Raw genomic sequence first — 121896 nt, forward strand, 5'->3', positions numbered from 1 at the left:
CCCAAAAAACCCAAGCAAGGGTGATATCATACAGATGCTGCACCTCTAAAGCTCCCTGACAGAGTTGCTCAATATAGAGTATCTCCCCCATTCCCAGCAGCCATTGCTGCTCATATGACCATGAGGAGGAAGGGGCCTAGGGAGCCTTGTAAAGCTTGTAAATTTCAGTGACTTCTGAGACTTATGAGATGTTTACTTCCTGGATTCATGTAGCCTACCCACAATGTAATGTGTCATTTGGACAGCATTACACACTGCATCTTCTGGCTCATCTGTGTATTAAGTACAAGAAATGTTCCCCCATAGCTCACTTGTTAAACAATGGTCACCAGCAAGTGGCACTGTTTGGGAAGGTTCTGGAACCTGTAGGAGGAAGTGCTCTGCTGGGAAAAAATATGTCACTAGTGGACCTTGAAGCTTTAAAGCCCAGCCTAACTTCCTCTCCTCTACTTCCTAGGGATGTCATGTGACCAGTCCTTCCTGTTCTTACCATGTGCCTTCCCTTCCTGAGGCCACTATTGCTCACTGTGGTGGTTTGAGTGACACTGGCTCTCCCGTAGGCTTATGCAATCAAATTATGTTCAGCCCCCAGTTAGTAGGATGTTCAGTGTCTTAATCAGGGTTTCTATTCCTGCACAAACATCACGACCAAGAAGCAAGTTTGGGAAGGAAAGGGTTTATTCAGCTTACACTTCCACATTGCTGTTCATCACCACAGGAAGTCAGGTCTGGAACTCAAGCAGGTCAGGAAGCAGGAGCTGATGCAGAGGCCGTGGAGGGATGTCACTTACTGGCTTGCTTCCCCTGGCTTGCTCGGCTTGCTCTCTTATAGAACCCCAGACCGCCAGCCAAGGGATGGTACCATCCACAATGGGCTGGGTCCTCCCCGCCTTGATCACTAAATGAGAAATGCCTTACATCTGGGTCTCATGGAGGCATTTCCTCAGGGGAGGCTCCTTTCTCTGTCTCAGTCAGCCTCTCTCTCTCTCTCTCTCTCTCTCTCTCTCTCTCTCTCTCTCTCCCCCCCTCCTTCCCCTGTCCCCCTCCCCCTCTCCAGACTGCAGATTGGCGTCTCCCTCACAGGCCGTTAGTATAGTTCGTAAGGAGCACAGGTCAGTTCTCACTTGAGACAGTGGCTATGAAAACAAGCCTCTGGCCTCAAGTCTTCTTCAGTGATGCTCCAGCTATTGTGATGTCATCTTCCGTTAGCCAAATGAACCATTTTTCTTAACAGCTTCAGGCATTTTGTTATAGCAATGAAAAATGGTGTCTTAGTTAGGGTTTTGCTGCTGTGAACAGACACCATGACCAAGGCAACTCTTATCAGGTCAACATGCGGCTGGCTTACAGGTTCAGAGGGTCAGTCCATTATCATCAAGGTGGGAGCATGGCAGCATCCAGGGAGACATGGGGCAGGCAGATCTGAGAGTTCTACATCTTCATCTGAAGGCTGCTAGTGGAAGACTGGCTTCCAGGCAGCCAGGATGAGGGTCTTACGCCCATAGCCACAGTGACACACCCACTCCAACAGGGCATATGTACACCAACAGGGCCACACCTTCTAATACTGCCACTCCTTGGGCAGAGTATATACAAACCATCACAATGGACAAACCTACAAAGCCCGCCAAGCCTAATAACCTTTTGTTACTCTGGGAGTAGCCCCCTGATCAACCGGTAAGAGAACCTCAAAACACTCAAACCGCCATTCTAGTTTGGGCAACCTTGGCCCTGTACAGAACTCTTCAGCTATGCTTTTTTTGCCGGGCTGTGAGTTTCTACAAGACTGGAATGGGGTTGTTCTGGACACTGTAAGGTACCACACACATAAGACTCAGTAACATTTGTCAAGAAAGGTAAGAAGAATGGGGTCTCCCTGTGCCACTGAGTACATGGCAAAGAATGACACTTTCATGATCTCTTTCCCTTCAAACATGTCTGAACCCCTGTGGGTAACACCTTCTCCTGGACCGCACAGCTCACCCCTGAGACTAGCCCCGGGATGATGAAGCCGTCATTCCATGCCCCTCTGTAATGCCTAATGCTCGTCATCAACCGGACAGGGGATGAATCACAGTGCTTGTCTGTGATTGGGTTAACTCAAGTGGGAAGGCTCAGCCAAATGTGGGCGGCACCATTCCGTGGGCGGGGTTAGAGTATGAACAGCCCAGAAAGCAGGAATGCAAAAGGAGATGGTCGGCCGGTAGGAGAGCGCACAGTCAACCCTAACAACTGAGTTTGAGCTCCCAGACTCAGAAATTAGAAGGAAGTGAAAGAACCAACTCTCTGCAAGCTGTCTTCTGTACATACTCCTGTACATTCTCCTGTGCACACGCACACACTTAAACACAGACACACTCACACACTCTCAAGCACAGACACACAGACATACACACACTCAAACAGACTCTCTCACTCTCTCTCTCTCACACACACACACACACAAACTCTGAAGCACACAGCCATACACACACACACACAGATACACTCACACAGAGACACACTCACATGACTCACACACACACACACTCAAACAGACACACATTCAAACAGAGGCACACTCACACATACACAAACACACGCATTCAACCACAGTCATGCATTCTCATACACACACATACACTCACACAGAAACACACACACACTCACACACATACATACACAAACACACGCATTCAACCACAGTCATGCATTCTCAGACACACACATACACTCACACAGAAACACACACACACTCACACATACACAAACATACACATTCAACCACAGACATTCTCATACACACACACTCACACACACACATTCAACCACAGACACACATTCTCACACACACACTGAAAGAAAGTTAATGGCCTATAGTAGGATCAGAAGCCTAACTGTTAGAAAAATTGCTGTCATTCCTGATGAGCACTGCGCATGTGCTACCTCCGCTGTACTCCCCCTCCCCTACTCATTTCTTGTAACTCGCCTTAAACTAGGGAAACGAAACTTACTTGATTGGTTTACTAAAGACATGTGATCTGGAAAGTTCAAGTTTTCCATAAACTTGTACCCTCCCCTGCTTGTGTTAGCCTATAAAATGAGAGATCTTCTTATGGTCTGGGTCGACACCTCTGTCTCCTGCGTGGGATATGTGTCGGCCCGGCGATCTCCATAATAGATCTCTGTAATAAACCTCGCCTTTGCATATTACATCCAAAATGGTCTCTCTATGTCTGGGGTCCACGATTTCCCGAGACTTGAGTAAGGGTCTCCCTTCGGGGATCTTTCATTTGGGGGCTCGTCCGGGATCTTCGCACCCACCCCAGACCCCGAAGACCCCTTGGAAGTGAGTTGGATGTTTCTGTGTGAGCGGCGCCGCATTTGTCAGTCTGTGTCTGCTTGTCCACTGTCCATCTGTTTCCAGTCGTTTCCAGATAGGAACGACTTGGGTCAGTTTGTTTCCAGTCATCTCCAGGTAGGAACGACTTGGGCAGCTGCGGCCCAAGGACACCGGGGCTGCAGGGGACAGACGTGTCCGGCACTGCAGGCTGCAACCCTGGGGGACGCCTCGAGGGTGAAGGGGGCTCAGGAGGAACTGAGCATTTTCTTTCAGGTTCATGGAGAGGAAGTTAGACTTCTAAGACTAGAATCTAAGAGGACCCTGCCGAGCAAACTGGCTTTTGGTCTCTTGTGGAGTAGTCGCAGAGGGCAACTAGTGCTAGGTATTCTTGTTTCTCTTGTTGTTTTGCTTGTCTTTTGTGTTGGGTGTTTGTTGTACTTTGTGGACAAAATGGGACAGACTGTGACAACCCCCCTTTCACTGACTCTTGACCATTGGACTGAAGTTAAGACTAGGGCCTGTAATCATTCTGTTGAAGTGAAGAGAGGGAAGTGGCAGACTTACTGTTCTTCTGAGTGGCCAACATTCGGGGCAAGATGGCCCCTGATAGGGACTTTCAGCTTAGACATCATCTATGCTGTTAAGAACATCATTGTCCAGAAGGAGCCAGGTTCCCATCCGAACCAGCAGCCATACATTGTTGTGTGACAAGATGTAGCTCAGGACCCTCCTTCTTGGGTCCAACCCTGGATCCCGCCTAAGTCAGGCTTCCGAGCCCTGACTCTGAGGAAATCTGAACCAGAATTAGAACCAGAGAAGGCATGGCCTGAGGTGCCTCCTCCGAAGTCCCCTCCGCACCTCAGATCTATCCCGAGATTGAGGAGCCTCGGAAGTGGCAAACTCCCCTCCCCCTGCCTTATCCTCCCCCCTATCTCACAAAGGCCGTTTGTTTTTGTTTTTGTCTTTTTTGTTTTTGTGCGCACTTCTGTTTTTTTGTCTGTTAATCTTTTTATTGTCTTTCGGTGTGACTAAATGCTTTTGTCCTTTTCGGTGAACCTCTATCTTCTGGACTCTCTTCTTGTTTTCTCGCCATCCCACTTGAGATACTTGTTAGTAGCTGTTACGGGAAATACAGAATCCTACTAGAGGCCAGAAAAAGTGTTGCAGACATGGATGGAAAGCCCTCACTTCTGCCTGTTGACTTCAATATGCCTGAAGGTAGGGAGCGCCAGGTCTACCGCCAGACTCCATTGGTGGGTCTCCGAGGGGCTGGAAAACACCCCACCAATTTGGCTAAGGTAAGGAAAAGATATGAAGAAACTTGAGGGGTTAAACTAAGTTGCTGAGAGTTAGTGTAAGTTGCAGAGAAAGTAAAGTTGAAGTGTGCACATAAGTGGACAGCATCTAGTAGCTGTAGAGGAAGATGCAGAAGATATAACAGAGAGACTGAGAAAGAGAAAGAGAAAAGAAGGTAAAAAGAGCAGGAAGCTAGGGAAGAAAAGAGACAAAAAGAAGAAGAAGCTAGAGAGCTAAAGAGAGATAAAAGACAAGAGAGGAACATATACTGGCCACAGTAGTTAGGGAACCTAGGAAGACAGTACCTGGCAACAGAAGAGAATTCCTGACTAAAGATCGGTGTGCCTAATGCAAAGAAAAAGGACAGTGGGTCAGGGACTGCCCCAGGAAGAACAAGAGGGGCCTCTCCAGTGGCCCCAAAGGCAAGCCTCTTGGTCCTAGAGTGCTGGCTATGTGCAAAGATAGAAGGGAAGCCTGCCCAGTTGTTTTGTGAATACGGGGGGCCTAACTCTCTGTGCTCCTATGCCCAAATGAACTAGTGTCCAACAAAAGACCTTGAGTACAGGAGGCTACTGGCAACAAACAATACTTATGGACTACCCGAAGAACAGTGAACCTTGGCGTGGGCCGGGTAACCCACTAGTTCATGGTCATCCCTGACTGTCCCATCCCTTGCTCATGAGAAATTTGCTCTCCAAAATGGCTTGTGTGGGCTGAAATGGTGGGTGAGGCCATGTGTATGCATATCTGCAGACTGTGTATGTAAAGCTTAAAACTTGTCTCAGCGCACCAGTACCTGATGCTGAAAGATGTGTGGCTTAGTGCCGTTCTGCCTGGAACATACCATTCCTGCCAGCTGGGCACTAACAATTATCACTCAATCCAGGACTTAAAACTGTGGTAGAATGGCTGATGTTTTGCCTTTGAATAAAATGTCCCAGAGGATGGGACCACTGGTCAGCTGCCATGGACTAGATTCTTCACTGGTTGGGGGCAATCTGGTCACCTTGCTGCCCAATCCTGGCCTGGAGCCACCACAGCACAAGTGTCAAGCACTGGCAGAAGCCCATGGGTGGAGGAAAGACCTCTGTGACTGACTGATCAACCCCTGCTGAAAGCCGAGGCTACCTTGTCCACAGACGGGAACAGTTCTCTTCAAGAAGGTCAGAGATAAGTGGGTGCTGCCGTGATGGACAACACAATGTCATCTGGGATGGCTGAACCTCAACCCCCCAGCACATCAGCGCCACAGATGTCTTTGCCATCTCTTGGATGCCATGATGAAGCCAACAACTGTGAGTATTCATTGCCTAGGACATCAGGAAGGAAGAGATTCAGTGGCATGGGGCAGTAACAAAGCAGATCAAGTGGCTCGAGAAATGCTATGCAGGAGCCTATCCTGGTTACAGGCCTGCAAGAGACAGCCACTGGGAACTGGGATCGGACTAAGGAATGGCCTCACTTAGAATATACAACAGAAGAAAAGGCCCAAATTGCTTTAAAAAAAAAGACAATTGCACATTTGAGGGAAAACTATATTTCCCAGAGAACAAACAGAAGATTCACTTTGCCAAATACAGAAATGGACTCATTTAGGAGATAAGAAGTTTGTCCAAGTACTTAAGGTATATGTAATAGACTTTTTAGCCAGAGAGGCAGTTAAAAAAAAGTATAAGGTATGTCTGTAAGTGAATGCTTAGCAAGCAAACAGGGCAAAGAGACCTAGAGAGTTTAGCGAGAAGTCAAAGTGAACTTCACTGAGAAAATATGGTCACAAGTATCTCCTAATCCTTGTAGATACCTTTCCAGGAATAGATAGAAACTTTCCTCACCGAGCAAGAGACGGCCTCAGTAGTCATCCAGAAGATACTGGAAGATATCTTCCCCTGATTTGGATTGCCCAAGGTAATCTGGTCAGACAACGGCCCTACTTTCATTGCCAAGGTAAGCCAGGGTGTGGCCAAGTATTTAGAGGTCGATTAGAAATTACATTGTATTTACAGACCTCAAAGTTCAGGACAGGTAGAGTAAATAAATAAAACTCTAAAAGAGACCCTGACCAAATTGACCATGGAGACTGGCGCAGACTGGGTGGCACTCCTTCCCTCTTGCTCTCTTCAGAGCAAGAAATATCCCTTCCAGATTCAGCCTTACCCACTTTGAGATCTTATAGGGGTCCTCAGCTCCTCTGACTGTATTAGATGTTACTGAACCAACATGTCATAGTAATAATGATTTGTATGCCAGGCTAAAAGACCTACAGGTGATACAGAAAGAAGTCTGGTCACAGCTGACAATAGCCTATGCCCCGGGGACCCCCGAGACATCTCACCAGTTCCAGGTCGGAGACTCCAGCTACATACAACGACACAGAGCCCAGACACTCGAGCCTCACTGGAAAGGACCATACCTGGTGCTGCTGACCACCCTGACAGCCATCAAGTCTCAGCCCTCACCAGCCCCGTACTAGAAGTTGGAGCTGAGAGCTGGGACCTAGAGGGACACTCAGATCTTGCAAAAGCTCCCTAGACTTGCACATAAGATAAGTGGATACATCAGAGACATGACTGGGAGTTTGTTATAATGCTCACTTGAGGAGTGTGCTTTAGAAACAAGAATTTCATGTTTGCCCTGGGTTCCATCGAGATAGGTGTGGGGATAGGCTTGATTTTTATTGCAAATGATGTAACATTGCATATGTTAGTACTCCTAACACTTCTTGGGACTGTACCTCAGGGATCACAACCTGTATAAGTTTAGAAGTTCTAAAAGACAGTCATGACCCTTGTGTGTAGGTTCTGATAGTTTCCAGATTGGAATCCTGATACTAAAGAGTTTAGGTACTGCAAGGTCAGCTACAAGGACATCTGTTGCCCTGCAACACAAGGCTTATGGTGAATTCAGAACTGCCATTGACTTAGATATAAAAAGAATTAAAAAGACTTTTTAGCTGACCTCCAAGAATCCCTAACCCCCCTCTCAGAGATAGTCCTTCAGAATAAAAGAAGATTAATTAGACCTGATATTCCTTAAAAGGAGGTCTGTGTGCTACTAAAGAAAAGAATGTTGCTTCTATGTAGACCATTCAGGAGTAATGAATGAGTAAACTTAGAAAAAGGTTAAACAAAAAACAGAGACAGAGAAGCGCATCAGGGATGGTTCAAGAGCTGGTTTAGTAGATCTCCTCGGATGACTACTCTGATATCTTCCCTTATGGGACCCTTCTTAGTTTTGCTTCTGCTTCTGATTATAGGTCCATGTGTGTTAACTAGTTACCTTCATTAGAGAAAGAGTGGGTACTGTTTAGATTTTGATGTTACGCCAACAGTGTCATGCTTTAGGAGGGCAAGAAAACCAATATTATAAAGGTACTAAAATTTAGTTCTATGATTAGAACTAGCCAGTAGAAGAAGTGGGGAATGAAAGAAAGTTAATGGCCTATAGTAGGATCAGAAGCCTAACTGTTAGAAAAATTGCTGTCATTCCTGATGAGCGCTGTGCATGTGCTTCCTCCGCTGTACTCCCCCTCCCCTACTCATTTCTTGTAACTCGACTTAAACTAGGAAAACGAAACTTACTTGATTGGTTTACTAAAGTCATGTGATCTGGAAAGTCCCATAAACTTGTACCCTCCCCTGCTTGTGTTAGCCTATAAAATGAGAGATCTTCTTACGGTCTGGGTCGACACCTCTGTCTTCTGCTTGGGATATGTGTCGGCCCGGAGATCTCTGTAACAGATCTCTGTAATAAACCTCGCCTTTGCATATTACATCCAAAATGGTCTCTCTGTGTCTGGGGTCCGTGATTTCCCGAGACTTGAGTAAGGGTCTCCCTTCGGGGATCTTTCAACACACCCTCACACAGAGACACGTTCACACAACTCTCACTCATCACAAATCAATGAATGTGTACAAAGAGAAGAAGGAGACAAGACATGGAGCTGAGCACAAGCTCCCCCCACCCCAACCCCATGCCTCTGCTTTCTGACCGGACACAAGGCCATCAGCTGCCTCCCGTTGCTGCCGCCAGCACCTCTCCACCATGGCACTCTGTACCATCACTGAGCCAAATCACGCCCTGTCATCCCTAAGTCGCCTTTGCTAGGTGCTTTATGAAAGCGGTGAGCAAGCAAAGAATGTGCACCCGAGATCAGTGCTGGGCACTGGCCTTCAGAGTGTGGGTGTTTCCATCAGAGACTCCTCCCGGATACGTGGCTGGTGGAATGGCTGTCTGTCAGGAAGCTGGGGCCGGCAGCGTCTATCACCTTAGATGGCCAAGGCTGGGCCCTTCACAGTTGAGTCCAAGCCTCTTCCTGACTCAGCTCACTACTCCTGCAGGGACTCAGGCTTTTCCCCATCTGAGGGGCTGAATGAAGCAGGTGGGAGGGAAGCTCCGAAGAGAGGAGGAAACAGTTACTTGCCCTGAGCCTGCCTGAGGCAAGGCGGAAGCATGGGTGGGAGGGCGGGTCGTGGGGGCTAATGGATGCAGAGAGGGGTAATAAGGCCATTTGGGAAGAACCTGTGAGGGAGTTTCTAGGGACCCATGGGGTCAAGCAGTCATTCCTTCCTCCATAAGGCCCTAGAACCATGTTAACTGTTGCTGTGGGTATGAGGAGCAGAAGTCTGAATGCAGCCAAGACAAGGTCTCTGCTCCTTTAGCACTCAAGCCCTTAGATGTACAAAGCAAACCGTGTTTTCAACCCAAGCCCACAGGCCTTTGTTGTACAGGTAATAATCACCCACGTTGTGGGAAAAGTCATGCCGGCAACCAGGGCGCTCTGTGAGCAGAGCCCGCTCCTCCACAAAGTACCCTTTGGTTAAAGAAATAAAGGGGGGAAAACCCTCATCCAATAAAAAAGAAAAGCGTTTAAGCTTAAAAACTGAAAAAAGAAGCAGTTGGCTCCTGTCGTCAGAATGTTTTTATGAAGCAACAGAAAAAAATGAAAAAAAAGTGAAAATTAAAAAAGAACTGTCCCAGAGAACTGAAAAAAGGCCAAAAAATATTAATACACGGAACATGGTGAACCTACAAGCTGTAAATATTTTCTCAGTTTCCCATGTGTGGCCAGAAAGCGTAGCAATCCTGTCTTCTCTCTCTCTCTCTCTCTCTCTCTCTCTCTCTCTCTCTCTCTCTCTCTCTCTCTCTCTCCATGTTTGGAATTTACTCAGAAGAACGTTTGCCAAGAAAAACAAAACAAAACAATGAACAACCAGAAAAACTTTGTTAGATAAGAAAACTGTCTGTCAGAGGCCGGGAAAATTTTTGTTTCAAATAACAGAGGGAAAGGGATTCAAACTTGGAGCCGGGGTTGGGTGAAGGAGGGGATAGGAAACAGAAAGGACACCTCAGCTCACAAGGACAGTGGGACTTGGTATGTGGGGGTTCACATCCACCCACCATGCATGCCCCCAAAACAGTCATTTCTGACATTCCTGGGTAGACAGGATAGGAGGTAACGGTGTGTGTGAAATGGGATTTGCAGGGAAACAGGTTTCTTCGGAGCAATAATTCACAGGTGATGGGTGCTGGGGACAGCATGGGCTCGTGTGCACCCCGGGTCCCATGTTTTGATGGCATTCAGTCTGACCATTTTGCTGGTGAGAGGGTGTTGTAGGCCCCTAGGTTCCTTTCTGTTGCTGTGACAGAGATGGTGACCGAAAGCTACATAGGAGTGGGGGAAGCGTTTACTTCCGCTCACATTTCAGATCACAGTCTGTTACCCAAGGAGTCAGAGCAGGGACTCGGGGACTCAGCATTGGCGCCCTGCGCCTGGCAAGGAGCACCCTTCACAGTCAGAGAAATGCAGTGGGCACACTAGCTGGCTCAAGTTTAGCTTGCTCACTATAGCCCGGGATTTGTGGGCTGGGCTTCTACATTGTTAGCAATCAAGACAACTGTACTGGCTGGTTTTGTGTCAACTTGACACAAGCTGGAGTTATCACAGAGACAGGAACTTCTGTTGAGGAAATGCCTCCATGAGACTCAGCTGTAAGGCATTTTCTCAAATAGTGACCAAGGTGGGAGGACCCCCAGCCCATTGTGGGTGGTGCCATCCCTGGGCTGGTGGTCCTGAATTCTATAAGAGAGCAAGCTGAGCAAGCCAGGGGAAGCAAGCCAGTAAGCAGCATCCCTCCATGGCCTCTGCATCAGCTCCTGCTTCCTGCCCTGTGTGAGTTCCAGTCCTGACTTCCTTTGGTGATGAACAGCAATGTGGAAGTGTAAGCTGAATAAACCCTTTCCTCCCCAACTTGTTTCTTGGCCATCATGTTTGTGCAGGAATAGGAACCCTGACTAAGACAACAGTCCCCCTTAGCCATGGCCATAGCACAATTTGATCTAGGCAATTCCTCCTTGGGGCTCCTAACACTAAACCTAGCCAAGATAGAGTGACTGGTGTCCAAGGAAGGGTAGTTCCCTAGTGGGGGCCTTGGGTGTACACAACCCTACAGAAAGTCCCCAAGGTGATCCTATCCAGGGCAATCCACGCACTGTTTGGTGGTTGAATTCCTTCCCCAGTCAGCATTGAAGGGCACCTAGTTTTGTAGGTTCAGCTGCCTGGCGTAGCCTGAGAGGAGAAGATTTAGCCTAACTCTAGGAGGCGTTACCCCACAGCTCAAAGTCTGGACTGAACAGATGGAGACAGCAAGCTGGGTACCAGCATTCATCTCCCCGGCTTCCTGACTACAGCTGTGTGAGCAGCCGTCTCACGTGTCTGCCGCCATAACTTCGCTGCTGTGATGGACTGTAAAGTCAAGCCCCCCTTCAGAGAGGGTATTTGTCACAGAGGCGAGGAAACAGTTAACCTGCCTTCTCCCTTTCAGAGATGTGGGTCTCAGTGATGAAAAGTGGGGCCGTGAGCTGAGCCCATGTAAGATGCCCCAAGCCTGTCCACGTGACCACGGTGCTCTGAAGTTCTGGACGCTCCGCAGGGCGCCCTGCACGCAAGGCCTTTGCACCCACCGTTCCTTGCCCTGCACAGAAAATGCTTTGATCCAAAGGTCCTCTCCTCAGAGAGATCTGCCCAGAGCACCCTCCTGTAGGAGAGGGGGGTAGGTGTAGGCAGGGATGGGGGTGCAGTTTATGTGTGTGCAGAGGTCAGAGGTCAACCTCAGAAGTCATTCATCAGGCACCGCCCACCTTGTGTTATGAGGCAAAGTCTCTGAAGTGACCTGGAACTTTCGAATGTAGCTATCTGGGGAAATCTAGAATATCTCCTGTCTCCATCTTCCCAACACTGGGACTGAAGGAGTGTGCCACCATGCTCTCTCTCCCCCCTCTCCATTTTTATTGAATATTTTTATTTACATTTCAAATGCTATCCCCTTTCCTGGTTTCCCCTCCAGAAACCTGCTATCTCCCCCTGCTTCTATGAGGGTGCTTCCCCCCCACTGTCTTCTACCTCTCCGCCCTGATGTTCCCCTACACTGGGGCATCGAGTCTTCTCAGGACCAAGAGCCTCTCCTCCCGTTGATGCCTGACAAGGTCCAGCCTCTGCTACATATGCGACTGGAGCAATGGGTCCTTCCATGTGTACTCTTCGGATGGTGGTTTAGTCCCTGGGAGCTCTGGGGTGTCTGGATGGTTGTTATTGTTGTTCTTCCTATGGGGTTGACCGCCCCTCAACTACCTCAGACCTTTCTCTAACTCCTCCATTGGGGACTCCAAATCAGAACGACAAAGAGATTATTAGCATGGCCCCGGCGCAAGGATGACATAAAAATTCGTGCACAGCATTTTATATGGCTCTGGGAATTGAACTCAGGTCCTCATGGTTGTGTGAAATCTCCCTGCCCCGTGGCCACCCTTCTAGAAGATCCCCACCCACCTGAGGACCTACCCACCCAGGGCAAGAACACCTGATGGTGGCCCGTTCTCAGCTTATTGTGCAGTCCAGGTCATTAACAGACCAACTCTGTCCTCAAGCAGGCATGGAATACTATGCAGCAGTGGAAAAGCACAGGAGAAAACTCTAAGCAACATGAGTGGACCTCCCACAGGCTTCAGCAGGCAAGAGAAGCCTGCTAAATGGGTCAGCCTCTCTATAAGATCTGACCCAGGCCTAGCCAAGCTCTGCCAGGAAGTGGGGGCGGGGCAGAGGGCAGCGTTTTCTGTAACCACTGGAGGGGGCTGACCTGCTGCTTGGTGATGTCCAGGGTCTAGACAGGAGGGTGTCTCTCTAATAGATATCACCAAGCTCTGTGCTCTTGAGGTTCTGCACCTGGCAGATGAGTACTCTAACCTCCGTGTTTATGTTTAAGTTTTGAAAAGGAACAAGCCAACCTACGACTCAGGGCGCTGAGAGAGGAGCGACTCGAAGCATAGGTCTGCCTGGGTTACAGAGTGAGTTCAAAGCCAGACTGAGCAACTTCGGGGGTTCCTGTGTCAAATTTTTAAATAATTAAAAAAGAAAGGAAGGAAGGAAGAAGGAAGGAAGGAAGGAAGGAAGGAAGGAAGGAAGGAAGGAAGGAAGGAAGGACTGAGGGCTGGGGATGTAGGTCAGAGGTGGAGCCTGCGAGCAATTCCCATTATGGAGAGAGGAGTGGGGATCTTGGTGCTAAGCCTTGAGGTCTCTCAATGGAACACGTGACAGGATGACCACTGGGCGCTCAGAGGGCAAAGGCCAGGGCCAAGCTCCAGGGACCCTCTTTCCTTGTAGGTGGGCAGTGCTTCCGCTTCCGTGACATGTGTTACCTGGCAACCAGTCTCCCAGCAACGGGACTACACTTGAGGACGCAGAGTCGAGGGTAGGAGCACACGGGTTTGGGTTTGCGGAGACTCCGGGATCCATGGCGCAGAAACCGCTCAGTACCACCGCCGCAGAGCGCATGAACCTTGTGGCCCAGGACGAGATCTGGTAAGGCCCGCTGGGCTGGGCCCTTCTCACCTGCCAGGTACACATCATGGTGGCCTCAGTTTCCCCACCAAGACCAGAAGACAGTCCACCGCTGGGAGTAACAGGAAGGCTCTAAGGATAATCGGGGTCAACGTTAGGGACACAGGGGTACCTCAATCTTACCACCCTTCCCTTCTAATAGGGAATTTAAAAGAAGAAAAAAATTTAAAACACTAATTTTTGACAACCTCAAAGGAGAGACGGTTTGCTCTTTCTTGGTTTTCCCTGATTCTTTTAACCGAGAAGAAAATTTAATTTGAAAAGATCCAGGGCTGCATGTGGTGCCGCAAGCCTAGGGCAGTCTAGGGCAGTCTAGAGCAGTAGCACACAGGTTTGGGTTTGCAGAATCCCAGTAAGCCATGGCACAAAAACTACGCAGCACCACGGCAGTGTGGAGCTGCAGAAGCAGGTGGATCTCTGAGTTCAAGGCCAGAGTAGCGTACACAGTGAGACCTGTCTCAAACAACAGCAACAACAAAAAAATCCGTTCCTTGAAAAACGTATCTCCATCAGGCATAATGGATATTTTTGAGTGCTAAATAGCATTCCATTGTTTGGCATTTTAACCACTATAGGAAGTCGAATTTAAACCTTAGATGCAAGAAACATTTGTCCCTCCCTCCCCTCCCTCCTTCCTCCTCTCCCTCCCTCCCCTCCCTCCTTCCTCCTCTCCCTCCCTCCCTCCCCTCCCTCCTTCCTCCTCTCCCTCCCTCCCTCCCCTCCCTCCTTCCTCCTCTCCGTCCCTCCCTCCCCTCCCTCCGTCCTCTCCCTCCTTCCTCCTCTCCATCCTCCTCTCCCTCCTTCCTCCTCTCTCTCCCTCCCCTCCTTCCCTCCTCCTCTCCATCCTCCTCTCCCTCCTTCCTCCTCTCTCTCCCTCCTCTCCTTCTCTTCTCTCCCTCCTCCTCTCCCTCCCTCCTTCTCTCCCTCCCTCCCTCCTCTCCCTCCCTCCTCTCCCTCCCTCCCCCCCTCTCCCTCCTTCTCTCCCTCCATCCTCCTCTGCCTCCCTCCTTCTCTCCCTTCCCTCCTTCTCTCCCTCCCTCCTCCTCTCCCTCCCTCCTCCTCTCCCTCCTCCTCTCCCTCCCTCCTCCTCTCCCTACCTCCCTCCTCTCCCTCCCTCCCTCCTCTCCCTCCCTCCTCCTCTGCCTCCTTCCTTCTCTCCCTCCCTCCCTGCTCCTCTCCCTCCCTGCTCCTCTCCCTCCCTGCTCCTCTCCCTCCCTGCTCCTCTCCCTCCCTCGGTCAGCACTGGACATGAATCTGGAGCCTCAAGAATGCAGGGAAGGTTCTCTGACTCTGAACTTCACCCCAGCTTTCTTTATCTTGCTTTTAATCTTGAGACACCCAGGCTGGCCTAAACACACTCCCCAACAGCTCATGCGGGCCTTGAACTCACCACCCTCCTGCTGCAGCCAACTGATATGTGGGATGACAGGCTCCTGGCTTACCTTGTCACTTGAGCTCCCTAGTAACCATCTCTGTGACTTTAGTCATCTTTTTTAACACCTCTGTGGGTGGCTGAGGGTGGAGACAGATAGATGAGGAGTTAGCTGGCTTTATATTGGGATTGCCACATTAGGTCTGCTTTATGGGAAAGTGTGTATGATCCTCATAAGTGGAAAAGTGTTATTTCCCACAGACTTCACAATCTCAATGTTTTAAGTGTTTGTTACCACCCATGAACCCCACCAAGAGGAAACAGTATCCTTTCTTCCCCACTACACCAGACAAACTCCTACGTATCCTTCAAGACCCAAATCAAAAGGCCCCTCCTCCTCTATCAGCTGGCTCTCTTGAGTCTCCAGACTCTGATTTCCAGGACCCAACATGGTTCCTGAACACTGGGAGTGAGCGTGGTCAAACCTTGGGTTAGCTGGACATGAAAAACTGACAAACTTCAAAGATTCACACCAAAAAGGGCATCGTGAAAATTGATGTCATCTGGCTATTTTTACTTCCTTTTTGATATGGCCATGGGGAATTTCACGGCCCCTCTTGTGCCTCCTGTTTGAGCTCATGTTGGCTTCATCTCTATGAGAATTAGACCCTGGGACCGGATCAAACTGGCATTTGTTCACAGCGAGAGCTGATGGCCGAGTTTAAACCGGGAAAGTTGAGCTGTCTAGTCTTCCGGCTTGCACACACGTGCACACACTCAGACACAGAGCATGCACGGGCATACATAGAAACAGACTCTAGGGCTGGGAGAGGACTCAGCCTGGAAAGCGTTCGCACACAAGGAGGAAGACCCGAGTTTGACTCTAGAGCCCGTGTAGAAAGCCTGGTGTGTGTGAGCACTTACAATCCCGGGGCTTGGGAGGAAACAGAGAAGTCCCTGGAACTTTCTGGTCAGCCACTGTAGTCTGACCAGTGAGCCCAGGTCCTCCCGAGAGATCCTATCTCCAAGACAAGGTGCCTTCTGAAGAATGACAGATGTGCTGGCTAGTTTTATGTCAACCTGACACACGTTTGTGTCTCTGGAAAGGAGGGAGCCTCAACTGAGAAAAGGCCTGAGTAAGATCCGGCTGCGGACAAACCTACAATTCTTAATTCGTGATTGACAGTGAAGGCCCAGCCCATTATGGGTGGTGCCCTGGTGTGGTGGTCCTGGGTTCTATAAGAAAGGAGGCTGGGCAAGCCAGTAAACAATGCCTCTCAAGGCCTCTGCATCAGCTCCTGCCTCCAGGTTCCTGCCCTGTTTGATTCCTGTCCTGACTTCCTTCCACAGTGAACAGTGATGTGGAAGTGTACACCAAATAAACCCTCTTCTCCCCAACTTGATTTTTGGTTATGGTGTTCCAACACAGAAATAGAAACCGTAACTAAGGCAACACCTAAGGTTGACCTCTGACCTTCACACAGAGCGGCACATGGGAAAACACACACGTAGCGCGCGCGCTCACACACACACACACACACGCACAGAGAGAGACAGACAGACAGACAGACAGACAGACAGACTATTTGACTATTTTCTAAGCTCGGAGACCAGCTCTGCAGAGGTGGGGGAGGGGCGCAGATTCTGATTCCCAAATAGGCGGTCGAGGGATCAAGCTGAACTTCAGTTTACAGAACCCCACCCATCACCTTACAGCTGCCCCTCAGCTCTGCTCCCCAGTGGAATTGGTGGGTAGAGCATCCAGGGACCCCTAAAGAAGTTCACACTTGTGAGTTTACACTTGCAGGACTCCAGGGCCGAGTGTCTTTTTAAATTCCTGGCCCCATCCCATGAGTACTCCTCTGCCTCATGGTACCCTTCCTCTCCCAGATGCAGAACAAGAGAGCTCACGTTCAGACGTCCCTCTAGAGCCAACCCCAGTCCCACCTGATCCCCCACACCACCACCCTCTGTACCGTCTCTTCCCACTACTGCCCTCCTCTCTCGCTTTGGCCAGGGCCTCCTCGTATGTTAAGAGAGGCTCGGTCAAGGGCGTTAAACTCTTTTGCTCCAGCCCCATCCACACCCCCTGCAGACCCGATAGCCAGTCAGTGTGCAGGACATACAGGCAAGCGGTTCTCTGTGCTCCCGGGAGTTTACACGGGGCCTTTCTGAGGGCACCGCCTCCCACTAACTGTTTCTCTGTCTCAGGAAATACCGTCTGAAGGCCGAAAGTGAAGCCCGGCAAAACTGGCCGTCGAAGTGGGGATATTTAACAACCTCCATGAAAGAGGTAATTGAGAAGTTCATCAGGAGCCACCTCCCCTCCCATGTCCAGGTTGTAACCTAGTCATGTCAGGAAATAAATGACCCACATCAGACAATCGGCAAGCATGAACTGAGAGAAGCTGAGGAGATGACTTTGTGGGTGAGAGCCATGCAACAGAACACAGATGTCCTCTTCTGGCATCTGCAAGTGCAGTCGCATGCGCACACACACACACACGCACACACACACACACACACAGAGGCACGAGCACACATGGACACACATACACACAGTGCACACAATGACCACATGCACACCCACATGCACACAAGCACACTTGCACACACACACACACAGAGGCATGTGCACACATGGCCACACATACACACAGTGCACACATGACCACATGCACACAAGCACACTTGCACACACACACATACACAAGCACGTGCACACATGGACACACATACACACAGTGCACACATGACCACATGCACACCCACATGCACACAAGCACACTTGCACACACACACACACATAGGCACGTGCACACATGGACACACACAGTGCACACATGAGCACATGCACACCCACATGCACACAAGCATATTCGCACACATGGATGCACATGTGAATACACACACAGTGATCATTCACGTGGGGGCACACACACACACATGCTCACACTGATTAAGTAGCTTTGTTTCTGCTCCCCTAAATCCAGAGGTCCCGTCCTCTGAGAAGTGGCAGAGCACTCTTGAGGTGTGAAGTGTGTGTCAGGCACATCCTCCGAACCAGCCCAGGGCCTTGCACAATAGGCAGATGCACAGCCATCTTTAATAAAAAAGCCACTGAGTACAAAGAACAATGACTGGCCACAAGGCTAGCAAAGGGGACACCAATGTGAGGTGCCAGCTGACTGAGGGCGGAGGTGGAACCAAGGTATGGTGGACCTCTCTGCAGGCCTAGAGGTATCGGGACCTGGAAGGAGTAACTGAGACAGTGTCTTCCCTCCCAGGTGTTCCCTGAAGGTTGGCTCACACGTCCAGGTGTCTACAAGGGGCTGGACAGATGACAAAATCAGAAGGGGCAAGTGTCACAACTAGGGGATGGTAGGAACCTGGGCAAAGAGACAACTCAGGGGTAACACTTTCCAGTTGTCCCAGTGTTCCCACCAAGCCCACTTCTAGAATGAGCAAGTCCTATTTATAAAGAACACTAATGGAGACAGAATAGCTACAGGGCTTCCAGGGGTTGCCTGTTTGTGACATAACTAACTACCTCTAGCCAGACACCAGATGGAGAGAAACTGTGACCAGAACCACATAGCTCAAAGCACTGAACTTCACAGCAGTGGGAGCCCCGCCCGCAGCTCACCCAAGGCACGGCTTTGAAATTATGCCATTCGTAATGAGGTTTTTAAAATTCTTAGACAGTTATACGGTTTGAAATCCGATGCATAAAGTAAGGGCCTTAATAATGTACTGTTCGCAAGTGATCTGATATTAATATTCCTCGCGTGTAATTAAATTTGGTTTCCAGGGAGTTTTAAATGGCTTTAAATTATCCCAGAGCGTGGGGCGTTCCTCTCTGGTTAGAAAGCCTGGGCTTGGGACTGTCATGGACATGTTTTAGCTTGAATTTTTGACCAGGGAAGTCTTCTCCGGCCCTATGGTGGGAATATTGATTCCTGGGCTGCAAGTCTAGTAAGAGGACCTCCCCGAGGGCTACTCGGGACCAACTCAGAAGCTCAGCTCCCACTTCCAGCACCCTCTGCTTGTGCTAGGACCAGCAGCACCTATGCTTAAAGCCACACTGGTACAGTCTGTCACACGTGGCCTTCTGGGGTGAACGGACAGCCTATGACCTAGCCTTGCCCTGACGCTCTGGTCTCTGGGGTTCTGTTTCAGCTGCTCGAGGGTGACGAGGAACCACATACCCCAAAGCCCAAGGTCGAGCTGCCCAGCCACTTCCGTGTCCATCCAGTGAGCCCCTTGGATAAATACATCAAGGTTCGAAAAAAACTTTTGTTTGCACCATTTTCTAAGAGAAAAGTAAGTCCCACTGCGAACTGTGGTCAGTCCGGCAGCCAGAGGTGAGGACATGGGTATGCCGGGAAGACCAGGAGACCAACAAGCAGTCTGCGAGCCTCACTGGTACGGCACCTGTAACCACATGTGGCCATGCACATGCACACAGACACACACACACACACACACACACATGAACATATAAACACAAACATGCATGCAAACACATGCATGTATAAACATGCACATACAACTATGCATGTGCACATATAAACACAGAGGCACACCCATCTCCATACAAATATGCGCACACACGCACACACACACACGAACATATAAACACAAACATGCACGAAAACACATGCATGTATAAACATGCACATACAACTATGCATGTGCACATATAAACACAGAGAGGCACACCAATCTCCATACAAATATGCACACACACGCGCACACACATATACATACATGCATGGACCTCAAACTGGCTGGTGGGAGAGTGGTTATTTTCATCATAACTGCTTGATACTGGCTTGTTTTACTTCTCCATGCTAGGCCTCACTGGCACCGTAGGCACTCCTGTGGCATGTGTGGGCATTTGTCCTACAATGAGATTCTTGTATGAGATCCTCCTTTTGGCACACAGGCAGGAAGGAGCCTTCCCTCTGACTAACTCGTTGCATTTCTTGTTCAGATTCTCCCATCGCCTCCAGTCCCAAAGACCACCCAGGGCTTCATCGGGTGGCGATCTGGTCTGCCCCTGTACTGCTTGGAGAAGTACACAGAGATTCGCAGCTGCAAAGGGGCTTACGCCCGAGACCTGCGCTGGCCTAAGCAAGGCGTGCACTGAGCACCACCAGCGTCTGCCTGGGGCAGGCTGTGTGCTGTGCCTGGGTGAGCATCCCTGATGTTTTGAAGAACAACAGGTTGCCTTGGCATTGTCATTTGTTGGCACTTCTGGCATTGCCAGCTAACGTAAAGTAAAACAGATACCCTGGTTTATTTGCTTGTTTGTACGTGTGTTGCTTCTGCGGGAATTCCTAGCCGTGGCTTCGAGAAGCAACGGCGACTTAACTCCAGGCACACTTGCCTGTGGCTGGGGCTTGCACAACAGGCGCAAAGCTCACCTCAGAAGCTGGGATTATTAGACATCTGTAGTCACGGCACACGGAGCATGGAGGGAGACGAAAGGCATTTGAGGGTACCCTTGGCACATCGAGTTTGAAGCTAGCCTGAGCGGTGTGGCATGTTGTCTCAAAAACGGAAGTACTTGGGCTTGGGGATTTAGCTCAGTGGTAGAGCGCTTGCCTAGCAAGCGCAAGGCCCTGGGTTCGGTCCCCAGCTCTGGAAAAAAAAAAAAGAAAAGAAAAAAAAAAAGGAAGGAAGTACTTGAAAGCACCCGTCCCGCATCAGCCACAGTGGTAAAGGCCTGTCATCACAGACACTCGCTCAAGAGCCCTGAGGTGACAGGATCACAGATTTAAAGATGACCTGGGGTGCGGAGTGAGCTGAGAAGCCTGGGAAACCCAGTATGACTGACCGGCTCTCAAAAAGTTAAAACAAACAAACAACTCTCAACCCTATGCTCAGTGCCCAGGAAACTCCTGTGAAAACCTCTCCCACCCCACTCTTGACAGAAAGATTGCTGTGTCCAGACACCTGGCTGCTCTTCAGGAGGAACGAGATAGCTTGAGGCTCCTAGTTGAGACGTTTCAAGGGCTCCAAGTCCACAGCTTCCAGGGCAGAAACCAGGTCAGGGCCACCAAGTGGATTTCCCAAAGTCCCTCCCTGAGTTTCCTGAGCACACCTCCCTCGTCCAACGTCCTGGCCGTTCACACCCTGTGGACCCCTGTCCCTCAGCTGGCAACTTCTTCTTTCTCCCTCCCCCTGCCCAATTCTGCATCTTTGCACCTGGTCCTCCAGGCAGGAGAGGGGTCCCCTGGTGAGCAAAGAGGAAAAATATCAGGTGACAGTATGTCGTAAACTGTGCCCTCAAAACCATACCAGGCAGAGCTTAGGGGCACTGTGGGAGCTGCTTCTGGTCTCCCCAAATCGGGTTTTGTGGAGTTTAGTTAGCATACAACCTATAGATAGCTGAGGATGACATTGAATTTCTGATCCTCCTGCCTCTGCCTCCCTAGTGCTAGGATTACAGACATGAAATACCAAACCAGGTTTGTGCAGTGCTGAGGACAAAGCCCGGAACCTCCTGCAGGCTGGGTGAGTACTCTGCCCCAGCCCCAGACCTGCAGTTCTGTTCTGATGGCCCATCCGTGTTCCACAGTGAGATGCCTGTCCGTGTTCCACAGTGAGATGCGTGTCCATCTGTGTTCCACAGTGAGATGCCCGTCCATCCATGTTCCACAGTGAGATGCGTGTCCATCCGTGTTCCATAGTGAGATGCCTGTCTTCCTCCTATCTGCACTGTGGGCAGGAAGGACTCTTCCCTGACTGGCTGAAGGGCTGGGAGAACTTTCATCTGGTGGAGCCATTGCTGAAGTCCTTCATAGGGAGATTCAAGGACCTCTCCCAGTCCTCAGCATGGGCCCCCCACCCCTCCATGATTCTCCAAAACCGATTTCATGGCTGCTGGGCACCAAACACTAAGGGACAGAATTCTCTCAGTGTCCGGAGCATCTTCGTATGCTCATGGCTGGTAGCCTCCCAGCCCCAGGAGCCCAGCAGACATGCTTCTGTTGTGTAGGGACTCTCTTCTCTCTGAGAGCCCCCAGACAGAGATTTGAGCTAGCAGCTCCTGACCTGCAAGGTGCTGACCCTCTGGAGCCAGCCTCTTGGCCAGGGCCAGGCCTCTGACAGAAGCCACATTGGGTATTGCTGTCTTCCCACATACGTCCTCCAATGTATGGAGATTCCTGAGCTTCCCAGCCCGGAGGAGAGGCTTCCCTAGAGCACAGCCCTTTGGGGCGGCGAATCCACCTCTGAATATAGCAGCCACAGTCACCATTCGCCATGTGTGCCAGAGCTGCAGCCATGGTCTCTTAGGCCTGAGGAAACTAAGGGTCCAACTAGGAGGCTGAACTATGCCCCACTCTCAAAAAGATTTGTCAAGGTCTTCAGTTCCTTCGAACATGCACTAACTGAAATACGGTCATAGCAAATGTGGTCAGCTAAACTAAGATGAGCTCATCCTGGGCTTTTGAGCCTCCTGAAGAGAAGAGAGAACACACACACACACACACACACACACACACACAGACATCACACACAAAGATATACACATACACTTGCACACAAACACATACACACACAGATGAACACACACAGAGACACACTCAGGCACAAACACACATACACACAAACACACAGACACACTCAGACACACACAAAGATACACACAAACACACACATACACTCAGACACACACATACACACACACACACACACACACACACACACACACACACTGCATTACAGCCAGGTGACCTCAGAAATTGGAGGAGAACATCTCTAAGCCAAGGATGGCTAGAACCCACCAGCAACTCACCATAGGAAGCTGCCACCCCCTCCAGCTTTAAAGGGGATGTGCTATGTCAGCCCTCACTCCAGATCCTCACCCTCCTCAGTGATACAACTTTAAATTCAGGCTCCCATCTTGTGCCTCTATGGTGTAGCCACCTGGGACAGGAGGGCATCTGGCACACCGTTTCCCTCATCTCTCCTCCCAGTCCACAGTCTTCTGTTTCCTGACCCAGCTATCTCTGGGAGATGCGGTCATGTTGTCCACTTGGCTCTGGAGATGTCCCCAGCCGCCACTCAGCCTAATGTAGACTGAACAATCAAATGTTTGACCAAGACTGCCCCTGATCCATCCACTGTTTTGGCACCCCAGTCAGTTCTGCAGACAAGGCATCTGCCTGTGAAGAAGCACATGTCCCCTCCTGTGATCAGACGTCCCCACAGTGAAGGCGAGAGGCCAGACCAGCACCAGTGTGTCCCCGCCTCCCCTTCAGCAGATGGAGGATCAGGTTTCCATGGATTTCCATAGATAAGGCAGTACACACCTCAGTGGATGTGGCCTTCCCAGGACAGTCGGTGTTTGTTCTAACTCTTAATCAAAAGATGCATCTGGGAGTGGCCTCCGTGATGTCCGTGTGTCACACAGCCATTGAGCAGCCAAAACAACCCACAAAGCTAAATGGGATTGGGAATCGCCGCTGGTCCCAGAGCCCCATTGGCAGAGCACTGTGCCAGCAAGCACAAGGCCCCACAGCTGTCTCTCTAGACCAGGTGCGGGGTTGCACACCTGCGACACCAGCACTTGGGTGGCAGGAGAAATGTGTCTATAAGGTCATCCTTGGCTACATAGCAAGTTTGAGGTCAGCCTGAGCTACACGGAACCCCAACTTAAAAGGGGAAGGCTGTTGGATCTGTCTAAACTCCCAGCTAACGGGAGACCAGAGTATCCATTTCTGGTTCTTGAAGATAGCATCTTCTAGACTAATAGCCTGGTCGCTAGGTGGTGGTGGTAGAGATAAATGGACCACAGCATGGTGAGACCTTCAGACAAACTCAGGGGCTCCGTGTTGACCATCACTGGGCTCACCCAATGCTTGCATCCAGTGATGCTTGCACCCATGAGGAGGAAGATAGGTGTGGTGCTCTCCTCACCCACCCAGAGTCCTTGTGGAGACAAAGTTTCAAGAGACTCAGACCACAGCCAAGCCTTATGGTCAGGCTCACGTCAATATCTAGATGTGCTTGCACTGTGTAGAGTATGTATGTTGTATGTGTATGTGATTGCATGTGTGCACATGTGTGTGCACATGCGTGAGTGCACGTGGAGGCCAGAGCTGGATGTCAGGTTTCTTCTTCAGTTGCTATTCATTTTACTTTCTGAGACAGGGTGTCTCGCTGAATGGAGGGCTCACAAATTTGGCTAATTGTGGTGTCTGGAAAGTTGCAGGAATCCTCCTGTTTGTGTTGATGCCCTCTCTCTCTATCTCTCTCCAGTTCTGGGATGATAGATGTGCACCACAGTGCCCAGAATTCACACGGTGCTAGATCTGAACTCAGATTTGCATGTTTGCTCAGGGTCTTCCCAGCCCCTGCTTAGGTGTCTTTAATCTGGGAAAGCCTTGCAATTGCAGAAGCTGTCCCCCTGAGTGTTTCTCCTGATGAGATGAAACTATGAGCAAAAGCAGCTTGGGGAGGGGGGAGGATATGGCTCACATATCCTGGGTCACAGTCCACTGAGGAGAGCCAAGGAAGGGAATCAAAAGCAGGACAGGAACCCGAGGCATACGCTGGTGCAGAGGCCGTGGGGGAGTGCTGCTTACTGGCTTGCCCAGCCTCTCTCTCTCTCCATATAGCTCTCAGGACCACCAACCCATGGGCGGCACCCACAAAGGGCTAGGCCCTCCCACATCAGTCACTAAGAAAATATCCTGCAGTCTTTCCTGCAGCTGAACTTTATGGAGGCATTTCCTCGATTGTGGTTTTCTTTTCTCAGATGACTGTAGCTTATGTCACGATGACGTGAAACTAGCCAGCATACTGTCTGTCTGTAATACCTCATCCATCACTAGCCACATAAGTGCCTTGATTTAAAGAAACGAACATGACCCATCCCCTCTGGGTGTCTTCTTTCATTACCCCACGCTCCCACCCCTCCTCTCCCACCCCTCCTCTCCCTCCCCCCACCAATCCCCGATTCTCCTGGGCTCCAGACTGACCTCTGGCACAAGACAAACTGCCCTGTGCTCACCAGCACCTAACGAGACCCAGGCCCCCAGTCAGTGGCCCAACAGCAACTGAAGTGGACAGAGCTCCAGGATTCAATTACCTTGGACCATTGCAAACTTGACATTTAATCTATGGAAATCCACCTCGTTGTGGGTGTCCAAGCAGGCCTATAAATGTCACCACACCCTGTAAAATACCACAGCATTTCCAAGGTCGAGACGAGGCTAGTGAACTCATGTCCGTGACGTTGACATCATTTCAATAATGAACCTCCAACTGAAGTCAGTCCAGTGAACAGGCCCGGAAATGCTGCCAAACAGAACTGGATCAGGGACTCAGAACAGCCCAGTGCGAGCGTGTTTCTGCCTAACACCAATTAGAAGTACCTGTGTTTGAGTTAAGAAAGTACAAGTGAACCCAAGCTGAAAGCCAGGGGGACCAGCTCGTAAGTCCTGTAACAAGGACAGCCATCCCCAGGGACGCAGCACCTCAGGCACCCAAAGCCCCAGAATGGATTGCTTGAGAGACGGAGGTGATCCTATTTCAGACATTACACACGCACACTGTGCAATGGCAGGGTCTGCACGGGCCCACAAAACTCAGCTCATTCATATTTTAAAGCTCTTTAAGGTATTGTGAGTGTGTGCGTACGTCTGTGTGAAACATACACACAGTGCCCTCAGAGGCCGAGAAACTGAGAATCGGATCCCCTCGGCCTGGAGTTTCGCGTGGTTGCAAGATGCCACGGTGCTGCTGGAATTGAACTCAAGTCCCCTGGATGAGCTGAAGTGTTCTTAGCTGATGAGCCATCTCTCTGACCCCTGTCATTCTTACTGAAACTACTAAAGAACACTAAACACTAAAACAATGGCTCTGAGGAGCCAAATGTCAGTTCGGTGGAATTTTGTCCCCAAATGGTCATTTGTGTCAAACCAAACGGGCACTCCTGGGCTTTGGTGAGGTTTAGAGTTTGGAAATGTTGAAAAGTTTTAGAAATTAAAACGTTGCTGTCACCGAGGACTCTGTGGGAGTGAGACCTTCATCCCTGCCTGCCTTTGTGAAATTATTCTGGGTTTCTGTTGGCTGTAAATAGAAGGAACCCACCCCAAGCCAGCCAAGCTACGGAGGAGTGTATTATCACCTAACTGGGAAGCCCGAGGGGACGTCAGACTTCAAGCTTTCAAAGGCTGGCTGACTCTAGGAGACAGGCTCTTTCTGCCCAACTTACTTCAGCTTGATCTGACTCTTTCTAGCTACAGGTGACACATCTCTACACTGTAAAACTGTAAAGATTCCTTAGATTCCGAAGAAGGCCAGGGGTAATCAGAGTGTCAAGTTAGTAGAAGAGAAAGTTGCTTTCTACTCATCTCAAAGGTAGGGAGTGGTTCTCACCTCTGTTGTGGATTCAACCACTGCATTAGCACCTTTGGGCCAATAATCCTCTCCCATGATGCACTGTAACTAGTAGGAGAGCAGGAGGAAAACAATAGGAGTCAAGTAATATTCACCGTGGTGTCATCCTCAGACAAGCTCACTGCCTCATGGTCACAAGAGGGCTGCAACTGCTCCTGTCTTTCCTTATACTCAGACTACTCCCCGGGATTCCCAACCACTGTCTCACTGTGTCCCATCAACTCTGATTTGATAGCATGTCTATTCCTGAGTCAGTCAGAGTGGCCCCCAAAATGTTCACCAATGGGCTTAGGTGTCACCTGGCTCTCCCTTAACACAGGATGGGACTGGAGGCCAAAGGAAGATGCTTTCCCTGACGGAATCTGGATCTGTTCCCCAAACTAGGGAAGACTCACGATCAAGCAACTAACAAAGTCCTCCTTAAAGCCCGGACTGAAGTGACTGCTCCATCCAGGACCACCCTGTGGCAGGCCGTCTCCAAACGCTCCAGTGATCTCCCCTCTGTGGTCAAAGCTCTACCTTGGAGTGCGGTGGGAAGCTGTGTCCCCGTTTTAGAGGCTAAGCACGGCCCGGGGGACTGGATGTCTGTCGTTTCCTAGGTTAGCTCACCAAAGCCTGACTTCTGTCTCCCCGTTTCCTCCTTTCCCTTTCTGGCGCACTCGGTCTCACTCTCATCCTCTCAGTGAAACCATTTGCCACCATGTGCACATGCTCAAGGGCGTCTCCACGTGGCGGAACTGTGGCGTTGGTCTGGCTGCCTACTGGGAAGCAGGTGCTGCCAGCAGCCCGGTGAACGGGCCTCTCGCTGGACCGGTGCACAGCCACACCTCCACGAGGAAAGCAAGCATGCTTTCGTGTCCTTCTGGGGACACATAGACAAATGGCGTAATTGAGCCCCAAACCCTCTGGAGTCCCCCTCACTGCCCCCTTCTGCATTCTGGGGAGACCGTATGAGGGGATATTGGTACCAAAGCAGCTCGTGTGACCAGACAGTGCTACTGCGTGAGATGTGTGGGATGCGTGAGATGCGTGGTGCATCAAGGTTCCCAGCAGGTGGACTTCTGACCCCACACCCAGAAGCCAGATCCTGGCAAGCCTACCTTCTGTCCCTGGTGACAGCAACCTCCTGTGTCTGTGTCTTAGTCCCCTCTCGATTCATTTGAGGAGGGAACTGTTTGCCTTGAATTTCCACATCCTAGTCCATCACAGAGGGAACCCAGGGTGAAAACTCAAAGCAAAGGCGGGAACTACCTGCCGGGCTGATCTCAGTTACAGCCCAGGGTCACCTGAATGGGCAGTGGGGGAGAGGTGAGCCTTCCCCCACCGATCATTAACCAAGAACCTAGCCCGTGGACACGCCCAAGGGCCAGTCTCATGGTGGCAGTTTCTCAGTCGAGTTGTCCTCTTCAGAGATGGCCCAAGTTTGTGTCAAGTTGACAAAAAAGCTAACCAACCTAGGGTTTGGCTCATACCTGTGGCTCTTAGGCCGTCACTGAGGGAACTTAGCACAGAAACTCCAGGCAGGAACTCGAATCAGAAACTGTGGAGAAATGCTTTGGCTGGCTTCCTCCCCAGCTAGCTCACAGGCTCACACCTAGCTCACAGGCTCACACCTAGCTCACAGGCTCACACCTAGCTCACAGGCTCACACCTAGCTCACAGGCTCACACCTAGCTCACAGGCTCACACCTAGCTCACAGGCTCACACCTAGCTCACAGGCTCACGACTAGCTCACAGGCTCACACCTAGCTCACAGGCTCACGACTAGCTCACAGGCTCACACCTAGCTCACAGGCTCACACCTACCTCACAGGCTCACACCTAGCTCACAGGCTCACATCTAGTTCACAGGCTCACGACTAGCTCACAGGCTCACGACTAGCTCACAGGCTCACACCTAGCTCACAGGCTCACACCTAGCTCACAGGCTCACACCTAGCTCACAGGCTCACACCTAGCTCACAGGCTCACACCTAGCTCACAGGCTCACAACTGGCTCACAGGCTCTCATCTAGCTCACAGGCTCACACCTAGCTCACAGGCTCACCACTAGATTACAGGCTCACGACTAGCTCACAGGCTCACACCTAGCTCACAGGCTCACACCTAGCTCACAGGCTCACACCTAGCTCACAGGCTCACACCTAGCTCACAGGCTCACACCTAGCTCACAGGCTCACATCTAGCTCACAGGCTCACATCTAGCTCACAGGCTCACACCTAGCTCACAGGCTCACCCCTAGCTCACAGGCTCACAACTAGCTCACAGGCTCACAACTAGCTCACAGGCTCACAACTAGCTCACAGGCTCACACCTAGCTCACAGGCTCACCGCTAGATTACAGGCTCACGACTAGCTCACAGGCTCACACCTAGCTCACAGGCTCACACCTAGCTCACAGGCTCACGACTAGCTCACAGGCTCACACCTAGCTCACAGGCTCACACCTAGCTCACAGGCTCACACCTAGCTCACAGGCTCACATCTAGCTCACAGGCTCACATCTAGCTCACAGGCTCACACCTAGCTCACAGGCTCACACCTAGCTCACAGGCTCACGACTAAATTACAGGCTCACACCTAGCTTACAGGCTCACACCTAGCTCACAGGCTCACACCTAGCTCACAGGCTCACACCTAGCTCACAGGCTCACACCTAGCTCACAGGCTCACGGCTAGCTCACAGGCTCACACCTAGCTCACAGGCTCACAACTAGCTCACAGGCTCACACCTAGCTCACAGGCTCACCACTAGATTACAGGCTCACACCTAGCTCACAGGCTCACACCTAGCTCACAGGCTCACACCTAGCTCACAGGCTCACACCTAGCTCACAGGCTCACACCTAGCTCACAGGCTCACACCTAGCTCACAGGCTCACATCTAGCTCACAGGCTCACACCTAGCTCACAGGCTCACACCTAGCTCACAGGCTCACACCTAGCTCACAGGCTCACAACTAGCTCACAGGCTCACAACTAGCTCACAGGCTCACACCTAGCTCACAGGCTCACCGCTAGATTACAGGCTCACGACTAGCTCACAGGCTCACACCTAGCTCACAGGCTCACACCTAGCTCACAGGTTCACGACTAGCTCACAGGCTCACACCTAGCTCACAGGCTCAAACCTAGCTCACAGGCTCACACCTAGCTCACAGGCTCACATCTAGCTCACAGGCTCACATCTAGCTCACAGGCTCACACCTAGCTCACAGGCTCACACCTAGCTCACAGGCTCACGACTAGATTACAGGCTCACACCTAGCTCACAGGCTCACACCTAGCTCACAGGCTCACACCTAGCTCACAGGCTCACACCTAGCTCACAGGCTCACACCTAGCTCACAGGCTCACGGCTAGCTCACAGGCTCACACCTAGCTCACAGGCTCACAACTAGCTCACAGGCTCACACCTAGCTCACAGGCTCACACCTAGCTCACAGGCTCACACCTAGCTAGCTTTCTTATCCAGCTGGAGACCACTGCCGTAGAAGGATGCTGTACACAGTGGGCGGAGCTCTCCTGCACCGACTAATAACACAGTCCCCTAGGTACATGTCCATAGGCCAAGCTGACCTGGTCGATCCCTCAGTTGACACTTACCCTCTCATAGGACTAGGCGCCATCAGGTTGACAAGGCCAACCAGAGCACGGCACCCATTGTCAACCCGACACACAAACACCTATTAAACCAGACCCGTGTCTTGTTTGTCGCCAAGATCTCATGGGGACACCACACCATAAAAGAGTACAACTTTAAAAGTCCCGAGGTATTTTAAAAATTCCCAAACTTTAAAAGTTCAGTGTCTCTTCATAAGCCAAACACTCCGTTGTGTATTCCTATAAAATGGAGTGCAAGCTAACAAACTTTCTTATTCCAAAAGGGAAGAACTGGGGCACAGGAACAACCAAAATGCCAGCGGCATAAATCCAGGTCCTGCCACTGAGTATGTGGCATCGTGGGCTCATTTAGGGTCTGTCACCAAGAGCCTCTCTAGTACTATCAACAACATCTCACCGGCTCATTCTGCCTCTTCCTCCCCACCTCATACTTGCTTGTGGTCCCTGGACCACCGATGACCCCAAAGAGATAATCCCCAGAAGAATTCGCCTGGTGGTGCTGGTCTCTTGCTAATCACAGCTGACTTCTCCAGCCCTGGCAGAGCCAGCATCCACAGATTAGTCGCCAAACTGTCACAGAAATAGCCTGGTCCCAAATCTTAATAAGTCCTTGTGTAACCTCACACGTCTCTCACCAGCGCTGTCTTCCAAGCTTCTGCAGCAATGGCCCATTACTCTGAACGCTCTGAACGCCAGATCCTGTTCCCGTCCCGCAGCTCCCTAATCCTTGGATAAAATGCTCTGAAGGCATGGAAAGCTGTGTGCGCCACTCCATCCCGGCAACACACTGCTCCCTGGTACCAACGTCCATCTCCTGGTTGCTTGTCTGTGGCCATGATGAAGCATCCTGACCAAAGCCACTCAGGGCACAAAGAGGCTAATTCAATGTGCACTTCCAGGTCGCGCTCCACCACTGTGCAAGCCAGGGCAGGAACACAGGACCCGAGGCAGAGGCCATGGGGAAACGCAGCTTGCTGGCTTGCTCTGAATTTGTTCAGCTCAGGTCCACCTGCCCAGAGAAAGATGCCACACACTGGGCTGGGTCCTCCTGCACCAACTAATAACGGCGGTCTCCACAAACAGGTCAGTCTGACTTGGGCAGTCCCTCGCCGCCGTTTATCCTGTCAGATGACTGACAGCAGGCTGTGTCAAGTCGGAGGTGAAGGCTAATGAGAGCACTGTCTCCCCGGCTCTATAAGGTAATTAGTATATAATGGACAGCATTCGGCTGGCTCGGCAAGTAAAGGTGGGGCCACCGAGCCTGACACTGAGCCAGCACACTGGACGCATATGAAAGAAGAGAACCAACACCCCCAAGTTGCTCTCTGCATGCCTGCTGTGGGACTCGACTCGTGTGTCATAAACACACACACACACACACACACACACACACACACACACACAGAGAGACATACACACATGCACACATACGCACACATACACACATATGCACATGCACACGTGCACACATACACACACGCACACATGCACACATACACACACATACACATACACGGGCATGCATACACGCACATACGTGCACACGCACACACATACATGTACACATACACATGCATACACACACACTAAATCATATGAGCAGATTCAGCAGATTCAAAACTTAAACCAACGAATCCGGCAAGACATCCAGGCGGTGCTGAGGCCTAACACACCTCTGGCTGATACAGCAGGAATCGCCCCACGATGACAGGACACACACAGCCCTGGCACACTAGTGCTGGAACTTAGTCCTCACTGTGAGGTATTCAGAGAGCAAACATAATCCCACCGTAGCATCTGGACGTGGTGAGAATCAGGCAAAGTCGTCAGGTCCCATGATTGACTTTGGGGCTTTGTGGGGGGAGACAGAAAGACTAGATAGACACCACTGTGCATGCTGTCCCCCATGTGGTGGCCTGACATATCCTAGGACACTGTCATCAAGAAGGTTGTCACAAGAAACACTCCTTCCACCTTATGCCCCCAGAACAGTGAACTCAACCTTTTTTATCTATAACACACCCTACTTGGGTTACTGTGTCTCGGCAACAGAAAATGAACTAAGAGATCTCAAACAAAGAGACAACAAGACAGGGCAGGCCTGGTGGTGTACGCTTAAAATCCTAAGTCCTTGGGAAGCTGAGGGAGGAAGGCTGCAAGGTCAATGCATGCCAAGGTTCCAGAGTGAATTTGAGGCCAGATGCTCCCTTTTTCCCAAAGGAAGCTGAACAACTTGGTTTGTAAAAATAGAAAACCTCCCCATTGTTAAATGTTTCAATTATTAAGTGGGGTGCAAATTAAATATGCCAGAAACAACAGCTCATACCTTCTCAAGTAAATATTTTTCCAAGTGCTTTTCTGATGTCTCCTCTTGAGGCATCTCAAACTGAGCACATCAAAAATTTACTTTATTCCAGCAGCCATCGCTCCTCCCACACCATATCCCTTTGTCCCTACCCAGTGTTCCCACAGGCAAGACAGGAGTCTTGCCTCCCCTCCCTCACCCCAACAGTCCTCCAATGAAGCTGTCCCCCCAGGCCACCATGTCACCCTCTGCCATGACACCCCTATCTCCAGATGTCATGGACTGGAAATGGAGTCAACACACCTCCAAGAGTTCTTGTGTTGGCAGCTTCGTCTCCAGGGCAGTGATGTTATAAGGTGGTAGGGCTGTGGGAGGCGGGACCTAGGAGAGGGGAGAGGGATGTTGGAGGCACAATCCTGGGAAGCAGTTCATATAGTTTTCGAGGAACCCTGATAGTGCCTTCAAGACAGCTTGTGGTAGGAGGAGTGAGCCTGACCACTGGACACCGCCAACCTGGATCTTGTCTCCTATATCCTTCCTCTCAGTGTTCTGGTACCATTGGCCACTGCCATGTTGACACCAACAAGGGTCCCTTCCCCAAAGGCTGCACAGACAGGGCCATCAACCTTGGACTTCCCTTTCAGAGTAAGTTAAATTGTTTTGTGAAGAAGAACCCATCCTGCTGTAATAACAGCAAGGACGATGACACCATGAAATGCCAGGCATCTAAGCCCACAGGTTCCTCAGACTGCAGAGGTGACAGACCACGACCTGCATTGGGTGTCGTTGCCGTAGCAATGCAGACTTGCCTGAAGATGATTTACCCTGACACATGTCACTCTGCCCTCCCCTCAAACCACAGAGTGAGTCACCTGAACTGCAGATTCTCCTGCCGTCAAACAATTCTCAACTCAAAAGCAAAACACCAGGGCCAGACTAATTCTGATTGTTTCTCCTTAGGAGGAGGGGGGTTGGGATGAGGACAGGGGTGGAGAGGAGAGTTCCTCATCTCCATCAGCAATGCTCACTTCTTAAAAAAAAAGTGACTTGAAGTGACAGAAGCAAGAAGAAAAAATGACACGCGTGTCCAGGTGAGCACCTGAGACAAGATGCCAGAAAACACAATGGCCTCCTACCCTAAGGCCTCGGTGGTAAGAAATACCCAGTGTAAGTGAATCCACAGAGACAGAAACAACCGGGGTGGGGGAAGGCTGCCAAGGCACGGGGACTTCAGAGTGACAAACCGCTTTGAAAGGAGGCTGCGATGGTGTTGAGAACGCGTGATGTGAATGCTGCAGTGCTGCGAACACGTAATGCCAAGTCCCCACTCCAGTCAAGCGGCTGCCCCGCACAGGGTGAACTTCTGCTAAAACAGCTGGAGTTTGTAAATAGTCCGCGTTATAGGCAAGCAAGTCTCCCCTCGGACAGCCTCCAAGTTCCGAGACATCTGTCACATCGTGTGTCAGTTATGTGTGGTGGAGGCTATGGTAGGCCCAAGAACTCCTGATAAGTCCTGTAGGATGTGTGTGCGTGTCTGTGCATGTATGTTCACGTGGGTACACTTGTTCTTGCATGTGCTTATTCTCATGTGTGCTTAGTACCTGTGTGCATCTGTGTTTGTAAGTATGGAGACCGGGGACCAGTCTCAGGAGTTCCTCTGGTGCCACTCATCTGAGTTTTTGACAGGTCTACAAATGACTTAGGACTTACCAACTACGTTACCCAGTCAGCTTCAGAGAAACCCTTGTCTCCTGCACAGGACTGGGATCAGAAGCATCAGACTCTGCTTCTCCCATGGGTGCTGGGCCCCAAACTCAGGCCCTCCTGTGTGCATGGCTAACGTTTTCCTGTCTCAGCTGCCTCCCCAGCACCTCTACCCTGGTCGTCCCCTGAAGCCATTTGGTCATCTGGTCTTTCCCTCTGCCAGCCAGCCATCAGCACCCAAAGGATCTGTCTGTCTGTGGGAACCTCCCCTGCCTTAGGAAACCTGCTCATGGTGGGACCGAAGATAAAAATAAATCCACAGAACGCGGGGCCAAAGACGCCAGACATGGAAAAGAACGAACTGTCTGCTTCCGTTTATATAAAATGCAGAGACAGCATCGACCTGCCGGGAGTCAGGCTGGGGTCTCCGCGGGGTGGCAGCCGGGAGGGGTTCAGAGAGAGGGCGTCTCAGGTCACATTCTATTCTTAATCAAGACCCTGGGGACCCAGCTGTGTACCGCTTGTAAAAATTCGCCAGACTGCACATTTGGGACAGCGAGGGCCGTGCCGTTCTCTCGGGTTCGGGGGTTTTCAGAGAAAATATCAAATGCGTGCGTCCGCTGGTTTCCTGCCAGACTCTTGAACTGGGAGCTCAGGCCCAGCCTCGGGTTGTAAGATGTCCACAGGGTGAGCCTGTTGTCCAAACCTCCACTCCACAGTGTTTCTCTACACTAAAGTGAACCTTGCGAGGGTCCACACAAGCACCTCCCCTTCCTGGGAGTGACAGTTTGATTTCCATTGCTGTGATAAAACACTATGACCAACTTGAGAGGGAAGGGGTTTCGGGTTACAGTCCACCAGGGAAAGCAAGGGAGGATCTGGGGCAGGGACCTGGGGCAGACACTTGAAGTGGAGGCCATGGAGGGATGCTTATTCCCCAGGCCTTCCTCTGCCTGCTTTCTTATACAACCTAGGACCACCTACCCAGGGAAGACACCTCCCACAGGGAACTGGTCCCTTCCACATCAGTCATTGACTAATTAATCAATCAATGGAGAAAATGCCCCAGGCTTGCCTCCAGGCAAGTCTTATCAAGGTGTTCTCGCTGTGGAGGTTCCTTCACCTCAGACGACCCTAGCTAGTATCTCATGGACAAAGATAACCAGTACTGAGAGATCTTCATTCATAGGGATATAGGTGCAGCCAGACCAGGGGAAGATTGTTCAGCCCCTTAAATACAACATACTTGAAAAGAGCTGACCTTTCAGTGTTCTTAAAAGAATTCCCAGTCACCCCCCCACATACTCCTAGGGTGTTCTGGAGTCTTTGAAGAAGCCACTGTTCCCACTGCCCACCATACTCCTTTCTGCTGCAGCTCTTCTGGGGACTTGGGGACTTGGGGACCTGCTCTGACCTGAGGGCAACCAGTCCCACATGCCCACCCTTCCGGCACAGCCTACAACACCAGCTCTGGGTTGGGGGGTGTTGGATGCAAGCAGCATAATCCTACCTCCCCTCCCCTAGGGTAGGGGGGTAAGATGGGGGATGAGGAGAGAGAGAAGCAGGGAGATGAAGAGGAGAAAGAGTGGACAGGGGTGGAGATGCTCAAAAAGCCCCAAGTGCTGGACATAGGCAAGGGGGAAGAGGAGGGAAGGGTCCAAGGGGAATGGGGAGACAAAGCGGGCAGGGATACAAGGACCTTTGGGTATGAGGAGAGAAGAGGGAAGGACCCTGTTGCTATCCTGTCTGGGCCTCCAGCCCAGAGACTGAGGAAGACTGAGCATGTGCAGGGAAATGGGCCAGCAAGCCAGACTCTGGGTTAGCTGCCACGGTGGGCATACCCAGCAGAGACAACGGCACCAAGACCCTGTTCCTTCCATCAACAGCATCTGCCAGAGGGATCCCAGCCCCTCTGCCCATTGGCCTCTCTGTTGTATTTAGCACCCATCCAAAACGGCCCCAGTGGGTGACTGGTTCCACCCCTGGACAACGGATATATGAGCACGCTGATGGCACCAGCCAGGGGCTGGCCTGGGTTCGTGTATCCCCTCCACTCACTCAGATGAGGCTGGGTACGAGGGGGCCAGGTGGGCTGGGGCACTGGGACCAGGCACTAGGATCTCATAGATTTACTTCTGTCACCAGAAACCTCAGGCCAGTGCTCCTGGAGACTCAGTTTCCCTGAGAGACACATGCGGGTCCCTGCCCCGTTCTTGACCAACAGCCCCAAAGGTTGCAGCCCCTGCTGGTGGCTCCAGGTTTCAGGTTCCTTAAAGATGAGGTTCTATGACTCACTGCAGAAGGCACTAGGAATAACTGCTGAGATGGCGGGCAGGGTGGGCTCTCATCAGGTGACAAGCCTCCCCAGGTCACCTTTGGAGCTTCCTGCAAGATGGCACACAGCCTGGTCTCACCACGAGCCTCCGATGTCCCACCACCACCGCCCTCTGCACACTCCCCCAGGGGTCCAGAGGTCTGTGTCCTCGCCACGGCTGGGGAGACCGGACTTGTAACTGCCTCCTCCCCAGAGTCTCAGGATCTCCACAAGGCCAAGCTTCCAGAAATCTGGAAGTGCATCCTGGTCAGTCACTTCTGAATGCAGACAGCAAGGGCCAGCGTTGCCTGCACCCTGGTTGTGTACCATGTGCACTTGCTGTGTACCATGCGCACTTGCTGTATACCATGCACACATGCTGTGTACCATGTGCACTTGCTGAATACCATGTGCACTTGTTGTATACCATGTGCACTTGCTGTGTACCATGTGCACTTGCTGTATACATGTGCATTTGCTGTATACCATGTGCACTTGCTGTATACCATGTGCACTTGCTGTGTACCATGAGCACTTGCTGTATACATATGCATTTGCTGTATACCATGCACACATGCTGTGTACCATGAGCACTTGCTGTATACCATGTCCACTTGCTGTATACCATGTGCACTTTCTGTGTACCATGCACACTTGCTGTGTACCATGTGCACTTGCTGTATACATGTGCATTTGCTGTATACCATGAGTACTTGCTGTATACATGTGCATTTGCTGTATACCATGCACACATGCTGTGTACCATGAGCACTTGCTATATACCATGTGCACTTGCTGTGAACCATGCACACTTGCTGTATACCATGTGCACTTTCTGTGTACCATGCACACTTGCTGTGTACCATGTGCACTTGCTGTATACATGTGCATTTGCTGTATACCATGAGTACTTGCTGTATACATGTGCATTTGCTGTATACCATGCACACATGCTGTGTACCATGAGCACTTGCTATATACCATGTGCACTTGCTGTGAACCATGCACACTTGCTGTATACCATGTGCACTTTCTGTGTACCATGCACACTTGCTGTGTACCATGAGCACTTGCTGTATACATGTGCATTTGCTGTGAACCATGCACACTTGCTGTATACCATGAGCACTTGCTGTATACATGTGCATTTGCTGTGTACCATAAGCACTTGCTGTGTACCATGAGCACTTGTGTACCATGTACACTAGCTATATCCCATGCTGTCTTGTATACATGATCTTGTATCCTATGCCACTTGCTGCATACCATGCACACTTGCTGTATACATGTGCACTTGCTGTATACCAGCTATCACTCAAGAAACTGAGTTTGTTCCACACTGAGGGACTCTGGAGTCTGAGCTTAAGCAGAACCCATCAAGGCACAAGAGACCACACTGAAGCTTCAGCAGCTGAGCCTGTGACAAATCCTCGTGTGATAAAATTCTGGCCCCCGGAACTTGGTCAGCACAGATTCAAAGGGCCATGGGGGCAGAAGCCAGAGGTTGCCCTTGGAGCAGCAGGGCCTTGGCACCCAAGGGCCAGCACCTCAGGTGATGCTGCCACTGAGCAAAAGGTTATGCTGCTCTGAAGAGTCACCAAATCCCGGGGACCCTACCTCGACCTGGTGTCCCTTTCTCTTACTGTCTCAGTCATAGTTTCCCCAAAATTATTTCTTGGAAGAAAATAGTTGAAACCTTGTTTTCTACTCTGTCCATTCTATAAAACCCTGATGAAGGAGTCCAGGGAGGGAGAAAGGCAGTGTGCACACACAGGCCCACATGTGCACACGCACAGGCATGCACAGGTACACACATATGTACACATTCACACATGCATATGCACAGGAACAGTGGTATACACACACACATGCAGGCAAACTTGCACATATTCATACACTAATAGGTTACCACAGGCACACATGCACACACACACACACTAATAGGTCACTGGTTACCACAGACACACACACACACACACACACACACACACACACTAATAGGTCACTGGTTACCACAGGCACACATGCACACACACACACACACACACACACACACACTAATAGGTCACTGGTTACCACAGACACACACGCACACACACAGGCACACACACACACACACACACACACACATACACACACACTAATAGGTCACTGGTTACCACAGGCACACATGCACACACGCACACACACACACACACACACACACTAATAGGTCACTGGTTACCACAGACACACACACACACACACAGGCACACATGCACACACACACACAGGCACACACACAGGCACATCTACACACACACACACACACACACACACACACACACACACACACACACTAATAGGTCACCGGTTACCATCTCAACAAATAGGTACATGCAAGCCTTTTCTGAGGACACACTTCCTCAGAAGCCTGTCAGATCTCAGCTTGGATCCTGCTGCATCCACTTTCCACAGCCAGGGACAGCAGGGGCCTGACATTTTTCACAGAGGTAGCGACTCCATCTGATGTCTCTGAACTGCACCTCGACAAGCAGCAGTCACTTCTGAATCCACTCCTCCAAAAGGTCACCAGCCAGACACCCACAGAAAAGCCAGCCATCACTGTCACCTTCCCCACCCCACCCCACCCCACCCCCCAAGTCCTCCACATTGTCTCCTTCCTCACTATGTCTGCCTTGTAGAACTGCACAAAGGGAGAGGGGGACCAGAAAGGAAGCCCACCTGCCAGGGCTGGTTACCTGCCTGATTCCCAGCATCCTCTCTTCTGTTCACCAAAGAGGCAGTCCCATCACACATGCAGGGCCTGGCTCACATATACAGGTTTGCCTCAAAACTGGGAGGATCAGGTCTGCCCTAAACCAGCAGCCAAAGCCTGGCAACCACATGCTGTCTCCATGTCCTGCAGAGAGAGGCTCTTGAAGAAGGCACAGCAAGTCCAGTCTCTCCCAGGTTTCATTCTAATGTCCCTCACCCACCCTTGGCCTGCAAGGGAGATCTTAGAACCATGCTCACACGCTCAACCCTTTGACCTGGACAATGTGCCAACCCCTGGCCTCTGCTGTGATGGGACCTGGGGCCTGAGCCTAGGCAGGGTCATTTCCAACTGGGTAGGAAGGAGGAGGACTAGATCTTCAATCTGCCAGGAAAGGAAAGGTCCCAGGCACAGCTCAAAGACCCCCAACGTGTCTCCCTTCGCTATGAGAGACAAGGCCCTATCCTTGAGTTCAAGCATCGTCCTTCAGCCGATTGAAGGATCCTCAGTCCACAGCTGAGAACCCAGGCCATCCCAGACCCATGAGGGACACCTGTGTAAGTGAGGCTGGAGGCCAGGCCTGTGTCCACTCATCCAATCATCCCTCAAGTTACTCCCCCCCCCCCCATGAAGACAATACTCCAGCAGTCATGGACCCCAAGAGGGAGGGCCTCAAGCTGCACCACTCCCTAAGGCAGAAGCTGCAAGAGGAGCCCCTCAGGACCCCTGCTGAGGTCACTGTAGAGCTGAGAGTGTATCAGGGGATGGAGGCCATCATGAGCAGAGGGAACTGGGCAGATTGGAGGGTAGAGGATCCCTCAGGAACAGAAGAGCTAGAGTAGTGTGGTCACCAAGGTGCTCACGGTTTCCCATGGGTCTCCACAGCAGGCCAGCACTTCAAGGACTGGGTCAGACACACCTACCCATGTGGAACAGGGCCAGGAGCCAACCACACTAACTATAGGAAGAGGTGGTGGCTTGGCTCCTTGCGCTTCAGTTTCCCCATCAGAGATGGCAGAGAAAGGAGACACAAATCTAGGAGCTGGGTCTCATCTCATCCCTCGAAGGTCACTGTGCCCTCTAACCTCGAAGGTCCTGGCTTGTCAGTAGTGACTGTCCCCAGAGAGAAGCTGGTGAGGGTAACAAGGAACCCTAAGGGACATCATCCCAAAGGGTGTCAAGAGTTGGCTCTGGACAAATTCTGAGTCTTTTGTGCTCTTGACCTTGGACTGTTTATCTCTGGGTCTCGATTTTCCTATCTGAGGAAATGCAAAAGCAGTAAGGCTTCCCTTTAGGAAGGTCAGCAGGACTCCTATCTTGTGGTCGGTCACTGCAACAGAAGCTTTGGGGCCGCTATGTCGCTTCTGTGGGGACAGGGGCAGATCCCAGATGCCAAGCTCAGTCAACCACAGGTCGTCCCAGAACCTTCCTGCAGCCTCCTGCTAAGAACTCATCGATTATGTCTAAATGGGTCCCCCCTCCCGAATATCTTACCTTTTCATGATTTTCCCTTCAAACTCTCAAAGGATGTGCTCTCTTGCCTTCTGCAGAAAATGAGAAAAATGTGAACGGCACAAAACGAAGAATAAAAACCAAGTCCTTCCCCAGAGTTGGGATACCCAAGAGGGAGCCGCTCTTTCAGGGCAACATACCCTGGCTCCCCAAACACCCTGTTGTCCATGCCATACGGGTCTATCTTAAGGGATCACCTGAGAGGAATTCATTCTTGAACCTCACTCGTTCCTCTGCTCCCCTATCAGTCACCCTGGGCTCCCAGCCTAGCAGCCCTGTGTCCCCACTGGCTTGCAGTTAGACAGGACCCTGGAAAGGTGAACACCACCAAACCTTTCCACAGTGCCTGGCCCACAGTCAGCACCCCACAAACACTGTGACAGCTGGGTGCCCTGACTGCATGTCCTGTGGGAGGCAAACATGTCACTCAGTGGGGAAGTGTGTTATTGAGAAAGACCCAGGAGTCTGAGGCTAGCCAAGCCCACAGCACTGTGCTCCATCATGACCCCAGAAGGGACAGGGGCACCCCGGGGTGATGTCACCTGCCCTCTGCTTGCTATGTGGCGGAAGCGCTGTGTTGAGGGCTTGCCCGGAATTTGGTACGCATGCCCCAGACCTTCCAGGGCTCCTCATCGCCACTGACACAAGACAAGGTGGAGCAGAGAGGCGTGGCAGAATAGCACATCTCAGGGTGTGGCCGAGACCAGCCCACCCCAACCTGTATTCACAAAGACTGGTCCGTCCAGACAGAGTGGCTGTGGTGAGCCCCGTGTGGCATTAACATTCAATCTAGCACAGTGTTCGTTCTGTTCGTTTTCAATTCAAATGCAACACAACCGCACAGTTTACTAGGATGAGAGAACTTGGAGCCCCCATCCCCCAACCCCCATTCCCCACCCCCCCAACCCCCGTTCCCCACCCCAACCTCCAACCCTCGCCCCCGGAGCAGGGGTTTCCAGCAGTCTTCTGCCTCCCTCTCTTGTCTGGGCACCTTCTTAGGAACGGAATGCCCCTGGCCCAGGCTGGACTTGAGGTGCCATGCTGCCCCCTACTGGACACTTGTGACACTGCATGAGCCAGAGTCCCGCTGAGGAGAGCCCTCCTCCAACCCCCTTCTGGCTGCGTGCGCAGCAGGTGCTGAGCACTCGCTCACAGGAGGGCACTGCCCCTGGAATGCTGGGTAACTGGTCACCTGGTCTGCCATCTACCACCAAGCATGGGATAAAAACGGGTAGAAAATTAAGGCAGATGCACGAAAAATCAGTACTGTACAAATAACTTTTTAAAACACCTAGAGTCAATACAAACATCTCCATGTTGTATAAAACATTGAAGTTTTCAGTAAATAAGGGATCCTCTCACTGATTTTTTTTCCCGTTGCCTCCAGCTCCGATACTGCTGAGCATAACACTGTAATTCATCTGTCTTTATTTAAAGCCCCGATATTTTGTTTGCATAGATTTTTTTGGCATTCATTTTGATTTTTAAAAATTGCATTAAAATGTCATTTATCTTGATTACAGGTGTGGCTTGGGTTGATAGGTATTTGGTTTTGTTTTTTTTTTTTTTTCAGTTCAGCATGTCCTTATATTTTTGAGTCCAAGGCATGATGTCTCCTCCTTTATACTAACCTTGGCTCTTCCTTGGTCCATCTCTCCCCTCCCCACTCCTCCTCTCCTGTGGACTCTCATAGGCTCAGGATCTGAACCCCTCGTGCTCCTGACCAGGAGACGGATCCCTCTCCTCCCCACAGAGGACTCTAGAAAATGGAACAGACAGGGAATGGGGCCGTTGCTAGAATTCTTTTCCAGGAGATCACGTAAGCAACCCCTCCTTCCTGAGGCCCCAGGGATCAGTGGAGACACCATTCCACTAAAATTCACTCTGGGTGAGTTTATTGGACTTTCTCAGAGCATAGAATGAAGAGTAACCTACAAAGGTGTGAGTGATTCTCCCCCCACACACCCCAGAAAAGGCTGCACTGGGAAATCTTAACCCAGCAGGGACAACAGCTGTACCATAGCTCCTATTCTACTTGGCCTGTATGCTCTGTGCCCTCCCCAAGGCCTCGTGTAGTTAGGACACAGTCGGATACAGTGTGTGGTGTGGAGCAAGTGGCTGGAGACTCTCTGGTGGGCTTACAACCCTCCTCGTCCCTTTGTAGGAGGATGGCGTAGACAGGCATCTGACAAGCCCAGCTGAGATGACCTTTGGCAAGCAAACTCCCCAAGACGGCAGTTGTTTGGATCAGAGGAGTCATAGGCAACAGGAGGTGTCCCCTGGAGCCTCTAGAAAAGGACAGAGGATTGCCAAGGCCCAATTCTGGTGGGGCTTCCAGGCGGCCTCCTCTAGAGCTATGAGGCCACGGATCCTATCAAGTCTCTGAGCCGATGACATAGTTACAGCAGCAGAGAGACCCAATACAGTGACTTCCAATGTCAGAAAGGAATGTTGGGGCCCTCGAGGTAGCTCTAAGCAGTTACCACATGACTGGCTGCCCCACAGCTGTGTGACAAGCAATGCCAATTGGAGGCTTAAGACAGCAAAACTTGTCTCTCATAACCCGGGGGCAGCACCCTGAAGCGGGTGTCTTAGTTAGGGTGAAGAGACACTGTAACCCAGGTAACTCTCGTAAAGGCAAACATTTCATTGGGGCTTACAGTTTCGGAGGTTCAGTCCGTTATCATGGCGGGAAGCACGGCACGCTTGGTGCTAGAGGAGCTGAAAGGTCTACATCTGAGTCGGAAGGCAGCAGAAGGGCAGTGTCTTCCACAGGCAGCAGGAGGAGGCTTTCTTCCACACTTGACGGAGCTTAAACATAGAGACCTCAAAGCCGGCCTTCACGGCTTTGCACTTCCTCCAACAAGGACCACACCTACTCCAGTAAGACCACACCTCCTAATGGGGGCCAAGCACTGAAACGCATGCATCTGTGGGGGCCAAACCTACTCAAACCACCACACCAGGCATCAGCAGGCTCTTCCTATAGCTCTGGGGTGGAGCCTGCCACAGTCAACTCCTGCCACAGTGCTCAGTGTGGCTTGCTGGATTCCTGGGTTCATCATCCCTGTCACCTAGGGTTGTCACTCTGTCCTCCTGTCTGTCTAGATCTCCCTCTCTTCCCTCTTCCGAGAATCATTGCAATGAAATTAGGGCCCCCCTTCCCAGACACTCACCCTATCTCTGGGTTCTTGACTCGCCTGTGTCCAACTTCCCCCAAGTAATGGGATCAGGCCCTGAGGTCGTTGGGGCTACTTCCCTGCCTTCCACAGGCCCTATGGCACACTAGCTGCTCTCTGGGATGGCCAGGGGAGAGCCACTTGATGGAGTGTTGAGAGTCCCGGATAGCTAAGAGCAGCCTAGTTTCACACAGACCCCTCCTCTCTACCAAACCCATACAGCAGCAACCAGTGATTCTGAGCCTGTTTTCTCCTTTATCCTGAGACCATCAGTCATGTCCCACAGGGTCCTCACAGCAAGAAGGTACAGAGTCCTGCCTCCCCTAATGTCACCCCAGTGGCATCACTGCTTGGGGTGTAGAGCTAAGCTGTTCACGACGAGGCCTCAGGCTCCCGCTGCTCAGCTGCCTGGCCTACGTCCCTCGTGTGCTCACTGGAGGGTGATGCTGTGTAAAGCATCGTGGGCCTGTCCTTGAGCTTCACCAGGAGAGGTAGACTGTCCCAGCCTCTCTGGAGCTTGACCTCCCCGGCTCCCTGCAACCTCAGAGGCCACCACACTGCCGCACCTCGAGTCCTATGGTCAGCTGTCAGGCGATTTCCGGTGCCGGGAGCCAACCCCACAGGACCGTGCCGCTCGGTGGTTTATCATCCCCACAGATGGAATTATCGCTTTGGCACGGGTAATTGGCTGCATATTATCCCATATTTTATTTGTATTTATCATTATAGCTAATTATATGGGCCAAGACTCGTCACCGGGGAAGCATATAAATTATGCCTAAATCATTTGGTTTCCAAAGGAAGGAGTCAACAGCCCATCTGGCTCCAGGCTGGAGGGGGGGGTGTGTTACAGACATACAGACGTGTGAATTACACAGAGAAATACATCTAGCTTGCCCATTAATTACACACGGGCCTACACGCTGAACCCGTATGTATCAGTGTCTATACAGACATGTGCATATTGCATCCATATTCCTTCACAGTGCCTCATTGGGTCTTGGGGTACATTTCCAAAGGGAGATAGCGAAAAGTTCTTTCAATGTCAAATTGGCAAGGCCACGGTCCTTGTGAGGCAATCAGTTATTTAGAAGTGTCCGTGGTGAGCTGAGATTTGAGCCCACCATCAGCTGACCCTGTGAAAATTTTTCCTGGACATCCTGCATGAGTCAGGCCCAACTAGGTGAGGGGCCTTACGTAGAGCCTGGAGCTCCCTGAAGAAACAGAACTGCCACGGGCGAGCATTGCTGCACCTATACCAAGAGGCCGGCCTCTGCTCAGGGTCAGCTCCATGGGTTTCACACCTGTCCAGACCGACCTTACCTAAGCCAGCTAAATCCCTTGAGATAGACTTCCTCCTGCCGTGCTTATCTGGCTGAGCTTGACCCAAGACAAGGACCCTGAAGTCTCATGGCTCAGCAAACCAGGCAGGGATGCTAATGAGATCAGAGGTGACACAAATGTGTCCTGTGGCCTGTTGGGTCCTTAGAGCCAAATTGCCTTTCTAGGTCCAAAGCGATCACAAATAGAGCCCAAAATTTGGGGGGAAGTCTTCAGGATCCTCTAGCCCTCTCCCCTGACAGGGAAACTGGCATTCAGAAAGAATGATGCTCTACTGGGGCTATCATAACCCCTGCCCTTCCAAAGTTCTCACAGTGGCTCCAAGGAGTACTCTACTTATTAGAGTGAGCTGGAGAGGGTCACAGCTTCTCTGGGAGCACTAGGGAGTGGGAGGCAGAGTTCTCTGCCCAGGCAGGTGAACACAAAACTGTACTCCTGGTAGATCGGCAGATGGGAGATTATGCTGTAGGTGTCTGAGGAGATCTCTGGGTATTCAGGGTCCCCAGATACTAGAATCCAGGGGGAGGCATGGCTGACCTCAGGTAGAGACTAGACAAACGTGGGAAGGTACAAACTTAGAATGTTCCAGAAGTTCTTCCTGAAGACAAAAAAAACTATTGACTTGGTTTGGTTTTTTTTTTTTTTTAAGAATATTGATTAGAGTGGCCTATACAAAATTGATATTGAATTAATGAGTAATATATTTATTTTTAAGTATTTAAGCAAACAAGAAAATGGTATCTATGGGAAAACAGAGTTGGTCAATAAAGAAAAGTCTACGTGCCTTACTCCATTCCCCAATGAATTTACAAAGTGAGAGCATCGAAAACACCGTAGGCGTAGTCATTTGTCTGTCCTGTAGTGAACTACCTCAGGCAGCTAGACTATGCAGAGGAAAGGTCTATTGGGCTGACAGTTGGCCAGGTTTGACGTCCGTGCCCCATTAGCCTGTCCTCTGATAACTGTGGGCAGATGGTGGTATAACAGGGTCAAAGCCCTTGACAAAGGAGAGAGAGGGCTCTCCACACACCCTCCAAGGACACTTCCCCAGTGACAGAAGATTCTCTCCCAAGACCTGCTGCTTGCTTAAATTCTGTGTCCTCTCCTCCCGTCTTTTCTCCTTCCCCCTCTCTGTGTCTTTGTATCTCCACATCTCTCTGTATTTCTGTGTCTGTCTGTGTCTCTCTGTTTCTGTCTCTCTGTCTTCCCACTGTTCCCTGCCACACACCTCTATGCCTGTAACCCCCGATAGGCAGAAGCAAGCAATCAGCACCCGGACAGGTGAGGGACAAACCTTCGGCCTTCAGATGAGGACACTGCCCTTCTGACACTGACTTGGAGCAGCCCCAGCCCAGATGAGCTGTGCTTGCGCTTCTGATCTAAGAAGTTGGAAGACAGATGGCGTTGTTTTAACCCACTAGCTGATATAATGAGCCTATTAAAACCTCTTTAAAATGCCATAAGGAGCGCCATTCCCGGTGACGATCACCGGCTCATACCTAAGGACAAATGGGGAACAAACCCCACAAGAGCAAACAGCCTTATGGGAGAGCTGTCAAGGCTCTGCCTCCAGAAACTCTCCTGGGAGTACAGGTACCCAAGCTGCCATTGCTCAGACCCTGGAAGAGCTGAGACCTCCGTGATGCTGTGGGGGAGGAGGGCTGGAGACCACTATGATCCTGCAGAGGGGAGCTAGAGACCCTGGTGATGCTGGGGGTGGGTGGCTAGAGATGTCCCTAATGTTGCTTTGGTGCTGTGGGAGGGCATTTATGGGCAGCTGACATGGGCTTCCAGACTCACCTTTCATACTGGGTACCATACTAGGTACACACACTCCTAGGTGTGTGTGTGTGTGTGTGTGTGTGTGTGTGTGTGTGTGTGTGTATGTGTGCGTATGTGTGTGTGTGGGGGTGTGTGTGTGTATGTGTGTGTGTGTGGTTAGGTAGATGTTGCAAGTGGGCCTTGGCTGTTTCATCTATATCTCTTTGATTTTAGGTCTTACTGGGCAATCAGAAGACTCTTTTTCGGTTAGGGATCCCCAACCACATATAGTGCTAGTTATTGGTGAATTGTCACGACCCATTGCCTGAACTGTGTAGATCACAGAGCTTGGGATCTGGCGAGCAAAGCCAGGGCATAGAGCACTCACAGTCAAGCCAAGACCCTCCCGTTAAATTAACAGCAAGCACTCCTGAATGTTTTTCAGGATTCCAAGATTCCGGTGCGTGGCAAACACATCAAGGGAATCCTGGGACATCATGGAGGCCGGATGGTAGGCCAAACAAAGGCACTTCTACTACAAAGGTCCCTATCTGCAGCCAGGAGCCCTCGCACTGCCACAAGCTCAGGTGAGATCCCCCACTCCGCCCCCGTCCACCTACCCCTGTGGAGTAAGTTGACTCTTAGCATTCTCCTCCACTGTGGTAATAAGGAGAAATGGCAGTCGCCGAAACCACTAATGGCTCAACCCAGGCTGTGGGAGGACAGTCTTGTCACGTACTGCCCGGTGTTGTTGGAGTCGTATCCCTCAACCTCCCACCCTAATGGCTGAAAAAGCCTGTTCGGGGTGATGTTCAGAGTTAATACCGTACATTCTGTGTGTGGGCAGCTAAAAGCTAAATGCACTCCTAGGAAATCACTGCCCAATTCCACCCTTTCTTGCTTCATTCTGTTTCGTTTTGAGGCCCTAAAATCACAGGAACTGTGCAGGCTCTCAAGGTTGGATAAGAGCTACGAGTTTGGTTCCTGATGTGGACCAAGCTAGGTAGCACAGCATGTGGTTTTTAATTATAAAGTTATATAATGAACAGGGATATGCATTCTTTGGTCCTTCCCTCTAGTCTGTGGCCAGGCGTCAATCACGATGCTCCACCCCCAACCCTGCGTGCGTGCGTGTGCGTGCGCGTGTGTGTGTTGGGGTGGGACCATTATTAGCCAATGGCCAATCAGAGTACCCCATCCTGCTGGGATAGAAGAATTGCCTTTTGTTTTGAGTCTGTTTCTTCTTATGTAGCCCGGGCTGACCTGTAACTCCCCGCCCTTCTGTCTCAGTCTCCCTGTAGCTGGGATTGCCATCCTGCCTGGCTGAGACTGAGTCTAGGATAAGCTTGTGGCCAAGTAGCTCAATGAGGACTTCTCTGAAGTTTGATGGAGAGAGAAAGTTACTCACTCTAGGCCTTGAGCTCCGAGGAAGCCCGTTGCTGGAGCTTCCTACGGTGGAGGCTCATTGACACGGGTGAGAGTTCATGCAGGGGAAAGAGCATGGAGAAGAAGCAGAAGAGGCTTCCTGTGCCCAGGAAGAAAGAGACAGGGACACCTGGTAGTACCATTCACCCCTCAGAGCCCTGAAAGCCAGGGGTACCCCTGAGAGGGACAAGGTTTCCTGAGCCAGTAGTAGCCTCTTTGGATTGAAGCAAGTTTGAGATGATTTTTCTGACAATTATACCCTAAAATGTCCCAAGTGATACAGGGGAGTTCCTTCTTCCTCAGTGCACTCATTCGCTCATTCTTTCACTCACTCCCTCCTTCCCTCGCTCGCTCATTCACTCAGATGAGAACGCTGCTCCTGGATCCACAGAGAGCTGAGCTGGGTAAAAACAGTAGCCCTTAGACAAGCGTGCTGGGAAGCTTAGTGGGTGGTGTGTCCCCAGGGGACAGACTGGGGATTCACTTGTCATTCAGTCTCCTGTCGGTCTTGTCTCTGGAGAACACACAGGAGTCCCCTCAGCCCTGTGGCTCACCTTGCCCACTCCCTCCCAGTGAAGAAAGAAGCTGTGGGGGCTTTCCATTCTTCCTCCTGTGGGTACGCCAGCCTCACAAGAGTCCGAGATAGTTTCAGTCACGTGTGAAAAGCCCACAGACCGAAATCAGCTTGCAAGGGGCATCTGCAGAAGCAGCTATGGCTGGGTCCTTCCTGTCACGGCAACAACCTGAGCCCTGTGGGGACATCAGAACAGAACTCTACCACTCAACAACAGGTGCTTCTCGCCAGACGCCCTCCCAAACTTACCCCATCTCCTACAGTCCCTCACTTGCTCAGGAGGTGAAGAAAGAGGGAAGGGAGGAGGGGGAGGAGGAGGAGGAAGAAGAACAGGAGACTCTCACACAGGGACAGTGCCTCACTGGCCTGTGCAGACAGAGATCCTGTTCTTCCCTATACTATGGGACCAGTGACCTAGGCCCCTGGTGGAACCTAATGTCACCAGCAGAGGGCAATGGCGGCCAACAAAGCCACCCTCTGAGAAGCATGTGTGTGACAGCAGTAAGGCCCTAGAACTGTCTGGGGTGGAAAAGGTCTATGGAATTTTCCGAGGCCCCAGAAAGAGCAGTAAGCAGAGCAGGTGTTTGGGCTGTGAGCATGGCCTCACTCGTGCCCACTGGCACAGCAAGCTGGCACAGATGCTATTGGCAACACCACTCATCCCTGTTGCCGGAAGAGGTGCTCTGCAGGAGCAGCAGCAAAGGCCCCTGGGAAGATCTATCTCCACCCAGAACTATGCACAACAGTAGCCTGGTAACAGACCTCACACTGGGACATCACCTTCCCTCTGAGCTATGCCCTCCCCAGATAGGCTCTGATGCCACAGCTCTGAGCTATGCAGACCCTTCTTGCCCCCCCCTCCACTAGGTTCCGATGCCACGGTTCAACCTGGTGGAGCTGAGGACAGCATGAGGACCCTGGATGCCGAGGCGAGCATCTCCTGGAGGCTCTGGAGGGGATGCAGCAAATTATGTGTGACTTTATCTCTATGCTGCTAGAGATTTTGGGGTCCACCCCAGGTGTCCTCAGGGAGGCAGGAAGGGGAGAATGTCCTGTCTGTGTCTGATTGCTGCCCCAGGCTACACCTGCCCTGGAGAGAAAGGACCAGGAGCCCAGCCAGGCTTTTGCACCGAGTTCCGGGAGTCTGCAACAGCAGTGGTTAAAAGGTGTGAATTTGGGACGCAACAACATTCTCCTCAGCTTATTGAGCTGTGTCCCTAGCTCGGACTTCTCTCAGGAGCCTTGCCCAGATAGAATGACATCTACTATAAAATCTTGGGTGCAGAAACGAACAGAGCAGCCGAACTCCTGGATGTAGATTCGGAGATATTTGTTTAGAGGGAATATCTAAAAGGAAAGACTGCGTCCATTTGGGATTTGACTGAAAATAACAGAGGAACCCACTAAGGCGACATCAGGAAGAGATGGGTGATGGCTACCGTTGCTGGTTCACAGTTTCTTAAACTAAGAGCTGAATCCCTGAAAATATCTTTGTCTTAGAGCAATTATCCTAATGGTGAGAGAGAGATACTAACAACTAGGCCACCGAGAATTTTCTGAGAGATGAGGGGCAGAAGAAGTGGAGAAGCTTGCCCCAGCCCTCGGAGACAACTCAGACATCGGAAGTGGGAAATTCAGGAAGGCTCTGAGGTGGGGCTGGTAAGAGGCACAGCAGCCTGGGGTACCAGGGCTGGGCTCTGGCTGGTCACTGGGCCGTGTTGTGCTGTTTTTTTTAATATGCTTGGCCCAGGGAGTGGCACTATTAGGAATTGTGGCCTTGTTGGAAGAAGTCTGTCACTGTGGTTGTGGGCTTTGAGACCCTTCCTCCTAGCTTCATAGGTAGTCTTCATCTGTCTGCCTTTGGATCAAGATGTAGAACTCTCAGCTCCTCCTGCACCGTGCCTGCCTGGACGCTGCCATGTTCCCGCCTTGATGATAATGGACTGAGCCTCTGAACCTGTAAGCCACCCCAGTAAAATGTTGTCCTTTATAAGTGTGGCCTTGGTCACCGTGTCACTTTATATGGAAGCCCTAACTAATACAGAAATCGGTACCAGGGACTCAGGCATTGCCGTGATAGACTTAACCGTGGTTTCGTTTGGGAGAACTTGGATTTGGGGACAAGTGACAGAATGTTCTGAGTGCTGCTTAATGTGGCATCCTGGTAGGGATATGGAAGGCATTGGTGCCGATGGTGATTGGAACTGCAGGGGCCTGGCTCAAGGGGAAGAACGGAAGCAGTGCAGTGTTTGGGTAAAGAACACGGCTGGGGTTTGCCCTTGTCTGGACAATCTGCCTGAGGCTAATGTGAAGAGAGTCAAATTGATTGCATGAACGTAGGAAGTCCCATGTTACCCTTGGGCCACACCTAGCTAGTCTCACTTGGAGTGTTTTTGTTCAAGCATAGCAAGCTTTGAAAGAAAAGGTACAAGATGTGTGGTTGAGGTAATAAGGAGGCACCAGGAAGTGGAATGGAGCTGAACCCTGTGCTCAGGGAGATAAATGGATCAAAGAAGCTGTTTGTTGTTTGTGTTTTCGGTTGAACAATGGAGAGGTATATTATGGTGACCTGGTTATTGCTTTTACTGGGCCATAAGGAGATAGGACTGTGTGTCAAATTGACGTGGGATGGCACAAGCTTTTGATCCAGGTCTCACCATGAAAAGCCTAGGTCCAAGCATGGTGATCCCAGGAGACAGAGGCCAGCAGATCTCTGAGTTTAAGGCCATCCTGGCACAGAGCAAGTTCTAGGTGAAGAAAAGTTTAGGTCCAGACGTGGTGGACCATGCCTTCGATCCCGGCATTCAGGAGACAGAGCCATGGGGATCTCTCGAATCCAAGTCAGTCTACAGAGCAAGTTCCAGGACAGCCAAGCCTAGGCAGTGAAGAAGCTGGAAAACAGAAAGCTGGTGGTGATGTAATAGAACAAGGGGGCCATGTTCCAGTCCCAGCAAGCAGCATAACTCACGTTCTTCTTCACCCATGTGGCTCTGGCTTTAGAGTCAGGAACAGAAGCGACTACTGGGACAATTGATGCTGGTTAGATGGAGCTAAGAAATTAGTGGTGGTTAGGAAGAGACCAGCATCACTGAGGTGAAATCTGGGAAGTGTTTTCTGAGAGCACAAAGAGGCTGTGTTCCTGAGATAGCCAAGGTTGTACCTCGTGCTGCAGCTGGACTTGGTGATGTGTAAGAATCACCCAGATAGTGACTGTTTTGAAGGTGTGAAGGGGTCGTGGAGAGAAGCTGAGGCTGGGCACTGTGAGAGGCCATGCAAAGCCATTGGTGAAGGTGCAGCCTCAGTTGCAGTCGATGGCCCAGGACTGAAGGGGTCATGCAAAGAAGTTGAGGCTTGGTACCATGAAGAGATCCTGTGAGAGGCTATTGGTGAAGCCTCATTGCAACAGAAGACACCAGTGTATCGGAGATGCCAGTACCATGGATGATCACCAAGAACAGCAGCGGCAGTGGAGTGGAATCAACCTGAGCTTAGAGTGCTATAGAGGGCAGAGCTGGAGAAGTGACACCAGACTTTGGAGGAGCCCAGAAGATCATGTGTGGATCCCAGACACTGGAACAAGAAGCTGTACCATTGAAGTTGCCTTGAAGACCCCAAGATGTTCAAGGTGCCAGAGCTGTGGGCTATCTGCTGAGGAAAGCTGCTGACAGGGAGTGGAACCAGCCCAGGAGGAAGAATTTTGTTGCAGTCGACGACAATGGAAAAAGAGTGAAAATCTGAAGACAGTTTTGACATCAGACATAGAGGTGCAGAGTTTGGAGATTGCCCAGATGGTTTCTGGTTTTGGTTTCGTCCAGAGTTCCCTCATTATGTTGTTTTGGAATAGTAATATACAGCCTGTGATGTTTGAGGTATGTGATCTGCTTTTTTATTTTGATTTTATAGGGGATTACAGTTTAGAGATTAGATGAATCTCATAAGAGACTTCAAACTTTGCATTTTTAAACATGGTTGAGACTGTGATAAACTGTGGGGACTTTGGAAGTTGGACTAAATGTACTTTTTTATTATGCTATGTTTATGTGTGGCCCCCATAGACTCATGTGTTTGAACAAGCCTATGGGGGTCAGGGAGTAGAATGTGGTGGGTGGGTTTGAATACACTTGGCCCAGGGAGTGACACTATTAGGAGTTGTGGCCTTGTTGGAGGAAGTGTGTCACTGTGGGCATGGGTTTTGAGACCCTCCTCCTAGCCACATGGGTGCCTCTGGAGCAAAGTGTAGAACTTTCAGCTCCCCCAGCCCCACATCAACCTAGATGCTCCATGCTCCTACCTTGATGATAACGGACTGAACCTCTGAACCTGTAAGCCAGCCCCAATTAAATGTCGTCCTTATAAGAGTTGCCTTGGTCATGGTGTCTCTTCACAGTAATGGAAACCCTAAGACACAAGCGATCCCGGCCAGAACAGTCAGTGACTCCTAGTGCAACCAGAGTCAGGCTTCACAAGCCAGGCACTCTCTAACCACCAGCCTCACAGGGTGGTTGTGACTGAGAACAAAGACTCAAGCCACCACATGCCTCTCCCTCCAACACACTCTAAGAGAGTGAAGCTTTCACCCCAACCAATCCCTCCACTTAAATGTTTTCTAGAACCCGTGTACCCCAGACTTGCTTTAATTCCCAACCAATTTATCTCCCTCGTGGACTGATGACCAGGCCTCAGTGCACTCAGCTTTGGTTGACATACAGCGAGGAGTTGGCTGGGAGGCAGCTAGGTGACTTGAAGATTCAATGTTAACCTGTAGGGTTCCCCAAAAAATTCATGGCTCCACCTCTCTAGGCCGTAGAGCCTCTCTCCAAATATCCCAGGGCCCCTAACTGTGCTCCCATCTGCCGCAGGCTAGGCCTGACCTCTGAGAGTCCAAGAGGAAGGGGAGTTCTGCAAAGCCTGAAGCTTGCACGTCCATCTGGCCACCAGCTCTGGGAAAAGGGAAGACACACGTGTTTTGGCCCTGAGTGTGTGTCCTATAGCATCAGGGTTACTGGCTAAATTTGATCCGTATCTCTGTTCTGGACATGTGAAAACAGGATGCTGGGATTCTTGTTCCCAAAGAATTTGAGATTCTTTGCTAAATATATACATTGATGTATAATATATACAGCAAATGATGCCAGGCAAGATTTTTTTTCCCCCTCAAAGGGATGGTCACAGGGTCTGAAGCGACCCGGGAGGTCAGAGACTTCCCTCTGGAACTGACTTTTGGCAGCTGTTAACGGTCATCTTCCTCAGCTCTAATTCTACACTTCCTGGAGGGAGGGAGGACGGCGCCCCCGCCCCGTGCGCCATCCCGAACCTTTCTCAGGATAAATCACCCCGACTATGACGGCGGGGGTTAGGAAGATATTAAATTATCTGGTGTCTCTGCATCCCTCACTTCCTCCCCTCGTGAGCTCAGAAACATCTGGAAGAGAAGAAGTTCTTCAGTGCTTAATGCCTCTGGGACAAGTCCAGTGAACTCGGCAGGGCGGTGGGGGTGGGTTGGGGTGGGGGTGTAGGCTGGAGGGAACGGCAGAAGGAAGCAGCGAGAAGTGTGTTCTGGAGCTAATCTAGGGAGAGCAGGCTACACCTCACTCTGAAGGGAAACCTCGGACACTGGAGTGGTCTCAGGATCCCAAGGTGGGCACCATATCCGTGGGCCATGTGATGGCCACGCATGCTCAGGCCCCACCTTCCAGAGACAGACTACCTAAGAGCCTAGCCCTGGGTACAAACGCACTATAGTCAGACACTGGATTTCCTCTACTGTCCTTGTCCCTCTGCCCTGTGTGCACATGAGTCAAGCCAGCATGGGCGTTGGATGTTAACCACTGCCTTACACATGCAGCACACAACCCGAGAATGAGCACACAGGAGTATACATAAACTAAACAGAATTCTGGGCCCATTGACAAAAGTCATGTGCCAACAGTTCTCACTTAAAGTGCACAATGTAGAAGTTTCTAGACTTCGATACAACAACTAATCCCTTCCATCAGATGCCCCAACCTCTGCACCCTACCCACAGGCTGCTTGAACTCACTTCTCCCCTGCCTTTCCTCGCACTCCCTCCCCGGGGCACCAGTATCGGGTTCCTCTGCTGTGGGGTTTATTTGTAGCTGGTAACTGGGTTTGACCCATTCACTTGGGTCTAGTTAATTTTTTTTGCTTTTTCATGGGTAAGTACTATTCCCCTATAGGAGCACCTCAATTTGGGTGGCTAGATTTTTCTGATTCTGTAAGCAAAAGTTCTATGAACATGACTGCGCGTGCTTTTCCGTGTGGAATTACAGCTCGAGCTCTCTCTGGCATGTACCATGGAGTGGACTTGAAGGGTCTCACAGTAATTCTGCATCTGACATCTGAAGATGTCCCAGGCTCTTTTCCAAAGAATCTCACAGCTCATTCCAGCAGTGCATGGCCAGACTTCCCACCTGCCCGCCAATTCTTGCTGCCGTCTGTCCGTCTGTCCTTTGACCTGAACCCCCCTCAATACCACACGTGGGTGCCTTGCATTGTCTTGTCTCTCCTCTGACTCACACACATCCTCCCCAAACCTACTGGGGATGGGATCGAATAGCGGTGGCTTCCCATCTCTGCTGTACAGACATGAGGATCTGAGTTCAAATCCATAGGGCCTGTGTAAGCCGTGTGTGGTGGCACTTGCCTGTAAACCTGGGGATGGAGACAAGAGGATCCCTTGCTGGTCAGCCAGTGTAGCTGAGTCAGAAAGCTTGGGCTTCCTTCACTGAGAGATTCTCTTAAAAATCTCATTACATTGTGTGTGTGTGTGTGTGTGTGTGTGTGTGTGTGTGTGTGTGTGCGTGCGTGCGTGCGTGCGTGCGCGCGCGCGCACACGTATGGAGACGATCTGAGGACTGCTTGGGGAAGCCAGTTTTCTCTATACATCGTGTGCGCCCCAGGGATCAAACTCAGGTCATCAGGCTTGGCAACAAGCTCCTTTATCTGCTGAGCCCTCTCAGCAGCCCAAAGGCAAGAAAAAGATACTCATGTCCAACTTGGACTCCACCCACACCAGCACATACACACTCAAACGTAAGAACACACCAAGGGTCATGCAGGAAAGTCAAGACAGAGAAGGCTATGTGAGAGGTGGAGCAGGGGTCTGGCAAGGGCCAGGAGTATTTAAAGAAGCCATGCGGCTGGCTTTATCTACGGAAGAGATGGCTGTGAAGTAAGGAAGGTGGTGATGGAGCCCCAGAAAGCAGAGGTAAAACATACGCCTGGAGTGTTGGATAGCAAGCGGCGAGTCAGACGCCTCCTTGCTCCCAGCACAGGGCACTCGCCCACCTGCTGGTGGCTGATACTTTGTCTCCAGGTGGAGTTCATTCCTTTTCAAAGACCGACTCCTTCGGCAAGTGGGAACATACACACTCTACAGGCCCATTTCAGAACCCCAGCTAGAACTTTACTGCGCCAACCTAAATCTTTACATGTGGTTCTGATGGGTGCAGCCCTTCCATGCACACATGCGGTTTATACTCTGCTGAGGAACAAGACTATTCGTTACAGTTGAAAGGTCTTAGGCATCCCTCTGTTTGGAGGTCAAAATGTGGATTTACAAGCCAGGCACGGTGGTGCACATCTTTAGTCCAAGCACTTGGGAGGAAGAAGCTGGTGGATCTCTGAGTTCAAGGCCAGCCTTGGCTATGCAGTGAACTCCAGGGCAGCTAGAGCTATGTAGTAGTGAGACCCTTTAATTTTTTGTTTTCTTTTAAAGCTAGCTGTCTCTTACCCTTATCCCCGAGAGCTTGATTCCTAAGCCCCTGGAAGGCCATTAAAGTGGAAGACAGGGTCCAGAAGGCTTCAAGTAGCCTGGGCTACAGGAAACACTATCTTAAAAAGATACAAAGTTACAAGTTTTCAGAACTATTTTTCAGCTATCCGAAGATGAAAACAGTAGATTAAAAATAGGGTGGGAAAACCTGGGGCACAAGGGTCTTTAGATGCAGGGAGAAAGGGGGATTTGGCTGGTCTCCAGTTGCCGGCTGGAAATCCATTTGTGGTGTCCAGGTGACACCTGGTGGTAGCTCTGTCTCCAGCCTGCAGTTGCAGTCTCCAATCGCACCACCTAGTGGAAGCCGGTCTGAGCCGGTCTGGGAGGGGCTCCTTTCAGAATCCAGGAACTGGAGCTTTAGAAAGTTCTGGAACCTTTGGGGACTGCTCCCTGTCACTGCAGCTGTCTTCAACATCCGAGGGGAGACTTCTGGGGAGTCTGGGAACATGTCTTCTCACCCTTCAGTCTGCACTGCGTGACGGTGTCAGGGTAACCTGACTGACCTGCACCCCCTTAATGCTTCCGCAGCCTATGCTCCCTTCCTCAATGCTTTGAGTGCTTTCACAGGATACGGCACTCAAAATGCCTTGGAAGGGCTCATTGTCAAAAGCCTCCAGCTTTTGAAGAGCTGTGGTGGGAGTGGCCTTTTTCCTTTCTTCCTCTTCATGCGAGTGGTTCACCCGTGTGTGTGAGCATGTGTGAGCATGTGTGAGCATGTGTGTGCCCGTGCACATACATGCACTATGCGAGTGTACTGTGTGACTGTTTTGTGTGTATGTGTGCATATGTGTTTGTGTGTACTCATGTGCGTGTGCATGTGTGTGTTTGTGTATGTGCATGTGTCTGCACGCATTATGTGTGTGCATTTGTGTTTATGTGCACATGTGTAAGCGTATATGCATGTGTGTGTGCATGTGTGTGTGCTCACGTGTGCACACTTGCGTGTGCATGTGTATGCCTGTGTGCACATGTGTGCTTCTGTGTGCATGTGTAAGGTGTATTGCATGTGCGCACACACACACACACACACACACATCTGTGGAGAGCAAATGTCCCCAGCAGTGCTTCTCCTCCTTGCTACTTAAAGCAGGAGTTCTCACTGGTCTGGGACTCACAGGTAGGCTGGAATGGCCGGCCAGCAGACCCTGAGGGATCCAGTCTCCGCCAATCTGGCTTTTTGCTTGGTTTCTGGGAATCAAACCTGATCCTCAGTGCAACATGGATGGACCCAGGTCCTCAGCCCTCAGCCTCTTTAACATCATTCCTTCTTCCTAAATCAATATTCACAGACATCCACACGGTGTTTCTTAATAATCATAACTTGGGGACCAAGTATAAATTTCCAACCCTTAGGGCTACATCCTAGGTAAACCCTTGGCCTGTACTTACAGTATATAAAACAAGATCAAGTCTTTTTAAAAAACAAACAAACAAACAAACAAACAAACAAAACCACCCACCAGGTCTCGTGTAGCCCAAGATGGCCTAGAGCTCACCACGTAACTGAGGATTTCCTTAAACTTCAGATCCCAACTTACATCCACACCCAGCTTTTAGAAGGCTGGGGGTTGAACCTAGGCCTTCACACATGTTACACAATCAACTAAGCTACATCCCAAGCCCCTCAAGTGATTTTTTTTAACTGAAAAGGTGTGCGTGTCTGTGCACGTGTGCGAACGCCCATGCGTATGTGTGTTTACGTACTGTTTACATAAGTTGGTGGAATATGCATGCAGTGACCGCGGAGTCCAGAAGAGGGCAGCTGGAGCCGAAGTTACAGGTGGCTTCAAGCTGCGGAAATGAATTCCAGCCCTCTGTAAAGGCTGCAGACACCCTTAATCACAGCCCTCCAACCCTCCACGATCTTTCAACAGCTGCGAAATGTACCCCCAACATCTGCTGGACACTTTCAAGGCCTTGCCATTCTGGCCAGCAGTCTCAACACGTATAAACATGTCTTATAGCCTGGGACTGCTACAAAACTGGGGAGCTGCTGGGTCTAAGCTGGGCATTTGGACAGGAAATGGTGAATTATAACCTTGCAAGGATATGGAGTTCTCTAAACATCCTTGTGACATTTCCCAGACCCCCACACACACATACCACACATACACACACTGGAGCCCCGGATGTTACTGGTATTTCTCCCCGTTTAAATTTAGAATGTATAGCAACCAAACAAGTCAAGGACAATACTGCGGGGACACAGGCAGTGCCTCCCTGGGGGGCAGATGGGACACTGGGCCTTGGTGTTCCACAGCCAGATGTGCACTCCCAGAGGGATGGAGAACTGGCCTCTTTCCGGATGCCGTGAGGGCTATACACGTGTCCCCCTCTCTCTGCAGAGAGTTCCAAGGCTCAGGCAGAAATGCCACCCTGGAGCCCCCCAAATTGAGCCCCACTCCTGAGTTTTTGAGTGACGCAGATAGCAGCATCCCTGACATTTCCGCAGAACACAAACCCTGGTGTTTTGCTAAATGTTAATGGGTTTCTGTGCCCTCTGCCGGCTGCCTCTGTACTCAAAGCTCAGTGCGGAGGCAGGGGCTGGAGTGTGGAATTTTCCTCTGTTGTTCCTCTGCAGCAGCTCTGGCCTGGGGGCGCTCTAGGAGTTGCTGAGAAAAGCCTTTCCACCACTTAATGTCCAGACCAGCAAGTTTACGGGAAATTATTAATCTCCCACTTTGGGAATTATTAGTTCTGGATGGAGACTCTTATTGTACAAGGTTTGCTGAGAATTTATGAGCCTCTCTGGAATCCGGGAGGGGATCGATTCTCAGAGAGTAAACATTTTAAGCAAATTAAGTGTTGGTGGTATAATAATACGGATAATGCCTGCCATTTTTCAAGTGTCTGCTTCGTGCCAGGACTTTCCTCTCCCTGGTGGCAACAAGGGTAGGTTTTATTACCCCGAACATTCCACGTGAGGCAACGGAGACCCCCGAGAGAGGCCCCTGGTTGGTCTAATGCCACACATCTAGGACGGAGGAAATCTCTGAAGCATGGATAGCAGACCACAAAACAGCCCTCCTGCTCACCAAGGGGTCGATGTGGCGTGCAGTTCCCACAGGCTGTTTCTTCCACCGATAGGACTGGTTGTGTAAGACCTATGGGTGATTTGGGAGGAGGAAGCTGGGGGTCCCAGGAGATGGCCATTGGTCCTGAGGTTGCACAAGTGATGGGGAGGAAGGCTAGGGAGACGGCTCCATCAGTAATGCTTGCTATGCAGGGGCTGTGCTCTGCGTATGGCCCCAAAGACTCACACCTGCACACGCACACGCACGCACACCACACACACACACACACACACACACACACACACACGGTGGGGGGGGCACAATTCTAGCCCATGGCGTGCAAAAGACAAGGCAATGTCATCATTAGAACATGGTTGCCTGTGGGGGTTGGCTCTACCTGGGGGGTTTCTAGTGGAGGCTGGACAAGCTTGGAGGACTCCATGTAGGCTAACACAGAGCGAGGCTCTCTGGGTCTACTCTGCAGGATTCAGAGAGGCTGCGATGGTGTCAACCTGCTAACTCAGTGTTCCGCATCACCCCAGGCAGGGTCAGGAGAGACCCTTTCCCCCCCCCATTCTGGAAACCCTGAGCTAGTAAACAGAGAGGGTACATCTGGGTGTGCGATACAGGGAAGTCAAAAGACTCAGGAGCTCTACTCCATGCTGATGGTGCGTGGGATGGGGGCACTGGAGGCTGAGAAGTCAGCAGGCTAGGCCCACCATCTCAGTCCTGAGTGAGCCACACAGGTCTCTCTTTAACCTGTAGCTTGCGTTGCTGGTATTAAATTTTCCACTGCACTGGCTCCTGTGACTGAGGCCAGCTGCAGGGACCTCCGAGGAGCGGATCAGGAGGAGAGGGTAGGGGGGCTCCCTCGGGAAGGGGAAAGAGCACACTGGCCACTGGCCACTGACTTTGAGAGTCCTTGTCGCCAAGGTGCAGCGCAAACTGTCATCTTTGCTGTGTCATCCTGTGGGGCTGGCTCTCCAGAACTCTTCCCAGACTGCCGTGGGTGGGGGATCATCAAGGACAGACCATAATCAGAGTGCAGTGGCCAGAAGTAGAGAGAGCCCAGAAAGGAAACCAAGTGCGTTTTCTTCTGTCTATTCCCTTGATGGTTCAACCACCTTTTCCAGTGCTTCAGCAGAGCTCCCAGCCACCCCCCTCTGTGTGCGTGCGTGTGTGTGTGTGCGTGCGTGTGTGTGTGTGCGTGCGTGTGTGTGTTGGTGGAAGGAGGGCGGTTCCCCAATGTTCCCAGCCACCTTGGGGACCTGGTGCAGGAAGGACCCTCCTCTATTCTCTACAAGGAACCATTGCCTCAGGGAAGTGAAGACCTACCCAGAGATGTGAGCCTGGAAGACTGCACTGTACCTTACTCTGTGCCTCCAGTTCCACACGAGTGAGGTCCCTGGTAACTGGAAGGCCAGCCCAGTGAGGGCACAGATGTAAGGGAACCAGTGTCCTCCCCATACACTCGTTCCCAGGATGTAGCAGACCGTGACTCCCTCCACATTCCAAATCTGCTCCAGGGCAAGGGCCAGTGAGGTTTTTTTGTTTTTTTTTTTTTTCTTTCTGATCCTGTAGAAACACCCCTCCCTTGATGTCCCTTTGTTGGCCCCTGAAGTCTGAACAACAAAACAAACACAGAGGAAACAGCTCCAAATGTAACATTCTATCAACCAGTGGCAGACCACGTAGCTGTGGAATACCACATACAGTCCAGGATATGGGCTTGTTTCTATGTGACATGCTTGTGTGTGTGTTGAGGGAGGGGAGTGTACATTGTGTGTTCACGGTGCTTGGGAACTGGATCCAGGGCCTTGTTCATGCCAGGAAAGCCCACCACACCCAAGATGGACCCTAAGGCCCAACGAAAGGTATTGAGCTTGTCTCTAATGGGGTGTCCTCGGAGCCCAGAAGCGTGTCCAAGTGACCCTGCCCTGGGCTGAAGAAAATGTTACCACCAAGGGCCTGACGCTGCTGGATATCTAGCCAAGTGTCTAATTGAATTGGGAGAAATGGAGTGCTTGTCCCCAAATGTGTGGGTCTTCATGCCAGCCCGTTGGCTCTCCCAATAACAAAGACTGCTTAGCAAGCTCTTGGCAAACACAGGAGTTGGAGGGACTCCACTTGTTAAGTTAAAAGGGTACCCATAAGTCACCCCACCTCTGCACATCTCATTAGCTAAGTGACCTGAACCGATGGGTTGGGGTGTTTTAATATCTGCCTATTGACTTTGGAGCACGACTGCCAAAAATAAGATCTCAGTTTGACTTCCCTGATGCGGGGATGCTCTTTCCTGACTCTTAGTCAAACAGAGAAGGCTGAGCCTGGGCGCAGCCACGTCGACTGGTGTAAGACCATTGTCAACAAAGGTCTTACTTGCTAGGACACCAGGAAACACAGAACCATTAATTTTAAAACGAGGTCTTGTTACTGGGAAATTGGAAGGGAAGGGTAGCAAGGCAACTGGATGAAGGGCCAAGAGGCCTTTGACGCATACACGGGTTCTGGGACTTGTGCCAATGTTCAGGGCTTGCAGGGTAGCATATGGCCCACCAGGAGTGACGAGGCAGACATCGTGTCACCGAAAGGCCTGTGGTCATCCCCGCACTGCGGTCCCTAGAACTGGGAGTCATCCTGATGGGACTCAGGTTCCTTTACTTTCCCAGCCAAACAAGGAGTTGAGCAGCTGTCTCCCACCCACCCACCCCCACCCCTACCCCCGGGTGTGCCTGTGTGCCTTCCTACTTCTTCAGAATGTCATGGCAGTCTTTCAAAACCAAGAGTTAAACTATCATGGAAGTTGAGCTTCTGCTCCAGAACACTCTAGAACAATCTAGCAGGTTCTGGCCTGCCTTTCTGTTGGGGATGGGTCCCTCTGCCATTTCCCAGGCACTGAGCCTCAGCCTCTGTTTCTCTGCCTGCTTCCTGCACTTGGTTCACTGACCCCCCACAACGGGGTCTACGGTGTGGGCTAAGGCCCAACGCGAGGTATTGAGCTTGTCTCTAATGGGGTGTCCTCGGAGCCCAGGAGCACGTCCAAGTGACGCTGCCCTGGACTGAAGCAAATGTCGCCCCCGAGGGCCTGGACGTCTAGCCAAGTGTCTAATTGAATTGGGAGAAATGGAGAGCTTGTCCCCAAATGCGTAGGTCCTCAGGCCAGGCGTAGTGCCTGGGGCCAATGGCTGGCTTCCAGAGAGAGAGAGGGCTCTGGGGAGAGTGGGAGGGAAGAGCATGAAGGCTGTGGAGGTGCTGGGTTGGGACTGCAGGATGAGGTAGCCAGTCTCTCTCTCTCTCTCTCTCTCTCTCTCTCTCTCTCTCTCTCTCTCTCTCTCTCTCTCTCTCTCTCTCTCTCTCTTCTGTTTCCTGGGCTGTTTTCTTCCCACGGAAGACCACATGCCTCCTTCCCATGAGGATAAGAAATGAACCCCTTGGAAGAAGACTATGTTTGGAGGCCTACAAGCCCCACTCCTGGCTTCTCATCTTCCCTGAACTCAGGCCGCAGACCCCTAAGAGCTAGCTCAGCCTACACTGTGTCCCATGACGGGCCAAGGAAATGGTTAGCTACGTGGGTTTGACAAACAAATTCACAACCTGCTCTGCTTGTGACCTCCTGACGTCGGCCGTGCTCGCTCCCCGCGGTAACAGGGGCGCTATTATCGTTCCTGTTATTACTCCCATTATGCTGGTACATTAGAAGGGCCGAGGAAGGGAGGGATAATTGGCTACCATCACCCCAAACGGTGTGATTGGGCACCAACGTACAAAGAGCTTAAAATTAAAGGCTAGCATTGTCGGCATGGTGGGTGGGGGGCGGGGCAGAATGGATTGCAAAGGAGATGGACTCACCTGCTCCATTACACCCTCCTCCCCCCCCCCGCCCCCAGACTCTTGTAAGAGGACAACCAATTTGGTGTCTGATTGAGTTCTGTCCCTTTCTTTGTTCCATAAAGAGTACCACGGTGGGGCCACAACGGGGGCTATAAGGTCACCCCAGAATCACATGACGGGCAAAGGTACTCAGGAGATCAACACTGAGGTCTTCCTTGCCATGACCCCAGGGCTGTGTTTCTCTGAAGCATCCCTCGATACTAAGTCAGGGTCCCTGGTCCCAGACTTGATCATCCAGTAGAGAATGAACATCTTGCGCTCGAAATTCCCCCGCTTCAGGCGCCGCGCGATAGTGACAGGCGTTTCGCTCTTCAAGTCTCTGTCGTGGATGGAGGCGCCATGTTCCAGTAAGGGCTGGATGCATTCTGTCCTGCCCATGGCTGCGGCCACGTGCAGGGGTGTCCTGCCCAGGGGTGATTTGGCCAGGCAGTTCGCTCCTGTGAGATTAAGAAGACCAGCTGGAAGACCCTGTGTTCGGTCCCCAGCTCCGAAAAAAAAAAAAAGAAAGAAAGAAAAAAGAAAAAAGAAAAAGAAAAAAAGAAAAGAAGACCAGCTGGAGTGGTCTGTTCTCCTAGCTAGGAGTTACACCGTGTGACACTAAGGTGGCAGGAATACAATGGACAGTTGGTACTGCTCCCGGGGACATGGTGGTTTCCTTTAGCTCATCACCGCTCCCATCTAGCCTGGCCCCAGGGGGCACCCATTAGACAACACATTCCAGTCTCCTCTTCCAAGCACATGCCTGCGTCTTGCTGCCTGCAGAGCACTCTGATGGGTTTGTCTGCTCAGTTTCCTCATTGCAACACTGTTTCCATCCCTCGCTTGAGCTTTCTACTGATTGAACCAGCTCCACCTACCTCCTGAGCTTAGGTCATTTTACACTGTGCCCCAGGCCCTTTGCACGTGCTGTTCCTGCTATAGATTACACTTTCGCATTTCTCCGCTTTCAGGGTTTCAGTAACTCCTTAGTTCTTCCTCCCTACAACCCCTACATCTCTCCCCATACAACGAGCTCGGTAGGGGCTGCGTTGGGTGCATCCCGTAGGTGGCTGCCTATGGGGTTAATCATTTGCAACCACTGGCTGGCTTTTCCTCCTAAGATCCATGAGGACAGAAACACACAAGGTTTGGGCTCTGCTGCTTTTATCCTTGGAATGCAGCTACAGGTACCAAGGAGGTGTGGCAGGAAATGGTGGCCTGGGCCATTTCAGATCTGGACTCTTGCTGCCTCCTGCAGACCGATGGGCTAATGACAGGGGTCCAGCATGGACTTGTGGAACTGAATCGAATTCTGGGTAACAAAAATCTGGACACACACATACACATGCACAAAAAACAAACAAACAAACAAACAAACACCAAGGTGATTCGACTCAGCACAGCTGACACTGAGGCTACTGCCGCACAATTGAGCTATGGTTGATTGGTGAGGCAAAGTTTGAGTAGGCTTCTAGAGTGCCGGCATGACCCTGTGCCTCCCCCGTCTCCCCCCAACCCCCAATGATGGCTGCAGAGGACGGAAGACTTTGCAAAGCTGGCCGTCATTTTTTAACGGGGGCCTTCAAATACATCACAGTTCCATCAGAGCGAAGGTGACTTTTTATGAGCTTAAAGGACTGCTGGGCTGTGAAAGCCCATCTTTCATCGTGTAAGAGAAGAGCAGAAAGGCAGTGTGCGATGGCAGAAAACGCGGTGCTGTCACCCAACCATCTTGAGCTCTGTGGCAGAGATATGACAGGCCGGTACCCAGCCTCGGACAGTCGAGTTGTCTCCCACCCTGTCTGGTGGAAGTGTGTGTGTGTGGGGGGGGGGCGGATCGCTCGGGGCTGAGCAAGACAGCAGATGAAAAGGAAAGAGGCCCTACATGGAGGCAGCAGCTTGGAAAGCCAGAGGCACCTGCTGGTCCCTCCCTCCCCTTTCCCAAGGAAGCCATGGGGTGGGCTCTCTGAAGCTATGTATATGGTAACTTGACTTTCAGTCAGGGGGATCGTTTCTCCAACTAGGGAGGACAAAAGATTCCTTCCAAACATCTGCCCAGACACAGTGCTGACCACAGCTTGGGGGAGGGGGAGAGACAGACAGACAGCCACTCTTAAGTGGAGACATGGTAGAAAAAGTGTGGCTGAGCATCTATTTTAAAGGCCCTCCATCCAGCCTGCTGACCATTCCATAGGATACCCGGGGTGAGGTCCTGTTGGACCACTGCGGAATCTACTTGGGGGCGGCGGGGGTGGGGGTGAAGACAGACCATGGGCTGCTAGAAAGGCCAGGCTAGGAAGTCCTCCAAACACCCCCCACCCTCACCCCTACCTCTCCGTGACTCGCTGTCCTTTGATTTTGGTTCTACCACAGTAGAACGCTCTACAGCCCCAGCCTAGAGAAGTGGGAGCCCCTAATGGGCATGCCACACGGTGCTTCTGACCAAGGAGCCCAGCAGGAGACATGTTTGATGGGTGAGAAGTCTGGAACCCGGGGAGCCAATGCTGAGGGAACAAGTGAGATGGGTCATCCTGTCCTCCCAACCGGATCAGGGCCCGGCTTCCTGCAGAATTACCAAGTTCTAGAAGATACTGCACGGCATCCACGTGACCTCTGTGAGCAGAGACATACAAGGCCACAAACGCCCTCTGGGCGGTCCACTGCCTCCACTGCTCCCCCTTAAAGTGCTGCGAGTTTGCTGTCCGGTAGAAAGTGTCCTCACTGATACCAAGACATGACATCTAGGTGAAAGGAATAGGTCAAGGTTGTGTCTAGAGCATGCCCTGCACGCCACCGCGCATGGAGGTGGACTTAATCCTAACCGAGGTGCACAGTGGGAGTGGAGGGGTGCTGGGTGACCCGCACAGCACTCAGGAAGTATAGATATCCCGCACCCAGTCTCCACCCCTGGCCAGTCGGGGGACATAGGGAAGGCCTTTCTGCCAATGTCTTGAAGGAGAAAAATAACACTGCCAATGTGTCCAGAGGAAGACATTTGTGGCCCTTGGGGAAAAAATGCCAGCCAACACAATGTGGTCCCCCGGAAGGAGCCCCGGGAAGGGAAGAGTGATGGAGTCTGTCTTTCCAGGCTGTTTTGTGTGTGTGTGTGTGTCCATTGCCTCTGTCAGCTTCTGGGCGTTTCTAAAACTCTGTTGGCAGAGAGATGTCCATCACAGAACCATCTTGGGGATGAGAAGAGGGCCATGGACACCACAGAGAGGACTCTGTGCTCTGGAGGTCCCAGCCAGAAAGGAAAGGGTGTGGGAGAGGGGCCTGGGGAAGGGCAGTGGGCCAGCTGAACAGGGAGTGGAGGGCTGGCTGTGCTCATCTCCTCAGGCAGCACATAAGCAGGACACAGACTAAACTTCCAGGCAAGAGAGGAAACTGGGGATGTAGAGAAGTAGAAGATATGCCAGCTAGAGCTGGATGGACTTTGCTCTTGGTCCTCGGGCCTGGGGTCTGTGATACAGAGATCACCGCCTCCCACCACTCCTTGGACGCATCCCAGCACCTCTCCCTGTACCCAACCTTCCCTTGAACCCTGTCCTACCAGAAATCGGCCTCTTGCCCCTGGGGGAATCTCAGAGCCCTACCCTCAAAGGCTACGGAAGAAAGAGTACACACTTGTCCTGGTGCCAACCATTCACCTTCATGGATGGGTAAACAGTCCTGCCCTAACACCACTCCTCATTCTCCCCCAGGGCCAACGGATAGCCCAGCAGGATGCCTGACAAACATTAGATGAGAGCTGCTGTCTAAGGGTGCCAGACCCCTACGCCCACTCCTAAGTCAAACAGCCTTCTGGGTGTTTCAGCCTCCTGCGTGTGACACGCAGGTCCCCGAGCAGTGGGCTACCACCCCATGCTCTCTACTGGGACTAAATTTGATTTTCATTGACCAACATGTGGACAGAGAATGTACCACCCGGGTGCCACTGCGCATGTGGAGTGAAGCAGGTTTAGGAACTGTTAATGAGCTCAGGGGCCCACACTCCATGGAGGAAGGCTCATCTTTCTCCCCTACTCTGAGGCCTTTATTTGAATTCTCATGCTAAAGACTGGGGTCCCTCGCCCCCCCAATATTGAAAGAAGCACAAAACCACCTTACTGGGGTCCCCTTCCACAGCGGCCAAAACCAGTTCCGTCCAACCATCATAGTGCCAGATGCATAGTGAAATAATAGCTCCCGGAATGACATCATAGAACTTGAGCGTGGCGTCATCCATCAAAATTCCTACGGGAAACAATTTTTCCTTTTAACAAAATTAGGACTTAGAGAAATCCCTGCATCAGCCCAGACCACGTCTGGCCCTGAATCACCCAAAGACACTTCTAAAGTCTTGAGCAAAGTGGTGGTGGCGGGGGGGAAGAGGAGGGTCTCTCTCACCCGATGGTCTCACAGGAGCCTTTTCTAATGGATGCTGTTAAGGCTTTTTAGAAAATTAATTTGGCTCAGCTCGGACTGAAGCTGGACCCAAAAAGAAAAAAAGGAAAAAAAAAAAAAAAGAAAGGAAAAAAAACCTATACACACAGTGATTTATAAAATTTTGTAATTACAGCTTGTCCTGTTGGGGGAAAAAATCCATGAGTCAGTGAAATCGTTTTATGAGGCAAACTCTACAAATAGAACTACTTAAATCTGAGCTATACATCACACAGGCCCGACAGTGTACTTAACGAGTCATATACCTTCAACTGAACACCGGCTCCAGGGAATGTAGCCATTAGCTGGCTAAAGAGATGACAGTGACTGAAGGATCCAGCAAGTGACAGGCAGCCCACGCCAGGGTTTTTCCACGTAGGAGCTTAACTGACATTTTCAACTAGGTACCCACGCACCACAGTTTCCACGGCCTATGCCCATAGCACGTCAGCTGCACTTACAGCTCTTACAGTCAAGGATGCCCCCTAGACATTGTCCCCAGTGCCTGTGGTGACCTCAGAAGCAAATAGCAACACTGAATGCATTGGAACTGGAGTGTCAGAGCTCTTTCCAGACCCAGCATGGCATCTTATTCTGGGGGTCAACAATGGACCTAGACCTACATCCAGAAACCCATGCTCAGCCAGGCTTGGTGGCACACAGCTGTTGTCCCAGGATTTGGGAGCTAGAGACAGGAGGATCAGGAGTTCAGGTCTACTCTGAAGATACATGAGATCCCATTTCAATAAATAATAATAACAACAACAACCAACAACACACTCTGGGAAAGACAGCTCAGGGAGTATTGTGCAGGGGGAGGTTAAAAGGCAGTGGTGTTTAGTGTCTCAAAGCACACGCACATTTCTTTCTTGGTCACCTACTGTCTTAGGAACCACAGACGACTTGGATTACTCAGAAGCAATAACGACCTGCCCAGGCTGCCCTAGTACCCATTCCAGGTGATCAGAATCCATCAATGTTCTGGGTTCTTGATAATTGTTTTGGGTCTCTACCCCTGAACTGAGCAGTACATCCTTGAATCTTCACCATGATCCTCCAGCCTACATGGTTCTTCCTCTAACTGGGGGCAAACTGAGGCTAGGCCTGGCTAGGATGTGACAAGGTCTGACTCCTTCCAGACTTGTGGGCACCATTTGATGATCATACTTGCAGAGGGATGGAGACAGAATGCTGGTCGGCGAATCCGTTAATTAGGGTTTTATTTGTGGCTGGACCGTGGGAGCTGGTCTTGTCCCTGCTCTAAGACAACTTGACTTTCTAACCATTTGGTAGACATCTAGGAGAGTTAATTGTGCGTCTTCCCTCACAGCAGTTCCTGTGCAGTCCCTCACACGGCCCCTTTTTCGGATGGGCAGGCGCCACCTTGGGCTCAGACGAATGCTACCAACTATCAACCGACAGATGATCGTCAGGGGCAGTGTACTCGCTCGTGAATTTGCTTGGCGGATTTAGGCGAGGCCATCCTGATGCTTTCCCGCCATGATCTCACTTGCCCTTCCCCCTGCAACCTCGGAGGTGGGCAGATGTGCCAGCCACAGTCAGCCAGCAACGGCTTAGGGGTCAGGCCTTCAACAGTTGCTAAGTGACTGCTGAGTCTGAGCACTGTGACATCACTATGAAGTCACCCACCTCTTATTCTCTCTCCACTTGCTTGGATTTATTGCTTACGGCCGAGGATAAATGAACAAAAGAGGGTCCGGAGTTAGGAAGACACGCAGTTTTTCAAATTCCTTGCTGGAGAACAACTGCACAGTCCCCTCTTGTACCTCACTCGTGTCCTTCATACCTGGCTGGCTATAGACAGACTCAAACACAGCCTCTTGCTAAATAAAGCTTCAAAGTGTGTGTGTGTGTGTATGTGTGTGTGTGTGTGTGTGTCATACACTCATACACATACACATATACACACACGAGCATCTTTTAACTACTGTAAGAAAGTACACAGGCCATGGAAAATATTTAACCTATTTTTAAAGGTGCCGAGGAAGAGTGTTTTGGCCTTGCCTGCACAGTTTGCAGAGTCATTCCTGCCCACTGGGGAACAGCACAGAGAATTCTAGAGCTAATGGGGCTCTGCTCTCCGGATTAGGAGACTGAGCCCAGGACAGCCAGTGCCTGAGAACTCGGAGGAGCGTGGGGACAGGCTGTTTCCAGAGCTGTCTCCATCCTCCCAGGCCTGCAGTACTCTGCAATGTCTCCAGGATACCGGCTGCTCACATCCCCCAGCAGCCCAGAGGTTTTGTTGTTTTGTTTTGTTTTTTGTTTGTTTGTTTTTTAATCTTCATTTTCTTGAAGTGTTTTGCATTGATTTCCATCGGGTAGGGAGATGATGGAGCCCAGGGGCTTTGATCCTGTTCTCATATCCTAAACACTGTAGGGAATGGGGACAGGGGCAGCCGTGTCCCCAGGTTGAGGGAAGGAGAGACAGGCTGTAGAGCCTCTGGCTTCCACTGGGTGCCTCCCCATGGAATTTGGGACTCATGGGGGGTCTAGATTCAAGAGAACTGAAAGGAGTGGGCTCTTATTCTGCAGGGCTCCCTGTGAGCCCCCAGTGTGGGGCAGGATACAACTTGCAACGTGGGGGTTAGAGACAGACTAGGTTAGTGTCAAGATTGGGGTGGGTGTCTAATGATCATGGGCGAGGTCTGCTTTGAGTTCTGGGGACCTGATGAGAGCAGGATTTACTCTGAGGTTCCCATGGGAGGAAGTCTTGCTGTGTGGTTGGGGGGGGGGGTCCTGGTTTCAGAGGAATCTGGAGCAGTATTTGGGGGTCTTTGGATGGGCTTGTTTAGGCAGCTCTGGTTGGTAAGCAACTGAGAGGAATCGGACAGCTCTCCTTTGAGATTTAAGGTCTTGCTAGTGATAGAGTCTGCTCTAAATTTGGGGTTCTGATATGATAAGTTTGGCTAACTGATCTGTATTGAGTTCTGGGGTCCTCATGAATCAGGGTTGGTTTGAACCTTCATTCCCTCACAGGGACAACTGATGCCAGCTTTGAGGGACTCATGAACACAAGATTTTCTTGGGAGTGGGAAACCAGAGCGAGCGAGCCTGGCTTCAACTTTCAGGGGGTTCTCCTGTGGGCTTGACTCATTTAATCCTTGGAACCTTGATGAGGATGCTTGGCTTGTACTGGGGTCTTGCTGTGTTCATGGGAGAGCTTGAGGGCTGGCTTTCAGAGGTAGGCAGGGTTGGGTTTGGATGTGGGGGTCCAGCTGTGGGCAAGGTCCATTTTAGGACCTAGCATCCTTATGTGGATTGGGGTTTGGCAGTACGGATGAGTGGTGATAGCTGGGAGGAAGGGTGTCTCAGAGTTGGGGACATAGGCTCTCTGTTGATGCTTGTGATTGTGGGCGGAGTCTGCTCTGGGACTTAGGGTGCTGGTGTGGCCAGGGGCAGTTAGAGGATGTGGGGATCAAGCAGCAGTGTATGAACACACTGTGGGACCCTGAGGTGGGCAGGGTTCGTCTGAGCTTCAGCACCCTTCTGTGGAAACAGCTATGGAGAATGACTGGTCCTGGTGGCTAGCCTGGGGACTTGGGGCTCAGATTTGGTCAGGCTTGTTTTGATTTGGGGTCCTAAGGTAGGTAAGGTTTGGAGTTTCAGTGTCCTCTCATGTAAATGCAGTTGCTGGAGTATTTGGGGGTTCTGGGGTGGTGATAGCTAGTCTGGAGACTTGGGGTTCAGTCTTGGGGGGTACCGAAGTGGAAAGTATTTGGTTTGCTTTTGATATCCTCATGAGTACGTTGGTGGAGTACTTGGGTCCTGAGAGAGTGGTGGCTAACCTAGATACTTGAGGTTCAAGCCTGGGTTCAGGTTTGTTCTGGGCTTGGGGGGTTCCAGGATGAGCAAGGTTCATTTTGAGTTTTAGTATCTCTGTATGCACAGTTAGAGTTTGGGGAGCTGCAGTAGTAGTTAGCCTGAGAGTTTTGGGGGTTTAGCCTTGAGTAGGTGTGCTCTGGACTTGGGGGTTGTAGGACTGGCAGGTTTTATTTGAACTTTAGCACCCGTGGAAGAATGTATACTTGGTCTGAGTTGGGGCGGGGGTGTCTTGTGGTAGTGGTTAGTGTGCGAGGGAGATCTGGACATTCCGATGTTCTGGGTTTGGGGTTCCAGAAGGGGATGTTTGATCTGAGTTTTAGCATCTCTATGTAGACACAGTTGATGGAAGTTTGAGGTCATGCTTGGTCTGGATTTGGGGCTTCCTAAGATGGGCAGGATTTTTTTTAGTATCTTGAGTGGCCAGTGGGGACAGAGGACTTGGGTTCCTGAGGCAGTGGTCATTAGCCTAGAGACTAAGTCAGTCTTGGCTAACTTTGTCCTGGGTCTTGAGGGTCCCAGGTCTAGGTGGCTTCTTCTGTGTTTGTGCAGCTATGTATGGACACAGTCGACTGAGTTTTAGGGTTAGGGTTCTGAGCTGGTTATTTTCAGCTTGGAGATTTGGGGGTTCAATCTTAGGCAGATGTCCTCTGCCTTTGAGGATCTGACCCAGCAGATTTTGTCCCAGCTTTTGAAATGCTGGCTAGAGAACTTGGTGTTCACCTCTTAGGATTTTTTTTGGATCCAAGTTCTCATGGAGGGAAAGGCCTGTCCTTGATTTGGTGGTGGTGGTGGGGTCTACTGAGGCCTTGTTTTCTTTCAAGTGTGCAGTCTTAGGTAGACATGGCTGTCTTAGGGGCTTGGGTTCCCTTCTGAAGACAAGAGGCTGCCCCGAAGGTCTTGTGGTTTTGAGATTTGAGGTTCTGAGTAGCCTGTACTTGCTCAAGATTGGAAGACTGCAGCCTGGGACAGACACAATGTGTGCGAGCCAGGTTCACCTTTATGTTTGGGGTTTAATAAGACACCCACCCACCCATATGTTTGAACTCAGGAGTCCTTGAGTAGCCAGTGCTCCAAGGGGCCTTTCTAGATGGGCTTCAAGGTGGTTGGGGTTGACTTGGTCACCTTGGGTTCTCTGGTAGTTAAGTGTCTTGGGGACCCAAGGGCAGGAGTGGGCCGGGGGCCTTGCGTGGGAGGAGGTCATGGGGTATGGGAAGGGGTCGGGCAGGGGCCACCTTGGTCCAGGAAATGCAGCCGCTGCAGGTTGAAGGGGATGCCGACCATCAGGTCTAGCTCTTCTTTGAGCTCCCGCACCGTCATGTCACTGCGGCAGTTGGCCACGCGGAACAGCTCTCCAGTCTCCTCAAGCCTCACCCGCAGGACATAGACGTCAGGGGTCAAGTCTGGCGACGCGGTGGAGGCGAGCGGGTCCCCTGTGTGCCCCTTAATCCGCGCGCGGGCCCGGCTGGAGGGCTGAGCGGGGCGCGCGCCCGCCTTGGGGTCATCCCCATGCTTCTTTGGCGGACGCGCGCCCGCCCTCGCCATGTCTACCGCCCTCCGCATGGCCCGCGTCATCCCGCGCGTCATCGCCGCCCCCGCCTGGGGCCCCCCGGGACGGGAGAGGGGCGCCCACGCTTCCGGAGACGGCCCCCACCCACCCTCCTACGCGGCCCTCGCGCGCTTCCTAGGCCTATGGGGAGCCTGTCTGTTTAGAGCAGTCTGCATGATTAGGGAGAAACGCTGGGCCCAGTTTCTAAGGCTTGCCGCCATCCAAGCTGACCTGGGCCACGCTGGAACAGGCAGAGGATTGCGTGGAAATGACATCAAACCCGTGGGCCCTGACGTTCCATCCTCGGAGGGAGAAAAGTATGGAGAACACCTGATGGGAAGGCTAGGCTTGAACCTTTTCAGGGGGAGCTCACACCGCAGGGTTGGGAGGGTGGAGGCCCTTAAACATCAGACCCTAAGCAAGGTCTTTAGGGGCTGAAGGAAGCACCTCAGAAGGGGCAGGGAGCCAGAAAGCCCTTTGAAAACTCTTGTTGTTACCAAGAACTAAGAGATGCTTGAAAAACACATTTAGTGTTAGCAGTTTCTTACAAAAATTTGGACTGAGGCACGGTGGTCCAGACCATCCGCACACTTGGGGGCAGAGCACATGCCGGTCAAGGTGATCTAAAGGGCGGGGGGCGTGGTTTAATCAGAGAGGCTCATTCTCAATGATGGATAATTATAATGTGCACGGTAAACAGGTTGGGCTTTTATCGGGTCTTATAGTCTTTCCCGGGCAGTGCTGAGTATTGATCCCAAAGCTTCACTCAGAAGTTTGCTGGCTGGCTAGCCAGTCTTGATAGGAGTCTGGTCTTGTCCAAACTGGTCAATTTAATTTCAGTTCCTACATTCTACCTCAGAACACTAAATATTTATTTTTATTTCATATTTATTATTTTTGTTTTTTGATAGCTTTCTCTGTGTAGCCCTGGGTCTCCTGGAATTCGCTCTCTAGACCAGGTTGACCTCAAGATCAGAATCTGCCTGCCTCCTCTTCCCTTGAAGGCCTGTGTCACCGCTGCCTGGCTCTTCTGCTTTTCATTATAGAAGATTATGCTCTGTAAAGAACCCAAGATTCTAGCTGGATAATTTTCCTTACTTTTAGACCAACAAATTTTAATATGGTGTCCATTCCCTGAGCTTAAATAAAGGCTTGTTTGCTGTGCAAGCCTTCTACCCCATGTACTTACCATAGACACACAGTAAACACAGAGTGGGCCAGTGTTTGTTTTTGTCTTTAATCATTTGTCTCTAACTCTAATGAATTAATCTGTGCTAACATAGCCCATCTGTTGTCTGTGTGTGGTATTTGAGTTCTTTACATATGCCCCACTCTCTTTAGCACAGCATAGACGCCTGCCTTTCTTTCCTTTTAAATAACAAGATCAATAGTATTTGGGGACCTGCAGGGGCGTCCTGTATGACAGGAAATTCAATATGTGGCTTTACAATTTATTTATTTATTTATTTTTTGGTTCTTTTTTTCGGAGCTGGGGACTGAACCCAGGGCCTTGCGCTTCCTAGGCAAGCGCTCTGCCACTGAGCCAAATCCCCAACCCCATACAATTTTTAAAAAGAGGCACTTGTGTCCCATGGGCTACCCGCTACTGTGCCTTGTTAAAACCAGAACACAAAACAGGGACAGACATGGGTACAGAACCATAGTCCAATGTTTACAGAACACAGGATTATCAATTAATGAAAATGTTTAAAAACTATACGAGCACCTTTTGTTCATCTGAGATTCAAAACTAGGAAATTAGGTTCTGTGTGCTTAAGCCAATGTAAAGAGTCAATGGTTTATAGAAAGTTATGGTTAAAGTATGGTTTCTTCTCTTCTTCCTTTTCCTTTTCTTTTTTTTCCTTTTTTCTTTTCTTTTTTCTTCTTTGGGAGTCTGAAGTGTAACCAGTATCCATGTATCCCAGCCATCAGTCCCTCCCCCAACCCCCAGGCCTTGGCCATGTCCACATTAAACAACCTTCTGACACTAGCTACTGTCAAAGACCAACACACATTTTCACAGTTTCTGAAGTGGGGAAGGGTGAGGGCTGGAGAAGATACTGCAAGCATAGCAGTTGATAAAGTGCAGTATCGAGAGGTGCTACACAACAGAGGGGTAACAGTTCTTTACTAGGCCGCTGTCACAAGGACACTTCAAAAGTCCGTAAGATGAGTGGAGTCAGCAGCAATCCAAAGCAGAACAAGATTTCACGTGACATGTTTACTCCTGCAGAGCTGATGTTACATCCATAGCTCTTCCTGTCAAGTTAGTTACATACGTACAGTACTTCAGCTGGAGACCAAACACAGTGCCATGAACTCCATTTTCTGGGAGAGGATTAGGGCACGAAGCCCAGAGAATACTTACAAGCTTCTACTAAATTACTTTATTGGCGAGCGGAGCTGTATTTATGCTCCATTTTCTTGAACAGCGTTTTGTTAAGTAGCTCGTACAGGCCTAGAATTCTCTATCTTAGGTTTGAACTTTTGATCTCCCTGCTTCAGCCTTCCAGGTCCCGGAAGCTCCTGTACTAGGCTCTAAGGGGAGATTTTCTATAACGAGTCTTTCCTAAAAAACAAACTGCTGGCGACAGCTGATGATGAGGAAGCCCGAGCGCCATTGGTACCTGGATCCACAACAACCTCTCTACAAACTGCCACTGACCGGGTCTGGGGGTGGGGGCGGTGTGGGGGTGGGGCACTAGCTGCCATCACCTGAAAGAGGCTGCATCTAGAAGCTCTTATACAACTAACTGGGTTCTCTTCAAGTACAAGCCACATGTGCATCAGAGGCCTCCCCGGGCGACTTGTCTATAGCAAGCACTCTGCATCCTTGGTTCTAAGGAAGCAAAAATCGAAGAAACTTCTTGGTCCTGGGCCAACTGCAGAGCCAAGTCTCTTCAACAACTTTAAGATGATGGTTCCTAGCATTTCCAAAACAGGCTAAGGAGAGAAAAGCTGGAGTCCCATGTGCCATGAACTGTGTTGTATAACACATCCTAGTTTTGTTGTCTTTTAGGCCACGTCAAGACCCTGGAAAATTTTTCCAAAAATATCATTTCACTTAAGTCCTTTCAGATGATAAAATATCTCATTCCAAAAGTATGGCTGAGATTTTAATGGTGGACTGCTAGTAGTGGCACCTGTTTTAAAAGTTAGAGTAACTAAGCCTTTCTGTGCATCTCGCTCTGTAGTTCACGAGAACTGATGTGTGGGGAGCAGGACAGGGAAGGCTGGAAATGAACAAAGGGCCTACACTATGGTGGGGAGACAAGCCAGTAGACATACAGCTTGTACTCACTCAGGCTTAAACAGCCCACTGTAATTCTTTGCAGACCTAGCTGCCACCTGCCACAGCCAGGGTTAGCAGAGAAGCCAGCAAGGCCCACACACCCTTCTCCAGCACTATGTTCACAGGACCTTGGCCTGCAGAACCCTCACATGTGGCATGGGATCGTACACTAGGCTCAGGAGGCTGGGAAGCAAGTGGTCTGCAAACTGGCCCACAGCAGCAGACTCTTCCCTCGCCACAGCCTGCAGACGTGAGAGCCCAGCAGTGACTTTCTCAAGATTTCAAAGCACACATACTTCTGTAATTGTAAAGGCATTACTTCAGAATCTGTAGGTTTGAGACGAGAGAGGGAGGGAGGGAGGAGGAGGAGGGGGCAGGGGGGGACTTTTAAATTTCAAGAACTGAATTTATAATTTTTGTAGCTCACTACCAAGGAATGGCTGACAAGGACTGCAAGGTCTAGACGAGAAACATGGGCTCTGGAGCCAGGCAGGTGTAGATCTGAAACTTAAACTGGTCACTCTGTGGCCTCAGGTAAGTTGTTTAGCTTTTCTTCAACAGCACAGCAGCTGATCCTTTGTAACAATCACCCTGCACTAAGCCACCATGGTGTACACGCCTGGACATAAGACCTTGTTCAGAACCTTTACAGCAGGCAGGGACTGGCTACCAGTCTACCCTATATGCTGGCCCCCGGCTCACACTTCTGAAGCCGGTCATGCCTACATGAGCTCAGCACTGGGGTCTGCACACTGTCCCTAACTTGGAGAGCCTAGAGGACACTCCTTCCTTCCTCCTCACAGCTGGTTCTGGAGAGCAACACCAGCCTTGTTTTACAGGTGAGAAAATTCTGTACCAGTGTGGCGGTGGTACCGAAAGGCTTAGGACCAACAAGCGTGTGGAGACCTGAGCTAGGCACACAGACTCGGGTTCCTGTGAGTGTTCCCTCTAAGGGAAGTCCGTATCAGGGTGAGTTAGCGCCATGGTCACAGTGTCTCAGGGTCATCACAGGCTCTGGAGCCATGACTGGGTCAGACAGGCATGGAATAGCATGCTGCAGAGATGGGCTCTAGGCCAGCGAGGTCTCTCTGGATCTGCCTCATCACCCTAGTTCCTTCTTCCAGATAGAGATTAACAAGTCTGTGAGGTAGAGCCATCTCAGGAGCACCAATTAGTCCCTTGCATTGTGTTTTTCTGGATTTCCTACATTTTTGATAATTAGGGTTTTTTTTTTCACCTCAAAAAAGATCTTGTTGGTTTTTCTTAAACAAAATGAATTGATATCCTTTCTTGTTTCTCACATTTTTCTAAATTCCAAAATTCCAGATAAGTTGTTAAAAGAAAAAGAAAAAGAAAAAGCATCGCTGTAGGATGATGTGAATTTTGACGTTTTCCTTCCCAGAGGGCTGTGCTGTGGAAAAATACCGGCTATATCCTTTTAGCCCAACAGGGGGCGCTAGTGAGTCCTCTCACTGCAGTTGTTTACCAGGCAGTCTAGGGGAAGGCTGGCCTGGGATCACGGTTGGTTCCATCAAAGCTGGCTATTAACACAGCTCCTGGAGATGGCGCCCCACCACCTTTGCCTTTGTGGTGCCAGAAGACTGCATGATAAAATACCAAAATGATTAAAATCATATTTGGGGGAACCAAACCCTCAAAACCAAAACCATGGCTTTCCACAATCTTGTGGGATCCCGACTAGGTCACTTGGCCCCTTTGGGGTTAATGCTTAACCTAAAACAATTATCCTTAGAGATTAAACAGGCGTGCCATCATGTTCCACCATGGTCCACACTCAGGAGCCATTCCTAGAGAATCAGCTGTGTCAAGATGGCTGACATTGAAGCCTCTACCCTGTGACACACACATGCACAAACATTTCCAAGGTGCTAGTCAGAGGGGGTTACTGAGAAGAAAACGTGATATAAGCTTGAAAGCTGAGGCATGAAAAGGGGGGTTGCACTGGGGTCTGTGCAGTCTGAAACCTGCCTGCCACTCAGGCACAGGGAGGGCCGGCCCTGATGGGAGAGCCGGCCGGCCCTGATAGGAGAGCCGGCCGGCCCTGATGGGAGAGCTGATTTCATCTTCAGTACACAGTACACAGTAGGTACCAACCGTGTCTGGGGTGTGAACAAGTGCCCAGGGTGACCGTGGACAAGATACTGTGCCTCATAGAGCTAGTCAGTCTCCTACAGGGTAAGGAGGCTCTGTAAACTTTCCCCAGTCTCTGTCAGGGTGAGGGATCCACAGGTAGATTCTCCGGTGGCTGTGCTAATCCGGCAGATGCAAGCAAAAGCCTGCCTTCCAACCCACTCAGAGCAGTGCAGCAACCTTGAGATGAGCTCCTGCATGCAGCTGAGCCCCGGAGCACAGGCAGCATGGGAGCAGAACTTCAGCAGCATCGGCATCACCTGCGAGCAAAGTGAGAGGCGCCGTGAGGCTGAACTGAGCCGTCTGCAGGCTGCCGAGCCGCTGAGCCGCTGAGCCGCTGAGCCGCCGGCTGAGGCAATTACAAGCGGCTCTCTCTCCACAGCACAGGGCAACCCCAAGTCCATGTCCGCCTTCACAATCAATTTACAAGCAAGAGAAAGCTCCAGTTCTCACTAGCACACGCAGAGAAGCCTTTCAATACGTCTTAATAATACATACATGCACATAACACTGTCCAAGGGAGAATGGTAAAAACAAGGGCAGGGAGTAACATTAGACAAATACATCCAGCAGAAGGGGTCCAGTTTTAAAAACATCACCTTTCAAAATGAGTGCATTGATACCTCTGAGGGCATGGGAGTTTTATAAAATTTCATTATCATCAAGAAATTTAAAAATCACTATTTTCAGGTAAGAGTCGTCTTCTGTGGGGCTGGGAGACATCCGTAAACACCAGAATTACCTCTTCTGCTTTGCTCATTATGAACTGTTCTACAGAGCTGTGGAGAATTCAACAACAAACATACACATGCACAAACAAAAACCCTACGTTATTATTTAAAGAAGTTCATATACAAAATGATTTCTGCACAGTTCCCATTATGGAAGCATAAATTTAATAACAAGACTATTTTGAAAATTGATGAAACAATATAGCTTCTAACTGCAAAATTAAAAGCTGGGCTTATAGAGAAAATGACAAATGGAGCCCAGAAAAAAAAAATAATGGAGTTAAGATGGAAACAGAAAGGGTGCTGTTTGCAAGAAAGTGCTACGGCCAAGGCCGGCTCCTTACTAGCATGAATGAAATGCAGCGCACTTGAGAAACTCTGCGCACAACTTCAGGGTAACGTGTCGCAGGTAACCGTGCACGCCGCTGGGGTCGTACAGATGTAAGATCAGAATCAGCTGCTGCCTGCAAGCACAAGCAGAGGGACCCCTACCACGTTAGTTATCAAGCGGTTCCCGCTCCTTCCCTCTGTTGGCCGCGCGCGGGCGCAGCGGCAGCGGGAGCAGCCGGAGCAGCGGGCGTTCCGAAGCCGCCGTGTATTGTGTACCGAGCGCTTTGTAAAATAGGGGTTCGGGCGTTCAGGGCGTGGGTTTGAGGTTCCAGCGTCCGGTTATGGTTGAAGCACACATAAAAGTCTGCCCTACAACAGACCGCGTAAAAGCCGCCTTGGGCTGCAGCAGTTTCCCGGCCGCCTTGACAAGCCGGGGCGAGGAGCCGAGCGGCGGATGGCGGCGCCCGCGCTCTTTTCCTCGTCTTTTCCCCCTTGTTCTTTCTCCCTCGTTTTTTTTGCACATTTTTTCCTTCATTTTCATCATCGCTCTTTCCCCGTCGTTCTTCTATTTTGACCGCTATCCCCTAGCTTTTTCTCCCGCTCTATCTCAATCTGTGTCCTTTTTATCCCCACCACTTCCTCGCGCGCTTTCCCCATTTAGCCGTCTGGCTCGCCCGCCCTTTTCTCCTGGCTCCTTCTCGGCAGGTTTTTTCCCCCTGGCTCCATCTCGCTAGGTTTTCTCCTCTCGCTCCTTCTCGGCAGGTTTTGCCCCGTTTCGCTATTTATTTATTTTTTCCCCTTCGCTCTTTCTCCGCAGGTTTTTCCCTCGCTCCTGCTCGCTAGGTTTTGGGTTTTTTTTCCCCCCTCGATCTTTCCCCGCAGGTCTTTTTCTCTCGTTCCTGCTCGCTAGTTTTTTTTTTTTCCCCCTCCCATCTTTCTCGGCAGGTCTTTTTCTCTCGCTCCTGCTCGCTAGGTTTTGGGTTTTTTTTCCCCCCTCGATCTTTCCCCGCAGGTCTTTTTCTCTCGTTCCTGCTCGCTAGTTTTTTTTTTTTTTCCCCCTCTCCATCTTTCTGGGCAGGTCTTTTTCTCTCGCTCCTGCTCGCTAGGTTTTGGGTTTTTTTCCCCCACCCCGGATCTTTCTCGGCAGGTCTTTTTCCTTCGCTCCTGCTAGCTAGGTTTTTGGTTGTTTTTTTTTTCCCCCCCAACTGGGTCTTTCTCCGCAGTTTTTTTTTTCCCCCTCGATCCTTCTCGCTAGTTTTTTTTTTCCCCCTCGATCTTTTTCAGCAGGTCTTTTTCCCTCGCTCTTCCTCGCTAGGTTTTCTCTCCTCGCTCTTTCTCGGCAGGTCTTTTCCCTCGCTCTTTCTCTGCAAGTCTTTTCTCCCCTCGCTCTTTCTCGCTAGGTTTTCTTCCCTCGCTCTTTCTCGGCAGGTCCTTTTCCCTCGCTCTTCCTCGTTAGGTTTTCTCCCCTCGCTCTTTCTCGCTAGGTTTTCTTCCCTCGCTCTTTCTCGGTAGGTCCTTTTCCCTCGCTCCTGCTCGCTAGTTGTTTTTTTTTTTTTTTCCCCCTCGCTCTTTCTCGGCAAGTCTTTTACCCCTCGCCTTTCCGCGATAGGTCTTTTTCCTCGCTCTTTATCCTCGGGTTTTCGCTAGGTTTACCCATCGCCTTTCCTCGCGAGGTCGTTTCCCTAGCTCCTTTTTCCCCTTCGGGTTTTCGCTAGGTCTTTAACCCTCGCCTTTTCTCGGCAGGTCTTTCCTCCCCTCGCTCTTTCTTGGTAGGTCTTTTTCACTCGCTCTTTCTTGGTGGGTTTTCTCCCTCTTTTTTTTTTTTTTCTCTCTAGGACTTTTCCCTCGTTCTTTTCCCCCTCGATTTTTCACTAGGTGTTTTCCCCTCACTCTTTCTGTCTCACTCGTCGCGGCCCCGCTCGGCTCGGGTGAGAGAGAGAGTGGTGTGATTTGCACGCGGGCAGAGGAAATGAAAAAGGGCGGGGAGGATGCGGGCCGCGGCGAGAGGCTTCATATCGCTCCCGCCGTCTGCGGGGGAAAATGAGGCCAATATCGCGCCGCGCGGAGCCCTTATCGCGGCCGGCCACTGCAATAAGCCAAGCGATGGGAGATAGGGCCCGGGCCGCCGGGGGGCCTGGCCAGCACCCGCCGCCAGGGGGCGCAGGGCCGCCGCGCCGGGCCCAGGGTTGTTTTTGCCAGTTCTTTTGCAGGAGTGTGCTGAGAACATGACATAATGACTAAACGTCAGTCTCTCAAATTAAGGATAATGATTAAAGCTCACAGCAAAGAGAAAATCTTCCAGTTTGCCCCGGCACCGGCCACATCGTATCCTAAATAGCTGCGGAAGCCTGATGGCTGTCTTCAGGAAGACGATTATTTGAGATGACTAGTTGCAGCTAAGAGAAAAAAAAAAAAAGAAAGAAAAGAAAAAAGAAAACTAGAGATACAGAAATAGACCTCAAAAGCCTAAACGAGCACCCCACAAACATATATCCCCCTGAATCCGTAAAGCACATGCTCCACCTAAAAAAGGGGCACTGAACCATGCTGGCTTTCATTGCTGGCAAAGCTTAGAGCATTCCTTGGGCTGACACCAGATAGGAAGAGTACTTCACACAGGTATGCTGCATGCAAGAAAGTGGCAGGAGGGGCATTCTTATCTATTAGCTATCTCATCCGGGAGAGCTCTTTTCAGACCTCAGCCCTGCCCAGTATTCTTTGGCTGTTCAAGTACACGAGGTACCATGAGTCCTACAAAGAAGGCAGCACGCAGAAATCTCAAGAAAGCTTTGCAAACCCACCCTGATTTGGAGGGAAATACTGAAGAGTGGGTGATTCATCTTTTATTTGGTTCCAATAAACTGCCTTATAGAACAGCAGAGCACTCCAGTTCCAGAGCAACTTTAGCCTTGTCTTCATGTGAAAATGGACGTCTCCCCAGAGACAGACAGACAGACAGACAGACAGACACACAGACACACACACACACACACCTCAGAGCTTTGGAATTCTGTTTATACCTTAATAAAAACATAATCTCTTTATCCAGAAGAGCACTAAGCTGCTAGTTCTGAAGTCAGTCATGGACAGAGGAAAGTCTCTCTCCCTGACTTGCCTCTCACGGCCACACACAAGTTTTTACTCACTCTGCTAGTTCATGTGGAAACCCTCAGCTCCTGCTGCTGTCAGTCACCACCAAGTCCTGCAGCTGGTGAGGTGCTCTCTCCTCCTGTCCTCATGAAGCAACTGTTGAAAATACACTTCCATAAGTGACATATCAGGCTCAACATGACCCCGTATCCCCTTTATTTCTCTGCAAGCTATGTTTCTCACCAGCCAAAAAGCCAGTCTCCCTCATACCCTGCTACCTACAACCCCAGCCGGGCATGTACGACTCCACATGGCTGCACACTGACATGTACGACTCCATGTGGCTGCACACGGACATGGCTGCTAGCAGCACACCCTGGACAATTGCCGCCTTTCCTCTGGTGGTGCAGCACATGACCCTACCCCACCCCACACACCCTCTCTACCCCTTGTACCTGAAACCCCTGTGCTTTCCCACCAAGGAGGTGTGTCAGATCCCTCATCTATAAGGAAAGGCAGGATCTGAATGGGCTCAGTGACCACCAAAGTCCTCAGAGAAATCTGTCACTCGACAAACTTGTGTCTAAGTAACTTCTTCTAAGGCCTTGTTTTTATAATTGGTTTTCTGTGAGGGCAAAGGCAGGAGCAGAAGTGCTTAGAGCATCTTGCAGAAAAGGCCTTCCTACGTGCAGAGCTAGGTTAGGTCTGGGCCCACCGTCTTTCAGCAGATGACTTCTTGTGTAAGCCAGATCACTCTGGGAACCTTGAGTTTTGCCATCCAGGGCCTTTCCTGAGAAGCCCAGCCCTACAGGATCTGAGCAGTAGCAGAAGCAAAAGTGTCTGTTTTCAGATTCTGGTCATATTTCACCCACAGGATGGGAACAACACAGTGGCTATGTATCCACTGCCCCAGAGCCTCCTACCTCTGCACCTTGCCGATCTGCAGGAAGGCCTGGGTGTCTGCAACCCTCCCGTACCTTTAGGCAGTTGTACAGGTGTTTAAGGACTCTTATACATGCACTTCGTGCAGAACATTTAAGAAGCCATCGAAGATAGGCACCCGGTCAGCTACTGTCAACTGATCTCTGAGAATCACTGCCAATTCATGAATGGAGAAGGCAAGGGTACGGCAGGGGTGACAGCAGACACACAAGTCACCACAAGCAAAGATAATTCAATGTCTCTAGCATTGCTCCGGAGACCAGTAAGCAAGCCAGTTCCCAGCCACATGGAAGTCAGGCCAACGAGCTGCACTGTAGCTCCCAGGTCCTGCTACTCAGTGCTCCCCCTCTCTGGGCCTCTGGGCCAGCTCCTCTTCCCTGAAGGATGCCTTGTTAGAGAAGAGAGTCTGGAGAGCAGAGTGCATGCCACAGGGCCCAGTATGAGACCATCCTCCACCCTTGGGATCACCAGGAGATTTGAGGCGTCCCTCAGTAGAAAGGCATTACGTGTGGGTACTTGGCTCTGGAAGACCAATGTGTGACAATGACTTAAAGTATTTAAGGGGATTCATATGGCACAGGCAGCCAGTCCATCGGTAGATGAATGTAAACACAGCCCAAAAAAGTCACTGTTCTCAAGCACTAGTATGAGGTCATCTTTCACTCTTACCGGTAAGCTTCCCTGACTTTGAACACTACTTCACAATGATTTTCAAAGAGAAAAATGCTATGGTCGTCATTAACTAGATATATAGTTAATACTGGCAGAAGAGAAATACTTGGCTTCCGTGGCTACTGGAGAACTGAACTGTAAGGAAGGTTAAAGTCTTTGCGCTGTGGGTGTTTTTTGTCCTTTACTTTTTTTCAAGGAACAAACCTGCATTTTAGGTTCACTCTCTTCAAGCACAGTCTGTTTCTGTCCCTCTTCTGATTCCAGACAGCCACTGGCTCAGCTGGGGGCTCAGCTGGGTTCTGTGGAGTTGATGGAACATGTTACACACAGACACCAAAGGAGAACAGCGCCTTCATCCATCCCATCAAGAAGCCTGCATGCGGTCCCCACAGAAGGCACCTCACATCCCAGTGCCAAGACTGCCTTACAAAAGGGCCTGCTTACACTTGAAAGATAGGGATGCCCACCGGTAGGCCTTCAACCTTCTGCTCTGTAAGGCCAGGGTCTCCTTGGTATGGCCGACTAGCAGCCTCTAACATGGCTACAGAAGAAGGGGCAGAGGTGAGTCTTCAGAAAGGACACAATAGGCACCTTTGGCTTTTGTTGGGAATCAGGACTCAGTGCAGGTAGGAGGTATGGGGGTGAGGGAGCAGTGACCGGAAGAGAGAATGAGGCCAGCAGGGGAGTGTTTACTCAGTAAACAGTTCTGGCTCTCACATGTGCAAACACTCCTAATGTGCGCTGAGGAGCCTTTACATTAGGTTAACAATTAAAATGAGCACCAACGCCCCAGGGTGACATGTCAGCCTCTGGTTATTGATTAACATCAGCTGAGATGGCCCTGACCTTCCGCTTCAACCATCACAGGGCTTCCAACGTGCACTTGAAATGTCATACTGTCTATTGTCTTAATGGATTCTGACACACCAGCTCAGTATATGATCCGGAAGTCAATTAATACCCAATAGAGGCTGTGTTTGCTCTGAGCATGCTATCTGGACCCTAGCACCCAGTGTCCACAGAGAAGCATGCTGTCCATCTGAGCAGGAAGCATGACAACAGTAGCATTTGGGTAGGACACCCACGTTTCTTTTGGGCACGATGCCTCCGATTCTACTACACATGGATTCACACACTAACATGACTTGGCTAGAATCGAATTCAGCACATTAGAAACAAACCGTGCCCTAGTCTCCAGTGCAGTTACTCAGTGAGCACCACTGACCTCAGAATAAGTCAGGCTGTAAGCAATTCAGCCCAACTCAATACCACCAGTACAGTGAGCTCATTTCCCCAATGACACCCAAGTAGGGTGGCATGCTGGATGGTGCTGGGCACCCACAACTCACTGGTGCGAGCCTGTCTGGAGAACCCTTGCTCCTCAGGACTCAAGTTTCCAACCACTCTGCCAAGTGCACCCCACAGAGAGAGCAAAGTGAGGGTGCTTCTAGGATAGGGTATCCTTGCGCAGGCCCTCCTTCTTGTGAGTACCCTACACTGACACGAGGCAGGCAGCATGGCGCAGTGCTACCTCTGAGCACTGCTTATGAGAGGGGCACTCTCCTTTCTTCTTCTCCTGACTTGCAACTGTGGCCCGTTGCTGACCCCATCTGGGCCCCAGAGTTAAGCTGCAGCCCCACCAGCTCAGCTTTTCTCATATACCTTAGTAGACCTGGCTGGTGTGGCTGCTCCTTTTTGTCCATTTCTGCCTCGGATAAAGAAGCCACAACACAAATACAGCCCACCAGGGCCTGGACTGGCCCTTTCTCCTCTATACCCAGGGTTTTTACAGGCCAGTTTTCTTGGAATTTTCTAGAAACAGCAGCAACACGGGACATGCTATTATTTCTTACTAATCTAACATCACCTTTAAGAGCTTGGGAACAGTTTAGATTCAGATCAGGCACTGCTGTTTCATTTGTGCAGGCTTAGGATGGGGTGATAAATGACCACTACAACCCAATGGCCGCAGCAGAGTGTGCACTCGGGTCCTGATGACCATGCACTTGCAAGGCCTGGTTCGCAGGAGGGAAAAGGCGCCACCTCATTGGTCAAGTGCTCAGCAGGAACGGGGGAGGCATAGCAACAGCCAGTGTCACGAGGCTGGGGAAGCTTCTAGAGACTCACGCAAGAAGGAGTCCAGTCCCTTCTGGCTCCATGGGGTCCTGGCTTCACAAGGGGCAGAATCCAAACTGTAGGGTGGAAAGTAGGTGACACCGGCTTATCCAAGTCTCCCTCTGGGAAGGAGCACCGTCACTAAGCAGCTGGGTATTGAGGGATGCCTGGGAACCAAGAGGCAGCTACACGCATCACTCTCTATGGCCTTCACCAACTTGGAATCCACCCTCTTCTGTTATTAGAGATGTAAGTGACTGCCAGCCATGACCCAGGACATTCACACCACTAATCCCCCAAGAGCACTGCCTGTCATCCCCCCCCCCCGCATTGTTTCTGGTGCCCACCCTGTTCCCATGGAAGGAATTCAGGGTGATCAATCACCTGATTGATTGGTTGTCTAGTTATCCAAAACATGACCTTAAGAATGAAATGAAATTTGCCATTTATCTTCTCTGCAGGGATGTATTAATAAAAGCAAGTGCAGCTTTGTGATTTCTGTCACATCCTCAGTGGCTGAGGGACAGGGCAAGTACTTACTGCGCTCTGTAATATCCTGGCCATGGACGGAGAGCGCGTTCTGAGATGATGAAGCTGAGGAGAGGATGTGACTGTCAGAGGCAGGGCTGGGATCTGACACAGGTTCTTCCTTCAGACCCTGTGTCTGCTTGCTCCCGGGCTCACCAGCAGAGTCGAGCTGTTCTGCTTTCAATGCGGCAGAAAATACCTGAACTTGAGCTGCAGGAAGAGAAGCACCAAGAGTTCTAATGACCACACAGGGCTGGGCATGCAGTTCAGCTGGCAGAGTGTTTGGCTGGTATCCATAAACCCTGTTTTCTGTCCCCTGCACCCCATACGCTGGGTTTGGCATGCATACTCATAACCCCAGCATTTGGAAGGTGGCAGAAAAAACATCAGACGTTTGAAGCCACATCTACTACAAAGCCAGGTCCAGACTAGCTTGGACTGTGTAAGACTCTGTCTCGGCTTTTTTTTTTTAAAGATCTGAATGACAATGTAGATCCTGGGTTCATTTCCGAGGGATATGCACCAAACTCTGGCCCGGGGATGAGGCTCTTCCTAGAGGCACGCGCAGCCCCTCCATAACTGGAGAGTGCCTAGACTCTGGAGTCTCAGCCTGGGCCCCCAGCCAGTTGTGATGCTGTCCACCAATGTGACCATTCCAACTGATCATGAGCCACACAGAGTAGCACATCTGGATCCAGAACATATCTACCAGGAAAAATCAGCCCAACACCGCTGTCGCTCACAAGGGACGAGTGGGGTCACAGAGCAGAGGAGTCTGGGAGGCCATCCTCCTTGACAAGGTGTATTGTTGTCCCATTTATAAAGCGGGATGGCTGCTCCCCTTCCCCGTCACACATACGCATGCGCATACACGTACGTTTATTTACACACCAGTGTGGCTGCTCAAAGGACTTACTTCACCTATTTTCCTACACAAATTAAAACTGTACATTTCCATCTCCAGTGTGCAGGACACGTGCCCTACCCCCACCCTGCATGCTGTTCCTACAATACAACTATTCTCTCCAATGCTCAGAGCTTGTAGCTGGCTCCCCACTGTGCTGGAGCAGTCTTACCTCCCAAGTACAGCACACCAGGCCCTCTTCAACAGCCAGAATATGAAATGTGTCATTTGTTTCTGAATCTCTGGAGGTTAGTGACCCCTTTGAGATCTGAGGAAAGCTAACAGTTCTTCCTTAGTGAGAAATTAGCTATGTAAATATGTGCAGAATAGTGCGAACAATGGCTTCCCAGGAGCAGGGCTGATCCTCTGCAGCCCAGCCCCAGACATGCAGCCTAAGGATCCCCTAATATTTTCTCTACCCCCAGAAATGACCAGCTTCCTGCCTGGCATCTCTTCTGGGCACCCCTTTCAGTCTCAAAGACACCCTAGACAGAGCTGCCTACACAAGCCCTTCTACCAGACTCCAAGGGTCACGGCTGGCCAGCCCTGATAGCCTCCTGTGGCTGGGAATCGGAGCAGCTGCAGCAGTGTGCACTCCACCCCAGCCCTCTGCCTGTAGCCTGCAGAAGGACCACTTGTTCATCCCTTCAGCAATCACGGGTTCGTTTACGCAGAGACTGGCAGACAAAGACTAATCATGGGGCGAACTGGGTCTTCACATCTCCTTCCTTCGGAGCATCACAAACCTTTGCCCAGCAACAGCAGCAAGTGTTATTTTTCTAATTTCTCTCACGTGGGACAAACCGAAGCACAGCTCTGCAGCGCTGCTGAGGACTAAGTGGGGTTGCACGACAATGGGATTAGGAGACCTGCTCCTACACTTGGTGGAAGCATTAGTCATGAAATGAAAAACACCTTACAGACATCTTGCTTTTTCTATCTGCCTAAGGAAGAAACCTTGGGGCCCTGAGATGTCTGTGGCCAGAAAGGATACATAACTGGGGAAGTGAGTCACTGTCTCTGGAGCTAATAAGACTTCCATCAGTACAGATGTGCCCAAGCGCTGTCCCCTGTTCTGTTAGGGCTCCCTCCCTCCAGGCTGTGCACATGCTGCCTGGAACAAGGAAGCCAGACATCAAGCAGGTGCTGCCTAGAGATACCAAACTGTGCTAAACATACTCCCGGTGCGTATGTGTGACTGAACACACAGACACACAGTAGCACATGGGCAAGGAGGCAGGCCTGGGTCGTGCGCAACACACAGACATCCTGTCTTCACCTTGAATGTCTGGGTCATGCAGTAGACGCCCCTGCAAATTCTGAAGGAGCAGATCTCACTCCTGGCCACAGCTGTCACATGCAGCCTCAGGTCCACCGTGGCTCCCCTCTAGTGGCCCAGGCTCGCTCAGAAGCACCTCTACATCTTTGTTTATATCAGTCAGGGAAGTGCGCCAATACAGGAAGTCTCTGAACCCGTTCTTGGTAACTGGTCCTGAGGCAACCACTGACATCAGGGAGCTTTGGGAAGTGACTGCTGCCTGGAGAAATTCCTATGGCTTCAGCTCTGGCTATGGGAGGCCCTGGATGGTTTTCTGCTGTCTGTGGAAGAGCTGGTGTGCAGATGACCGGTCTCAGCTGAAGTTCCTTCGGGAAGTTAAGTTCATCTGGCTCAGCATGCACAGATGCTCTAGAGCTAAGGGAGGAAGCATGCTCACTGCCCTGCAACAGAAGGAAACAAGAGCAGCACCTAGACCTCCTAAGCCCATGCTTTCCTGAATGAGCACTTGCCACTTCCTGTCAACCTTTACAGCTTCAGCCAGCGCAGAAAACAACCCAGGGAGGCTTAGGCGGCCTCCACCCTGTATTTATGAGTGCCCCAGCAGGGGGCAGACTTTGGAACAAAAGCCTAAGAAGGAGGAAGAGCTGACTGTGTGCAGGCCCCAGGCCAGTCACCTACACAAGCACATGAGCTCTGTTGGGGGTGCAGAAAGGGTCTGTACTCAAAAGATGTCAACTGCCCACACCGTCCACCTCACAGTCCTATGCAGCCCGGATGGCAGAGGGATGTGTAAAAACTACCTCAGACTGGCCGTACACACCTGCACCTGCCGTCCTCCCAGGGCAGGCATGACAAACACAAGATCAACCATCACAGTAGAAAGGACTGAGGTCAACACAGCACACAGAGGGCCTCTGTGTGTACAGAGTGTCCTGGGTCACAAACGTACATCTGGGAGACTTCACCTTTTTCCTGTGTAAATTCTCTGAAGAACTTCATTAATCACGGAGAGAGAGACGGTTTTCTTTACGGGTTATTTAATCACCACCCTCAATGAATATTTTATCTAAGCTGAGGAGACATGGTAGCTTCATTATTTATAACCCGGCAGTCATGTTTCGAAATCGTTATTGCAATTACTTTTTGCTTCTTTACATAATTAAAGCTCTAATATTCCATCTTGCCCAGAAGGTCACTATTACTAAAGCTGGAGATGAGATAATTGCTAGGATTCCAGGTGGAGGCTTGAGGTGAGGGGGTTGGCAGTGCCAAGCGTCCTGGTGGGAGTGAACACGGCTAAGGTGGCACTGCAGCTGCTGAGCCTGGGCAGCCTGGTGCTCAGGGTGCCGTCCTCCTGATGCACAGGCTACCCTGCCCGGGATGAGTTTGCAAAGGTGGACACAAAGGGGCCAAGTGACTGGAAGGCAGCCTGGCACCCCTGAACAGGAGGAGCATACACTGTTGACCGCAATGAGCAAGTGTGAGACCAGGCAAGAACAGAGCGGTCAGACCACACCCACCCACCCACCCCAAGGCATCTACTTAGGTTTGCTACTTCCCAGCCATTCCCTAAAAGGCAAAAGGACCATTATCAACAGAAGAGCCCCACACTAGTTTCCGTGTTTCCAGGCTGTGAACTCCATATGACACTAGCCTCCATAAAGGACACAGAGGCTGACACTAGCCTCCATAAAGGACACAGGGGACTTACAAACTGCACTCGGCAGGCCTATGGCAGTGCAGGGACAAAGACAAGGAAGGCACTTGGGAACTTTTCTCCTCAACTCCGGTTTCCATGCTGTGCACTTCCCTTTTTTAGTGTCAAAGCCTCTCCGACTTCAGCTACCTTGGTTCTGACTGCACGGTGTCTAGATGTCACCATGCACACCAGTAATGGAAGGGAAGGAAAAGAAACAAGCCAGGGACCAAGATGGACCCTGGAAAGCAGGGCATTGGATCCTGCAGAGACCAGTGCAGCTGTCAGCCAGTGAGCACTCACCATTGACAGGGATGACTGAGGAGTGTGATGAAGAGTGGCAAAAGCTGGGCCCTGCGGACCCAGGGACATGTAGGACGTGGCCATGAAGCACTCGGCACACCCCCACATGTTATCTGAGCAGAGCTCAAAAGATTTTAGTATCTACCAAAACAAAAAAGTAAATTAATAATAATAATAATAAACAAACAAACAATGGAGCTACTCAAGTGAGAGTGCCCTGTGGGTAGCCAGTACCAGTTCCAGCAGTGCAGGAGTGCAGAGCCACCGGGCATAACAAAAGAGCCGTGGTAAAATGACAGCCACGCACATTCTTTAAAGCACATTCTCTAAAGCAGTCGTATAGGAAGAAAGGCCTAGGGGCTGGGGATTTGGCTCAGTGGTAGAGCGCTTGCCTAGCAAGTGCAAGGCCCTGGGTTCGGTCCCCAGCTCCGGAAGAAAAAAAAAAGAACAAAAAAAAGGAAGAAAGGCCTAGTTCTCTCCCCACCTATCTGTAGTGAGTGATTGGGTTAAAGTTAAGACGATAATGGAGAAAACACCAGAGAAAGGGCCAAGGCTCCTTGAGAGCTCTGAACAGCGGATCACCTAGCCTTTGAGCAGGCCTGTCAGTGCTGTAGCGGTGGAGAGTGCGCTAAAGGGGCGGGGTACAGATGGCGCTCCCAGATGGATCCCCAGCACTCAGAAGACCGAGGGGGAAGGACTGCAAGTCAGAGGCCAGTTTGTGCTACATGGAACGCAGAATGGGAATAAGCTCTGTCTACAGACATGCAGACTCCACCCAGAGGAAGGCACATCCGTGCAGTCCTCTGCCAGTGACGTGGGGTCCCACGCTTGGACGGTGACTGTGAGCTACGGAGCTCTCCACTGAGCTGGGCTGTACAATTTTCTGGTTTCCTTTATTAGCAAATGAGTTAAATATAATCTGACATATGCTCACTTATATCCACATGACGATGGCAACTCTATCTTTTAAATTTTATGTTTAAAGGACGTTGATTTTAATGTCCTAATGTAAAACACTTAGCTTAAAATGTTTTACCAATGAGAGTATGAGCGGACAGCGGGAAGAGCCAGCTACAGACAAACGGCTGCTCTGGACACACACCCCCACTAGAGACACATGATGCTGACCTGCTCCACGTCTTCAGAGCAGAAGCCCACGGTAAACCAATCTTGGCTACAATGGTGTTTGCTGATGTAGCTTACACCTTTAAAAAAGAAAATGTACTTTCTGAATTGAAATTAGAAATCAGTTTAGAGGTGTCTCATCTCTGAGGTTAAATCCTGACCACACAGCTAGAGCATTATATGGGGGGGGGGTGCAGCCTGAGAGCCCAAGAGTTGCCCAGCACAGATGAGCGCACTGGGGCCTCTGCCCTTGAGGAACCTACCTCCTACCTGTGAAACCCTCCCCGGCCTTTTACAAAAGGCTACAGGGGGTGAACAGAGATATAAGAAGTATTCTATGGCGGGTGGGCCAGGTGAGTCTTGGCAGGCAAGAAGGCCAGAGCAGCCAGTCGAGCTAACAAAATGTGAGGGTCTCATCACACAGGCAGAACAGAGTTAAGAGAAGCCCGTTGGAGGCTGTGGGCATGGCACCCGCCCTGCTACACCAGTCATGAGAACTTTGAAAGCTATAGGCCTCCCAGCTGAGCTGCACAGCCAGAGCTGAGCCCACCACACAAGCACAGTGGAGCAGACGTGGGGTAACTATAGGCATGGCAGAAAAGACATTTGTGAGGGGACCTGAACCGTGACGAGCTTTTGGATTTGAACCCATAAACCAAGAAAAATATGCCTAGTGTATGCAGGTTTTAGGGCAAGGAAGAGTTCCAAATGGGATGGTGGGAGGCAGCAGGGAGCATGCAGACAGAGGACACCTGAGCATATGGCTAGGAGCAGGGACAACACAGAGGCTGGGCTGTCTGTGCCCACTACTTGCCAGCCAGACTTGAAAAGTACACCAGGAAGCATGGTAGCAATTATGACTGGCAAAATTTCACATACCAAAAATTTCTCAGTGGCTTCTTGTCCGACAGTATGACAAATATCCCCAAAGTGTGTGGCGCATACCTGTGAGGGGCAGAGGCACGCCATCATTCTTTGTCCTTCCTTTTATCTGCACACACTGTAAAACCTAACAAGCGGGGTCCCCGGGAGCCAGACAGCTAGCCAGCCTGTGCGAGGCCCATCGCCCACACATAGACATGCTAGGTGCCTGCTGCATTGAAAACAGGGCATTTACAAGAGGGCCCCCATTTCCATGGTTTCCTGGCTCTTAATTGATCTTGATACATAATGCATTCGGTTAGTGGTAAGGCAGAGCCTGTTTGCTTCTCTGCATGGTAAATGAGGCCTCAGTCCTGATCATGTGTTTCAAGGCCTGAAGAGCAGGGTAAGGCTGAGGCATCACTGCGTACAATTAATGCTGCTATAGCCAAATCCTGAGTAACTACAAGAGAAGCCAGGGTAGAGGTGAAAGGTGCAGCAAAAAGAAGACGGTTCTGGAGGAAGTCATCCCAAGACATCAAAGACCCTGTGCACTGCTGTCCACCACCAGCCCCATCCCTTCCCAGAGGAGACAAAAACTCCACAGGGACAGACTTGGAGGTTTTCAGCTAAAAGACGTTTTAGTGTCTTATGTTCAAACCCTCTGAACTTGGAAGAATTTCCGGTCACCACACACAGACTTGAGGCACTCACCTGTGCTGTGGGTCAGCATGGAGTCATTCTGGAGATTATGTAACAGGAGAAGCATCCCCATCACATGAATCAAAAGGGCAACCCTCAGAAGCAGGCACTGAAACTAGTCCACAAGTACTCAGGAAGGAAATGCAGGGGACCTTTTGAACTCTGTCTCTGGATGATCAACAGAGGCCAAACACTGCCTAACTTTACCGGATAGGAGCTCGCCTGCAGCCCCATTGGCAACTGCCTGACCCACACTCTGTGCCCACAGCTGGTCATCGCTGGCTCATTTTACCATGAGGGTTGTCTGCTCACTTTTCAGATGGCGTAGCCAGCACTGAAACATATCAAACATGTGTGCAAACACAACCCAACTGTGCTGAGGTACAACAGCCACAAGGCCACATTGGCAGTACTGCTCCACACAGTGGTTGCTGGGCAAGCTTCTCGTGCATACTGTGTCCCTGAGCAGAAGAGTGAGACCCTGAGCAAATGCTACAGGCTTACTGGTTTGAGAATTCAGGTTCAAGCCTTTGAGGAAAGGTGAAAAGAGTGTAGAATGCTTAGGAAGGAGGCAAAGAGGGAACCAAAGAAAAGAGAGCCCAGGGTCAGCACTCCATCCTACCTGCCTTCCTGGGAAATCTCTGAACTGTGCATATACAGGGGAGATGGGGGCGTCACGGAGAAAGGCAAAGCCTCACAACAGACAACTGTGCATGTAGCTGCTTACTCTGCCCAGGCAGCACAACCTGAAATGCTTCTCCCAGCCAAGGCAACACTCCTAGAAAGCAAGACACTCTAGTTTCTGCTTTATCAAGAAGATACAACAGAAAACAAAAACAAAACTCGCACATGCATGAATGGAATACCATTAAAAAAATAAACAAAATAAGCACGAGATTAGAAATTGTGATTTATTGGCAAAAAAAAAAAAAAGAAAGAAAAAAACCAGTTAGTAGAAACAAAAAATCCACACAGACACAGACACACACACCTAGAAGTTAAAATTTATAAACTTTAAAGAGTTTAATTAAAGCAGCTATTATAAATATCCTTGAGGACTACAAAGAAAAGTCAGTGACAATGAATGAGCAGATCAAGACTCTCATCAAAGGAACAGACATTGTAGAACACAACCACATAACAGAGTAGCTTTGCAACAGTTACCCTTGAATGTAACTGAACTGAGAAATAGCAGAACAGAGAAGGTGTCACAACTCTGAACATGCCTATGAGATATCTCCAGAAAGCAACTCCTGGCCAGAGAGTGCTTGAATTAACCAATGGGGGTGGTGGAATTATGGAGAGTGGGGTGGCCTGGGGCTGGCCCCCATCTCTTATCCTTGTTGTTGTCAGCTATTCTGCCTCACCTTCCCCATCATGGGAGACGACAACTTCTGAACCTGCAAAAATAAGGAAGCAAGTAAATGTTTCCTTCCGAGCTGCTCCTCAGGCGTTCTGTCATGGCAGTGGTCATGGAGCCTTCCACAAGCTCCGCTGGATCAACTTTAAAGCCAGTCACTTGAAAGTAATGAGGGAAGGAGACGTGGGCAACCAAAAGACAGAGACTTGATGTCTAGATGCTCTTAAAAAGATGAAGGCCAGCCAGGAGTGTGGCACTCCTGGTCTTTGATTCTGGCACTCATGAGGCTGAAGCAGGAAGATTACAAGGTACTGAGTGAGTTCAAGGCCATGGGGACCTACAGAGTGAGGTCACCTCAAAAACAAGCAAGGCCTGCCCAGCAAAGGGCAGGTTCTCAAGTAAGGCAGGCATTTCTAAGACCTGCCCAAATCCTTGGTGAACCACAAGTCACATACATTTGGGCAAGATTCCAGAAGAGTCAGCAGAAATGAGACACACTGAGCATCAGTCTTAATTGTGGATCACAAGGGAAACTGTTCTGTGTTGGAGGTTGGCTCAAGGTAATCAAGTGCTGGGATGAAATTACATTAGAGATATAACCTGGTGTAGTTTTCCAATGAATCATGTAAAACCTTCAATGCCTTATCAAAACACAGCACGTAGGTGTTAGAGGGGAAAAGTGACCCATAATGCAAGGAGTCACCCAAAAGGAACAGCAAGGGAAACCAACTGCAGTATCCAGGAAAGCAACCTCATGGAATGGCTGCAGACACATTCACACTCGGATACGAAGACACTCTGTATCACTAAGCCTCTGAAACTGTGCAGACAGGGTGAAAGTTCAACACCAAAACCTTAGAGGTTAAAAGGACAACCAGCAAAGTAAAAAAATCTGCTGAGAAGCTGGAAGTGCAGGGAGACTAAAACCAGAGTCACCCAAGGTGAGGCAATGTCTCCCAATGTAAGACACATAACAATGGCCAAATCTGAGCATCAAAGGGACAAAGACTGAAGGCTAAAGCCAAGGATTAAAGTACATCTTCAGAGCCCCAGTCTCCTCGGGAAAAGACAATGGAGGGCTTATGTGAGGAACAAAAGCCCCTAACTCCACAAACCCTGTAATATCTAGGTTGGTCAATGAATACAGAGGACAGACATTGTTAGGACCCAAAGAGAAAAGAGAAGAAGGAAAAAAAGGAAAAGAGGAAGAAAAGGAGGAGGAGGGTAAGATGGGGAGGAGCTAGGGAAGATACTTTGTCTATAAAAGCAGAAGAATGAGAGCTGACCTCAGAGAGAAACAGGAGGCCTGACAGCAATAAAATGGTTTAACAGTCTACAAGGGAAAAGAAACAAACCTGTGTACCCACAATTCTATACCCAGCAAAACTAGCAAGTAGAGCCTTTTAAGACCAGAACTGCATGAAGCCTCAAAGCAAGTTCTTTATATGGAAAGAAAATGACAGAAAAAAGAGTAATCAGAAGTGGTAAATTGAACATGTGAAATGCTATATCTTTCCCTTAGTAATTTCTTCACAATATAGGGTTTTAAAAAATTATAAAACTATACTTGTGGTTCATAATGTAACATATGAAAATAACAGTACAGAGGGTGAGAGCAGGTGACAGAGACTATGCTGACAAAGACATAAAATGTCTAAATATGTTCAGGAAATTTCCTATGTGCTGATGTGTTCGAGGCTCTTCCACACTTTCCCTTCTATTAGTTTGAGTGTATCTGGCTCTATGCATAGGTCTTTGATCCACTTGGACTTGAGCTTTGTACAAGGAGATAAGAATGGGTTGATTTGCATTCTTCTACATGCTGACCTCCACTTGAACCAGCACCATTACTGTCTTTTTTCTTCTGGATGGTTTTGACTTCTTTGTCAAAGATCAAATGACCATAGGTGTATGGGTTTAATTCTGGGTCTTCAATTCTATTCCATTGATCTACCTGCCTGTCTCTATACCAATACCTGTGTGTGTGTTGTTGTTGTTTTTTTTTAATCACTATTACTCTGTAATACAGCTGGTGGTCAGGAATAGTGATTCCCCCAGAAGTTCTTATATTGTTGAGAATGGTTTTCAGTATCCTGGGGTTTTTGTTATTCCAGATGAATTTGAGAATTGCTCTTTCTATCTCTGTGAAGAATTGAATTGGGATTTTGATGGGGATTGCATTGAAATCTGTAGATTTCTTTCGGCAAGATGGCCATTTTTACAATATTAATCCTGCCAATGCATGAACATGGGAGATCTTTCCATCTTCTGAGATCTTCTTAAATTTCTTTTTTCAGAGACTTGAAGTTCTTGTCATACAGATCTTTCACTTGCTTAGTTAGAGTCACACCGAGATATTTTATATTATTTGTGACTACTGTGAAGGATGTCATTTCCCTAATTTCTTTCTCGGTCTGTTTATCCTTTGAGTAGAAGAAGGCTACTGGTTTGTTGGAGTTAATTTTATACCCAGCCACTTTGCTGAAGTTATTATGTGTAGGAGTTCTCTGGTGGAATTTTTGGGGTCACTTAAGTATACTATCATATCATCTGAAAAGAGTGATATCTTGACTTTGACTTCTTCCTTTCCAATTTGACCTTCCTTTGTTGTCTAATTGCTCTGGCTAGGACTTCGAGTACTATTTTGTATAAACAGGGAGAGAGTGGGCAGCCTTGTCTAGTCCCTGATTCTAGTGGGATTGCTTCAAGTTTCTCTCCATTTAGTTTGATGTTGGCTACTGGTTTGCTGTATATTGCTTTTATTATGTTTACGTATGGGCCTTGAATTCCTGATATTTCCAAGAATTTTAACATGAAGGGGTATTGTTTTTGTCAAATGCTCTTTCAGCATCTAATGAGACGATCATGTGGTTTAAAAAAACATGTCTAAATCCTAAAATTAAAATCCTAAAAAGCATTCCATTACTCCACTACAAAAAGAAAGGATTTAACAGAAGAACAAAAACTGGTAGTAAATCCCAAGACGCCAACCGCATCAAGCAAAACGGATTAAGTATCCCAGCACGTAAACCATGAGTACAGGCAGAAGGGAAAACTTTAAAAACTAATAATTCTCTAATGACCGGTTAATAAAATAGAAGGACACCAACAGGAAACCTGCTACTTTAAATACAGGGAAAAAAAGGGTTAAAAGCAATGTTTCCCTTTTTACAAAATTAGAGAAATCCAAGTGAGCTGCGCTCCAGGAAGCAGAATGGAGGAAAAGGTAGAAAGTACGGCTGAGACTCTCGAGCTACACTGAGAACGACAAGCACAAGTGAGCGAGCGGAGATGCTGCAGCTCTGCCCACGGCGATGGGATGAACAAACACCTGAACCTCCAGCTTCAGGTGAAGTCAGTCAGCTTCCTTACATACCCAACCTACCCAACGACAGAACAGCAGGCAAAACTCAAGTCCTCCCCTTCTTACCAAAACCTTTTATGTCATGTCACAAAGAAAACTCCAGAGCAACAGGTCTGACTGGTGAACTAACAAGAATTTAAGAGGACAAATGGACCACAGTCTTATATAAAACCTCTCTGAAGGGCCACTTCACAAATACCAGTTAGGCAGAAAAAAGACCAGTGGGCAAGATGGAGAGGTAAGTGCTCTCCTGCCTTCGGGGAGGAGACACCATCTCTTACTACACCTAAACAGGCATCACAGGGTTTGGCCCCTGAGCTTCCTGCTGTGACAGAGCTAGAGCATGTCATGTCTCTGACAGTCCTATCAGAGAAACAGAGGCTAACACAAGACCTGAGGAAACATTCTACAAAGGAAGTGGCCTAGACTGTGTCAAGATCTCCCACGTTACAAAGTCCAAAGACTCAGAGACGGTTGAAGATCAGGGCACTAGAAACAGAAGGACTCAGGGCCAAGAGAGACTGACAACATCCTTGTGTTGGGCAATGTCAAGTGACCATGTCTCCAAGTCAATCTCAAATGGCTCATATGTGTGTGTGCGTGTGTGTGTGTGTGTGTGTGTGTACATACACATACAGACATGCACACACACATATACACACACATAACGGCACACATACATACAAATACTTTATACACATATGTATACACACATGCTTTATACAAACATGCATGTGTGTGAACAGAAAAGAGAGGATGACACAAACCAAAGTGACATGCTCCTAGAGAAGGGGGAGGGAGGACACACAGGAGCTCATGTTTTCATTCTTCTAACTCTCCTGCAAGCTCTCCTGATGGGCATGGTGAAGCACATCTTTCATCCCAGCATTCTGAGGGGCAAAGGCAGGCAGATCTCTGTGAGTTCAAGGTCAGCCTGGTCTACAGAGTGAGTTCCAGGACAGCCAGTGTTCTGTTATACAGAGAAGCCCTGTCTCAAAAAAAAAAAAAAAAAATCAAAAAAAAAAAGGAAAAAAAAGCTACCTCCAGATTTTTAGAAAGAATACCCCAAAATAAGTAAACAAGAAAAAGGAGAAGAAAGGAAAGGAGGAAGGGAGAGAAAGGAGGAGGGCAGCATTTTCTCTCCAAGCTCTGTCTCTCTCAGGGACACAGCACTGCCATAGCACAGTAAAGAACTCTGGGTGGGAAATTTGGTAATCTTCTGTCGAGAATTTGTACACAGACAGGAGAAGTGAGACACACGCACACACACATGCACATGCACACACACGCACATACACACACACACACGCACATACATACACACACACACACACACACACACGCACACACACACAAACCTAACTGGGGTAAGGGAAGGGTGATCCAAGCCCAGAACACAGATAAGGAAAAGGCCTGCCTATGTCTTCAAACTCTGAGGACACATCCTTCTGGTGTAATGCTCAGCAGAGTTGTTCAGTGACAGACACAGTAAGTGAGGATGTGAGACCTCTGTATCCAGGGCAACGGGCAACTAAAGAGCTCCCTGTATCTCTTTCCACTCCTCCCAACCGCCACACCCACATGACCTTATTACTACACCACATAAGACAAATCCACAGTCATTAGAAGGCAGCACACAGTGATGAGAATGGCATCCCAGCAGCCCTGGGAACCGCACGTGTGGAATGACGATCTCACTGAGTTGCTTGGGGCCAGCTATCCTACAGCCCACAGCCACAGCACTCTTCCTAAATAAATGCACAAACAAAAACGAACTCAAAATAGGGATGACGACAAAAAGCGAGGAAGCCTTACTGTGAAAACGTGTTGAGAGAAAACCAGGCTTCTGACAATTAGTTATAATCGCAGAATGCTAATGGCCTCCCTGCAAGCAAGAGGAATTATAATTGGTCTCCAGTGGCCTGTTTATCCTGTCTAGATATAATTACAAGATACAGCTCTCGCAGTTTTTACCAATCCATTCATCCGACAACTAACATTTATCCAGCACTGACTCTGGGCTTGGCCTTGTGCTGGGTGCTGATGGCACAAGGCCACAGTGACCCCAGGTCAGAGCTTGCCACTTTGAGGGACAGGTAAATGGGACTTTATAGCTCAACTGCTAAGTGAAAGGAGATGGACAGGCAGCAGGCTGTGATCACAGAGAGGAGGGTGTCACTACCAGTGATCAAGGTATCAGGAAAGATGTGAACAAAGCACTGTGTGTGCACATGCATAACCCAAGAACTGAGCCTCGTCCCCAAAGGAAGGCTGCACGGTCTAACTGGTATAGTAGGCTAGCCAACGGTCCCAATCATCAGGCACCTGAGCTGCTGCTATCAGAATTAACTGATTATGATTCCCAATGAGGATGAACGCTGAGGAAAAGACAGATGTGTGTGTTATCCATGTGACAAGTCCTTTCCCGCAGAGCAGTCTCCTGGGTTGGCATGTGCTTATGTATATACAGATGTCCCAATATTCACACACAGGGTACACAGAGAACTCAGAGAGCAGAAGATACTGCCCAGACCAGTCTACTTCCAGCATCTGTAAGCCAATGGCTTCCTGAGTGTTTACTGCACAGTTTAGGGTATTTCCCATGGAACCAGACAACATTCTCCTTGGGGAGCTCCACAACACACATGTTGGCCTTTCCTCCTCAATAAAAGTACCTGCATGCTACATGCACTGTCACTTCCCCGATGAGAAGACAACAGCCCCAAAGCCCTTGGTGTTCAGAACCCCTAACTTCCAGGCTTCAGGAAAAGCACTGGACCAAAGCACTGCTGGGTCAAAGAACGCAACACCAAAGGCAAGCAAGCCCTCCAGACACATGAGAGAGAGAACAGAGCTAAAGAGTGCACAGTAGGGCTTCAAGTCACAAACCGGAAACCGGTTTCCTCTACAAATACCTTGTGGGGAGTGTTTATGGAAGGCTTATTTTATATTCCAAATGGCTCTACCATGAAGGGGGGCAGGAGGGGAGGACAGACACTGCTGACAAGAACGGAGTATTTGGAGACAAGATAAAATAAGAATCCTGCAGAAATGCTTCCAGCACTGGCCTGCTCGGCACTGCCAGTCTTTAGGGATAAGATGCTTGGCTGCCAGCTGTGACCTTGGAAACCGCAGGACCAAGGTCTGAATGAAAACGGAGATCCACTCGGCAGAGTCCACTGCTCCGCTGCCAAACGCCCCACTAAGTGCTATTACTCAGGTTCATTCTGCAAATAAATTAAATTTCTTGTAGAGAAACTTGAAATTTATAAAAGAACCCTGGAGAATTTGAATTTTAATAATCAATTATTCCTCAGACTGATTCATCTTATAAACATATGGAATATGCAAAAAATTAAATTAGTTTAAAAATCTAGACCTTTAACGCATAGTTGGAAAAAACCTTTTATATAAATGAAGAATAATTGCCAAATATTCTGACACTGCAATATAATTTTTTTTTAGCTACATGGCGTATAATGCTTCTGCTCTTTGGGGAAAAAAATAATTCCTTCCTCTCGCGTCCCTCCTCTCTGAACAAGAGACCAGCTATCTGCTCACCCCCGTACTCATCATCCAGGCTTAGGATTTAAAACCATTTATGCAAAACTATTTCCTAAATGCTGGACCAATCCTGCAGCTCTGAACTGTAATTCGCAGAGGGTCAAGCCTCGTCTGTACAGGGCAGTGAAGGGGCAGCAGACAAAGGAAATGAGGTGGCCCATGATGGCTCCTGAACACAGACGACTGGCAAGGCCGGGCTGGGTACTGGGTGAAGCCAGCACTGCTCACCACCTACCAAGGAGGACGGAAGTGGGAGGCAGGAAGGAGGAAGGAGGGAGGGGACAGGAAGGAGGGAGGGGGCAGGAAGGAGAGAGGGGGCAGGAAGGAGAGAGGGGGCAGGAAGGAGGGAGGGGGCAGGAAGGAGGGAGGAGGCAGGAAGTAGGGAGGAGGCAGGAAGTAGGGAGGAGGCAGGAAGGAGGGAGGAGGAAGCCCTGGCTGACCACTGAATGCTCCATGGAAAACCGACATGGCAGACCAGATGCTGAGCACACGCCCTCTGCTCCTGCACATGTGCCACCGCCCACCCACCCATAGGGACTGCTTACTGCTCACACACCTCCTGGTCATTCATAAAACACATTAGATGTATCAAAGGTTCTCTAAGTGCTCTGACTAAGGACTTTGAGGCTGAGCAGAGTGAGTGACCGGTGACTGACACTCACCTGGCCTGAGACTTCTCCAGCCCTGGTACTCCAAGAATGGGCTTGTCTAAGGACAGGGTCAAGGTTACCCTGAATGAGCTCTGACCATCTTACTCAGGAAATAGTGCTGGCCAAAGTTCAACTCTCGTGAGTCCTGCATTAGCCACCAGCTGTGCAAGCCACTCCCAAGGAAGACTTACACTTATCATGGCCGGGAACAGACGGCTCCAACCTTCAGTGTCACACTGGAAAATGGAACCTTGCTGCAGGAGGGCCAGTAGCACTTCCTGGCTGGACTTTCTGACCTGGAGGGAAAATGGTAGAAGGTGAAGTAAGAGATGGGGTAGATGCCTTCTCAGGATGGACTGCAGCTCTCCATACTCCCCTAGGTCTGCCCTTTGCCCCCACTCCCGAGGGAGCCCCAGCCTCCTGGTGCAACCATTCCTCTCATATGTATACTGTATATGATTCATAATTGTCATGTGACCTCCAGACGGTGACATCGGAGGGTAGCACGCCTACTGTCCTCAGCACACCCTTGGCACAGGTAGCAGGTGACAGGACATTTCATTCTCTTGGGGATTGTTGAATGGACACACATCTGGTCCACTGGAACAGGTGTCAGAATGAAAGTCACACCTACTCCTGCTCTTGAGCAAACCTGACCCTCCACACCCAAGACCTGAGCTGTCTGGAAGAGCCCGCACCAGAGGAGCTACAGAAATAAGATGCTTCTCATTCTTGGCCACTGTGGAGTGGGCCAACATCAGGTGTAAAGGAACCAGAGGTAGCTAGAGGCATTTTGTTTTAATGAAAGCACCTAAAATTCCCATTTTTATAGAGAACATTGTCAGGAGAGGGAGGCAACAAAATTGTAATGGGTCCCAGAAGTAAACAGACAGCGTCACAGATGATCAGTCCATAGCCGGGTACAAGAGGGCAAGCCCCAAGGCTGTGGCCACAAAGACTACATGACACTAGGGCTTTTGACCTGAACACAGGAAAACAGTGCTTCAAAAAGATCACTCTGCCAGCAGTGTGCCCAGGGAACTGCAGCCAATGACAGATGAGCACAGGAGATGGGCAAGGTAGAACCTAGCTGCAGGGGATAGGGCACTGTGGGCTGTCTGTATCAAGAAAGGTGATGCCCTAGCAATATTAGCCAGCATGGTGACAAGACTGAGTCCTGTTATGATAGGTCAAGTGTCAGTCTGACTGAGGAACTGCCATGTAATACAGAGACAGTTCTGGGCCAGCCTCCATGGACGATACTCCCTTGGGGACACACCAAGTGCACATGGGGTGCCCCAGGAAGGAGGCCCAGACACACACAGAGCACAGTGAGGACATGGCAGGATATTCACAAATGACCACAAAGACACAGAAAGGACAGCAGGGACTAGACAGTCACAGGGGACACAGAGAAGGAAACAGCCACATGTAGTGGTTAGTCGGTGGCCTCTAAAGACATCTCTGTCAGTCTCTAGAATATGCAGCTATGAATGTTAGAGCTTTGATCCTGTTCATGAACTTAGCTGCTCTAATCCACACACACGCCCTGCTAAAATGTTTTACTCCACACAGGTCCCAAAGCAAAGAGCTAACTAGCCCTGGCACAAAACATCTGAACCCAAGAACCCAAGTATACCTTTGCTCTTTGAAACTGACTTACATGGTATCATGACCTGGTGATGGAGAATGAATGGCCTCCAAAGCTTCTTCAGAAAAGGATATTTAACGACATAACTAAGGACCCTGCTGTCAGCTGGGATCAGCACACTGATCATAAATGTCACCACAGGCATTATGACAAGAGAAAGACAAGAAGAGAATGTATGAAGGAATTTGGAGGTGGCAGGATCCAGTGGCACAATCACCAGACTGGCTGGCAGGGAGGGTGGGTTCTCCTGACAGCACCTTGCTGGGACCTCTGTACAGAGCCCTGAAGGCCCAGGGCTTTGAGTTGCCAGGTTCATTGTAACAGTCACCCCAAGAAACCAACGCACCAGCAAGGGGAAAGGGAGTCTGGGCTCACAGAAGAGCATGCTCAAAGGGAAGAGATGACCCCTGAGGACGTGACAAGTTCCAGTGATAGAAGCAAGAGGAAACCTGCATGCGACAGGCACTGAAGGTGAGCTGAGGTGAGCCTGGGAAAGGTCAGAGGCCACAACAGGTGCCACTATAAAGAAGCCATCAGGGAGGACTGGCAAAAGCGTAAAAGGCCTCTCAGGGTGCAGAGCTGAAAAAAGTAGTCAGGACATATGATGCTCACACAGATGCTGGCTCCTGCTGCCCCCAAAGTCACCCTGGCCACAGGACAAGGAGGTGTACAGGGTCTCAGCCCAGGCCCTGCCCTGCGAGGGTCAAGGGACACATCTGGTCATTCTTCCCTCACACCATCTGGGCGGAGTAGAAATAAATGATGAAGCTGTTCCAAGCTCAAACACCCAGAGCAGCAACAGTGGCGCCCTGAGGACAGAGCAAGCAGAGGTCTCAAAAAGGCTGCAACAGGTGAAGGGCTCGGATGGGAGCCGGGCCACAAACGCAACAGCGGAGAGCTGCATGGACGGAGCACTGGCTACAGCACAGAGGAAGGAGCCGACACAGTCCAGCGAGCACAGCCGTGCGCCGTGCACCGTGCGGTGCTCACACCCCACTAAGAGCCTTTCACAAGTGGATGGCTGTGACAATCCACTCAGCACAGTCAACCGTGTGCAAAGAATGGCGGTGCTCAACAGCAGAAGCAAAGGACTGCAAACAGAACTGAAAACACTTGCTACATAAATCAGGGGAGGCAGTGTTTATTTTATGGTCCTTCTCTCAAGTGATTAAATTTGTCAAGATAATTTTAAAATTGCAAGTGTTTTTAAAACAAGAGCACTGCATCTTCCAGTGAGCCGATTAGCTGAGTTCAACAGCTCCATGCCTAGCAGCTACCCAGAGCACAGGCCCAGACAGAGGGAGTCACGCTGCCCAAACTGAGCAGGAGAAGGTGGGGCCTGCTGCAGATCCTCCTTCAAGGAGATCTGCTGTAGGAGATGAGGTCAAAGCCAGGAAGCTAAGAGGAGCGAAACCGAGGCACAGAAACAACACAAGCTGAGAGCAGGCAGAGTACAGACAGTCAGATAGAGCAGAAGGGCCAAGGAGGCCGCTGAAGACAGAGGCTGCCCAGCTGCCCAGCTCTACATAATTTCAGTAGACTGACCAGGTGCCAGGTCCTGGGTCAGGTCACAAAGGTTCCTACAGCAAGGACCTGGATTTGATGGCAGACAGTAACTTCATGGATATGCTAGAATAGCCTGGACAGTCCCAGACAGACAGGTGAGACTCGGGGCACCTGGTCAAGTATTCAGCCACAGCCTCATTTCCCACACCCCAGCTTCCTGCCGTCTGAAGCAAGGGGGAAGCAGTGAGTAGCTGGTGCCATGGTGGGATGGACGGGAAACGCCCACAGCAGACAGGAGCACAGGACCTGCTGTCTAGTGCAGCCCAAGGAGCAGTTGTGTGAGCACAGCTGCAGGCTGCAGGAACTACCCCAGAGATGCAGGCAGCTCTCCTTACCGTGTGACTAGGTCACTGGTAAGAAGCTCCCACCAATGAACAGACTGATCAGTCTGGCAGAATAAGGTTCCTACCCTAGCCTGAGGCAAACACACTCATGTCGCTACTAGATCTCTGACCAAACAAGGACTCTAGGCATGGTCAGCAGGCAGTCCAGTGCTCTTCCAGAGAGCCAGCACCTGTTATGAGAGGTGGAGGCTGACAGGAAAGGAGAGGAAAGGAGACAAGGGCACCGGGAGACACAGGCTGGCTCCAGTGAGCAGGCCCTCGTGAAGTTAATGGTGGGGTAGGGTGAGGGTGGAGGAGGCAGCCCCCTCCCCCGAAACCACTCAGTACCATCAACTTTCTCACAGCTCTGGTTTTGGAGGAGGAAGGGCAGGAGAGGGGTGTCTTTGGGGTTACTTGTTCATAATGGAGACAGTGGAAATGTAGCCTGGGTCTGACTGGATGTGGAGTGGAGGGGAAGGGATCCAGAGTTCCCAGGCTGTAGCTCAGGGGAACTGAATACATCAGGTGGTGTTCTGTTAAGCGTGATAGGGAATTAAGATTGAAGGCCTCTATTTTCTCTGTGATGTAAAAGGCAAGGTCACTTGCTTGGTGAAAGGCAGGGCAAGGTGGGAGGCCTAATGAGAATGGCAAAGGTCTAAGGGAACTGCCAAGGATAATGGGAGAAACAGCTGATGAGGGACAGGAGAAAGGATGGCCAGCAGCACTGCACGTCCAACTGCGATTGGGGCCCATAAATTTCCAGTGGCACCAATCAGTGCAAGACAGTCCTCCCTCCTGCAGACCAAGCCCAGCAGGCGCCAGCCAAAGAAGCTCTGCTGGCCTCACACCAAGGTGGCGGAAGCCCTGCCCACGCACAGGGAGGTGAAGGGGGTCTGAGAGGGTGGCCCTGGAAAGCACAGCAGCAGGGCAGAGGTTCCTGGAGGGAGACAAGATGGCACCGGTGGGAGCAGAGTGGAGGGAGGCAGGGCTGTGAGGGCTGAAGGCCAGCTGCAGTGGGACGTCAGGGGCACCGCAGGTGGCGAGGGAACAGCCTTGTGCGCACAGGGAAGCAGCTGGGACTCCTCAGCAGACTCACTCAGCAGGCTCCATCTTGGAAGCAAAGCACACTTCTGCCTCACCCTTCTGGACTAAAACACTGGCAGAGATAGGTGCTCAAGGTCAAGAGCAGGTCAAATCCCTGCATGCAGTCTCCCTTTAGAGACCACTCCCTGAGAATGAATGAGAGAATCAACAGCCACAGAAGAGCAGAGCGTGTGCTCACTGCCGATCAGTGGAGATGATGCAGACACAGGAGGACGAGTCTGCTGAGGAGGCCGTGACCCTCTGTCCCTCTGACAGGCTCGCTCAGGGCAGAAATGTGTCCTGCTCATGTCGTCCTCCCCGGGCACGGCACAGCACGCTCGGCTCCTAATGGGCACTCAGAAAGTGTCAGAGCAAATGAACGGATGGCAGGAGCCACCCCACGTCATGATCAGACTCGTGCGAGAGAAAATGCAAAGATAATCAAGATACCCATGGCTCTTTCCTTATCCGGAAACTCCATTGCCTTCTGTCACACTGGGTAACAGTTAAAGATGACTGCTGTCCTTTTAAGAACAGCAGATCAAGAAAAATTACAAACTAAATGTTTAGAATTTTTTGAAAATCTAAACATGGTATGCCATTAAAAATTAAAGCACTCACATCCTGTACAGAAAGTTATCTCTGAAATACACCGATACAAAGAGAAAGAAGGGCAGAGGCTTCCTTTACTGAGCGGGCCCGTGTGCTTGTGTGCATGCGTACATGCACATGGATGCATCATTCTGTGGTATTTGGGTGAAAGCTGGAAACCTTCCAGGAGTTGGTTCTCTCTTCCAACCTTGTTTTTGAGGTAATCCCTCTGTTTCTGCCACTGAGCTGCACACTTAGGGTAGTTAGCTCTTGGGTTCTGGGTGACTCTCCAGTCTCAATTTCCATCATGCAGCAGAAGCGCTGGACCACAGATGTGTCCTCTGGGTCGGGCCTTTTTATTGGCCTCCAGGTGCCAAGCTTCTGTCTTCAGGTTTGGACATCAGCGCAGTTAGCCCCTGAACGATCCTGATCCCTTCAGCAAAGTCAACGTTCAAAAGACCAGGAGGCTCCGTCCGCAGTGTCCAGCAGCACACGCGCTAACCCTATCCCCAGAGGCTGACACTGAAGGGAATGGGAGCAAGACCGCAGTGAGTCGCTGTCCCAAGTGGGACAGGCAGGGAGCAGGCAGAGCAGCAGGAGGGAGACACAGATACTGAGAAAGACAGCACAGCACACAGGGCGCGGTCTGGAAAGCAACGAGACTAACGAAGCTTGAAGAAGCAGTCTCAGAAAGAGGGAGTCAGAGGGAGGAAAGGAAGGAAGGAAAGGAGGGAGGGAGGGAGGGAGGGAAATCAAACTTCTTCAAATACACTAAGTTTTAATTTGTGAATTGGGTGAACATTTAAAATATGTTGGAGTCAAAATGTAAAAGTTATGCTACTCTTGAAGATAAAGATGTATTCGTCCACAGCACAGCACAGCTGCTCAGACACTGGAGGCCAAGAGTTCAAAGCCAGACTGAGCAACGTGGTGAGAGCTTGTCTCAAAAAAGCAGACGACTATGGACTCAAGGATTCTGTCTGGGAATAAATACATGTATATACAGGAAATACCAGCAATAGATAAAGAAACGGTGAAGGGAGAGGCCGTGGATCTGAGGGAGAGTAGGAAAGGTGTTTGAAGCATGTGGGAAGGTGTGGAGGGAGGGAAGGGAAGGGAGAAATGTTACAATTAAAACACAATTGGAAACAAACACCAACAAAGGAGAGGAGAACCAGTCATGTCTGGTGGTACAGCGTCTGTTTTCTCAACTTCTCAAAAGTCTGAAGCAAGGTCAAAAGCTCAAGGGCAAGCGGGCAGCTTAGAAAGACCCTCAGTAAAACAAGGCCGGGAAGCAGCTCAAGCATGCACAGCACTTTTCTAGCAAGCAGGCGTAGGACCCAGACACACGCACACACACACACACACACAGACCCTCAGTAAAACAAGGCCGGGAAGCAGCTCAAGCATGCACAGCACTTTTCTAGCAAGCAGGCGTAGGACCCAGACACACGCACACACACACACACACACACACACACACCCTCACACACATGCACACACGCACACCAGTAACTGTATTCAGTGACGTGGAGTTAAACACTAACATATGTGTCAATTACCACGGAAGACTCACTTGTGTGATGTGAAAAGAACATACACCAGCAGGAAACCCTTTCATCCCTGAGGAGTTTCGCTCGCCGCTGGATGCAGTAACTGAGTCTCAGCCAGGCGCTCCTTGGCAGCCATGTTCTGGTTTCTCATCATCTCTCCAGTAAAGGAACGTGGATGGATTCTTTAAAAAAGCAGTCAGTTCTAGCTGGAGGTAAACTATCAGTCTACTAGAAATGTCAGGAAGATTCTAGAATAATGGCTCCCACAAGCCAGCACTAAAACAACTCAAAAAAACAAAAAACAAAAAAACAATGCCCATGCTGACTGAAGCACAGGCTCCATGTCGAAGCCTCATTGCCCTCAGAAACCCTGATAGCAACCAGTGAGAGAGCACCAGTGGTCATCTGAGACGACTTAAGACACCAACTACTTACCCTGGAAACCAATAAATGAAGGAAGAAAATAAAGACTGTCTCTCACCTCCTATGTAGTTAGATTTTGAGAGTTCTCAAACAGCCAGGTGGAAAAGCTCTTCTCTGAAGACTCCAATCATTACACCAAGACAAGACAGGATTTAAGTGTCAGAGTCATATAGCCCACAAAGAAGCAGTGGTCTCCATGAGGACGACCAGGGCTGCTCAAATGGATGAAAGCTGTCACGTCCAGGGTCAGATGACATCCCTGGCACCCAGAAGCCACACTCAGCATCCGAGAGAGAAGCTCCTGGAGCTCTCATGCATCCCGCCTTGACCCAGGACAGACAGGTCCCATCTCTGAAGTATCCTTGCACAACAGAAAATCCATTTCTGGCCAAACCTATAGGCTTGCTCAATGCCCAGTTTATAGAAAACACCTGGGCTGAAGGAAATCCTAATGCTAGGGAAGCAGCCACCCACCTGGGATGGGAGAGTCAACAGACGAACGTCTGGGCTCTTCAGTCAATACAGCTAGGGGAGAAGGGAGAGGCACATTCTTACCAGCTTCAGAGACGCAGGAAACTCATGCAAACCCAATGTGCCAACCTTGTCTGTATTTACACCTGAATGGATCATCTGGAAAAGCCAAGTTTCTGGCTTTCTATGATGGGGAAGGTCCGCAGTCTAGCATTCAAGATTCGGAGGCACAAGGGCCCAGAGATCAGCATAAGCACCCACTACCTCGAAAGTGGAACACTGGCCTGTCTCAAAATCAGAGACCCAAACAAAGCACACAGTGACAAGACCGGCCAGGCTGAGTAGTGCGGGCAGAGTGGATGGGTGGGGTGAGCAGGTGGACGTTACAACAATGACACGTCATTTTCTCTATTTACCATGCAGAGTACTAAAGATAGGGCACTGTGCAAACGGGGCAGGTGCTACACCCCTCAGCTCCATCCCCAGCTCTGCCCTTCTCAGAGAGCCATGCTAACGGACTGATGCTTTCCTCTGTGGTGGAGCCCGTCTAGGTGACATAAATGCCAACAACCACCGGGCAAGCGTTAATGAACACCATTTTTATACTCTGTCTACTGGCATGTCTCAACACATTCATAATAGAAAGGCGGAGACACCTTTCTTCATTGGAAGGAACACAGTCTGGTCCCCATGAGATGAGAAGATCTGCTCCAGGCAGTTAACTCCACCATGACTTTTACCTAAATGACAGCAGGAAAAACTCTGCTGAAGGGAGCAGTGCTCACACATGGTTGTCTGGATCCTCGAGGTACTGCGCTGTAACAGGCACGACAGACTGGGAGGCCACCACAGGAAAATCCTGCCTGCTTTCTTCTAAGAAAGCAACAAGGGAGGGGGGGGCTTGCTCCATCAGCTCAATCCGCACAGTGGCCTCTACAGCAGTGGGACAGAGAGAGTTCTATTAAGAATAAGCCAAGCATCTGACATGGTATATACTAATGGTTTCTAGCTTTTCTTACTAAAATACTTCATCAAGAAAATTAGACCAATGCAGTTTAAAAATCAGTTCCCATTTGGAGCATTTATGCTACAGACAGGCTTAAAAAGCCGTCAGCCTCCACATCGCAATACAAAACATGAAGGGAAGAGGGTGACAAGTCTATTATAACAAGCCGTATACAAACGGAGCAAGGACCAACAAGTCTGCATGCCGGGCCAGCCTCCAAAAGCCATTACTGCTAATGGCTTCTCTGCCAGGCCTATGGTTGTGCTTATTTAAATTCCAGCCGGGATGTATACATTATAAATAATTCTTTCACAAATGCACTCCCCCACAATCCACGCATCCCAATTATTTCTAAGGCGAAGCATTAAACAAAAGAGCTCAAGCTCCAGCGCAGCACATTAAATTTAACACAAATGTCTAACTGCTGCCATACTGTAATGGTGATTCACTTGCAAGAGAGTCCATGCAAAGCCTCAGAACATACACGTGGGCCTTTTTAAAAGCACCGTGTCACATCCATATGAATATTTTAAACTAATATGAGAGCTATATGGAAGACTTCTTTCTTTCTCTTCAGTTAAAATGATCAAATTCTAAGGCCTCAGGTTTCTGGAACTTTCTGAAGCATGTCGACATTCATCATGAGTGCAGAGAGAATGGGGCGCAGCTGTCAGGTCCATATTTACCGTGTGGTGAGGGGTGAGGACAGGCAACGTCAGAAAGTCTTCTGGGTTGCAGTGAGCTTTCCTGCAGAGTAACAATCATAGAGAGGCAGAAAGAGCAAGAAAAACCAAGTTCAGTCGCAGAGATCTCAGGTGAGAGGAACTGAAGGCTGGGACAGTTCTGACCGGAAGAGCAGCTTCTTAGCAACCAGCACGTTGGCAAAACTCAAGAAATACAAAGGCCTAACTGACAGGGCAAATGGCTTCTGTCACATTAGTCACTCTAATGTTCCAAAAATAAGGACGATTTGAGTCATTCTGAAGTAGATGTCTGTTCTTCATGACAAAATCCACCTACAGTCACACACAGCCCAAAGCTCACTGATTAATATGAGGGGCTTAAAATTTTAGCTAGTACTTTTAGTATATAATTTTTAAGAAATGTACAAGTAAAAAAAGATCTGAACAAAGCTGCATCCTCTGAAGGTTAGACAGCCCCCTCCATGACTGCCAGGAAGTCCTCGGCAGTGCAGCTCAAGACAGCTGGTAGTCCTCTGGCAACATCTGACTATGGAGACAGAAAGACCCCATGGTGGGTTCCCTGATGGGTACTGACTACAGGCTGCTGTGCTGTGCTGTGCTGTGCTGTGCTGTGCTGTGCTGTGCTGTGCTGTGCTGTGCTGTGCTGTGCTGTGCTGTGCTGAAAGCTAGAGGGCTATGGAGCAAAGGAAGGCTAGCAATGTCCATCCAAGAGGACAAAGACGACCACTCTAATGCCAGTCAAAGACCTCTAGGAATTGGGACTTTATCTCCCAGCCCGGCAGCTAGAGTAAGTGACCCAGGGAAGCCCCTCCCCTCCAGTGCTTACTGGTTCTTTAGGCCTACACAACCTTGGGAGAAAACCCTGAGTGGTGTAGGGTGTGGAGACAGGTAACCAGGAAACACAGGAGACCCAGACCAATGTGATCGACCTTAAACAGGATGGGCCCACAAACCCTGTTGAGGGAGCCCAGACAGCTATAGGAAGGCTTGGTCTAGACAACAACGGTGAAGGGCAGGTCAGTGGTAGCAATTATCTAAGGAAAGGAACATGTCCCTGAGCCCTGGGCCAGTCAGGAGAGCAGGGAGACAGCCTGCAGCTGAGGAGCAACACAATGACCAAGGAGTCCATCCACAGACAGCAGGCAACACTGAGCCACATGCCAAACACAAGAGGCTCTCACCATGGGCTGTAAAGATGAGGCTGGCACTACAGGTAAAAGATTCATGCTGTCAGCATCTTGGTCACCAGCAAGGAACCAAGACCTCTATTCAAGTAAGACCCAAGCAGGGACGACAAGAGCAGGACGACAAGAGCAGGACGACAAGAGCAGGACGACAAGAGCAGGACGACAAGAGCAGGACGACAAGAGCAGGACGACAAGAGCAGGACGACAAGAGCAGGACGACAAGAGCAGGACGACAAGAGCAGGACGACAAGAGCAGGACGACAAGAGCAGGACGACAAGAGCAGGACGACAAGAGCAGGACGACAAGAGCAGGCCAACGAGCTCAGGAAGCCAACGTAAACTGCTTAAGACACAGAGTCACATATGCTTTATTAATTTTTTTTTAAAAAAGACTTGAACTATAAGAAATTATTAAAGAAATCCTCCAACCAGGAAGGAAATGACACCAAACAGAAATCCAAGTTTACATAAATGAATAAGAATCAGCAGAAACGATGCCCATGTGAAAAGGTTTATCTCTTTATTTAAGTCTCTTTAAGAAAACACTATTATATAAAACTGATAATGAATTGTGGGTTTCTAGGACAGAAATGTATGTGTGCATATATATGTAAAATGTATGTTTATGTAAAGTGGAAGACAAAAGAGCAAAAAGACCAGGAGACAATAATAAAAGCATACTAATGTAATTTTATGACAATTTTATAATTAGTGATATTTAGAAAAAATATCACTAATAAGTCAAACCCTGAGATGCCACTAAAATAGCAAAACAACAAATTATAACTAATAAACTATTAAGACAAACTGAATTCATACAAAATTCTATTAAACCAAGAAAAGGCCAATAAAGACCCAAAGAGAAGAGAGTTATAACAAATACTTTCAGCTTTCACACCAGTGAAGACACACAACACAAAGGCCCCAAACATTCCAGCTAAAATGCCAAGACCCAACAGTGTGCTGCTCACAAGAAACACACTCGAACACACACACACACACACACACACACACACACACACACACACACACACACGCACACACACATTTAAAGTGGAAACCAACAGGAGTCGCAGAAAGCCAGGGTGACTCAAAGCTACACAGAGAACACCGCCAGGGATAAAGTCATTTCCCAGTGATAAAGGTGAACTTATGAAGAAGATACAATAACCTGAAATGTCTATGTACTAAGTAACACAGCTTCAAGCTAGAGTAAAAATCAATAAAACTACAAGGAGAGATAGACAAAACCATGGTGGGAGTGTGGAACAGGCCTATGCATACATCACCAGTGAGGCTCACAAAGGTCAGCAGGGGAAACCGTCTTCGAAAGTGCTGCTGGGGTGAACAGACACTGGGAACTAAGACCTAACTCCTGCCTCGCACGCCGCTCACACATTAATACAGGGCGGACCGGCAGGCTGGTGTTGCCTGAGAAGAAAAGGAGTCCAAGGGCAAAGCCAGTGTGAGCCTGGGTTAGCAATATTTTTGGAGCCTGGAAGCCTCAAAACATACAGTGCATATTGTCTTCTTCTATGAGAAAATGATTTTAAAACGTCATTAAAGTGAGGAGCTCCTTTCCCAATTACAGCACAAGTTGGGGAGAGAAGCCACGACTAGGAGAAAACATGTCACAAAGAGGACTCACCCCACCCTTCAAACTCCTTACAAACAACAGAAGCAATGCTACTCCAACTAAAATCTGAAATCAGCCCGAGTTGTCATCAGTTGCCAAGTAGGTGGACAAGATGAGGACCTGATGTGCTCTACAGCACGGGTGAGCCGTGGAAATGGGCGGAGCGAAACCCACGAGCCACAGGGTCACAGGGCTGTGCACAACAGAGAGAGAGAGAGAGAGAGAGAGAGAGAGAGAGAGAGAGAGAGAGAGAGAGAGAGAGAGAACACAGGCTCCTGGCTGCTTAGGGTAGAGGACTGAGGCATGTGTGCGGAAACTGGCCATGGCAACAGGATTTCTTTTGGAGGTGGTAAGAAAATCTCAGAATTCCTTGCAGAATATTACATAATTATGTGACTATGTTAAAATCTATCAACCAGAAACCCGAACTTTGTAAACTGAATGCTATGTGTAATGACATAGTAACACCAGTAAACTCTATGACATGTGTAATAATGCTCTACTGGTAAACTGTATGCTATGGTATATGTAATGGATGTTATACTGAAATGTATGCTATATGGTCTTAGTGTTCTACTGTGTGAAGAGACATCATGACCAATATGTGTTTTTATAAAGTTTATAAAAGAAATCATTTAACTAGAGACTAGCTTACCGTTTCAGAGGTTTAGTTCATTATCATCATGGTGGGGAGTGTGGCAGTGTGCATGGCACAGGAATGTGGGGTGCCTGAGGACTACATCCTGATCCATAGGTCAGGAAAGAGGCTGAGCCTTGGGTGGGTTTTTTAAACCTCAAAGCTCACCCCTGGTGACCTCCCTCAAACAAGACCACACCTCTTCCAACAAGGCCACACCTCCTCCAACAAGGCCACACCTCCTCCAACAAGACCACACCTCTTCCAACAAGGCCACACCTCCTCCAACAAGGCCACACCTCCTCCAACAAGGCCACACCTCCTACTCCTTGTAATCCTTTCTAACAGTTCTACCTCCTGGTGAGCAGGCATTCAAATATATAAGTATATGAGAGTACAGGGGCTGTTTTTACTCAAACCACCACACATATGTAACAGACATTATACCAGTTTGATGAAGTTACCCTTTGTTTGCTCTCTTACTCTGGCTACTCCAGTTGTCCATGCTGTGTGTTGCAAGCTCCTGATTTGATGATGTCTGCTGCTTCTCTATCTGCTCCTTGCTATTTGGTTCTGTGCTTTTGTTTACTATATGCTTAGATGAAAACACTGAAACAAAAATAAGCTACTGTAGGTCACTGTCAGCACCACAACGAACATGTAAACTAATCCGAATGAGATCATTAGACTTTACTGCCATTGTCATTGTCAGCACCACAAAGAACATGGAAACTACATCTGAATGAGATCACTAGACTTTAAAATTTACAATCATAACATTGCATATTATTTATTTGATTCAATCACAAGGGAAGTCTCTGCCTCACAAGTGTTCAGAACACAGACCTTGAGTACCCTGAAACACACTATCTAAACATGCAAAGGTGTGCTGTCACAGAAGTCTTCCTATAGTGCAAAGAGAAGACCATTGATTCTGGATTATACTCCCCAAAGTTCCTCGACTCCAACTAATTATGAGGAAGCAGCAGGCGAGGCCATTTAGGCAGATGGTCTATGAAATACCTCAGCATTAGCCCTCAAAAGTCATCAAAGTTATGTAGAAGAAGGCTAGACCAAAAGATCGAAGAGACTAAAAAGACTACAGCTAACTGTTAACATGGCGCCCTGGGTAGAAGCCTGGCTCAAGGAAAGGATTTCTAGTGGACAGCCATGGCGTGTGTATTAGTGAACACTGTGGAGCACTGCTGGAGTTAGTGCTTCAGCTTTCTGTGCTTGCTGCACACAAGCACACAGCTCACATCTGACACAGGCAACAGAGGAGGGGTCTTGTCCTCAGCACAGCTCCACCTGGGAGCTGATCACTCACCTGGGGCTGTCCAGCGCATCCCAGGGTACTCAGTAGCAGCCCTGGTGTCAGTAGTATTCCCTGACCCCCCCCCCCAAGATGTGGCACCCAGAAATGTCTCTGAGACAGCCTAGGAGCAGAAGTATCCCTGCTTGAGGGTCACTGCACTAGGAGAGCTGGGCACAAGTTGTAAGAGAACTCTTTATATACATGAGATACTTTTCCACCACTGTAAAAACACATGATGGCTACAACTGGTGAAGGCAAGGTTGCTCTGACCCACAGTTTGAAGGGGAGGCAGCTGGTCACACTGCACCCACAGTTGGGAGAGAGAGCACCAATGCTCAGCTCGTTGTCCCATGTTTACCCACGGTTTCAGCCTGGAAAAGCGTTGCATACATTTAGAATGGGTCTTCCTGACTCAGTTAATCAACCCAGTCTAAGAAGGAGGTTTGTCTACTAGATTCTGTCAAGTTAACCATCAAAAATAATCCTTACACTGTAATACATCTGAAACTCTTCTATAAACCTAAAATTATCTCAAAAATCAAAAGCAAAACACAATCACACACATACACAAAACCAAAACCAACCAACCAAAACAGGCAGTACAGATAGATCTAAGACAGCAACTGTGGAACCAGAAACCACCCTACCACTAATCCCCTCCTGTGGAAGAGGAAAACAGTCTAATCAGGAGCTTGCTAACCCAGGGCGCTATATTAACCACCATCTACAGAACAGGTGGGTACAGTGGATTTTTAAAAATGATAAAAACAAAAGCTGGCAAGCAAACCTTCGATTGATCTCTAAGTGTGATACTGTGAAGACTTTTGGGCTCTATGCAACCATATCCAGTTGTCTAGTAATTTAATGCCTGGCTGTGACTCCTCACTTTTAAGGGTGTCATTGAGCCTATGTGGGAAGACGAGAAAAACAAAAGGAGGACGGTGGCTAATTATATTGAATGAGCAGCAGAGACGAAGCGACCTCGATTGCTTTTGGCTAGAGACATAGCTGTGCCTTATTGGAGAATCCTCTGATGACCACAGTGATGACGTGTGTGGAGCTGTTGTCAGTGTTAGAGCTAAGAGTGCCATGATAACAATATGGACGACTGGATGTGAAAACAGAGATGCAGTCACACACATAGGGAGGGTACACAAGGAAAGGTTAGGACTTCCTCCAAAGACAGTGATTGGTTATCAGTCCCACGCAGACACAGCTACAAAGAGTGGCTCTTCCACTAAAAATAGGTTTGTCATTTAAGAAGAACCTTCTGAGTATTCTCACAGGAGACTGCATCACGCAATCGAGATTGGGAGCTGAACCCAAGCCTCAGCAAAGCAGAGTGGACTGCACTGAGCTTGACTCCATCCACATGATGCTAAGATACAAGAGAAGTCTCGTTCGTCTTTGTCTTGTACTTCTGTGCTCATCCTCCTCCCCACCCCCAATCTTTGCTCGTGCGTCCACTATCCTAATCAAAGAATTGCAGTATGCGTTACCCCAGCACCCACAGATGTGCTCCTGGGCCGCTCTGTAACAGCCGGGTAGAATTCCACAGCACACACACTTGCCTTTCCACGGTATTTGGAGAGGAACAGGCATTTCTATCACCTTAGCAGGGAGAGCTCTGGTTTGTTCCAGTCCACGCAGAAGTGGGTTTGCTGATGTGCGAGTCTGAGTACAGCTTTCTAGCAGCCTTCTGTTTGCTGCCACAGCATTGCCCTGGCTGTCCTCTTGTGATGGCCGCTAGATGCTAAGTAAGTCGCTTCCCTCCTTGACAGCATTAGTGATTCTGATTTTCATCTGCTTTGCTTTTGTTTTTTCCTCACGTAACATTGGTGAAGGATCCAGGACTATGACAGAAAGGTGGAGTAAGCATTACATTTGTGCATTCTTCCATAATTCTGTTTTTTTGTAACTACAAAACTTTGCTACAAATTTATGCATTTCATTCAGATCAGTGATCTGTGTCTGTGTGATCCCTAAACATAATTGTGGACTAGAAACGTAGGTGCATGACCACATTCCTAGCGGGAATTAGCTGTCTGCTTTTGTATCTCTATGCTGTACTTTCACACTGTGTGTTATTCAGTTATTGTGCTTTGGTTACAATGGCTCAAGTAGAAGAGCGGTCCCATCCATGGTAAGACAGTGTACGAAACGGTAACTGAGTGTGTGCAGCGAACTGTAAACGTGTGTGTACAGTGTGTACAGCGAACTGTAAACGGTAACTAAGTGTGTGCAGCGAACTGTAAACGTGTGTGTACAGTGTGTACAGCGAACTGTAAACGGTAACTAAGTGTGTGCAGCGAACTGTAAACGTGTGTGTACAGTGTGTACAGCGAACTGTAAACGGTAACTAAGTGTGTGCAGTGAACTGTAAACGTGTGTGTACAGTGTGTGCAGTGAACTGTAAACGGTAACTAAGTGTGTACAGTGAACTGTAAACGTGTGTGTACAGTGTGTACAGCGAACTGTAAACGGTAACTAAGTGTGTGCAGTGAACTGTAAACGTGTGTGTACAGTGTGTACAGCGAACTGTAAACGGTAACTAAGTGTGTGCAGTGAACTGTAAACGTGTGTGTACAGTGTGTACAGCGAACTGTAAACGGTAACTAAGTGTGTGCAGTGAACTGTAAACGTGTGTGTACAGTGTGTACAGCGAACTGTAAACGGTAACTAAGTGTGTGCAGTGAACTGTAAACGTGTGTGTACAGTGTGTACAGTGAACTGTAAACGGTAACTAAGTGTGTACAGTGAACTGTAAACGTGTGTGTACAGTGTGTACAGTGAACTGTAAACGGTAACTAAGTGTGTGCAGTGAACTGTAAACGTGTGTGTACAGTGTGTACAGCGAACTGTAAACGGTAACTAAGTGTGTGCAGTGAACTGTAAACGTGTGTGTACAGTGTGTACAGCGAACTGTAAACGGTAACTAAGTGTGTGCAGTGAACTGTAAACGTGTGTGTACAGTGTGTGCAGCGAACTGTAAACGGTAACTAAGTGTGTACAGCGAACTGTAAACGTGTGTGTACAGTGTGTGCAGTGAACTGTAAACGGTAACTAAGTGTGTACAGTGAACTGTAAACGTGTGTGTACAGTGTGTGCAGTGAACTGTAAACGGTAACTAAGTGTGTGCAGTGAACTGTCTTTTAGACAACTAGAGTTGGCCTTGCACTTTTCCATCTCTAGAAGGAGTCTGTACTCCGTGCTGCAAGGCAGTCTCTTGTGTCGTCTTTGTGTTGTCCCCAGAGTGTGGAGCACTGGTTTATTATTATGTTTATTACAATATTTAATAAACTGAATAGGTAGTATCGCGTGTAATTAAACTGCTGTGGCTATCTCTTTTGATAAAGTTAAGGCACAGTTTCAGTGTGAGGTTTAATAATGGACTTGGAATATGTTTAAGTCCAGGAAAAATGGGATTTTGGTGGATCACCATTTGATAGGAACAGTGGCTATAAACTGACTTGAGTTTAAGATGTTTTCACTTACTGGCCAGAAAATTAGCATAAGGAAAGTACAGAGGAACATGCGTTAGGAGCGCTAGTGTCACTATCGGAATAAAACATAATAAACAAGGATTAAGAACTAAAAACACCAAACTGGGCAGAGGCACGGCAGGGAGCATGCAGACCAAGATGGCAATGCCCAGTGCCAGGGAAGACTCAGCATGGGGCCACAGACAGTGCTGGTCAGCACAGGGGCCACAGACAGTGCCGGTGACTCGGAAAGGGAAAGCCCTCACCACCTGACCCAGCAACGTCACTTTCAAGTGTGCAGCCGAAGCAGATGAAGACACGGCTACACACAGAGGCTCCAAGTACATACACAAGCATCACTCATGAGAAGACACGGCTACACACAGAGGCTCCAAGTACATACACAAGCATCACTCATGATGCTCAAGCTACACAGTGCTGGGTGCAGAATGGGTCCCACAGGTGCTCATGACCAGCGACTGGCAACCCCTCAATGCACGAGCAAATCCAACACACGCACTCTGCTGAGGGACGCACTCTGCTGAGGCCCTCCCTGGGCAAAAGGAGAGCAGGCCCAAGTAGACCCACACACTGTGATGTGAAGAAAGTGAGGCTACAGATTGAGGATTCAAAGTGAAGAACTCTGGCCCAGCACAACACAGGAAGTACGAACTGTCCGAAGGAACGGATACCACCCTGGGGATAAAAGGTTGGGCTCCGGCAGCCAGGAAGCTCAAGAATGCCGAAATAGACACTATGGAGAAAGAAACTGATGGCTTTCCCTGGACCTCATTCAGACCAGCCTCCCTGGGGAAATCAGGCGACTAAGATCCCCAATCTGCTGCCCCAGCTATAGAATGACAGGCAAATCTGCATCTAGCCTCAAGTGGGCACAAGGGACCTGACCTCTTAAGGAAAGGGAAGAATAGAGGAGACCCCGAAGCAGCCCAGCCTACACAGAGTACAGATGGAAAGGCTACAGGCAGACAACTGGTCCTGGGCCAATGCTGTGGAGAACACTGTGGATGAAGCAAGCCAAAGCACAGGCCTCTCAGTACCTCCTCAGCCAGCAAGGCTACCAGGATGAGGAAGGCCATGCCTTCTGGAATGACGGGAGCTGCCAGCCCATCAACCCGAGTGCTCAGTGCGATGGAGCAGCAAGTGCCGAGCACCCAAGGGCACTCGATAAGTAGGAAGTGAGCAGCAAGACAGATTGACTTAACAAGCCACAATGACAGCAGCATTGATGTCGCTGATCTATCAGGGGGTGCCCAGCCTTCTGATGCTGGGGTAGAATGTTGTCTGTGAGCATGGGAAGCCGC

The 121896-nt window shown here is 50.0% G+C and overlaps 2 protein-coding genes, 1 long non-coding RNA gene and 2 pseudogenes across 10 annotated transcripts; 4 read left to right on the forward strand and 1 right to left on the reverse strand.

Annotated features, from left to right (window-relative positions):
- The first annotated feature begins 12263 nt into the window (after positions 1-12263).
- Rnu6-1162 (RNA, U6 small nuclear 1162) lies at positions 12264-12361 on the forward strand (annotated as a pseudogene).
- Positions 12362-12695: 334 nt separating this feature from the next.
- Positions 12696-20187, forward strand: Cimip1 (ciliary microtubule inner protein 1). 2 transcript variants are annotated; one of them, XM_063284577.1, is made up of 5 exons: positions 12696-12958; positions 13275-13472; positions 17095-17176; positions 19063-19164; positions 19880-20187. In XM_063284577.1, the coding sequence occupies exons 2-5, from the start codon at positions 13405-13407 to the stop codon at positions 20033-20035; spliced, it is 408 nt and encodes a 135-aa protein (XP_063140647.1). In that variant the 5' UTR covers positions 12696-12958; positions 13275-13404; the 3' UTR covers positions 20036-20187. The 2 variants fall into 2 exon arrangements, with proteins under 2 accessions (XP_063140647.1, NP_001103012.1); NM_001109542.1 differs by lacking the exon at positions 12696-12958 and having other exon boundaries at positions 13355-13472; positions 19880-20186.
- Positions 20188-63515: 43328 nt separating this feature from the next.
- Ankrd60 (ankyrin repeat domain 60) lies at positions 63516-73306 on the reverse strand. 7 transcript variants are annotated; one of them, XM_039106735.2, is made up of 4 exons: positions 72974-73306; positions 67579-67709; positions 66052-66217; positions 63516-63934 (listed from the first exon to the last, which is right to left on the reverse strand). In XM_039106735.2, exons 1-4 carry the CDS (start codon positions 73299-73301, stop codon positions 63627-63629), a joined length of 933 nt encoding a protein of 310 aa, XP_038962663.1. In that variant the 5' UTR covers positions 73302-73306; the 3' UTR covers positions 63516-63626. The 7 variants fall into 7 exon arrangements, with proteins under 7 accessions (XP_038962663.1, XP_063141395.1, XP_038962665.1 ...); XM_063285325.1 differs by having other exon boundaries at positions 67584-67709; positions 73053-73189; XM_039106737.2 differs by having other exon boundaries at positions 73053-73189.
- A 59-nt stretch (positions 73307-73365) lies between these two features.
- LOC134486504 (uncharacterized) lies at positions 73366-75213 on the forward strand. Its single transcript, XR_010065549.1, has 2 exons — positions 73366-73604; positions 74199-75213. It is a non-coding gene; the product is annotated as an uncharacterized LOC134486504 (long non-coding RNA).
- Positions 75214-83177: 7964 nt separating this feature from the next.
- Eif4e-ps9 (eukaryotic translation initiation factor 4E, pseudogene 9) lies at positions 83178-118352 on the forward strand (annotated as a pseudogene).
- Positions 118353-121896: the final 3544 nt, after the last annotated feature.

This window comes from Rattus norvegicus, chromosome 3, assembly GCF_036323735.1.
Source record: "Rattus norvegicus strain BN/NHsdMcwi chromosome 3, GRCr8, whole genome shotgun sequence".
Taxonomy (NCBI): Eukaryota; Metazoa; Chordata; class Mammalia; order Rodentia; family Muridae; genus Rattus; species Rattus norvegicus.

Excerpts from the sequence above, each read along its gene's own strand:
- Ankrd60 (XM_039106735.2), bottom strand. The coding sequence starts at position 73,301 with ATGCGGAGGGCGGTAGACATGGCGAGGGCGGGCGCGCGTCCGCCAAAG. Across the intron at positions 67,710-72,973 it reads GCTGCATTTCCTGGACCAAG|GAATTTTGATGGATGACGCC; the intron begins GTGGCCCCTGCC and ends TGTTTCCCGTAG. Across the intron at positions 63,935-66,051 it reads GCAGTATCTTCTAGAACTTG|GAGCGAACTGCCTGGCCAAA; the intron begins GTAATTCTGCAG and ends TTAATCTCACAG.
- Cimip1 (XM_063284577.1), top strand. The coding sequence starts at position 13,405 with ATGGCGCAGAAACCGCTCAGTACCACCGCCGCAGAGCGCATGAACCTT. Across the intron at positions 17,177-19,062 it reads TAACAACCTCCATGAAAGAG|CTGCTCGAGGGTGACGAGGA; the intron begins GTAATTGAGAAG and ends GTTCTGTTTCAG. Across the intron at positions 19,165-19,879 it reads CCTTGGATAAATACATCAAG|ATTCTCCCATCGCCTCCAGT; the intron begins GTTCGAAAAAAA and ends TTTCTTGTTCAG.